General features: G+C 39.5%; 7 protein-coding genes and 2 pseudogenes across 7 annotated transcripts; 6 read left to right on the top strand and 3 right to left on the bottom strand.

Moving 5' to 3' along the window:
• Window positions 1–1720: 1720 nt before the first annotated feature.
• On the bottom strand, window positions 1721–2716 carry or55e1 (odorant receptor, family 55, subfamily E, member 1). The gene has a single exon (XM_053507609.1). It carries the CDS (start codon window positions 2702–2704, stop codon window positions 1721–1723), a length of 984 nt encoding a protein of 327 aa, XP_053363584.1. The 5' UTR covers window positions 2705–2716.
• A 40271-nt stretch (window positions 2717–42987) lies between these two features.
• Window positions 42988–43556, top strand: LOC128533327 (olfactory receptor-like protein DTMT; annotated as a pseudogene).
• Window positions 43557–56622: 13066 nt separating this feature from the next.
• On the top strand, window positions 56623–57558 carry LOC128533326 (olfactory receptor 52K1-like). Its single transcript, XM_053507567.1, has one exon. It carries the CDS (start codon window positions 56623–56625, stop codon window positions 57556–57558), a length of 936 nt encoding a protein of 311 aa, XP_053363542.1.
• A 22465-nt stretch (window positions 57559–80023) lies between these two features.
• On the bottom strand, window positions 80024–81076 carry LOC128533325 (putative nuclease HARBI1). Its single transcript, XM_053507566.1, has 3 exons — window positions 80591–81076; window positions 80398–80509; window positions 80024–80319 (listed from the first exon to the last, which is right to left on the bottom strand). The coding sequence occupies exons 1-3, from the start codon at window positions 81074–81076 to the stop codon at window positions 80024–80026; spliced, it is 894 nt and encodes a 297-aa protein (XP_053363541.1).
• Window positions 81077–82401: 1325 nt separating this feature from the next.
• Window positions 82402–83292, top strand: LOC128533324 (putative gustatory receptor clone PTE03; annotated as a pseudogene).
• A 14419-nt stretch (window positions 83293–97711) lies between these two features.
• Window positions 97712–98647, top strand: LOC128533321 (olfactory receptor 1500-like). The gene has a single exon (XM_053507563.1). The coding sequence runs from the start codon at window positions 97715–97717 to the stop codon at window positions 98645–98647; it is 933 nt and encodes a 310-aa protein (XP_053363538.1). The 5' UTR covers window positions 97712–97714.
• A 5621-nt stretch (window positions 98648–104268) lies between these two features.
• Window positions 104269–105207, top strand: LOC128533599 (olfactory receptor 142-like). Its single transcript, XM_053507885.1, has one exon. The coding sequence runs from the start codon at window positions 104269–104271 to the stop codon at window positions 105205–105207; it is 939 nt and encodes a 312-aa protein (XP_053363860.1).
• A 5872-nt stretch (window positions 105208–111079) lies between these two features.
• LOC128533013 (olfactory receptor-like protein DTMT) lies at window positions 111080–112145 on the top strand. Its single transcript, XM_053507190.1, has one exon. The coding sequence runs from the start codon at window positions 111080–111082 to the stop codon at window positions 112001–112003; it is 924 nt and encodes a 307-aa protein (XP_053363165.1). The 3' UTR covers window positions 112004–112145.
• Window positions 112146–112149: 4 nt separating this feature from the next.
• pgm2l1 (phosphoglucomutase 2-like 1) lies at window positions 112150–143016 on the bottom strand. The gene is made up of 15 exons (XM_053507189.1): window positions 142953–143016; window positions 142678–142780; window positions 128093–128260; window positions 126908–127014; window positions 124751–124835; window positions 124574–124657; window positions 122701–122894; window positions 122431–122620; window positions 120397–120494; window positions 118936–119116; window positions 118349–118442; window positions 116379–116508; window positions 115881–116070; window positions 114752–114885; window positions 112150–114539 (listed from the first exon to the last, which is right to left on the bottom strand). The coding sequence occupies exons 2-15, from the start codon at window positions 142777–142779 to the stop codon at window positions 114437–114439; spliced, it is 1860 nt and encodes a 619-aa protein (XP_053363164.1). The 5' UTR covers window position 142780; window positions 142953–143016; the 3' UTR covers window positions 112150–114436.
• Between the last annotated feature and the right edge of the window lie 1163 nt (window positions 143017–144179).

The following is a 144179-nucleotide window of genomic DNA, read 5'->3' as shown; positions in this document are numbered from 1 at the left end:
AAGATAACACAAGTAAACACAAAATGCAGTTTTTAAATGATGGTTTTTATTATTTAGGGAGAAAAAAAATCCAAACCTACATGGCCCTGTGTGAAAAAGTAATTTCCCCCTGAACCTAATAACTGGTTGGGCCACCCTTAGCAGCAATAACTGCAGTCAAGCATTTGTGATAACTTGCAACGAGTCTTTTACTCTGAAGGAATTTTGGCCCACTCAAATTTGCAGAATTGTTGTAATTCAGCTTTATTTGAGGGTTTTCTAGCATAAACCGCCTTTTTAAGGTCATGCCACAACATCTCAATAGGATTCAGGGCAGGACTTTGACTAGGCCATTTCAAAGTCTTCATTTTGTTTTTCTTCAGCCATTCAGAGGTGGATTTGCTGGTGTGTTTTGGGTCATTGTCCTGCTGCAGCACCCAAGATCGCTTCAGCTTGAGTTAACGAACAGATGGCCGGACATTCTCCTTCAGGATTTTTTGGTAGACAGTAGAATTTAGATAGATTTCAATTACTTTTGTTCTCATTTGTTCCTGAATTTCTTTGGATCTTGACATGATGTCTAGCTTTTGAGGTGCTTTTGGTCTACTTCTCTGTGTCAGGTAGCTCCTATTTAAGTGATTTCTTGATTGAAACAGGTGTGGCAGTAATCAGGCCTGGGAGTGACTACAGAAATTGAACTCAGGTGTGATAAACCACAGTTAAGTAATTTTTTAACAAGGGGGGCAATCACTTTTTCACACAGGGCCATGTAGATTTGGAGTTTTTTTTTCTCCCTTAATAACGTAAACCTTCATTTAAAAACTGCATTTTGTGTTCAATTATTTTTATCTTTGACTAATAGTTAACGTTTTTTGATGAGCAGAAACATGCGAAAGAATAAGAAATCAGGAAGGGGGCAAATAGTTTTTCACCCCACTGTAACTGCATGCATCAATCTGCAAAAATAGCATTTAATGTATTTCCCAAAAAATAGTAATTTTGTTAAACTACATATGTAAACTTAAATATTACACACACAAAATGTAATGTTAAGCAATGGGATGTATACCAGGCAGGTATTTTTAACTTTTTTTAACATTTCATGCTCTTGATGGAAATTTGGGGACAATCGCAGTTTTTATTCATTTATTTTTATTTGCACTGTCACATTTTTTGCACATGTTGTGTAACAACTGTTATGTTATTTGTAGATAGTTGAATAGAGCTTCCCATTTTTACAAAATTTCCAGTGTATCATTATTTTCAACAAGTGAATTTTCTAAATGAGTAAGACATCACTTTAATTAAATGGCAAGATAGGTAGTTTATATTTTGTTCATTATGAAATGTTTCCATACAAGGCAAAGTTTAGAAATTAGACATCTTTATAAATATTGCATGACAATTCAAACATACTTGCAAGGTCAAATGACTGTTACTCTTAAAATTAGTCTGAACACAAAAACACTAATTTTGGTTAACTGCTCTGCTATTTATCAGCAGTGCTTAGTTTGTCGTGCCGCAATCATAGAAGTTATTTATTTATTTTACACACTCTGATACAAATTGTCTCATGGGAAAAAAAATAAAAATATTTGACATTTTTTAAATCTCTCATATTATCATAATCATTAAAAGATAACACATGCTTTAAACCTGACTATATAATGCAGAGAACACCGTTTCTGTGTTTAAATATATTTCTTTGTTTTAGTTTATTTATGACATTAATAAAGCAATATCAGAACTGGACAGTTGAAACTTTTACAGTGAAAATTCTATTAACATGTATTTTGAAATTTTTTAACAGTGCATTCCTTATCTCTTTTGTTCGGACACCATAAATAATTGGATTGGTGCAGGCAGGAAAAAGTATATATGTGACACCGAGAAAGGTATTGACATCAACTGGAATTGAGATATGAAGATTTCGTGAGAGAAAAGTGACACTTCCTATCAAATAAAAACACATCATGACAATTAAGTGTGTACTGCATGTATGAATTGCTTTTGACCTTTGCTCGCTTGCTGCAGCCCTTAGCACTACATATAAGATTTTCATATAAGAGACAAAAATGACAGATATATCAATTCCAACAAAACAAATAATCACAGCAATCCCAACTGCAGCATTTTTTGCAATAGAACTACAGGCCAGGCTAACAAGAGCCATGTGGTCACAATAGCAATGATGAATTATATTTGACCCACAGAAAGATAAAGAAGCTGCCAAACCAACCAAAGTGCACATTATTGTTCCACTTCTGATCAATGTAAAAAGCAATAGTTTCACAAACATAGAGGAGTTCATAATTGCTGTGTAGCGAAGTGGATTACAGATTGCTACAAAACGATCCAGGGCCATTGCTAAAAGAATAGTAGACTCCACCGAGGAAAAAAAGTGAATGATAAACATTTGTGTTAAACACCCAACCAAAGTTATTTCATTTAAGTTAAAGAGAAAGCTTAGAAGAACTGCTGGGACAATGGCAGTGGGGACAATAATGTCAACCACTGCTAAGGCAGACACAAGAATGTACATCGGACTGTGAAGTATCCTTGTGTTTTTAATTACAATAAGTAATAAAAAATTTCCAACAAGAACTAAAATGTAAGTAAGCACAAGTAGCAGGAAAAGCAAGTGTCTGTATCTAAACATCTCTGGGAATCCAACAAAAATAAATTTTGTGTGTGTAAAGTTTGCTCCTTGGAATTCCTCAGTCATGGTGCTGTAAGTCAGACAATTAGATTACAGTACATTGGAAAAATAGCTATAATGTTTGTTTCTAGAGCTACTGTATCTATGGCATGAATAACTACAAGTTCACCTAGGCAAGTATAAACTAATAATGCAAGTTATTTATACATTTTAAAGTACATGCTATTTTCAGTCAAATCATACAAAATTGTTAGGATAGATCAAGGTACCTGCCTCAGGTTTTCTGTTTCTTCTTTTTTTTTTTTTTTTTAGCTTAGTTCATACAGTAGCACAAACACTGCCAACCAAATGAGCTCTACACATATCCATGTAAATATATACATTCTGTTAACTCCCATTGGACTGAAAAACCCTATTAGCAAGCAGGACTAACATGGCTACATACAGACACATTACACATTTTTAGTTGGCTATTCATTTTAACATATTGGCTATTTTGGATGGCTTTAAAAGTTCTAATGCATTATTTAATTAAATGTGCCTTAGTGGCAAATTATTATAAATTATAATCAAATATGTCAACTGTTTGACTATTGGCAACCCTTAATCTGTCCATAAAATAATTCATGTAATTTATTCATGTTTTGTTATTTTTTTATTTTGTTTTTATAGTATAGCTTCTTTTAATTGTTAAACCGCAATTCCTAACTGCCAGGTTCAAATTGACAATCTCCCATGACAATATGTACTCCACATAGTGGATTTGTTCCAAACAGGCCCCTGCACACAAATTAATCAGCATCGACTTTGACTTATTTCACTAATGAGAGATGCAAAATTGAGCTGAGCTGTGCGTGTGTGATGTGTGTGTGTGTGTGTTTGTGCGTGTGTGTGTGTGTGGAGGGAGGGTTGTGTGTGGGTGTTTGCCTAATAAGGCCATGAGACCTATATAATGACAGTAGGACACCAGTGCAAGTGAATAAAGTTTATTAAGTTACAGGTAAACCACATAGTTAAATATATTTAAATTTGGCAATGTGTCTTAGACAAAGGTCAGATGATGAACAAACCACGCAGCCTAGGATTTTGCAAACTGTAAACTCGCTGTATGATAGACAATGGGTCAAAATACAAGAAAGACTGTAATTTAAACAAGCCTTGGTAGATGATTCAACGAAGGTCACAGAGTATTTACTTTGCATAGAATGAGTGAACTGGAAGTCCTTTTATAATGTGCAGTCCTTTATAATGTATTTAATCCAAGTGTTGTTCATAAGTGTAGGGTTTACATACAGTAATAATGACAACGAATGCTGTCACATTCTTCACCATTAATATGTAGTGTTTTAGATGTTGTGTTTGTGTTAGGCACAATTTAGTATATCTTACTAGTTCTGCTTATCATGTGGCCAACGATAACACAAAATCTAGTATTTAGCAATTATAAGCAAGGTAACTTAGGATCTGGGCAAATGTTTAGATTTTAAAATACATGTCCAAGACAACAGTTCTTTATAAAGATACAAGAAAGTCCCACACAAGACATGTCCCATGTCTTATGAAGTTTCTTGCAGCTTCGTTTTACAGACGCTCTTTTATGTTGGTGGATCAGATAAGATTATCGGGATGGCGACATGCAGGCTGGAAGAGTGATTGATTGCTTTCTTTGGGAGCCCTGTTCGTCCCTACATATTCCCCTTTTGCTCTGTGAGGTTCCCGTTGCGAACGTCAGCGGGCACTGGAAGAAGAAGCAGAGAGAGTGAGAACAGGCACAAACAAGACACAAACAACAACTTCATAACCAACTGAATCATGGTGCATAACCTAGTTAACTTGTATGGCCGGGTTAGGAACACTTAAAACGGGGTGCTTTATCTAGGCTTTATCTAGGGTTAGGTTGTTTTGACTGATTGACAATGGCTTTTATAACGATTTATGTTCACTCTTGGTAAAGGGAGTCATAAACACATAAACACAAAGAGGTTAAGACAACAAAACCAGTGTCACATGTGTGGAGCACCTATTCTCCACCACTAGACATATCCAGGTAAACATATACATTTAGTTAACTCGGTTTTAGTCCCATTGGACTGAAAAACCCTATGAGCAAGCAGTACAAAGGAGCTAACATGGCTAAATACAGACACATTACACTTTCAGTTGAAACCTTGGATTACGAGCCAGAAGTGGGCTCATATTCCAAAACACTCGTGAAGCAAATTTAATTTTCCATTAAGAAATTATGGAAGCTCAAATTATTCGTTTCACAGCCCAAAAAATAAATGAATAAAAATTATATTTATTATAATATTTATAATTAATATATATTTATTATATTTATTTTATTTATTTATAAAAATACAGAATCCACAGAAACACTGCTCTGTCCCGATCCTTTTCAAAGGTAAAGTGCAGGTTAATTTGTTAATCTTTTGCCACGGTGAGAGATAGAAAGAGTGTGTGAGCCGGCACGGTGTCAAATTGCGCGCACACACACACATAACGTCAGACTGGATTTAAGCCAGAGCGCCGGGAGATTTCCTGAAGCTTAAATCTCTTTTTTTTTCTAAATAGACGCTATCTTTAATAATTTATGGAGGTTTAAACTGTATACGCATTCATTCTTGCCTAAACAACTCTTAAAACTACACTTGTGACACAATAACAGTAATATTTCAAACATTTTGCAGGCTGCCGTTTGAAGAAATGAGAGAATAATGAATAAATCAGTTGTTGGGTCAAAATAACCCAACCAGGTGTTAATTTGTAAATGACCCACTACATCTCTTATGGCCCAACAGGAGCAACCCAACAATGGGTTAAAGTACCCCAAAAGAAACAGAACTTAAATAACAATAAACAGAGATACAGAGATATGCTATATAACTGTTTATTCTTTGTACAAATAAAATTGTCAGCTAGAGAACTTGATTGTCTGTCTAAACAATATTTAACCAATGTTTTTTTGATTCATTATTGTACAGTAAATATCAAAATGGTTTAGATTTTTCATGTTTGTTGTATAAAGTACTCATGTGGAAATTGGCATCACTATTGTATTTCTTTGATACAACATTTTTTATGACTTAATTATATTTTAAAACTGTGGCAAATGAAAATGTCACTTTGCACCACCTGGCAGTCCTTTACCGAATGACTTTAAAATGCAACTGATTTATTTTGGCCGCTGTAGTTTTGCCCCGGCGGTAAGCATGGCAGTAATAGGCATTCTGGTTGATTACCCACAACCTTTCTCTAGGCAAAAGAAAACAATAACAATGACGGTATTGGTTTACTCAGCATGATAGTCGACAACCATACACAAATCGAAATGCTTCTAGATGCTTCTTCAAAATTTTTATGGACAGTTTTCTAGTTGACCTGCTTTAACCTCGGCTTAGTAGGATCCCAGCATGAGAAGTGGAGGTATGGTGAAGGTCAGACGCCTTTGAACCTAAGAATTTATGTTTCATTAATAGGTTATGTTTCTGTGATTCTCTGCTTTTGTAACTTTCACAGCTACAAACCCAAAACAGTAGCAGTAATCAACTGAGAAGAGGAAACGGAAGAAGTGTGGGTTTTCTCCCAGGTTTAGAATGCTTAACAGGGTTCACAGAGTGGTGGCGCTATTGGATCACTACATCTATGTGCTTGGTTTTTGCTGTTTTAAGGGAACTACTTACTATTTAAACAACTGACCTAAGTTGTTTAAATAGTAAATTGAGAAGACCCTAAGTTCCCTTTGGGGTTTTACTAAATGGATGGGCTGATACGCTTATACACTAGGCTCAGTGATGAGCTGGGTTGATCCAGTCGGAGTCCAGTGGTAGCGTCTGAGCTCGCCAGCTTCTGTAAGGTCTTACCGAACACCCTATCTTTCTTATTGCAGTGAACCTCTTTTTTTTTATTTTCAATTTTCTCCCTAATTTAGTCGTGGCCAATTCCTCCCCGTCACTAGGGGGCTCCCACATTAAGGCTACTACTACCATTCAGCCGGGAGGGCGAAGACTATCACGTGTTTCCTCCAAACCGCGTGACGTCAGCTGACCGCATCTTTTCGAACTGCTCGCTCACGCACCGTTAGGGGCGGAGTAACACACTTGGAGGAAAGCGCTAGCCACGTGCGCGAGCTCACAGACACCCCTGATTGGCTGTAGAGCCATGATTAATGTGGGAGCGCAAGTACCTCTCATCCCTCCCCCCTGAGAGAGCTCGGCCAACCAGCTCTCTCTGTGCCTCCGGCTGTGAGAGGGAAACAGCATCACATGCAGTGAACCTCTTAAACAGCCTGTGGCTTTTAGCGCAACCATGCAAGGTTCGGGAGAGGCCATCATCGACTACTGGCCTGACATACAAATGGGCTAAACCTTGGGTCTACCCATCAATAGCCACCAGGTGGTGCACCCAAGCCTTCTAGTAGTCTATCAACTACCAGGCAATCCGTGGCAGGGAGGCATTTTAGCGCATAACAGTGTGCCTTCGTTTTTTTTTTTTATATTTAAAGTCATTTGGAATACCGTTTTTTTAGTTTTTGCATCTGAGAAAAGGCTTTAAAATAAGAATGTATGCACTGTAATGCACTTAATTCATCTCAGTCGACTTGAAGCTGTTCCTTGTATTGTGAATAATGACAATGTTTATTTTTGATAGAAGGCTGTATGCTTTTAAAAAATAAAAGTAGAATTTTCTAAAAAGAAAACCAATGAATCTTTGTCTCTCTTATATATTTTACATTGCTGTTTAATTAAGCAAAATTTAATTTTATCAGATTAATCGATTCAATTTTTGGCAGAATACTCGAGTACTAAAATATTCGATAGCTACAGCACTAGGATCAAGCACCAATTTCAGCAAGGTATGCAGCTTTGTTTGTTTACTTGCGTTAAGTTTCATTCTCATCTGGTGGTTCGCCTCCAGCGAAGGGAATCATGGCGTTGCTGATTGGTTGGTGTGCTGTTGTAGAGATGATTTGGGAAAGCCCTTTGGTGAGGTGTTGGTTGCCTGGTTACCGATGGCTGTGCTCTGGAACTTCTCCTAAGGGGTTTCTTCGTTGCGGAACAGCAGTGTGCGTGTGTGTTTGTGTGAGTGAGTGTGTGTGTGTGTGTGTGTGTGTGTGTGTGTATTCACCCAGCAGAGGAGACAAATACATAAAATTCTGCAGCACAAAAGAGAAAAAACGTTGGCTCAGTTGTAATCACGTTTCTTCACATAATTCTTGCAAAACAAGAAGCGCATGCGTGATACATGATACTCAGTACTCATCAACCAAGACAATGCTCATTTTTTAAGTCAAAATTTTTTGAAAAATCTTTGCTCGTTTTGCGGAACACTCGTAAACCGCCTCAGGACTTCTTTTGACAGTATGTCGGTCTGACCTCTTTGAGGCGGATTGCGAAACGCGGCACGCCGCACCCCAATCTTTGCGAGGGGGTGCTAGGCTCAAAACACTCTCCTTGTGTGTTTCACACCTCGCAAGAGTCAGACCTGGTCGAGACTTGGTGGCTGACAGTCCCGACTCTTGAGCTCGACAGAGAAGGAATGGGGATGCGAAAAAGGGAGGGAGAAAGCCCTGTGAGAGACGCTGCTTTTTTCCGAGCTCCGCCAGACTGACCATTTGTTTTGCAGCACACCGCTTCTAGCCGGCTTTCCATTAGCATCGCTAGCCCGTTAGCCCGGCTATTACACGTTTGTTTACGCTTTTTCACACCGGTTATTTCTATTTTTAGACACCATGTTGGTTGTGTCACTGCCTCTGTGTGCAGGTGAGGATACATTGGAGCTGCACTTGGTGGACTTGGAGATGGAGGCCCGGCTACAGCAGCGGAAAGCCACGCTGGAATTGTCACGGACCGACGCTCACGTGTCTCAGGTAAATTCTCGGCGTGAGAATTCTCCTACAACCTCTACCCCGCATGCTTTTCTGCCCAGGTCCAACGCACCGAGGACGCAGCCCACCCAGGTTTCCTTCACCCCGGCACCGGGATACCACGAGGCCTGGATACTGCAGCAGCGGAAGATGCACGCCAAGCCCCGGGCGAGGACCTCTCCTCCTCCGCCACCACCCGTCTTCGAGATCTCAACCCGAAACTGCTTCGCTCCTCTCCGCGAGACGGCACACGATGCGTTGGTCATCCGATATTCCATCGCCCGACACGTGCGTGCTACCACGGCTAAAGGTAAGGCGTACACTCGCTGTTTACCTGGTGCACGTGTTCTTGATGTTGCTGCGCAGGTGCCTGCGGCCGTGAGGAAGAACATTCAAGCAGTGGTTCTTCATGCTGGCACGAACGACATCAGGCTGAGGCAGACGGAAATCCTAAAGAAGGACTTCAGGAGCCTGGTTGAGAAGGTCCGTAGCACATCACCCACGACAAACATCATCGTATCTGGACCACTTCCGACATTTCAGCGAGGAATCGAAAGGTTCAGTAGATTATTTGCCTTTAATGAATGGTTACAATCTTGGTGTCAACAACAGAGATTACCCTTTGTTGATAACTGGAATTTTTTTCTGAGAGCATCCTAGGCTCTACCACGCCGATGGCCTGCACCCTAGCAGAGCTGGAGCAGCGGTCCTTACAGACAACATCTCCAGGACATTACGAACCATCTGACTGGCAGTAAGTCATACCGTAGATTCCAAACACATTAGCCACATCACAACTCACCATGCTGATAGACGCACACACATAGCTTGTCCTATAGAAATTGTGTCTGTTCCCCGAATAGTGAAAAAAAGAATAAATTTGTTAAATCTGCCCGAAACAATCTGATAACTAGAAAACCAGAAAAAGGCCAAATAAGTAATCAAAATCTACCTCTAAAGTTTGGACTTCTTAACCTTAGATCCCTTGCGCCTAAAGCACTTATTGTTAATGAAATGATCTCGGATTATTGCCTTGATGCACTCTGCCCCACCGAAACCTGGCTTAAACCAAATGAATATATTGGTCTGAATGAGTCTACTCCGTCAGGATATTTCTATAAGCACGAGCCCCATTTAACTGGTCGTGGTGGTGGTGTCACCACTATCTACAATGATGTACTTACTGTTACTCAGAAAATAAGGCCCAGGTTTAACTCATTTGAAGTGCTCATCATTAATGTTGCACTCAGTAAAATACATAATAAACCCGCGCTATATTTTACTCTGGCCACCGTGTACAGACCCCAGGGGTCATATGTCGATTTTCTTAAAGAATTTGGACATCTGCTATCAGACCTATTGGTTAACTCTGACAAAGTGTTAATAGTAGGAGACTTTAACATTCATGTAGATGATGCTAACAACGGTTTATCACTCGCATTTATGGATTTACTAAATTCCTTTGGGGTTAAACAAAATATAAATGGAGCAACTCACCGCTTTAATCATACGCTAGATTTAATTAAAGCCCATGGTATAGAACAGTAAAAGACCTGGCTGTTATATTAGACAGTAACTTGTCTTTTGAAAATCATATTTCCAATATCACAAAAACAGCTTTTTTCCATCTTAGAAATATTGCCAAACTTAGGAGTATCCTGTCCCTATCTGATGCAGAAAAGCTAGTTCATGCATTCATGACCTCCAGACTGGACTATTGTAATGCATTACTAGGTGGTTGTCCTGCATCCTCAATAAACAAGCTTCAGTTAGTCCAAAACGCAGCCGCCAGGGTTCTCACCAGATCCAGAAAATATGATCATATAACACCTATATTATCATCCCTGCACTGGCTACCTGTTCAGTTTGGAATTAATTACAAAATAGTACTACTTACATACAAGGCTTTAAATGGTCTAGCTCCCACATACCTAACCAGTCTTCTGATACGCTATAATCCACCACGTTCCTTAAGATCACAAAACTCCGGACTTCTGGTAATTCCCAGAATTTTAAAATCTACAAAAGGGGGCAGGGCATTTTCATATTTAGCTCCAAAACTTTGGAATAGCCTTTCAGACAGTTTTTGGGAAGCAGACACAGTTTCCCAATTCAAAAGTAGACTCAAGACGCATCTCTTTAATCTGGCATACGCGTAACTCATCCCATAACCTCATACTCCAGTACACCTATCCTGAATGGCAACTACGCTAATTCTCTCCATCTTTTCTGTATTTTTCTACCCATCCCGAGGCATCTGAAGATTGTGCCAGCTTTAGTAGACTAAGGGCAACCCTGCTAGGTTCCTGAGGCATCCAAAGAAGGACCAGCTCCAGCTGGATTTTGTTTTATGATGGCTGGAGCTACACATCCTGCTCCTGTGCTTCCAGTGACCCAGACCCCTTCTGCCCTCTGCACCTACTGACTCCCTGTGCTCAACTGGACTTCATGTTAATCTACACAACTTCTGTTATATTCAATTCAATTTTATTTGTATAGCGCTTTTAGCAATTTTCATTGCCGCAAAGCAGCTTTACATAGTCAAAAGAATTATTTAAGTTTGTATGAAATGTGAATTTGTATGAATCAAAATGGTCAGTTTGTCCCTGGTGAGCAAGCCGAGGGCGACAGTGGCAAGGAAAAACTCCCTGAGATGGTAATAGGAAGAAACCTTGAGAGGAACCAGACTCAACAGGGAACCCATCCTCATTTGGGTGAAACAGAAAGCAGTAAATGATCTGCATTTATACAGTGTGTAGGGTGGGAGGCAGTTCAGCTATAATAGCTGATGTTAATTGATGTTAATATGAAGTCCAGGTAGTTATTGAAGACCCAGGTAGACTTGTAAGAAGTTCCAGTCATGAACTATCGAACTGTCAAGTCCCCAGAGAAACAGTTGCCAACACCAGTCAAGGCCAGAACCATTTTCTAGGTAGAGAGAATCATTCTCAGACACCAGACGCATCCCAGAGAGACACACGGGGCATCCATGTGACGAGATCTTCAGCCAGAAGCGGGGCACCAGGATGGGTCAGACAGGTCCGGAGGGCAGAGGGAGTCTGGATCACTGGCAGCTCAGGAACGACATGTGTAGCTCGACAGAGAGAGAGAGAAAGAGTAAAAGGGGGGGGGGACAGGAGGAGAGAGGAAAAAGAAAGAGGGGGGGAAAGAGAAGAAGAAGAGAGATGGCAGTTAGGTACGGTCACAGTCACACAATGTATAATGTGAATGTATATTAACTGTAGAGTGCAAGCAAAGACTCCGGCAGGACTAACTATGACAGCATAACAAAAAAGGGAGAGCCAGAAGGAAACACAAACATGAGGGCTTCCTGACATGTAAAGCAAACAATCACCTCACCGTCAGCAAACCTGAGTGATCAATGAGAGTGAGTGCATCCTTTGATCGAAGTAGGCGTGGCGGATCGTAAGACACTAGCAGTTCGCTCAGGTACTGCGGCGCGATACCATTTAATGCTTTATATGTCAAGAGTAGTATTTTAAAATCAATGCGAAATTTCACAGGGAGCCAATGGAGTGAAGATAAGATAGGGGTGATGTGCTCATATCTTCTGGTTCTGGTGAGGACTCTTGCTGCTGCATTCTGGACTAGCTGAAGCTTATTTATGCATCTAGCTGAACAACCAGACAGTAAGGCATTACAATAGTCCAACCTAGAGGTGATAAAAGCATGAACTAGTTTTTCTGCGTCGTTTAGCGACAATAAATTTCTTATTCTGGCAATATTTCTGAGGTGAAAGAATGCTATCCTGGTAATATTATCTACATGTGCTTCAAATGAAAGGCTGGAATCAATAATCACACCAAGGTCTTTCACTGTTGCATTTGATGGAACAGAAAGGCCATCTAAAGTTACGGTGTGATCTAAAATTTTACTCCTAGCTGTATGCGGTCCTATGACTAGAACTTCTGTCTTATCCGGATTTAGCAGAAGGAAGTTAATTAGCATCCAATTTCTTATGTCCTGCACACATTGCTCAATTTTAGTAAGCTGTTTTTTCTCATCAGGTTTTGCTGAGACATATAACTGTGTATCGTCAGCATAACAATGAAAACTAATACCATGCTTACGGATTATGTTGCCCAGAGGAAGCATGTAAAGGGAAAAAAGCAGTGGACCTAAAACTGAACCCTGCGGAACGCCAAACTCCACTAGAGAACATGCAGAAAAATCACCATTTAAGTCTACATACTGATAACGATGGGTCAGATAGGATCTGAGCCAGGAGAGGGCTGTACCCTTAATTCCCACTACATTTTCTAATCTGTGAAGAAGAATAGCGTGATCAACAGTGTCAAAAGCTGCACTGAGGTCAAGTAATACAAGCATAGTTACACAACCCTGATCAGAGGCCAATAGAATGTCATTTACTACTTTAACGAGCGCTGTCTCTGTACTGTGATGAGGCCTAAATCCTGACTGATACAGTTCATGTATGCCATTTCTATGTATATATGAGCATAGCTGCTCCGCTACTATCTTTTCCAGGATCTTAGAGATAAAGGGGAGGTTTGATATTGGTCTGTAACTGGACAGCTGACAGGGGTCGAGGTCAGGTTTCTTAATTATTGGTTTGATAACTGCTAATTTAAAAGATTTTGGAACATATCCAATGCTGAGTGAAGAATTAATTATTCTCAACAGGGGTTCTATTATTGCTGGTACTATCTGTTTAAGAAAATGTGTCGGTACAGGATCTAATATACAGGTTGATGAATTTGAAGAAGAGATGAGTGAAATTAGTTCATTCTCTTCAAGGGGAGTAAAGTATTCTAGGTTCTGGTCTGACATGGCTAGATTAACATCTGCATCAATTACATTGTTCGGTTTCAAAACCTCAATTTTATGCCTAATATTTACAATTTTATTATTAAAAAAGTTCATGAAGTCCTCACTATTGCATGATGTTGTTGTGGAGATTTCTGCAGTGGTCTTATTTCTGGTTAATTTGGCTACAGCATTAAATAAGAATCTAGGATTATTTTTGTTATTTTCTATAAGAGTGGAGAGATATGTTGATCTAGCTACACTAAGAGCTTTTCTATAGTTCAGGATGCTCTCCTTCCATGCTATTTGAAATACTAGTAATTTAGTTTGACGCCATTTACGTTCTAATTTCCGAGCGGTCTGTTTTAAAGTGCGCGTGTGATCGTTATACCAGGGAGCAAGTTTTTTATCTCTAATAATTTTTCTTTTGACTGGAGCTACATTATCTAGGGTATAGCGAAATGTCGACTCTAAATATTCAGTCGCCTGATCGAGTTCTGTGGGGTCAGACGGTGATCTAATCGAAGTTGGGAACTCTGGGAGATTACTGATAAAACTCTGTTTGGTAGTTGATGTGAATGTAGGTTTCATACGGTAGCGCGGCGCTGTGTGTACATTATTATTGTGACACACTTGAATTGAGACAAGATAGTGATCTGAGATAACTTCAGATAGTGGTATTGTGAATAAATTTCTTATACTTAATCCAAATAATATTATTAAATCTAAAGTGTGACCTGCTTTATGAGTGGGTCCTACTACACACTGATTTACTCCTACCGAGTCCAGTATAGACATAAATGCAGTTCTCAGAGGATCTTCTGGGTTTTCAAAATGAATATTAAAATCTCCAGCAATTAACACTTTGTCTACAAAAACGACTAGGTTTGAGAGGAAATCTGCAAATTCACTAAGAAATTCCGAGTACGGCCCTGGAGGTCTGTAAATGACAATTAGCGGGATCGACTGAGCTGACTTAATATAGTTAAATACACTTATGTTACTATAAAGAATTTCAAATGAATTAAATTTGTGTCCGTGTTTTTGTACAATAGTCAAATTATCATTGTGAATAACTGCGACGCCTCCTCCTCTACCAGTTAACCGAGGTTGGTGTATGTAGCTGTATCCAGGAGGACTAGCTTCATTTAGAGCTACATACTCGTCCTGTTTAATCCAGGTTTCTGTTAAACAGAGTATATCAAATTCCTGATCTGTGATAATTTCATTAACTATAACTGCTTTAGATGCGAGAGATCTAATATTTAACAGTCCTAGCTTCAGATCAGAGGTGCCGGCTGCGCATTCAGTCTGATCCAAATTATATTATATTGAACTTTCACCTGCACAACACACATGATGTTATTTCTATCTGTTATTGCCCAGATGAGGATGGGTTCCCTGATTGAGTCTGGTTCCTCTCAAGGTTTCTTCCTACTGCCATCTCAGGGAGTTTTTCCTTGCCACCGTCGCCGACATTTCATTCATCATTCAATCATCTAATTATTATCTAGACACATTTTTCTCACACATACACACTTCCAAATATTTTCTTTTCTTTTCTAAAAAAAAAAATTCTTTGATTTTTTTGTGAAGCTGCTTTGAGACAATGACTATTGTTAAAAGCGCTATATAAATAAAATTGAATAAAATTGAATTAAATGCGGGCATCAAGAAGGAATGCACGATCCTTATCCTTGATGCCCATGAGATTCAGCTACAAGTGCCTCTAAGCGAAAACCATTGCAGACATAAAAGGGCCGATAAGCATAATACGTCTGCTTTGTTGCATGAAGAACCAAGGCTGTGGCCTGGCGTAATTCCAGAACGCTTGATCTTCAAGAGCCCCGTCAGTGCTCAAGTCTTTTAGCAGGTCAGCCTGGTAGGCCTGCAAAACCACCATGGTGTGCAGTGGAGCACCAACCTGACCTGCTGCCTAAAAAGCTTTTCTCTCCAGGGAAGATGAATGTCTACACAGCTTGGAAGGAAGCGTTAGCTTCACAGGGAGGATGATAGAACCTGTCGTCTTATGTTGAGTGCTTGGAGGCTATTTTCATCTTCGTGAAAGCGAGAGAGGATGTCTATCCTTGCTCATTCACAAAAAGTGCCACGGCGCGCTTGAGAGCGGACAGAGGAATTTCCCGATCCGATGAGGGCGACGAGTAACGGGCTTCCTGTTATTTAAAATGCCCCTTTATGTGGCTGAGCTACACATATCAGAGGGCAATGACCACACATACTGTTTCAAATTAAGTGCTTCGCACACGGCTCGCATTCCTTAAAAGAAGCTTCGAACTGCGGCGCATTCCTGGGGCTTACGCGTGAATCTGGCAGGTGGGCGGTACGAGAAGTGATTGGTTAGTGTCCACGAGGAATAATCCGACCAGGGAAAAGTACTCCTTCTGACTCATACAACAAACTTTATAACGGCACACGTGACCCGACGCCGCTTCCGGGTTCTCTCGCACTGCGATCGCGCATGCTCGCGAAAGCTTAACCCTGTGACCAACACTGTCTATGGGGACAAATAAAACCATATACTGCATATTTCCATGCACAGGTGAGCAGCATTAGCTCCTTAATCCATTTCCCGGTTATCTAAAATGCCCGTTTATGTGGTTGCGCTACATAGACCTCCCCCCCCCCCCAAGGTTCCGCCATCTGAGAAGAACGTCCGTAAAAGCGCTTCAGATTGACCACGTTCACTACATCAGTTTTTTTGTGGATTGCCCCAAGACACTCTGTAGTTAATTGGCCTTTTTTTGTTTTTTATTTCTGCTGGTCCCTCCCACTTGGGCGCTAGCTTGGCTGAAAATCTTTTCGCTGCAGAGGAGAGTGGGTGAGTTTTTATCCAAACTAGAACTTCCGGTTGAAAGTGCACCTCTTTTCTCCGGGCATTGTAGTATCTAGCTTGTTTGGATTGTTGTTGTTTTACACTGCATTTCACTTCCTCCGTGATACGTTGTTGTCTTTCCAGTAGTGAATAGGCTGTTTGGTTGGGTGTTGGAGGAAGATTAATGAGCCTTTCGAGTGGCCCTTTTAGTTGCCGTCTCAGTGTGAGCTCTGCAGGCGTCTTTCCAGTAGTTTCCTGTTGGGCTGTATTGATGGCGAATCTGAGCTCTGGTAACCATTGGTCCCAGTTTTGGTGATGGTCTCCGATGTATGAAGCTATCATCATTTTTAAAGTTCTGTTCATTCTTTCCGTCAGGTTCGTTTGTGGGTGGTAGCTCATAATTAGCTTTTGGACGCTCCCCCAGGTTTGGCAGAGGTGTGCCAGCAACTGAGACATAAACTGGGGTCCTGGATCGGATACTAGATATTTGGGGACACCCCATCTAGTAAAGATTTCCTCTCTTAGCACTTTCACCAGTTTTGGGGTTTTTACATCCCTGAGGGGAAACATCTCCACCCATTTCGTGAAATAATCTATCACCAGCAGCAGATATAAATTTTGCCTTTTACTTCGAGGAAAAGGATCCATGATGTCCAATCCCACGTTGTGTTCTGGCTTTGGAACCTCTAAGGCCCACTAGGCCTAGTGTTTTCCGTTTTATACTGTTGACATACGCTGCATGTTCTCACATAGTGCCAGACGTCTTTCCGCCCCGTATGGGCCACCATGCCACATCTAGTAACCTCAGCAGGGTTTTTAGTTGCCCCAGGTGTCCTTCCAAGGGATTGTCATGATAGTAGTGTAAAAAGTTTTTTATTAATGACTGGGGGACAACTAGTTGAAAATTTTCTCTGTGTCTTACCGGTACCTGGCGATATAACGCCCCTTGGTGACGTTTGAAAGAGACCCTCTGATCTCGTGTGCTTCGTGGCTGGTCTTTAGAGAGCAGTTTCGTGATGGTAGGGTCCTTATGTTGGGCTTGAGTTATATCACACAGGTCGTTTGGTAAGTCGGATGAACATTTAGTGGTCGTGATGGCAAGACATGGAGCGGTGCCCACTTTTAACGGCGGGGCGCCCGGGATAGCGCATCTGGTCCCAGATTCAAACAGCCTTTTCTATGATGTACTGTAAAAACAAACTGTTGTAGGCATAACGTCCATCGGGTGAGACGAGAGCTGGTTTCCGGGCAGTTGAAGGCCCATGACAGGGCGGCATGGTCGGTAAAGACCTCGAAAGCGCAACCTTCTAGATAGTGCCTCCATTTTTCTACAGCCCAGACCACAGCCAAACACTCCTTTTCTAATGTGGAGTAATTCTGCTCAGCTCCTCTCAACATTCGTGAGGCGTAAGCTACTGCTCGTTCTCCTTCTGCTAAAGTTTGGGTGAGGATGGCTCCCAGGCCCACTTCGCCGATCGTCCGTGTGTAATTGGAACGGCAGATTTAGGTTCGGTTGTATTAGTACTGGTTGGTTTTGAAGTGCGTGTTTGATGACATCCATGCTGTTCTGGCATTCTTCGGGCCACTCCCATTTTATTCCCTGGGGAATGAACTTGTGATACCAGCCGGCGAGACCCAGAAAACTTTGAAGAAATTTTAAGTCTTGAGGAGGAGGATATTTTGCCACCGCCTTTGTTTTCTCCGGGTCTAACTGCACACCTTTTTCAGCGATGACATGACTAAGGAACTTTAGCCGCCTTTTGAAGAAATGACACTTGGGTGAGTCTGGAAAATACTGCGTTGAGATGCATCCTATGTTGTTCTAGTGATTGCAAATAAATAATGATGTCATCTATATAGACAAAGCAATATTTTCCCCTGAGATCCGCCAAGACTTTCTCCATCAGGCGTTGGAACGTTGCAGCTGCATTTCTGAGTCCGTAGGGCATGGACCGGAATTGAAACAGACCTTTAGTAGTGATGAAGGCGGTCTTTTCACAGCTGTCTCTCTCCATCTTCACCTGCCAGTAACCGGATTGCAGATCCAATGTTGAGAACCAGTAGGCGCCATCCAGTGATTCAATTATGTCGTGTATTAATGGCATCGGATATGCATCAGGTTTGGTCTTGCTGTTCAACTTTCTAAAATCTACACAGAAACGGTAAGTCCCATCGGGTTTAGGTACTAAAACAACAGGTGATGACCATGACGAACATGAAGGTTCGATGATGTTGTCCTTCAGCATCTGGTCGACTTGATCTTCTATTATTTTCTTCTTTAAGGGTGATACTCTGTATGCTCTGGATCTAAATGGGGTGTCGTCAGATAAAGTGATTTTGTGTTTCTCTAATGCTGTTTTGCCTAAGATGTTGGAGGTGGTGCGGGGCCAAGTGGCCATTCGTTTCAGCAGCTCCTCTTCATTGTCGGTGTCCCAGGATGTCACACTTTCTGTGTTTTCCTCTGTGCATGGTAGATCATCAGGAGTCACAGGTAAGGCGAGATACAGATTGGCTGTCGCCGGGAGATGAGTGTGTCTCCTTTGTGCTGATGTAGATGGTGCAGAGTGGGGTTGGGACGTTATGAAGGGATGATAAGAGACTCCCTCCTCTGTTTTCAGCCCGTACTCCCCGCGTGCGACGTCCAAGGTGGCTCCCGTGGCTTTTAAGAAGTCCAGCCCCACGATCAGAGGGAAGGCCAGGTAAGAGTTGCTCATGATGTAAGTGTCCAGATTTATCACACACGGAGGGACATCTAATTTAAAACTCACTTAAAACTTTCTTCTTTTTTCTGGTTTACACACACACACGCAAACACAACTAGGATGTCATGAAGACAAAAAGTTTTGAGGAATGTTACCGGTTCACTCCTATTTATAACCTGCAGGTGCACTTCATCAGATGACCTCACCTGACCGAGGTTAAATATGCCAAAATTTGGCATGTTTGATACACACATGCTTCACAACCGGCAACACAGAAAGATGTTCCCATAGCATTTTCATGCAGCATCGAGTGTAGCTTTTGAAAGGAAACACTGTGTTGCTCCTCCTCATTTCTTTGTTTGATCCAGTTTTTCTAGCGATATTCATTAGTTAATCATTAGAACGATTATTATTTGTATACCCTGGTTAAGTGCTAGTCCCCAATTTCCTCTTTTATCATATTTTCCCCTAATATCTTATCTTTATTTCTGTGTGGGTCAGTTTTCTCTGCCTTCTAAATTTCATGTTGTGATAGGTGACTTGGTAATTTCCTCTTTCCAGATTCCCAGTGACATTCCATCAGATCATCTTTCTTATAAACTTTCACCACAGTGTATAAATACTTTAGCCTATTTTCCTCTCATTGACCTTTGATGTACTTTTTATGCTTTATGAATTCCTAAAGTCTAACTAAGTCTATTAATCAACATAAATAGTACATTTTAAACACATTGTGATCACTAATTTTGATTTTATGTGTTACTTATGTGTATAGTATATTGCATATTTATTTGTCCTACTTATTTCTATTAATGCTGATAGCCCTATTGGCCTTAACCCTACCTCACCTTTGATTATGTTAACAATTGTTATGAGTGATTTAATACATATTTATTTGCTGTAATTACAACACCATGCGCATTATATAAAAAGCAGAAGTCAGTCTATCTGTGAGCCTTTATCTGCTTTGTGCTGGAAAGTTATTTTTCAACAAGTTATTTCCCTAAAACATGTTTGCCCCAAAGGCCTAACCGTTTGCATGTTGATTTAATTAGAATACTTTTGATATATGAAATACAATTGCTTTAATATGTAAATGCCATTTTATTGTAATTTTGTTATTTACAAGTTAATGCTGTGAAGCACTTTGGTTCCACTTAGGTTGCTGTAAGGTGCTATTTATATAAGTAAGTAAGTAAATAAATAAATAAATGTTGACTGATTGAGTGATTGATTAACATACTTGTAATATAATTGAAATCCAAAAACAACTTTTTATACAATCCATCGCAGGGCACATACACACTCCCACGCACTATGGGCAATTTGGGGACGCCAATTAGCCAAATCAGCATGTCTTCGGACTGTGGGAGAAAACCGGAATACCCAGAGGAAATCCACTAAGCTCGGGAATTAGTGATAACCACTAAGCCATTGGCTAAACTGAGAACAAAGGTAATTTTTATGTTTGTGATACAAATAAAAATTGTTGTGAGGTGGATAAAATTGCAGTAACTAAACAAACCTTGGTATACTGTGGAAAATTTTTATCTTCCCCTGTTAATGTCAGTTACACTTTAACGCTAAAACATAAGCTGTAACTTAAACTTTAATAGTATCAAAAAAAAGAGTCTGTTGATCTGGATGAAGCTGAAGCTGGAGTTTATTGCAGCAACAAAGCCCAAGTGAATCAACCCAATGTCAGCTCAAAAACAGACAAAGAGCAGACTGTTTCAAGAACAGAGCAGATTGAATAGCAATTCAATGCACACGCCTTATATACTCTTGGCTGAGGGAGGGACTCAACAGTCTCTCTCTAATGTGAGAAAGCACCCTGCTGCTCTGGGCTCCCATATGAGATTTTTTTCTTTTAAGTTTTAGCAACCCATATTTCAGCAGTTTATATAAAATATTATATGATTCTATATAACACTTGATTAGTGTAAGTAAATTTGTTACGTTATTAATGTGAATATATGAGTTATATATGTAATTAGTACTTATGTGCTCAAATATGTTTTAGCAATGAGCTGAGTTTTATCCTTCTAAATATATTCATTATAGCAAGGGAAACACATTCCGATGGAAATAATTGTCACTGTCAGATACTGTTTCCACTTTTCTTTCTATGTAAATAACTTCCCTCATGTATCAGATTTTGGCTTCTTAACATTAGATCCCTTGCGCCTAAAGCACTTATTGTTAATAAAATTATCTTAGATTATTGTGTTAATGCACTCTGCCTTACGGAAATCTGGCTTAAACCAAATGAATATATTAGTTTGAATAAGTCTACACTGTCATATATTTCTATAAGCATGACCCCTGTCAAACTGTGGTGGTGTTGCAACTATTTATAACAATTTAATTACACAAAAAACAGGACCTAGGTTTAACTTCTTCAAAGTGCTCATCCTTAATGTTACACTGACATACATAATAAATCCCTGCTATATCTTGCTCTGCCCACCGTGTATAGCCCCTTGGGCCCTACGCTAAGTTTGGACAACTACTGTCAGATCTATTGATTAGCTTTGAAAAATGTAGATCGTGGGAGATTTTAACATTCATATAGACAATGCAAATTATGTCGTAGAACTCGCATTTCTGGATTTATTAAATTTCTTTTGGGGTTAAACAGAACATAAAAAGACCAACTCATCATTTTAATCATACATTAGATTCAATTATATCCCATGGTATAGATGTCACTAAATGTTTGTTCTGTAGGTTATGTACAGGGAACAGAAGTCTTTTGGTCCAAATCGGTATGCTGTGCAATAGATTTAAAAGAATCAAAGACGCAGACTAGAGAACTCATGAGAAGAACTGCTCAATTCTGTTTCTAATGTAATGCATTGAGATTTCCGTGACAAAAGAACGAACAATTCGGACCAAAAGACTTGAGAGGTGAACTAAAGAGATATAAGAGGTGATATGAGATATGAGAGGTTAGCTGCTTATTCGGTTTATCATACTGATGTCCTTAGCTGCACTGTAATATTTTCATTTCTGAAACTATAGCCAAAATTTGTGTATGTAAACGTGTTGGGGGTCTGTTTATTGGAAATTTAACATTTTGTTAATTTTGATTTGTTCATTTTGATGAACGAGATTCAAAGAACAGAGTCACTAAAATGATCCAAATTTCTACCCCATACCCCTTCTATCCCATCACTACCACATTTTACATGAATCACAGAAGATCTATATAGTAAAAAAATATTTTAATAATTGTTATTATATAAACACATTTTTCATAAGAACATAACAACAACTAAGTGTTTCTGCAACACTGGCACCAGTACTTGTTATACTACGGAAATGGAAGTAAGTAGGAGAAGTTAATTTGGCCGAGGTGCGCGAGACGGAATCTCCCCTTATTTCTCTCGCCCTCACTTCCGATCGGGAAGTCTCTCCTTCCACTTCACAAGCGCGCTGCGGTGCTTTTTGTGAGTGTGTAGAAGAGACTCACTCTCTTGCTTCTGTAAAAATGGAAGTAGCTACCTCAGAACGCTCCTCTAAGGAGCATGCAGTCGACGGCTGCACATTGATTGGCCGCCGGACTAAGCCTTCCCCAAACATTCTAAATTAAATGACAGATTCCTGTCGGGTGGCCAGGAGATAGAGCCACAACACCGCTCTCTGCACTTTTTTGGGAACCTCCATAACGAATTGACTTGTTCTTAGAGCAAGCCTTATTCTTCCTGTATTTTTGTACCATCAACTTCGTTTTATGCGAATATCGTTGATGCAAAAGCACGAGGTTATATGATGATGCCCCAGATAGAAGAGACACTCGCGGGCTATCTCTCTCCTGGGACATCATCCTCACTGAAGAAGCCAACACTTCCCTCCAAGCCGTGTAGAACTTTTTCTACCCTCGTAGGAAAGGCTTTTCAAGTAGCAGGTCAGGCCAGCGCTTCTTTGCACACCATGGCGGTTTTGCAGGCATATCAGGCTGATCTGCTAAAGGAATTGAGCACGAGCGGTACCGTGAATGAGATAGCATTCACAGAATTACGCCGGGCTACTGACTTGTCCCTTCGCGCGACCAAGCAGACGGCCCGTGCTATCGACCGTTTTATGGCTTCCCTGGTGTCCACAGAGAGGCACCTGTGATTAAACTTGACAGGCATCAGGGATAAGGATTGAACATTCCTCCTTGATGCCTCAGTATTACCTTCCGGCCTGTTTGACGACGCTGTTAATTCCGTCGCCACTAGGTTTCGGGAAGCTGGGCTACATGGGCTTTCGGGAAAATTCTTCCACGCCATGCTCAAGAGTCGAGTCTGTCGGCCACCCAGTCTCGACCAGATCTGATTCTCGCCAGATGCGCAGAAGGAAAGCGTCAGCAGCCGGGCAACCCTTGTAAGGACTGGGGTACGGCTCGCCGCTCGCCGCCCCTCACAAGCCGCCTCAAAGAGATCAGACCGCCACACTGTCTTCTTTTCGAAGAAGTTTAGCCGCCAGGACCGTGGGGGTGACAAAATGTTACCCGGGAAGGGGTGCATAACATTCTTTCATATAAGAAGGTGCCCTCCCTGGCACCACCAAGGGGTCGGTATTTAGTCCGCCGCCTTCTGTGTTTCAGACAATACCGGTCTCCGACAGCATGTTAGTCCTTCAGTCATATCCTGCTGTACTCCAGGATGCCACTAACCACTAAATATGCCCCCCGCCCCCCCGTGCAGCCGAAGTGCTAAGACTTGTGCCCCTCTCGGAGAAACTGGCAGTGTGGAAGCTACTGCCAGGCATAACTTCCTGGGTGTTAAAGACTGTAGAAAAACTGGCAGAAAACTGGAGAAATTAATCCTGTAGAAAAAGGCTACAGGATTAATTTCTCAAATCACCCTCCGCGTTTCAACGGTGTAGTCTCCACTCCCGTGAGACCAGAAAGGGTGCATCTGCTGACAGAAGTTGCTGGGAATAGGGGCCATAGAACATGTTCCCCTACCAGTGTCATGAACTAACCCGAGGAGAGCAGAAGACGTAGCTTTAGCGGTTAGCCCTTTGTAGCGTGAATGGTAAACCCAAACGCGGAGTGACACGAATAGGCAGGATAATCACGCTATTTGATCTAAGGACTCTCACAAATGGGGAGCAAGGGAGAGACACAAATCTAACCCGCGTCCTATAAACACACACTCAATCTGGAAGTAAACCCAAGAGGGTGAGTACTCACGGTTCGGTGAAACGGTCCGAGGCGACATGGGCGAACTCAAATGACTGAGCAGAGTGTAGAGGTTTGTTTACCCTTTTTATACTTCCTGGTTCGCGACCGCCTTACTTCCGGGTCCTAGTGCCGGTCGCGCTCTGAGTGTGCATGACAGTACCCCCCTGTCCAGGACCGGCTCCAGACGGTCCTGAGGTGGAGGATACCCGACGACGGTAGTCCCGTATAAGTTCAGGATCGAGGATAAACCGAGCCGGGATCCACGACCGTTCCTCGGGGCCGTAACCTTCCCAATCAACCAGGTACTGGATTCCTCTACCCCGAGGGCGCGAGTCGAGGATCCGGCGAACGGTGTAGGCGGGACCACCGTCAATGATCCGGGGAGGAGGAGCTGGGGGGGTGGGTGGAATCATGGGTGATGTGATGAAAGGTTTGAGTTGGGAGATGTGGAATACTGGGTGGATTCGGAGCGCCGCAGGCAGCTGGAGCCGGTAGGTGACTGGGTTTATCCGAAGGGAGATGCGGTAGGGACCGATGAATCTGGGTGAAAGTTTCTTGGATTCAGTGTGAAGGCGGAGGTTTCTTGTGGAGAGCCAAACTTTGTCACCTACGTGGTACAATCGTCCCGGGGGGTGTCGGCGGCGATGCTGGGTGGTGTAGCGGGCGTTGGCGTGGTGGATGGCCCGATTGGCGATGTTCCACAACCGCCGACACCTGCGGACCAACTGTTGGGCTGACGGTACGTCGACCTCCGGTTCTTGGTGGTTGAACACTGAAGGTTGGAAACCGTAGCATACCTCAAAGGGGCTGAGCTTTGTGGCCGATGAGACGTGGAGGTTGTGTGAAAGCTCTGCCCAGATGAGGTAGCGAGCCCAGGAGCGCTGTCGGTCTGCTATGAAGCATCTCAGATAGCGCTCCAGCTGTTGGTTGGCCCGCTCCGTCTGACCGTTAGTCTGAGGGTGGTATCCAGAAGATAGACTGCAGGTGGAGTCGATCAGACGGCAGAAAGCCTTCCAGAACCTGGCAGTGAACTGGGGGCCTCTGTCCGAGACGATGTCCTTTGGGAACCCATGCAGACGGACTACATGCTCTAATATCAGTTCTGCTGTCTTTTTGGCTGATGGGAGTCCGGCGAGGGCCACCAGGTGCACGGCCTTAGAGAACCGATCGATGATGGTCATGATGGTGTCTTTTCCTTCGGAGGCCGGCAGGCCCGTGATAAAATCGACGGCGATGTGCGTCCAGGGTCGGCGAGGGACGGGGAGAGGTTGGAGTTCGCCGGAGGTAGGTTGGTTGGTGTCCTTTGCCCTGGCGCACACCGGGCACGCCTGAACGAACTCCCGGACGTCCTTCACGATGGATGGCCACCAGAAGTCCCGTTGGAGGAACTGCAGAGTGCGTCGGATGCCCGGGTGTCCCGAGATGGGGGAGGAGTGGCCCCACTGGAGTACTTCGGACCTCATGTTGGTGGGCACATAGAGCCGTCCAGGCGGCACACCTGCCGGTTCGGTCTCTGTGGTCTGCGCCTGGCGAACCCTCGTTTCCAAATCCAATAGTAGGGGTGCGATGATCTTTGAGGGTGGTAGGACAGGCGCGGGGTCTACCCGGGGGCTGTCAGTTTCATGTTGACGAGAGAGCGCGTCTGCCTTGGTATTCTTAGACCCCGGGCGGTAGGAGAGATGGAAATTGTAGTGCTCAAAGAATAGAGCCCACCGCGCCTGTCTGGGGTTTAATTGCTTGAGGTTTCGGATGGTGATTAGATTTTGATGGTCCGTCCAGATGATGAATGGGTCCCTGGCGCCCTGGAGCCAGTGACGCCATTCCTCCAAAGCCCACTTTATGGCCAACAGCTCGCGGTCCCCTACCCCGTATCGCTGTTGAGTGGAATCGAATTTTTTGGAGAAGAAACTACATGGGTGTAGTTTCTGATCTGGACCTCGTTGAGAGAGAACAGCTCCAGCGCCCACATCTGAAGCGTCCACCTCTACAACGAAGGGTTTACTGGCGTCCGGGTGGAGGAGGATAGGAGCAGTGGTAAAAAGGGAGCAGAGTTTCTTAAAGGCAGAGACGGCGGTCTGGTTTAGTCGAAAAGGGGAAGATGATGGGCGAGTCAGGGCGGTCAGTGGCGCGGCAACTGTACTGTAGTCCCGGATAAAGCGACGATAGAAATTCGCAAACCCGAGAAACCGCTGAAGTTGCTTGAGGGTCTTGGGTAGGGGCCAATGACGCACAACTTCGAGTTTCTGCGGGTCCATGGCCACACCCTGGGGCGAGATGATAAAACCCAGGAACGTGGTGGAGCGCTCGTGAAAGGCGCACTTCTCCAACTTACAGTACAGCTGGTGGGCAAGTAATCTCTTTAGAACCGCCCTGACGTGCTGGATGTGTTCGTCAACAGAACGGGAGTAGATGAGTATATCGTCCAGGTAAACGAATGCCCACCGGCCTAGCATGTCCCGGAGGACATCGTTTATGAAATGTTGGAAAGCGGCGGGGGCGTTACACAGTCCAAATGGGATCACTAGACTCTCATAGTGTCCTGTAGGGGTGATGAAAGCCGTCTTCCACTCATCGCCCTCTCTGATGCGTACCAAGTTGTAGGCGCTCCTGAGGTCCAACTTTGTGAAAATGGTAGCACCAGCGAGAACGTCCAGGGCTGAGTTGGTAAGAGGCAACGGATGTCGATTCTTGATGGTGATGTTATTGAGCCCCCGATAGTCAACACATGGGCGAAGTTCGCCTCCTTTCTTCTTCACAAAGAAGAACCCCGCGGCAGCAGGCGAAGAGGATGGCCGGATGGTACCATGGCGGAGAGCGTTGGTCACATATTCCTCCATAGCCTGCATCTCTGTGGATGACAATGAGTAGAGGTGGCCGCGGGGTGGGACAGTTCCCGGCTGAAGGTCTATTGCGAGGTCGTACGGTCTGTGAGGGGGAAGATGAGTGGCCCGTCTCTTGCAGAAGACCTCCGCCAGGTCCCGATAAGCGGCGGGGATGGCGTTGACATCGACATCGGGGGCCTCGGACTCCCTAGAGCACGTCCCAGCCGCAGCCCGTAGACACAGTTCGGTACAGGTCGCGCCCCACTGTAGAATCCGGTTCTGTCTCCAGGAGATGAGAGGGTCATGTTGGATGAGCCACGGAAAACCTAAGATGATTGGAGGAGAGGAGATGGGGGTGACATAAAAGTTGATCTGTTCCTGATGTTTATCGATGATAAGGGTGATGGGACGAGTCTGGGTGGTGATGGGACTGGTGGAGAGGGGCCGACCGTCGACGGCGGTAATCCGAACCGGCTGGGATAACGCCTCGAATTCTAACCCCAATTTTTTGGCATAAGAGAAGTCAATGAAGTTACCTGCGGCACCGGAATCGATGAACGCAGTACTCCTAACTTGTTTGTGGCCAAAATAGAGGTGTACTTGAACCGTGAGACGGGAGGAATCGGTCGAAGTGGAGGAGAGTTGGATATGACCCGGCGAGTGGTCCTCCTTCCTCACCGGGTCTGGCCGTTTCCCGGTCGAACTGGACAGATAGCTCGGTGGTGCGTCGCTGACCCACAATAGGCACAGAGTCCCTCCTTAAATCGTCGCTCCCGTTCTTCAGCGGTCAAGGAGGCGCGTCCTAATTGCATGGGTTCCCCGGCTCCTGTGTTAACCACGGCGGGAGGTGGAGATCCGGCAGGTCCGGTGGTTGTAGAAGTGACGGTAGATCGGGCGTCGAAAACCGGGGCCGGGGTGAAGAAGGTGGGTGAGGACATGGAGGGCGGCAGGGTCCGAGGAGCCGGCTTCGGGCGCGAGAGCATGCGTTGGTCAATCCGGAGGGCCAATTGGATGAGACCCTCCAGGGTCGCGGGCAACTCTCGTCCGGCTAGCTCATCCTTAATGCGAGATGCCAGTCCCTCGAAGTAAGTCGTGCGGAGGGCGGCATCTCCCCAGGTGGTCTGGATGGCGAGGGTTCGGAAATCCGCCGTGTAGCGACTCACGGACGACTCTCCCTGCCGTAAGTGATAAAGCTTGGTACCATCTCTGAGTCGGAGCGCAGTACCGCCGTGGCCCACTCAGCTGCCTGCCCAGTTAGCAACGAGACGAGAAGAGCAATGCGTAGCCGATCGGTGGAGTATTTGGTGGAATTAAACTCAAACACCAGATCTAGCGCTGTCAAAAACACACTACATTTCCCGTCCGTGCCATTCCATTTATCTGGAAGCGCGAGAAAAACATCAGAAGGAGGGGGGGGGGGGTTGATGCGGCGCCGCGGCCTCCGCGGCGGGGGGCCGGCTAGCCGCGCCAGCAACAGCTGCGCGGAGATCCGCGTTCTCCCGCCGAAGCTCCGCTACCTCGCGGCGCAAGGCCGCGACGTCTCGGATGCTCCGGCGCAGAGTAGTAAGATCCCCGGTTAGCTTGTCGATTAGCTTGGCATGCCGATCCACCACATCGCAAAGACGCGCGTGCTCCGCTGGGTTTACCGCGGAAGGCTCAGTCATTCTGTCATGAACTAACCCGAGGAGAGCAGAAGACGTAGCTTTAGCGGTTAGCCCTTTGTAGCGTGAATGGTAAACCCAAACGCGGAGTGACACGAATAGGCAGGATAATCACGCTATTTGATCTAAGGACTCTCACAAATGGGGAGCAAGGGAGAGACACAAATCTAACCCGCGTCCTATAAACACACACTCAATCTGGAAGTAAACCCAAGAGGGTGAGTACTCACGGTTCGGTGAAACGGTCCGAGGCGACATGGGCGAACTCAAATGACTGAGCAGAGTGTAGAGGTTTGTTTACCCTTTTTATACTTCCTGGTTCGCGACCGCCTTACTTCCGGGTCCTAGTGCCGGTCGCGCTCTGAGTGTGCATGACAACCAGACAAAGAATCAGCCTACTACAGTCAGTATTTCTTGGTATCCCAAGAGGAACGGGGGGCTGCGTCCATTTTTTATATTTTCGTGGGCTGTAACGCTATCTAAAAATAAATAAATACAGCTTGAAATGTTGACTTTCAAAGTGATTGCTCACAAATCTTACCAAGCGATTGATTTGTGACAATCGATCTTTAAAAGGGAACGTCTCGGATTACTTTGCTGTAACCCTGTTCCCTGAAAATGCGGGAACGAGATGCTGCGCTCCAATTCCGCACTGCGTGCGGACGTCCATTCAGACAAAATCGATCTGAGGAATGTTTCCGGTTTACTCCTATTTATAACCTGCAGGTACGTCTCATCAGATAACGTCACCTGACCGAGGTTATATAAGCCAAAATTTTGCGTGTTTCACAACCGGCAACACATTATGTTCCCATAGTGTTTTCACGCAGCATCTCGTTCCTGCCTTTTCAGGGAACAGGGTTACAGCAAAGTAACCCAAGACGATTTCAGTGAGGAAGCACCCCTTTGTTTGTTATAATGGCTGAGGAAGATAAATAATTGTTTACTTACCATAATTGCAAAAACACCACAGGATCCACAGTTTGGTTGGCGTAAATGAGGCACTGTGTCGCATTTACACCTCGACACATTGATCTCTTTATTCCTCATCAATTCTCTAAACTGTAAATACATGTTTAAGTGTCATTTGTATGAATCTGTATCTACACTGCAAATACAATTAATTTAATTCAATAGAATTTTATTTGTATACCCCAGTAAAAAAAAACAACACTTTATTGTATTACAAATATATTGAAATTTTCTATAGTACTGTACATTGCAAGTTAATATGTAAAAAGTATATTAATATCATGCTTTTACCAAATTTTGGAATTAAACTTTAAACATACTTCAAACTAATTGTATTATAGTACAAGGTCCAAAAATGTATTTTTGGAAAATATACGTTAAGTGCAAGGTTGGTCTAATTTCCAATGCACACTTATTTTTTACTTTTACAATGTATTTTTGGTATATTGTTTTAAAAAATATGCTCGAAATAATAATTCTACACATTTTAATATACGGTTGTCTCAGTATATTTTCAGTTAAATTTAAATGTACTTATTTATATGTATTTATTTATGCTAATATTTAGTGTATTACTCTTTTGTGCGCGTGCACTTTTAGACTCGTTTTTGCACGCTGAATCTCTCTCTTGCATGCGCGCTCTTAAACTCATTTTTGTGCGCTAAAAATTCCTTTTGCCCGTTCAAGATAATACCTGTATATGTTTGCACTCCCTATCTTCTGTGCGCTCACTATCATAAAACTACACTTGCACAAACTGCAGCAGCCTTAGCACTGTGCACCTGAGACTGGAATCAGCGCAACACCAGCCAATCAAAAAATGGAGGTGGGCAGATTCAGACTACTGTCTGTTGTCTGATTGGCTCCCCAAATTCTAGTTATACACCTGAAAGCTGCATCATTGCGTACGTTAGTTTGTAAGGTTGTTATTTTATTTTCATCGGCATAAGGTACATTTCGTGCTTTTTAAAGTAGTTTAAAATTAAGTACATAGTTTGTGTATTGTATTGTATAATGTGTTAAATTCTTAATCTTATGTACTTCACTGCTGGTATAATGCTCCGTAGCTCTCGGCCTGTTTGCAGTCTTTGTGTAACAGCTAGAATCAACACACCAGGTTTGAATACTGTACCAGTATATTCCAATACTAATGTCTGTCATTGTTCAGACAACAGTTAAATTTTAGTTGTTTGTTTGTAAGACAACCCAACGTTTTGTTGAACACAAATAAACAATAGGACTGTTTTTTTGTAACCTTGTGCAAGTTAAATCTGTTGAACTCATGAATAAAAAACTCCCTCAGTAATGTATTGTGATGTCATGTGTTTCAAAAACATGTTTTAGTGTAGAAAATGCATTCAGCATTTGTAAATTATCCTAAACACTTGTTACCTAGTGTACTGGTAACAAATTTGCAATACAGTATTAATTGCAAATTATATCCTTAAATTTCATTATTTACTGTCACATATGTATGTTAAAACTCACACAGCCATATACTTTAAGTGTACTAAGTGTATTTAAAGTTGTTTCACTTTAGCACACAAAAGTATACTAAATACACTTAAAATTGTGTTGTTTTTTTTTTTTTTCATTTTAACTTAAATGCACTTAGTACAAAAAATTGTTTGTTCCAAACTTCAAGTATACTAGTCATTAGTCTGGAGCAAGTACACTTAAGTATGCTTTGGCATGCTAGGATTTAACACTAGAAGCGCCGCGCCAGTGTCACCTACTAAAAAAGCGGTTCAGCGGTCATTTGACCGCCTATTGTTTTGAATGGGAAGCTGCTGCAGACACACAATGATCGCTAGATGGCGCTTTCACCCAAAGCAAATAGTTTAGCTTCAAGATCAACTTGCACTTGGACAATGCGCCATTCATTCCCGCGTTGATAATAAGCGGTATCTTTTTTTCATATTCAACTGAGAAAACCTACTACAGAGTCTCTAAGGGGACAAAGGAAAAGGGAAAAAAAAGGGAGAGGGAAAAAACAAGTCATGTCTGGAATTATAACCAAAAGTTTTTGACTTTTTTCTGCCGTTTTTTCTCCTCCTTTGTCCATCTAGGGGCTTCATACTATAACAAAAAGGAAAGCTCTACTTAATTTTATATCGTATGGAGAAAATGTTATTAGTTTGTTCATTCTATTTAAAGCTTCTGAACGTCTCGGAGCAGCGATTTAGTTCTGAACTCGCTTCCGTGAAATTATCGCTAAAACAATATTAAATTTGAATAAATCAGATATACTACAGCAGATAATAAACTATGCTATGTCATAACCGAAGCAAACACATGGTGTTGGGGTACTTATGTAGTGATAATTAGTTTCAGCCAAATCATTAAAACTAACAATAGAGTATGTTAGTATACAATATGAGAGGTGGTTGGAAGGTGTTACTCTGAATATAAACAAACTAAATACAGCTTTTTTTTCTCAGAGGTAAACGGAAAAGTGAATTTGTTCAGCTGTTTAGTTTCACTATGTCATAACCAGTGAAACAACGTGGACTCATCGCTGTGCTTGTTGTAACTGAAAAAAACGCTGCAACTGCTTCAAAGTCTTTCCTCTCCGTGACCGCTGAAATCCGACACGACACCACGTTAGGCTACGTCTTGACTCATTTGCATATCGACGGTCATTAGATGTTGACCGAGGGCTCAGGGGAGGTGTGTGTGTGTGTGTGTGTGTGTGTGTCTGTGCGCGCGCGCGCGCACCTACTTCGTGTACTTTTATAAACATTCTACATATAAACAAACAACATACAGCTTTTTTTCTTTCTCAGAGGTAAAAGGAAAAGTGAAGGTGTTCAGCTTTTTAGTGTCACTATGCAGATGTTACACTCAGTGTAGTTACCGAAATCTTTGATTTAGTTCTCATTCAGTGGCCACACATCACTTTCACATTTCCCTCGCTTTTATTACATGAACATAAGCAGTGAAACATCCCGCAGGTTTATAATACACCGCGGCCAAGTGAACCGATTAGGCGTGTGGTCCGTTGCCTAGCAACACTGAACGAAACGAGGCATAATCGTGGTGTTTGCTTCGGTTATGACATAGCATAGTTTATTATCTGCTGTAGTATATCTGATTTATTTACATTCAATAATGAGGCTTTATATCCTCAGGAGGGGTCATTACATATGTAATATGTAAAACAATATTGTTTTAGAGATAATTTCACGGAAGCTTCTAACAGAACGAATAAACTAATTAATTTTCTCAAAACCTTATAAAATTAAGTAAAGCGAAATTCCCTAAATGTCCTTATAAAATATCGCTGATTATCAACGCCAGAACGAATGGCGAATTGTCGATATTTTACGGAAGCATTTATATATATATATAAACTGCATATATGGAATGAAACCTGAGATAGTTACATATACGCACTGAATGACGCATAAATAGTATGCGCGATTCCTTGCGCCATCTGCTGAGAGAAATGAGAATCGCAGGTTGGAAAAGACAGGAAACGTCATGCCGCCGCGCAGCTGTCAGCGATTTCACGTAAATAAGAGCAAAATAGCTTTATACTGGCTTTTACTGGTGCGATTTTAAACATTTAAGCATACAGGGTGATTAAGCTCACAGAACTAGGAAAAGTCATGAAAGGAGGGTCCTGGAAATTGATCGAGTGTGAAGTTTTTTTTTTTTTTTACCCCCTTGCGGTCAAATGACCGCTGCTCGGCGCTTCTAGTGTTAATAAACTTAGCATCCTTTTTTTTTTACTTGGGTAGCGCAATTAACAATTGACATTGTCGCAAAACATCTGTACACAGTCAAAACAATTATTGAAGTTTGTGTGAAATATACAGTGGCAAGGAAAAAAACTCCCTGAGATGGCAGTAAGAAGAAACCTTGAGAGGAACCCGACTTAAATGGGAAACTCATCCTCATTTTGGATAACAGGGATTGATCTGCAGTACATACTGTGTGTTAGGAGGCTGGAAGTTCATTATAACAGCAGATGTGTTTAAGTTAATATGAAGTCTATTTCATTATTGGAGGTTGTTACTGTCAAGTGACTGCAGTCACACGTCCTCAGAGAACAGCTGGCAGCATCAGTCGAGGCCAGGCCTGTCTTTGTGGAAAAGTGAAATCCCTCCCAGTCACCACACGCATCCCAAGCAGACCATATGGGGTATCCATGAGACAAGATCTAAATCACCAATCATTTCATCGTCAACAAATCTGAGTGATCAATGAGAATGGTAAAGACATCATTTAAAAATACCAGTTCACCATAATACTCTACATACATGAGTCTCCCAGATCTGTTTCTTTACAAGTATATTTACAAAAATGCTTGGCTAAATAAATAAGTGTTTAGCCTAGACTTAAACCCTGAGACTGAGTCCAGAACATTAATTGGAAGGCTATTTCATAACTTAGGGGCTTTGTAAGTAAAAAAAGCTCTGCCCCCAGCTGTAGTATATATAATACATGGTACTGACAAGCAGCCTGCATCCTTTGATCGAAGTAGGTGTGGCGGATCTTAAGACACTAGCAGTTCACTCAGATACTGCGGTGCGAGACCATTTAATGCTTTATACGTCAACAGTAGTATTTTAAAATCAATTCGAAATTTTACAGGGAGCCAATGCAGTGAGGATAACATAAGGGTAATGTGCCTGTATCTTCTGGTTTAAGTGAGGACTCTTACTGCTGCATTTTGAACTACAGTAACTGAAGCTTGTTGATGCACCCAATTGAACAAGAAAAAAATTATCTAATTTTTTTTTCATAGTAAACCCTATTAAATTTGTATACCGCCCATGAACAAATGTAAACAATTTATATAAATTTATCAATCTTACAGTATATCTGTAGTATAGTATAGAATATCTGGTCCCCCCAAAATAAATTTAAGTCATACATGTTTGATTCATTACTATAAAAAAAGTTTATTTAATAAAATCTTAATTAATTCATTGATTCATTGATTTTTCACTGACTATATGAGAGAGAATGGATGAACCTAATAGAGATAACCTAATAGAGATTACCTCTAACCTAATAGAGATAACACACAAGGAATGTAGTAAAATTTTAATAACATATGTAATGACTGTACAATTTCACCCAAGTACAGGAAGTAAAATTGTCATAAATAAGTACCTAATTTTAATTAGTTTTACAATTGTGACCCCTACATAACCTAAAACAACTTAGAAGATTCTGTTCACCTGCAAATTATTTGGTGTAGTGAAATCTGTGGTAATGTGCTAACTACACTTGGTGTCTCAAAAGTGTGTCCCAGATTGGAAGTCTGCACTTTTTTCCTCAATGCCAACAATCGTAAATTAGCCTGTCCAATTTAGGGCAAAATTCTCAGGCTTTGAATGGCTCCTGCCACCTCCTCCAGTCCTACAGCTTTCTCCACATTGCTGCCTATCTGTTTGGCAAAACAAAACTTTTGGTTATAAATTGCTAATGGTTTTTATCCGTGAACATTGTTATAACACTAAATCGGTTGTGGGTAAAAATAAAACTGTTTATCAAATAAGGACAATGTCATAGCATTATTGATCACCCTAATCTCCGTTAAATATTTGAGTAATGACAAGACACTTCGACAATTATTGATAAAATAGTTCTAAATAAAATGTTGCATTATGAAAACTTACATATTGTCTCATAGCAAAATTTAAACAGACCAGTAACCATTATCAATTAGGTTATGTTGTGTTATTTCCTTCCTCTTACAGTGGTTACTCACACCGAATGTCTATGACTGCCACGCACTCTGTCGTGGCAAACGGCAACAGCCAAAATAAATCAGTCGCAGTTCAAAGTAATTTGTGAAATGACTGCCAGGTGGCGCAAGGGGACATTTTGCAAACGGCTGCAATTAATTTTGTTTAGACAGACTCTATGTTTCTCTCTGTCTACTGTTATCGTTATTATTAAAGAAAATAGCACAAACAACAGCTCAAGGGCTTGTAAAAACATTTTTATTTTTAACGGTAAAAATTCCAATTTTGGAGTCAGTGGTCCGAGCACAACGTAATGATCTTTGTATTATAAAATGACTCGTGGCATGAATCTACAAGAGATGCTTCAGTTTTAAATAATCATTTAACGCTGAACCCAAACAGCAAAAGAACATGATAATAAAAATTTAAAGAATAACATTTATCTTGATTTTAGCTGTTTATGTCCAGCATTGAATAATTATTTAATTATTAATAATTAAAGCTGCGCTTTCACTTAAAAAAAATTGCAGTGTTTAATCAGCAAGTATATGTTGCCTCTCTTTATGAGATGAATAATCTGATTTTTCGAAGCTGTTTGTGTCGGCTCATATCGGGAGCATTTTGATCAAAGTGGAGATGAAAAGTGAAAGTGTACAACAACAACACAGCATAATGCATGTGTGTATAAGCCTTTTAGTGAAATATAACAAACATTTATACGTGTTAAAAAAAGCACTGTCTTTGTGGCGCTGTGCGAAACACACGCCGATGTGATCCGCTTTATTTCAGATGTTTGTGTATCGAGTGATTAAAAACAATACAGGGCGTGTTATGATTAGGAAACTTTCTATCTCTTCCATTCCAGTGATTCAAAAATGGTAAAAATGTCAATTTTGGAATCCACAGACGCTTAGTGGCCCGAGCACAACGTAATAATCTTTGTATGATAAAATGACTCGTGGCATAAATTTACACAGAGCATTTTGATCGAAGGGGAGATTAGAAGGGGGAAAGTAAAAGTGTCTACAAACAACATGCATGTGTGTGAATGGCCGAAATGTGGTCGTGAATAAACCTTCAGTTTCAAACAAGCATTCAATAACATGATAATAATCAAAAGTAAAATAGTATTGTTCTTTTTGCTGTTTATGTCCACCATTTAATACTTATTTAATTATTAATAATTAAAGCTGCTCATATCGCGCGCTTTCACTTTTTTAAAAAAAATGCAGTGTTTAATCAAGTATATGTCGCCTCTCTTTATGAAACGATATGAGCTCGTGTTGGCTCATATCGGGAGCATTTTGATCAAAGTGGAGATGAAAAGTGAAAGTGTGTAACAACTTAGGTTAGAAGGGGAAAAGTAAAAGTGTCTACAAACAACATAGCACAATGCATGTGTGTGAATGGCCAAAATGTGGTTGTGAATTAATCTTTTAGTGAAAGTAAAATGTTCGCGTGAGCCTGCGCGCTGTTTCACTTTGCCGAGTTTTGATGTCAGATGAACGCGGCGCCGTTTTGAGAGATTTATAAGAGATTTCTCTTTCCCAGAAATATAACAAACACACATTTATACGTGTTAAATAAGCGCTGTCTTTGCGGCGCTGTGCGAAATGCATGCCGATGTGAGCCGCCTTCCTATCTCAGTCATAATATACAAATATGTTTAAGCTGTTTAGTAGACCGTGCGCGCACAACCTCTCGCGGGCGAGCCTCTAAATACCCCCGTTTTAACAGGGGTGGGGATAAGAAACACAGCACCGGCAGAACTAGACTAATGATTATGAATGCGTCAGGGAAAACAGCAAGGAAACTGACTGGCCATTTTAATAATTCATTGATAAGTTGATGTCTTTTTGTTTCGGCTGTGAATGGATGCGCTGTAGTAATCCACGTTTCATACGAATTACATAAGCTGATTTTTTTTTTCCTATTAGTTTATATAAAAGCAGGCATTTTGCTTGCTGTAAGTATATATTTTTCACGTCTGTGAGGCGAGTATACACAGAGTTTCGGTTTTCTGACGCTTCACAGAAACTGATACAGAATAGCGCTGTATCCCTGTTTCCTTTCATTATTTTACATCATAACGTTTTGTCATCATTGTGCGTGCACTTAAATAAAAGTAAAGTCTTATAAAGGCTATGTAGCCTATATAGGTTTATTATATAGTTTTTGCCCATTAATCTGACAACACCTGTGACTCACCCACGTTTTCTGATACGTTTTCTGATACACACAGCCAGAGTTTTCTGGCTACGCGAGTGTTACACATGATAAAATATAAAGGCTCACTGCATCACTAACATTTACTTTGTTTAAATTCGATGGAACTAAGAAACCCCTATATTTAAGTTCTAAATTTGTACTGTAATTTTAGTACTGTGATGATAAATTTATTCATGTTTCACTTGTATTTTATAAGGTTTTTGCCGGCGGTGGTAGAGCGCAACGGGGGTGCTGGGATGTGAAAATGTAATTTGTTAAAATGTTTTTATTATTTATTAAAGAACATTATGATGATCATAACAGCCTACTGCATTTAATTCTTATAATAACGCAAAAACACATTGACATCTGCTGACGCAGTAGCACGGCCTGACAATGTTTTAATTTTTATGGTAATTAATTTTTGTTTATTTCAGTTAATAAATCTACTACAAATTTAAAGAACACAAAATATAAGAGTGGCGTAGCTTTTATAATTACACATGATAAAATCTAAAGGCTCACTGTGTTAACGTTTACTTTGCTTAAATTCGATCCTAATAAGATTTAATTTAATTTAAACTCTACATTTGTACTGTAATTTTAATACTGTGATTATAAATTTGTTTAACTACAACGTTTCACTTGATTTTATCTATGTGCAGCTCTAACGGCGCGCGGCTCATTAATTCTTGAGAGAATGAACTGATGCCTGAGGCGTCAGTCTATAGTTATATAGCGCCACTCAGCGGTAGAAGCCAGCAAACGCACAAACCCAACTGCCGCCACCGTGAGGCGTGACGGTAAAACCAGAATACCGCATGAGTAACATCTGTACATTATATGGCACTCAGGAGCTCCAATAAACTACATACAACAATTCTTTAACCATCTGTAACATTTAGCACATAACAGGAGCAGCTCAGGGATAATTAGCAATAGTTGATAGGCAACAGTTAATAGTCTACCATCTTAGCTCTTTTAGTAAGCTAGCGCTTAGCATAATTATATTAACTTGCTTATAGATTCATATTTGGACAGGCATTTTACAGAAACAATGGAGATAACTGTTTACATCACGTATATGTTTCCAAATACACTATTAAACTAATATATATTAATGAACAAGCTAGTTTTCCATGCTAAGCGCTAGCGGTTAGCATAGTGATATTAGCTTGCTTATAAATCCATATGTGGGTGTATATTACAGAGATGCCATGAAGGTGATGGTTTACATCAGTGTTTAATGGTCTAAATGAGATGATATTCCTTTTAATCACTGCCATTTACACTCAGCTCGGCATTTCCCCCAAACACTCCAATAGTATTAACACTGCTACAAAGTTATCATTAGTGCCTAAAACAGTAACATCGGATTAATTTTATATATTAAACATTACCTGGTAAGTGTGTGAAGTTGAAAATTTAGTGAAAATTATAACGTTATCACGCTATAATTGACTGTATACTCCATGATGTTAAGTCCTGGAGCTGATATCCGAAAAGGTTCTGTGTTCAGTTGCGTTTTGACCCCACTCCCATAGTCCTTTGCGCATTAGCTTAAGCTTTTAGCTTGCAAAATATGGGAGAAAGAGAGTTCTCACACGGGAAAAAAGTAGTTGCGCACAAACGGGAAAGAGCAGATGGCTACACGGGAAAAAGCACACATTTTCAAGGAAAAAAAGCATACATTTAAAAGGGGAAAAAAGCACATTTATAAGGGAAAAAGCGACATTTATAAGGGATAAAAAGCATATTTATAAGGGAAAAAGCACACATTTTCAAGGAAAAAAGGACATTTATAACAGAAAAAGCATACATTTTCAAGGGAAAAAAAAACACATATACGGGAAAGATGATTTGGCCTTCTGGGCCACCCTAGAATCCATACATAATTAGACAAGATATGTTAATTACATTATAAATAGTCACAGATTTTGGTTACAGATTTCTCCTTTTAAGCAACCTGTAAAGTTTTTCTAAAGTTACGTATAGGAGAGGCGAGTTGCTCAGTCTGTCCGCTGTACTTCGGTAAGCTTCTCTTAACAAAAAAAATTAACGCAACGTTTTGCATTAGTCTTTTTGAGTTATGACAACTTCATTTGTAATTATTTTAAACCAACAAGCTTCTTTGCATTGGGGGAATTAGCTTTTCCTCTTCAGTCAAAAATTATTTTAATTACCCCTTACTTATTAACTGTTAGACAAAAGGCAAGTTTTTAAGTTGATAACTCGTATAAATTATGTTGCTCCAAATGGCTTTACCATATTGTTTTAAAGCAATTTTATATGTTGTTTAATTACTATAATAATTTATACAAAATTTCAAATAGCAACCATTTAAAAAATTAAGTGACTCCAAATAGATTTTTTTTTTTTTCAGGTTTCTTTTTATGTAGGGTTTTTTGGTTTTTGTTAATGTAGTAGATAAAAAAAAAAGACATTAGTTCAACCATTATTTTTGTGCAATTAGCTTTTATTTTCAACTGCAGTTGAGTATGTGAACAAATTATATATAAATCTTGCACAAAATGCAAATAAAAAACTCAAAATTCAACTGGTCCTCATTAAGAATAACTAAGCATAATAAATTATGCTATCACAAAAAAGTTAGGCAAATCTCTATAAATATAACAGTTAAAAGCCAAGTAGCATGTTATAGAACATTCCAAGAGACTAAGCTCTGAATGGCATCAGTCATTTCCAATGAGAGAGATAAATTTACAGTTTGCACTCACAGCCCATTTTTTAAAACAATATTGACAAACTTAACAACACACTAATCTAATTAGATTGATGATGTCTATTGAATAACTATTGATGCAAAATATTAATTTCAGGTGGACACATACACATCAGTGATACTGTCAGAATCACAATGCCAACATTTTACATACCCTTTAATGTTATGAAAAATACCACAAAACCCAGACAAATATTAACTTTGAATTGTATTACAAAAGTAACTAAAATACAGGCAAACTAAAATAAAAGAAACACTCTGCTTTTACTTCTTTGCTACTACAATTTGCCTACAGTGGAAGCACCCACCATCTATGTGAATGAACAAAAGACTTTTAAAAACTGTGGCTGTGACTGAAATTAGTTAACATTATGTAGCTTACAGTCAAATAGTCAAATTAGCAAAACTTGAATAATGTTTTTTCAAACAGCTCTCTTGCTGAGCAGATATCACAATGAAACAAGTGCAAATTCATTACTTTAGTAGAACTATTAGATGTAAAATGAAGTGTTACTCACCATGAAATTTATTGAGTTATTGAGAAATATATTGAGTTTGGCTAGCCTATAAGTCTGCTAACACACAATCTTACCACTGAAACACGTCCAGGCATAGGGGGTAGGATATACCTTAAAAAAAATTAACTTATTATGCCAACTTTTTAAAGTTAAGACAACTTAAATTTAGTTTTTAAACCCATTAACAATTAAATTTGAGTTTAAATTACATGCAAAATTAAGTTAATATAATTACCAGCATTATTATTTGATCACAACTTATAAAAATAAAGTTTGCAACTTAGAAAGTTCATCTAAATCAATTAATTAGAATGTTTATCTTGCATCCATGTATTAAATCAAGTAGTGGTAAAAGGTCCTCTGAGTTAGTTTTTAGAGTGCAGGAGAGACAGTCAAACACACACACACATGTTGTCTGTCAGAAAGGTCTCTCTTTATTAACAGCAAAAGATGGGGTTTATACATGTTTAACCAAACGCCTGTACCATAGACATATGTTACTACAAAGAACATGAACCATTGTAAATGTCCTGGTGAGATCCTGAAGAATCAAAGGAGAGGAAATTAGAGAGGTGTCCGTCCAGAGAGAGATCACAAGATGTTGGCTCGAGTTAGGGGGAGAGGGGGAAGGAGACAGAGGGGGAGAGAGACATAAAGAGAGAATGGGAAGGTGAGTGTGGGAGCGTTCACACCTTAAAGAGCAGATCCAAGAGGAGACAGGAAGATAGCAGCAGGAAAGATTTAACACGTTAATATCAGATCCAGATCTATGAGGAAGAGAGCAAGAGAATAGAAATTACTCCTTTATATATAAAATAATTCTAACACAACCTAAAAGCTTTCTTACAAAAATAAATTTATTGTTGAGAAGTTAATTTTGTTAAAAGAAACATCCACTGGAAGGGCTTAGAAGCATGCATTGATCTGTTTTTATTTAACTTGCTTACAATGTGTTTCTTAGGGCTGTTGATGGAAAAGTATGAGACATGCTTTACAAGTACCAGGCATTAATAAAATTCAACAATTGACTCATTGTGTCAGGGTTTGTATAAAAGGTCTACCCTCTTATTGCTACAACTTTAGAGGTTTGTAAAAGGTTGTTCTTTTTAGTGACTAAAGAGATAATGAAAAGTAATAGCAGGGCATCGTGATTAGGTGATTCAGGGGGAGTCTTAAGAGAATTGAATTTGAGAAGGATGATGAGGCTGGTTATAAAACAATCCAATAATCACTTCATTGGTAAAAACAGCAAGCCACCAGCTGGAATATCATATTTATTTGTTTGTTGATTTATTTTGATTTTTAGGAAACTAATGTAATACATCTAAGATCTAAATCATATTAATCTGACCAGAGTTAAAGAAAGCATTAAGGCTGTTACGGGGACACAGACCCAGACAATGATCTTACAAAACAAAACCGAACTTTGTGGAATAATGAAAACACTCAAATGGAAAAACCGGAAAGTCTTAGCTGTGTGGATGAAGGAGCTGGTGGAGGCTAGGAGACGAACAGTGATGACGTTGAACATTCAATGGAGACAGAGCAGGAGATAAGACTCTGAGAAACTCTGAGACAAAACGAGGAGCCAGGAGACGAGACGATACATGGATGTGGGCGAAAAACATGATCAGGTAGATTGTGGAGTCTGTTTTCCGTGATTGAGGTCAGACGCCGAGTGCGGGAAAGTGAGGTGTATTTAAGATGTGATGCTAATATGAATCAGGTGTGTGCTCAGAACTCGGGTGATTGGGAACAGAGATTGAGGGTAGAGTCTGGTGTTTCTGTGACAGAACCCCCCTCCCCCCTCCATGGACCGCTTCTGAGGGCCGGTGGACCTGTCGTCAGGGTGGACGACCTCTTCCTCTGGGAGCGGGCATTTGTGGGTGTTGTCAGTGGAATTCCGAGCAGGAGACGAGGATCAGGAAACAGGATCAGGAAACACAGTGAGGAACTCAGAGATGAAACGAGGAGCCAGGAGATGAGACGATACATGGACGTAGGCGAAAAATGTGATTAGGTAGGTTGTGGAGTCTGTTTCCTGTGATTGAGGTCAGACGCTGAGTGCGAGGAAGTGACTTGTATTTAAGGTGTGGTGCTAATGTAAATCAGGTGTGTGCAAAGAACTTGGGTGATTGGGAACGGAGATTGAGGGTGGAGTCTGGTGTTTCCTTGACAAAGGTTTTGAAAATAATAACAGCATTGATATTTATTATTATTTTATTTTGTATTTAAATTTTGATTATATTAACTACATGACTGTACATAATTTAATGTTTCTTAAAGGGTAATAAACGGTATATGACACATATTGCTGTGGTCATTAATTAACTTTTTCTATTATAGACTCAATTCAGAATGGATAATGGTTCCAACATCTTAGTGTTCTCCCTGTCAGGATTAAACGTAACCTTGGAAAACAGATATATTTATTTTTTATTGACCACCCTGGTTTATCATGTTATGATGTGCATTATTATTGTTATTGTATACATTGTGTTAAAGAAGCACCTTCATGAACCCATGTACATATTTTGGTATAATTTATGTATAAATGCACTTTATGGCACTACAGGCTTTTACCCTAAATTCATGTATGATTTACCGACCCAGTTTCCTGAAATTTCATATGCTGGATGTCTGATTCAGGTATTTGTTACAGTATATATTCATCTGCTTTATGTGATGTATCAACTCTAACAGTAATGGCATATGACAGGTACATGGCCATATGTAAACCACTGAAGTACCACTCTAAAATGTTGTAAAATGTTTTTTTTTTTTTTTTTTTGGCTTCCTCCTATTCATTTGCATGGCTATTGTAGTGCTGTTAACAGCAAGACCCACTTTTTGTGGCTCAAATATTGAAAATTTACTGTGAAACATGGGCTGTTGTTAAACTGGCAATTGATAACCGTGATCTTTAGATTCAACGTTGCTATAGAATAAACTGAAGATGATTTGGGTGCTGTTGCATAGTATTTTTCATCAACCCTTTGAAAAACTTTTCCTTTTAACCCATAAACAGGCACACAATTACTTATTTGTGCAAAAGATAATTTTTTTTATCTTAGATTAGAATTTTGGGTGCCTGTTGTCCATTTGAGCTGCCCATTTAAGGTAGCAGTTAAAGCATCTATTTAACACAATGGACCAGAAAGATAATTTTACTTTCACAACTAGACATTTTATTCATTTTGATTTTAAACTTTTCCAAGTGCTAGAATATAAAATTACAATATTGCGCCCCTTTGGCCACACGTTTTTTTTTTGTTTTTTTTTTAGATATATACTGTAGTATGCCACACGATAGACAGGACAAGACTGTGTTGTGTGATAATACCTCATGTTCACAAATTGCATGTAATTATATGTAATAAGTGTTAATATATAATTTAATTTTTTCTGCATTCTGTAACAACCTTTTATTTGCTATCTTATCAATGTTTCACAATTTAAATAAAAAATACTGTTGTTGTAAGGAATGGCCAATAGAGGGCAATGTTTAGCCCTTTGTAGTTTTTGTTTTGCAGACTCAGTTTCACAGAAGGCACCTCAGTCAGGTGATGCGGGAGCACACGCTACACTGCCTGGCAAAATAAAATGTCATAATCTTGAGTAAAATAAGGAAATATTTAAGAGCCTTAAGTAGATTATTAATGCAGTGATTAATATTTTTCAGCTGCCAAAAATTCTAATAATTTTAACCTGTAGTACCAATTTATGGTTTTATGGTTTTCCATAATATTTATTCCTGTTTTCACATTTTGACTGCTGGGTTGTGGAATTTTTTTTATGTTGACATTTGTGACCTCAGTCATATTATAATAATTGTAATCACGCGTTTGGTTATCTTATGTGAAGTGGGTTACCTCTGTTATTTTGTTTTTGCATTAAAATGCTTATTAGCATCATTATTATTTTAATCTTTATCATAATAAATATCTGCATTCGCATCCTGCCTCAACTCAATTCATGAGACTATTTCAGAAGATGTATATCATGGGAAACATGTTAATGTGTTAAAAGTGTCAAAAAAGTGTCAAGTTATTGTCAAGCAGCGAAAACTACATAGGGGACTGAAATTATTGAAATTACAATCCGATCACTATTAAAACTGTCTGTACATTATTAAAACATAAAATTATATGAACGGCCAACTTTTCAGAAGAAAAGTTCTGTCTTGCTTTGAGGGCCATTGCTCACTCACTTACTGCATGCATTGTCCAAGCTCCACCAGACTGACCAATTTGCCAACGTTTTCGTCTTCTTACAAAGAGTGAACACATAACAGATAAGTATTTTATAGTATTTTATAATATATTTACTCGAAACGCCTGTTATTTCGTTAAGTTTTAACTGTTTTGCAGCACACCGCCTCTAGCAGGCTATCCCATTAGCATTTTTAGCCCGTTAGCCTGGCTGTCACAGTTGTGTGTCTGGCTTCCCACACTTTTTCAGCGAGGAATCGAGAGGTTCAGTAGATTATTTGCTTTTAATGAATTGTTGCAATCTTGCTGTCAACAACAGAAATTACTCTTTGTCGATAACTGGATTGCTTTCTGGGAGCATCCTAGGCTTTACCAGGCTGTTGGCCTGCACCCTAGCAGAGTTGGAGCAGCAGTTCTCTCGGACAACATTTTCAGGACACTACGAACCATCTGACTGGCGGTAGGTCATACTTTAGATTGCTATCGTATTAGCCACATTACAACTCACCATACTGATAGACGCACACACATAGCTTGTCCTGTAGAAATTGTGTCTGTTCCCTGAATAGTGAGAAAAAATAATAAATTCGTTAAATTCGCCCGAAACAATCTAATAATCAACCGTCAAACTGGTCGAGGTGGTGGTGTTGCAACTATCTACAATGATGTACTCACTATTACTCAGAAAACAAGGCCCAGGTTTAACTTATTTTAAGTGCTTATCATTAATGTTGCACTCAGTAAAATACATAATAAACCCTTGCTATATTTTACAATGGCCACCGTGTACAGACCCCCGGGGCCATATGTTGATTTTCTTAAAGAGTTTGGACATCTGCTATCAGACCTACTAATTAATTTTGAAAAAGTTTTGATAGTAGGTGACTTTACCATTTATGTAGATGATACTAACGACGCTTTAGCACTCACATTTATGGATTTACTAAATTCCTTTGGGGTTAAACAAAATATAAATGGAGCAACTCACCGCTTCAATCATACGCTAGATTTAATTATATCCCATGGTATAGATGTTTTTAATATAGAGATTTTACCTCAAAGTTATGATATCACAGATCATCACCTCCTGATATATACTCTACCTATAGAACAGATTAGCTGTGTCTCCCTATGTTATCGATTTGGTAAAAATATGACTACTAAAGACAGATTCACATGTAATCTGCCAGATCTGTCCTAATTTCTTATTAGACCCCCAAATGCAGACGATCTAGATGAAGTGACTAACAGCATGGGCACTATTTTTACCAGTACATTAGACACTGTTGCTCCCATCAGATTAAAGATTAAGTCAGAGATAAAACACTTGCACCATAGTACAATAGTCATATTCACAACCTAAAAAGAGCAACCTGTCACCTCGAGCTAAAGTGGAGAAAAACTAAATTAGAAGTTTTTAGCATTGTGTATAAAGACAGTATGTGCCACTATAGAGAGGCTCTAAATGTCTGAGCATCTGAGCCAACTGATAGCAAGAAACCAAAACAATCCCAGGTTCTTATTTAGTACAGTGGCTTGCCTAACTTAACCTATGATGCCTGCAGAGAGTATCCCATCACAGTTTAAAAGTGCAGACTTTATGGACTTCTTTAATGAAATAGATAGTATCAGAAATAAAATAACGGAGGTTCAACTTCTAATAGCATTTCATGATCCATTTTATTCTAGGCGTAGGACGAGCTGTATGATCTTATCACCTCGGCTAAATCCACAACATGCTTATTAGACCTAGTCCCAACCAGATTTTTAAAAGAAGTGATGCATACAGTTGGAGAGACACTTCTAAATATTAATAATCCATTATTATATTTAGGTCATGTCCTGGTCATGTTTAGACCCGAATGAAAAAACAAATTACAGACCGATTTCAAACCTTTCATTTATATCAAAAATAATATAAAAGGTGGTGTCAGCTCAAATATGCACGACATAGCTATCCAGGGGCAGGCATTAAAATGGTTTAGATCATACCTGTCTGATTGATACCATTTTGTAGATCAAAATGGAGCACTGTCTGGTGTAATGCCAGTGAAATATGGGGTCCCACAAGGGTCATTATTAGGACCCCTGCTGTTCTCAATATACATGCTTCCCTTGGATAACATCATTAGAAGACATGGGATTTGTTTCTATTGTTATGCTGGTGATACCCAATTACAACTCAACTAAACCAGACAAAATATCTAAGAGTGTGTCCAGGATATAAAAGATTGGATGACCGATAACTTTCTTTTCCTAAATTCAGATAAGACAGAGATATTACTTATTGGCCCAAAAACTAGAACACAACAGCTTTCAGAATTCAGCTTGCGTTTAGAAGGATGTACTGTTACTACCAGCTCAACAATAAAAGACCTGGGCGTAATATTAGACAGTAACTTGTCCTTTGAAAATCATACTATATCTCCAATATCACAAAAACAGCCTTTTTCAATCTTAGAAATATTGCCAAGCTTAGGAACATCTTATCTGTATCTGATGCAGAAAAGCTAGTTCATGCATTCATGACCTCCAGACTAAACTATTGTAATGCATTACTAGGTGGTTGTCCTCATCCTCTATAAACAGGCTTCATTTAGTCCAAGACTTCTGGTAGTTCCCAGAATATAAAAATTTACAAAAGGGGGTAGGGCATTTTGATATTTAGCTCCAAAGCTTTGGAATAGCCTTCCAGACAAAGTTTAGTGCTCAGACACAGTTTCCACAGTTTAAAAGTAGCCTCAAGACGCATCTCTTTAATCTGGCATACATGTAATTCATCCCATAACCTCATAGTCCAGTACAACTATCATGAATGCCAACTACGCTTATTCCTTCCATATGTTATTTATTTTTCTACCCATCCGGAGGCATCTGGAGATTGTGCCAGCTTCAGTAAACAAAGGCCAACCCTGGGAGGATCCTGGGGCATCCAGAGAAGGACCAGCTCCAGCTGGATTCTGCTTCATGATGGTTTGGAGCTACACATGCTGCTCCTGTGCTCCCAGTGATCCTTACCTCATCTGCCCTTTGCATCTGTTATATTGAACTTTCAGCTGCATAACGTACATTATGTTATATAATTTTTATCCGTTATCACCCAAATGAGGATGGGTTCCCTGTTGAGTCTGGTTTCTCTCAAGGTTTTTTCCTATTGCCATCTGAGGGCGTTTTTCCTTGCCACTGTCGCTGTCACCCTTGGCTTGCTCAACAGAGACATTTTATTTATCATTCATTAATTTATCGGATTATTATCTAGACACATTTTTCTCACACATACACACTTCCATAAATTTTCTTTTTTTTATTTTCTTTTCATTTTTGTGAAGCTGCTTTGAGACAACAACCACTGTTAAAAGCACTATATAAATAAAATTTAGAGGTAATAGTAGGGAAGAATTTTCCTTAAATTATTTCTTTATATTTTACCACCTCTAGCCAACCTTCTTTCCAGTTTGGCTTTCTTTTTTTAAGTCAGATTAATCAGATTATAACAGTCCTATACAGCATTAATGTAGCTGCTTGAAACAATTGTGTTTGGAACAGTCTGATTAGGCAAACTTCATGCAGTCAAGCCATGCACCTACAAGTTTTGTCGTGACTGGTGAAAGCCATGCATCTATAAGTTTTGTCGTGACTGGTGAAACTGTTATTGAAAATGTCCCCTGTAACTCTGGGTGGTAAGGGCTAGACATTTCAATTCAATTCAATTCAATTCAATTTTATTTGTATAGCGCTTTTAGCAATTTTCATTGCCGCAAAGCAGCTTTACACAGTCAAAAGAATTATTTAAGTTTGTATGAAATGTGAATTTGTATGAATCAAAATGGTCAGTTTGTCCCTGGTGAGCAAGCCGAGGGCGACAGTGGCAAGGAAAAACTCCCTGAGATGATAATAGGAAGAAACCTTGAGAGGAACCAGGCTCAACAGGGAACCCATCCTCATTTGGGTGAAACAGAAAGCAGTAAATGATCTGCATTTATACAGTGTGTAGGGTGGGAGGCAGTTCAGCTATAATAGCTGATGTTAATTGATGTTAATATGGAGTCCAGGTAGTTATTGAAGACCCAGGTAGACTTGTAAGAAGTTCCAGTCATGAACTATCGAACTGTCAAGTCCCCAGAGAAACAGTTGCCAACACCAGTCAAGGCCAGAACCATTTTCTAGGTAGAGAGAATCATTCCCAGACACCAGACGCATCCCAGAGAGACACACGGGGCATCCATGTGACGAGATCTTCAGCCAGAAGCGGGGCACCAGGATGGGTCAGACAGGTCCGGAGGGCAGAGGGAGTCTGGATCACTGGCAGCTCAGGAACGACATGTGTAGCTCGACAGAGAGAGAGAGAAAGAGTGAAAGGGGGAGACAGGAGGAGAGAGGAAAAAGAAAGAGGGGGGGAAAGAGAAGAAGAGGAGAGATGGCAGTTAGGTATGGTCACAGTCACACAGTGTATAATGTGAATGTATATTAACTGTAGAGTGCAAGCAGAGACTCCGGCAGGACTAACTATGACAGCATAACTAAAAGGGAGAGCCAGAAGGAAACACAAACATGAGGGCTTCCTGACATGTAAAGCAAACAATCACCTCACCGTCAGCAAACCTGAGTGATCAATAAGAGTGAGGAAGACAGCATCCAAACATACCAGTTCACCATAATACTCTACGTCCATGAGTCCCCCAGATCTGCTCCTTTACCTATGGCAAATCTATTTATAAAAATGCTTGGCTAAATAAATAGGTTTTTAGCCTGGACTTAAACACTGAGACTGTGTCTGAGTCCCGAACACTATTTGGAAGACTATTCCATAACTTTGGGGCTTTGTAAGAAAAAGCTCTGCCCTCAGCTGTATTTTTCATAATACGCGGTACTGACAAGCAGCCTGCATCCTTTGATCGAAGTAGGCGTGGCGGATCGTAAGACACTAGCAGTTCGCTCAGGTACTGCGGCGCGATACCATTTAATGCTTTATATGTCAAGAGTAGTATTTTAAAATCAATGCGAAATTTCACAGGGAGCCAATGGAGTGAAGATAAGATAGGGGTGATGTGCTCATATCTTCTGGTTCTGGTGAGGACTCTCGCTGCTGCATTCTGGACTAGCTGAAGCTTATTTATGCATCTAGCTGAACAACCAGACAGTAAGGCATTACAATAGTCCAACCTAGAGGTGATAAAAGCATGAACTAGTTTTTCTGCGTCGTTTAGCGACAATAAATTTCTTATTCTGGCAATATTTCTGAGGTAAAAGAATGCTATCCTGGTAATATTATCTACATGTGCTTCAAATGAAAGGCTGGAAGCAATAATCACACCAAGGTCTTTCACTGTTGCATTTGATGGAACAGAAAGGCCATCTAAAGTTACGGTGTGATCTAAAATTTTACTCCTAGCTGTATGCGGTCCTATGACTAGAACTTCTGTCTTATCCGGATTTAGCAGAAGGAAGTTAATTAGCATCCAATTTCTTATGTCCTGCACACATTGCTCAATTTTAGTAAGCTGTTTTTTCTCATCAGGTTTTGCTGAGACATATAACTGTGTATCGTCAGCATAACAATGAAAACTAATACCATGCTTACGGATTATGTTGCCCAGAGGAAGCATGTAAAGGGAAAAAAGCAGTGGACCTAAAACTGAACCCTGCGGAACGCCAAACTCCACTAGAGAACATGCAGAATAATCACCATTTAAGTCTACATACTGATAACGATGGGTCAGATAGGATCTGAGCCAGGAGAGGGCTGTACCCTTAATTCCCACTACATTTTTAATCTGTGAAGAAGAATAGCGTGATCAACGGTGTCAAAAGCTGCACTGAGGTCAAGTAGTACAAGCATAGTTACACAACCCTGATCAGAGGCCAATAGAATGTCATTTACTACTTTAACGAGCGCTGTCTCTGTACTGTGATGAGGCCTAAATCCTGACTGATACAGTTCATGTATGCCATTTCTATGTAGATATGAGCATAGCTGCTCCACTACTATCTTTTCCAGAATCTTAGAGATAAAGGGGAGGTTTGATATTGGTCTGTAACTGGACAGCTGACAGGGGTCGAGGTCAGGTTTCTTAATTATTGGTTTGATAACTGCTAATTTAAAAGATTTTGGAACATATCCAATGCTGAGTGAAGAATTAATTATTCTCAACAGGGGTTCTATTATTGCTGGGTTATTATTGCTATTAATGTGTCGGTACAGGATCTAATATACAGGTTGATAAATTTGAAGAAGAGATGAGTGAAATTAGTTCATTCTCTTCAAGGGGAGTAAAGTATTCTAGGTTCTGATCTGACATGGCTAGATTAACATCTGCATCAATTACATTGTTCGGTTTCAAAACCTCAATTTTATGCCTAATATTTACAATTTTATTATTAAAAAAGTTCATGAAGTCCTCACTATTGCATGATGTTGTTGTGGAGATTTCTGCAGTGGTCTTATTTCTGGTTAATTTGGCTACAGCATTAAATAAGAATCTAGGATTATTTTTGTTATTTTCTATAAGAGTGGAGAGATATGTTGATCTAGCTACACTAAGAGCTTTTCTATAGTTCAGGATGCTCTCCTTCCATGCTATTTGAAATACTAGTAATTTAGTTTGACGCCATTTACGTTCTAATTTCCGAGCGGTCTGTTTTAAAGTGCGCGTGTGATCGTTATACCAGGGAGCAAGTTTCTTATCTCTAATAATTGTTCTTTTGACTGGAGCTACATTATCTAAGGTATAGACATTATCTAATGTCGACTCTAAATATTCAGTCGCCTGATCGAGTTCTGTGGGGTCAGACGGTGATCTAATCGAAGTTGGGAACTCTGGGAGATTACTGATAAAACTCTGTTTGGTAGTTGATGTGAATGTACGTTTCATACGGTATACAACATTATTATTGTGACACACTTGAATTGAGACAAGATAGTGATCTGAGATAACTTCAGATAGTGGTATTGTGAATAAATTTCTTATACTTAATCCAAATAATATTATTAAATCTAAAGTGTGACCTGCTTTATGAGTGGGTCCTACTACACACTGATTTACTCCTACCGAGTCCAGTATAGACGTAAATGCAGTTCTCAGAGGGTCTTCTGGGTTTTCAAAATGAATATTAAAATCTCCAGCAATTAACACTTTGTCTAAAGAAACGACTAGATTTGAAAGGAAATCTGCAAATTCACTAAGAAATTCCGAGTACGGCCCTGGAGGTCTGTACTGAGCTGACTTAATATAGTTAAATACACTTATGTTACTATAAAGAATTTCAAATGAATTAAATTTGTGTCCGTGTTTTTGTACAATAGTCAAATTATCATTGTGAATAACTGCGACGCCTCCTCCTCTACCAGTTAACCGAGGCTGGTGTGTGTAGCTGTATCCAGGAGGACTAGCTTCATTTAGAGCCACATACTCGTCCTGTTTAATCCAGGTTTCAGTTAAACAGAGTATATCAAACTCCTGATCTGTGATAATTTCATTAACTATAACTGCTTTAGATGCGAGAGATCTAATATTTAACAGTCCTAGCTTCAGATCAGAGGTGCCGGCTGCGCATTCAGTCTGATCTAAGTTTGTGGTCTTTATGTTAATTAAATTACTAAAACAGACTTTCTGAGTCTTTCTAAATTTGATTTTAGCTCGGGGAACAGACACAGTCTCAATAGAGTGAACCCTGAGTGACGACTCTATGCAGCTAGCAGACGGTTGGTTTAGCCTGTCTGTCTGCTCCCTGGCCTGGGCTCTGGATTGTCACCGATTAACTAGGCCTTTTCTAAGACTATGAGCTATACTACAAGAAATGAGAGCAGCACCTTCCCGAGTGGGATGGACACCGTCCCGCCCTAACAGGCCAGCTTTGCCCTCAAAGGTCTTCCAATTATCAATGAAGCCCACGTTGTTTTCGGAGCACCACCTGGACATCCAGCGGTTCAGCGACCATAACCTGCTGTAAGTTATGTCACCACGTCTCATTGGGATGGGACCAGAGCATACTACTCCATCGGACATCGCCTTCGCTAATTTAAACACCTCTATAAAGTTATTCTTACTAACCTCTGACTGACGAAGGCGTATATCGTTAGCTCCAGCATGTACTACTATCTTGGAGAACCTGTGCTGTCCTAGAGCCCTAAGATTACCTGCTATGTCCGGTGCTCTGGCTCCCGGGATACACCTAACCACTGCCGCTGGCGCCCCTAAAGGTCTAGCTAATTTCACGTGTCTCATTATAGAGTCTCCTATAACCAGAGCTCTTTCAGGTTTCTCAGCGGGTGCATCACTGAGGAGAGCAAACCTGTTGGACACGTGAAGCGCAGAAGAGGTGTGCTCCGGTGGGCTAGCCTTAGCGTTAGCTTTGGCTGAACGAGTATGCCGCCGAGTCGTCACCCACTCGCCCCGCTGTGAGGGCTCTAATGCCGGGGACGGGGGCTGGTTATCTCCGCCTGTGGCACCCAGACTGTCCGCTACAGAAATAACACTGCTCTTACACTCTCTAACCCTCTCTAAAGTCTGGATGCGCTCCTCTAACGCTGATATCTTCTCCGTCAGAGTGCTCACTAACACACACCTATCACAAATAAAATTATTACTAACGACGGAGGAAGAATGTCTAAACATCCTGCACTCTACACACTGAACGAGCTGAATATTAGACATGATAACGTACCTGAGTCGGAGTTGTAGTTGTTTGGAGCTGAATTCCGTTTGTTGTTTTTAGACAAAGAAACTCGCGCGTTCTCCAAAAAGCGCAGAAAAAGGCGAAGCCAAATAGTGTGAGATGTAAAAACTAGTTGCTATTAATATTATTATTGTATAAATGAAAAAAAGTATGTAATTTAAACGCTAACACAAACGCAAACTTTCGCGGCAACGATATGAAAACAGGAAGCTACGTCAGCAACGACGACATTTCATTAAAGAGTATGAAGGTAAAAAGGTTCTGATCAGTTTTCAGATTCCTTTGTAAATTAAATATACAGTATAATTTTACGTGTTAATTTAAGCAGTCCTTTTACAATGGTTTAAGGGGTAATTTTATTATAACTAGTATTGCCTCTGGGAACTAAGTGTCAGCACGCATGATGGTCAAGGGGAACTGATTTCCACTTAATTAAATTATGCAATAGACTAGCACAATCAATCTCTCAAACTCTCTCAAAAGGTTGCCCTATAATTAGAATAGGACATAACAAAGCAGTAGGGATGGTTAGGTTTACCAATTTTTTGACATGTTTTAAAGACGCAGCAGAAATCCACAACATCTTTGTGCAAACCAAGCCAAAAGTGTTTTAAGACCTGTAAGTAAAAACTTGAGATGCCTAAGTGACCTGATAATGATCATAACATGCCCTGAGGACCATGTGTCAGAACATGGAAGGGACCTCAACCTGAAAAGCAGCATCAACAGGACCATGTGCATGAGAGGAACATTTTTGCATCAACATGCCATTATCTAAAAAGAAAGATACTTATTTATTTTCATGTTATTGTGGTCAGACGTAGAAAGAAACTACAAAGCTAATCTGTTATCTACATTTAGGAGCACACTTTTCACCCTATTAGCCATAAGAGTTTTGGAAGGATGCAAAGTATTATTACCGTCCTTTGGGACAAACTATTATACAATTTTGTAGCACTGGCCTCACCCTAACTCTGCCATCTCAACTCACTAAATAAATTCATAAATAAATGTCATGCCAAGGCACGTTAATGCTTATGTGCACAGATTTCTCCATCACTAAAAAAAATAAATGAAGAAATAAGTGAGTCAAGATGCAAAATAATATCTATGTGTATCTATTCATGGCCAGACTTTACCCATCTTTAAATAGCTTCTTCCAATGTGTGTGTTATTCCAACATGATAATGGCCCATAATGGCCCATGTTACAAAAAGAAGTCATCTTAAATTAATCTCATGAACATGACAATGATTTCAATGTTCAGTCACTGGATCTGAATCCAACAGGACATCTTTGGAAATGCATCAGAAATGTCTTCATAAATTGTGGATTGTAATCATGTCAACATGGTACAGAATCAAAAAAATGTTTCCAATATCTTATAGATACTAAAGAACCGAGGCTGTTTGGAGAACAAAAGAGGGCATACACAGTATTAGCATAGTGTTAAAAATAAAATGTTCAGTAAACATCATTTCTTAACATTCATGATGTGTATAAATATATAGACTATATTGCATGTATATACAGTATATACACAAATGAACTTGAGTAATGTCAAATTTTTAATCCATAGGGTTTAATATGATGGTGTATCACCCTCTTCTGGGAAGGCTCCCACAATGTTTAGGAGTGTGTTTATGAAAATTTTGGACCGTTCTTGCAGAAGTGCATTTGTAAGGTCAGACAGTGATGTTGGGCGAAAACATCTTTGTGTCTTTATGGACGTTGCTTTTTGCACTGGTGCTCAGTCATACTTGAACAGGAAGGTTCCATCCCTAAACAATTTCCATGTTAGGAGCATGAAATTGCCTAAAATGTCTTGGTATGCTGAAGCATTCAGAGTACCTTTCAACACTCCAGGACACGTCTCCACTGCTCTAGAGTCTAGTGACAGCATGCTTTACACCACTGCATATAATGCTTTGCATTGAACTTGATAATATAAGGCGTGGATGCAGCTACAGTAATTAGCCATGAAAATGCAGTCCATGGACTGCTCTTGAACTAATCTGAAGGCCAAATAAAGTTTGGAGGTCTATAGCTATTGACTCTAGACAACCTCTCTTTTCTCTTTTTAAATTTTATGGCTGAGTTGCTGTCGTTCCCAATCGCTTTCACTTTTTTTTATAAAATCTGTTTCACAGTTTTTATAAAACCTCTAACAGTTGACTGTGGATTATTTAAAAGCAAGGAAATTTCACAGCTGGACTTACGGAACAGGTGGCATCCTATTACGGTACCACGCTGCAATTTACTGGGCACCTGAGAGTGACCCATTCTTTCACAATTTTTTTAGAAACAGTCTGTATGCCTAGGTGCTTAATTTTATACATCTGTAAGTGATTGGAACAGCTGAATTTAGTGAATACTTTTGGCAGTATAGTGTATATCGTGTGTGTGTGTGTGTGTGTGTGTGTGTGCTGTGTGTGTATGTATGTGTGTGTGTGTGTGTGTGTGTGTGTGTGCTTCATATAGAAGAAGTCTAAAGGGAACATGACCAAATTAGTGGTGATGAAGCATTGTAAAAACTGCCTATAAATGAGATGATTTATCCTCATTTTTCTAGAATAAAGGCACAAGATGGCATGATAATTATTTTGTAACTTTTTAAAGGTGAATGTATACTGCAAAGGTCAATGTATAACAGACAAAGCTGCCTAATGTTAAAATAATGCTTCCTGGGGAATTTAAAACAGCACATGAGTTCATAGCAGATTCATTAACATGACTTCTGATGTTGACACTAAGGTGACATCTTAGTTGCCATATTTTTCTAAATAATAGTTCTTTGTTATTAGAAATAATTAATTTAAATGAGACTTTCTGTTTTTATGTAATTGTAGATAGTTAGATACAAAGCTGTGATTGTGCTAATGTGTAGTGACTATATAAAAAAACGGAATAAATAATAAAATAAAACAATAATACCTATAATTATTTAAATACAATTGTGCAGAAAATTCAAGACCTATGAGAATTTCAAAATATTAATACTTGTTTACTTAGATGTATTTTTGATGTGCAAGTGTGTCTGAAACCAGTCGTGTAGCATCTGCTTATTTAAGACTAATCCTGAATATAATCTTTATTTCTATTACAGATGGAAAATGTTTCTAATATTTTAGTGTTCACTCTCTCTGGATTAAATATGACAATAGAGGAGAGATATGTGTTTTTTTCCCTCACTGCAGTGGTTTATCAGTTTATCTTGTTATGTAACATTTCTATAATATTTTGCATTACCTCAGACACGCAGCTTCATGAGCCCATGTACATATTCTTGTGTAATTTGTGTATAAATACACTATATGGCACTTCTGCCTTCTACCCTAAATTTATGTATGACCTACTGGCCCCATCTCATGCTATTTCATATGCAGGATGTCTTATTCAGGTTTTTGCTATTTATTCTTCAGCTTTATGTGATTATTCCACTTTAACAGTAATGGCCTATGACAGATATGTTGCAATATGTAAACCACTGAAGTACCATTCAGAAATGACAAATCAAAAAATTGTAAAATGTATAATTTTTTGTTGGCTTCCACCATTTATTTGCATGTCTGTTGTAGTCTTATTAGCATCAAGATTAACTTTATGTGGCTCAACTATTGAAAAGTTATACTGTGAAACCTGGGCAGTTGCTAAATTGGCCTGTTCTTTTACAACAGTAAATAATGTAGTTGGATACATAGTTATATTAACATATTTTGGACATGCAGTACTGATTACCTTCTCATATATTCACTTGATTAAAAATTGTAGGAAGTCAAAGGAGAGCAGATATAAATTCATGCAAACCTGTGTGCCACACTTAGTGGCACTGTTAAACATTACAATTGCATTATTGTTTGATGTATTTTATAGTCGATATGGCTCAAATTCATTTCCTCAAGCTTTGCGAAATTTCCTAGTACTTGACATGCTCTTTATTCCTCCCATTTTAAATCCCCTTATTTATGGATTGAAACTTACGAAAATACGGAAGCATGTCATGAGATTGTTCCTTGGACACAGCTGTCTAAAGTGTAAATAGTTTTTGTGTTGTCTATCTGAGCAGCTATTGCTTTTACTGTAATTGCAATAAAGATGATATGTATAAAATCCAGACTGTTTATGTAGCGACTATTTATCTAAATTTATTTGATCCATAGGGTGCTTCCATCAAATTAATTGAAAGAAATTTTTTTTTTGAAAACACCAAGGAATTTAATTTAATTGTGGAAGTTATTTTTTTTTTTTTTTTTAGTTACAACTTTGCTTTAATACTTGAAGTGGTAGTTCAAGGTTACAATTCTACGTCAGTGAATGGAAATTAGTAAAAGCAGGTTAAATCCTAAACCGCCTTTGCACCCTTAAACTTCAGCTGCTGACATGATGCCCCTTTTACGACCTTTTATAACCTTTTTGTTGACCTTTGGATGACTTTTAGGATTTTTATGACCTGGAGTTTTCGATTAAAAAAAAGAGGGGGGGGGGGGGGGGGTGTAACGATGCTTATGCGCTAGACATCGTTTCATTCACTTATTTAATTTAATTAATTTATTTCATAGATTTATTGCATTTATATACGTATTTATTTATACAGTATTTATTTATTTATTATAAGAATTTGTTTAGGGTGTTTTTTATTTTAAAAATATGCTTGGTGAGGGGACTCGATTTCAAGGTGCTTGTGTTTAACTATTAAGACAGGGTGAATTTATTTATTACCAAGGGGTGAACAATGAAACATTTATTAACTTTGGTAAAAACTTGGATCAGTTTTGAATGACTGAGGAATGTTGAAGTTGTTAGTTTTTAAAATACTTAAAGAGAAGAAGAATAAACGTTTCCAGAGGGCTAGAGCCCCGAGTCGTTAAAGAAGAAGAAAAAAATTCCAGCCAGCTCTGGCCTCCCTGAGGCGGGAGGTTCAGAGGGAGAGTGTGGCGAGCCGAGCGCCCCCCGCATGAAGATCGGGGTGGAGCTTGCCGCGCTTTACGAGCCGTCGCGAGAAGAACAGACCTGAGGACCATGTTAAATGAGAGGAGAAAGGCCTCAGGACCGTGACGGAGTGTCGAAGTTCGTGCACCTTTTAGAGAGGCTGGCAGCGGGGAACCTACTGCCAAATATGTCTCTTTAAACACGAGCTCAAGGAAACCGGTGTTCAATTCCCACCGCCACTGGTGTTTCGGGAGACAGCGGTTTCTGACAAAGTGTTAGGGGCTCGGTTTCCTCCTGTCGTGTTTTCAGGACACCGAACACCTAACAGCCACCACCATCACCACCACTCATCTGCCTAGCTGAGCGAAAAGCTACTGCCCCTTTGGAGAAGCTGGCAGCGTGAAAGCTACTGCCAAGCATGTCTCCTGGGCTACAGGATTCAGTGATTGTGTTTCTACGGCGTGGATTTCCACCTCCGTGAAACCACAGTGAGCACCTCTGTTAATTCAAATCACAGGCTGGCTGGCAAAGGGGGCCATAGCGCATGTTCCCCTCCCAGACGAAGCCGCCCGGCGCCAACACGTCGCCCTAGCTCACCTATTTTTTTTTTTTGGGTGGAGTTCTAACGCCACAAAAGCGTTCTCCTTCCTACATGAGGTATGAAGTTGAGTGTCATGCGGAATCCGAGCGCAATGCGGGCACAGCTGTTTCCTGCGTGCGCCAAATTCATTAAAGCACTCTAAAGGAGTATAAGCTAGGCCAGGTGGTAACATTACTGCTCCCAGAGTGGTTTCAGTGGTGGCTAAGTGCCGGGGGATTTCATCTAAGGGCCAATCCCCAGAGGCAACAAGGGTTACGTGCCGGGAGCTTCGTACCCTTTTTATGTGGTTCAGACCCTCGTCCTTGACTCTGGGTCCCACTCTAGGTCCGTGCTGTCGTCGCAAGCGGCTAACGGCAGACGTTTTTTTTTCAAACAATTCCCATCAATTGCCCCGAAAGGATGACTCTATTTCGGGCCTGAAATACTCCCTACAGCAGTCAGGAGGTTAACATGTCCTAGCGTGGAAAACTACAGCAGTCCTGTAAATATTGACCGGGCAGACTAAGCTTGTGCCGCTAAGACGACTAGCGCACTAGGTTCTGCTTTGAGGACAGGGCAAATTCTGTCCCTCAGGATCATTTACATTCTAGGACATGGCAAAACATGCAGACCCAGTCCACTGCCAAACCGCTTCAGTGCTGGAGCTTCTGCAAGAAAGTTGACCTCAGGCTTTGCCCTAGTACACTCAGAACATACATAGCCGCTTTTCGCCTACGTCCTGACTGATGGGGCTGGTGGAAAGCACCCCTTAGTTGCAGGCTTATTTACGGGCCTCATCAGCTTTTCTATTGTGCTTAGGCTTTGCCATTGGCTAGCTAGAGCTATTCTGCATCCTTACCCAACTATCTTCCGCAGTTGTCTTCGAAGCTTCTGTTTTCCGCCGTTACAGCTACGGAGCAGTAAGACTTCATTAACTGTGTCTAGTTCATGCTCCTTAGGATTTACAGTACACCACCGCACTAGCCAGTGGTGTAAATCAGAGCAGATTTCATATGTCTTGGGGCCGCAGCCGAAGGGCAGCCGCCATTAGACGAGTCAGGTTAGAGATGCTAGTGCCCTAGCCTAGAGGGACAGGAGAAATTCTTTCCTTCAGGATCCTTTACATTCTAGCCCAACTATCTTCCACAGTGGAAGCCTTCTGTCCTCCGCTGTTAGCTCCGGAGCAGTAAAGACTTCATTCGCTGTGTCTAGCTCATGCTCTTCAATTTACAGCGCACCTCTGCATTAAGCCAGGGCCATAACTTAGAGCTGGGTTTCATACGTCAGGGGGCCGCGGCCAAAGGGCAGCTGCTATTAGACGAGTCGGGCTAGAGATACTAGTTCCCAAGCGGCAGGTTGCCTTTCCGCAGGACATCTGTCAGGCTTCATGGTTGGATGGCAGGCTCACTGGGTCTCGAGTCAGAATCCCAGAATTATGTCTAAGACTCCTTGGGGGTACTGTGCGCACACTACACAACCCTGGAGGTCCAGACATTTGCAGTGCGGCGGAGTGGGGTATTCTCGTTCCCATAGCACTTTCGCGCAGCATCGAGTGTAGCTTTTTAAAGGGAACGTCTCGGGTTACTTTGCTGTAACCCTGTTCCCTGAAAAAGCGGGAACGAGATGTTGCGCTCCAATTCTGCACTGCATGCGTGACTGGACATCCTTCAGACAAAATTGACCTGAGGGTGTTTTCGGTTCATGCCTATTTATAACCTCCAGGTGCACCTCATCGGTTGACGTCACCTGCCTGAGGTTATACATGCCAAAATATTTGGCGTGTTTGACACACACATGCTTCACAACCGGTCATGAGGAATCGTTTCCCATAGCGCTTTCGCGCAGCATCTCGTTCCTGCTTTTTCAGGGAACAGGGTTACAGCAAAGTAACCCGAGACGTTCTTCAAGGTTTTGTCTTTCATTAAAATATTTCTTCACCTATGAACGTTGGTTTTTGTGAAAATAATTTGCATTTTTCAGGTTTCCTCTGTCACCAACGTTCATAGGTGAAGAAATATTGTAATGAGAGAACAATTAGGAAAAATTATTGTAAGGAATTATTTCTGTTTTTCTAAAAAAGTTTCTAAAATGACATCGTACTTACACATAGCTGTGACGCTTAACAGATCTTTCATACAAGAAGGCTTAGCAACAGAAAAAGTAAACAATTCCCTCAAATATAGTACGTTGCTAAAAGTTTATGAAAAAGAAAAAGACTGTGTAGTCAAAATTGCTAAGCAAATAAACTTTATTATTCACATTTAGCTACCAGAACTTTCACATGTGAAGGCATAGTGATGCAGGGAAAACAAGACAAAACCGTAAAAAGAATTTTGACTTTTACCTTAGGTTTTTGAGAGGTTTCTAACAGAAGTTTAGCATCTCCTTTGAACTAAAAGTTGTCTGGCCATGCTTTTACTACATCAGGCATAAGGATACTTACCTGTTGTAAATGCTTCTAAACCCTTATCTTAGATTAACTATCACCCCTATGACCCCTGACAGAACTTTCAGGCATTAGTGACAGAGAAAACATGAAAAAACATCAACAATTCCCTCAAATTAAGTATGTTGCTAAATGTTTATTAAAAAAAAAAGACTGTGTAGTCAAAATTGCAACGCATATAAAGATTTAATGTTCACATTTAGTTACCCGAACTTTCAACAGTAAAGGCATAGCAGCACAGGGCAAAACCATAAAGAACGTTGACTTTAACTTAGGTTTGTAACAGAAGTTTAACAACTCATTGTGCATTGTTTTTTTTAATCCACCCTCTTCTTACATCCTCACAAACACACATACACACGTATGCAGACACACGCACATTAATTTTTATGAACGAAGAAATCATTTGCATAGCTAAAATTCTGATGCAGTAACTTTCAACTTTTATAGGTGAAGAAATATTGTAACCAAAGACAAAACCGTCAAGAACAACTATTGCCTATGATGTGTTAGAAGAGTTTTCTGAAAAGTTTCTAAAACGACATTATACTTACACATAGCCTTCACGCTCAACAGCTCCTTCAAGCGTAAAGGTTTAGTGACAGAGAAACCAAGTCTAAACAATCTATTTTTACATTTTGTTAGATTTTTTAAGTTTCTACAATAAAATTATTACTCACAACAATTACTAAAAGAAATTTCATGCATGTAAGTTTAATCACAGAGGAATCAAGTCTAATCATTTAACAGTATCAACTTCTAACTCAAATACGTTCAAAGTATTGCTCACATTTACTAAGAGAACCTAAAAGAAAATTCATATGTGTAAGTTTAATGACCGATGAAACAAGTGTAAACATTCAACAGTATTAACTTCTAACTCGGATACAGTATGTTGTTAGATTTGTGTAGCTAAAAATCCAGTCTAATTACTTTTAACTTAGGTTAAGAAATATTGTAATGGAAGACAAAACCTAGAAGAAAAAGAAGAAGAAAAACAACTTTTACCTCAGATGTTTTTCTAATAGTTTTCTGAAAAGTTTCTAAAATGACATTATATTTACACCTAGCAATGGCAGCTAACCGAACTTTCGAGCGTGACGGTTTAGTAAGAGAAAAAAAAAACTAAACCCTCAAGAACAACCCAAGAACATTTACTGATCTGTTTACTTCAGATCAGTTTTTGTTAGGATTTTTAAAGAAAATACTTTGTTTTTCAACTTTTTGTGTAACTCCGATTACCGGCTATTTTAAGAGCATTGAAAGCTAACACAACTTATAAGTTAGGGTTTGGTGAAACATCAAATTAAAACTGTAGGGGTAATCCTAACCCTGTGTGAATGTTTCTCTACCTAGATATTATTACAACCCCATGTGTGACCGGTTTGTCTGTGCGTTGTGTTGTGAATTGAAGGAGACCGGACAACAAATATTCCAAAAGAACATATATATTTTTTATTATTCTGAATGAATTAAAAACCAAATGAATAGAAAAAAACTTCATGTTTGCTTATAAATGACCTGTGAGTCAAAATATATAATTTTAGCCATGGAATTCAAACATACATACACTGTCACTTCCAAAGAAAACATGCATTAAACAATCTCTATTCGTGCTTCCTTACAATTAAATTGCATATTTATCGCAAAAATACATTTTACTCGCAATAAACCAACTGTAATTAAACTTTGTTTTTTCGCTAGAGCTCTATCAGAACTAACCTCTCTTCAGCCACGCTTACCACGCGCGCACTGAAGGTGAGCAGCCGGAACCGGAAAAAGCGATAACTCTTGAAATAAAAATTAAATATAAAATCTGCTACACATGCATGGACATAAACACATACAGTATGCACACTCACACACTTGGCGTAAACATTTTCTAAACATTGTTATTAAACATTAGCCCCATCTTCCTATGAAAAAAAATATCTGGGTAAACTTTTATTACATCCTAATCTGATAATGGATGTTAACTAACACCTCTATGCCATTACAACCCCTGCTATGACAAACAAAAAGCAGATTTATTCTTTTCAAGAAAACTATAGTACCAGGTTTTTAACACATGGTCCTCGTATATATAAGCATATGTAAAACCAGCTAGACTTTTAACCGATCTGTTGGATCAGTTCATCATAATATTCCTGACAAAATGATCATGGCACAAAGTGCACTGATAATTCACGGATCAACTTTTGTTTCTTATTACTAATCACTACACACACGGTCACCTCAGCTTTAGTGTTAGAGAACTTTTTAAAAGACATAATAGGCACAGTCCTACCTAAAAATGTGTTTAAAACAACAGATTTAGATGAGCACTGAAAAATAAACACCTTTCGCGACTAAGCAGAGGAGGCGGAGGCAGAGTTCCGTTCCGTTAGAGGAAACCCATTTGATTCCCCTTTTAACAAACTCTGCCCGTACCAGACGCGAACTCGCTGTTCATGCGCTACATGCTCTTAACATCGCACAAGCTTACGATGCTAAAACGTTCACGTGCATAACTCGCACATGTCTTCTTTATTCTTTTCTTAGACTCGCGAGTATGTTCACAACAACGTTTTAACCATTTTTTTCCTTCTTCTTTAACGACTCGGGTAACGTTTATTCTTCTTCTCTTTAAGTATTTTAAAAACTAAGAACTTTAACAGTCGTCAGGCATTCAAAACTGATTCAAGCTTTTACCAAAGTTAATAAATGTTTCATTGTTTACGCCTTGGTAATAAAAAATTTCACTCTGTTTTAATAGTTACACACAAGCACCTTGAAATCGAGTCCCTCACCAAGCATATTTTTCAAATGAAAAACACCCTGAACAAATTCTTATAAGGACAGAATTCTGAAGGACAGAAACTGAATTTACCCTTCATACATAATTAGATAAGATAAAAAAAAAAAAAAACTTATTTAACCTACATTAGAATTGGTCACAGATTTCTCCTAGAAGCTTTTTGACAAAAAGATATTTACTGTTGCGAAGAAATAATTGTTAATTTTGTTCAAAGAAGCATCCACTATTACGGCTTAAAAGCATGCATTTAACTGTTTTGATTTATTGAACTGTTTTGATTTAACTTGCTTACAAGGTGCATTTTAGGGCATTTGATGGAAAAATATGAGACATGGGGGAATTGGCAAAATTGAGGTGTTTAAAACTATTTAACAAGACCGAGCAGACGTCTAATCCTAAAATGTATTTTGCCAGCAAAACATAGAATAAATAGAAATAAAATGTTTAATGGTACCAATCAAATCGAACTTCATAATTACTTTAAGTGTAATTCACAAATTTACTAAATATATTATGTTTTTATGTGTATACAGTATGTGTTTGTATGTGAATATATTATATAAGTATGTGTTTGTGCGCTTGTCTCATATGTAACATTCATATAAAATGCAATTCATGATAAGTGTATGTTGTTAAAGTATTCGTGGATATGTATGTAATGACGCGGCTCGCGCGAGGGGCAGAGCCGTGCATAAACTGTTTAGAACAAGCCGGGTCGTGATACCGCGACACTCTGTGTGATCATTCGGTCGTCAGGGCCAAAGACAAAGCGCGCCGAAGAAGACACAGGCAAAGCCCAAGCCTCTGTCTGTCTAAGACACCGGCTAGAAAGTGAGGGAGAGCGACATGCATCATTTTAGCGCACGCTCTCTGGTTAAAGTGCACAAAGCACAAACTCTACTCTCTCTCTTCCTACTATAAATCCTCTTTATAGATGCTGACGAAAGAGGGCATTGGCCTTGGTGTTTTTGGACCCCGGGCGGTATGAGAGGTGAAAGTTGTAGTGTTCAAAGAACAAGGCCCACCGCACCTGTCTTGGGTTGAGCTTGGGTTAAGATTTCTGATGGTGATCAGGTTTTGGTGATCAGTCCAGACGATAAACGGTTCACTGATGCCCTGGAGCCAGTGACGACATTCCTCCAATGGGTGTAGTTTCTGGTCTGGACCTCGCTGGAAGAGAACAGCCCCAGCGCCCACATCTGAGGCATCCACCTCCACAACAAAAAGTTTGCTGGCATCTGGATGAAGAAGGATGGGTGCAGTGGTGAAGCGGCGACATAATTTGTTAAAGGCGGAGATGAGAGCAGGACTGAGGGTAAAAAGATAAGATGATGGGCGAGTCAGGGCAGTTAGGGATGCTGCAACCGTACTGTAGTCCCGGATAAAGCGACGGTAGAAGTTCGCAAACCAGAGAAACCGTTAAAGCTGCTTGAAGGTCTTGGATAGGGGCCAATGATGCACAGCTTCCAGTTTCTGCGGGTCCATGGCCACACCCTGGGGCGAGATGACAAAACCCATGAAAGTGGTGGAGCGTCATGAAAGGCGCACTTCTTCAACTTACAATACAGCTAATAGGCTAGCAATCGATTTAGGACCGCCCTGACATGTTGGACATGTTCTTCAACTGTGCGAGAGTAAATAAGAATGTCCCAAATGTCTCAATGTAAGTGAATGCCCACCGGCCTAGCATGTCCCAGAGGACATCGTTTATAAACTGTTGGAATGCGGCGGGGGCATTGCACAGTCCAAAGGGAATGACAAGACTTTCATAGTGTCTGATGGGGGTGATAAAGGCCGTCTTCCACTCATCACCCTCTCTGATGCGCACCAAGTTGTAGGCGCTCCGGAGGTCCAACTTTGTGAAGATGGTGACACCAGAGAGAGTGTCCAGGGCTGAGTGGGTGTTGGTTTTTGTTGGTGATGTTATTGAGCCCCCGATAGTCGACACAAGGACAAAGTTCACCGCCTTTTTTCTTCACAAAGAAGAACCCTACGGCGGCAGGTGAGGAGGAGGGCCTGATGGTGCCTTGTACCTCACCTGCCGGTACCTCAGCCAGGTCCCGATAGGTGACAGGGATGGTGTTGATGCCGACATCGGGGGCCTTGGATTCCCTAGAGCACGTCGGACCCCATTGCAGAATCCGGTTCTGTGTCCAGGAGATGAGGGGGTCGTGCTGTTGGTTAATGGAGAGGATGATGGGTTGGGTCTAAGCGATGATGGGGCTTGATGGAAGGGGCCAACCATCGATGAAGGCGAACCGAATGGGCTGGTATAATGCCTCGAATTTTATCCCCAAATTTTTTGGCATAAGAAGAGCCAATGAAGTTACCCGCGGCACCTGAGTCGATAAACGCAGTGTTTCTGACCAGTTTGTGGCCAAACTGGAGATGCACTTGTACCGTGAGACGGGAGATGTTGGTCGTGGTGGAGGAGAGTTGTAGAAGGCCTGGTGAGCTGCTCTCATTTCTCACGAGGCCTGGGCGTTTCCCGGCCGGAGAGGGCAGATGGCTCAGTGGTGTGCCACAGACCCACAATAGGCACAGAGCCCCTCTCGGTACGGTCGCTCCCGTTCAGCAGCGGTCAAGGAGGCGCGTCCTAATTGCATGGGTTCCCTGGCTCCTGTGTCAACCACGGCGGGAGATGGAGATCCGACAGAGCTGGTGACTGTGAGGGCGAAGGTCGGTCGGGCTTCAGGAATCATGACGCGGGGAGAGCAAATGGAGGAGTGGAACATGGGATGGTATGGCGATGGTACGGCAGGCGGTAGGGTTTGAGGGACTGGCCTCGGACGAGAGAGCAGACGATGGTCGTTTAGAAGTGCTAGTTGGATTAGACCTTCCAGCGTCGCAGGCAGCACTCAGCCGGTGAGTTCATCCTTAATCCGGGAAGCCAGTCCCTTGTTGGGGTCTCCGGAAGGCGGAGTCTCCCCAGGTGGTCTGCACTGCGAGAGTACAGAAGTCAGCGGTGTAGCGGTTAACAGACGACCCCCCTGCCGCAGATAATAAAGCTTGGAGTCAGTCTCCACCTCACAGGCAGGGTGTTCAAAAGTGAGCTTCAGTTGGCGGGTGAATTTATTGTAGGAATGCGCCGTGTCAGAGTCTGAGCGCAGAACCGCCGTGGCCCACTCAGCTGCCTGCCCGGATAGCAACGAGACGAGAAGGCCGATACGCAACCGGTCTGTGGAGTATCTGGTGAAATTGAACTTAAACACAAGATCCAATGCGGTTAAAAAAAACACTACACTTTCCATCTGTGCCATCCCATTTATCTGGTAGAGCTAGCCTGCCGCTGCGACAGGCGGCAGGCTAGCCGGAAGACGGACAGCTTCGCGGAAAGTCGCTTTCTCTCACCGCAGCTTCGCCAAATTGCGGCGTACCACATCGCAGAGGTGAGCGTAATCTGCTGGGTTCACTGCTGATAAAGGCTTAGTCATTCTGTCACGAACTAACCGGGTGAAACAGAAGACTTAGCAGGTAGCCTGTGTAGCGTGGATGGTGAACCCAAACGCGGAAGTAGCGCGAGTAGCTAGTAGTAGCATTCTGTGATGAGGCCTAAATTCTGACTGTGACAGTTCATGTATGCCATTTCTATGTAGATATGAGCATAGCTGCAACGCTAATATTTTTTCCAGAATCTTAAAGGAAAGGGAAGGTTTGATATTGGCATGTAATTGGACAGCTGACAGGGGTCAGGGTCAGGTTTCTTAATAATTGGTTTAATAACTGTTAATTTAAAAGGTTTTGGAACATACCCAATGCTAAGCAAAGAAATATTTATTCTCAACAGGGGTTCTCACATTTACAATTTTATTGTTAAAAAAGTTCATAAAGTCCTCACTATTACACGATGTTGTTGTGGAGATTTCTGCAGTGGTCTTATTTCTGGTTAATTTGGCTATGGTATTAAATAAAAATCTAGGATTATTTTTGTTCTTTTCTATAAGAGTGGAGAGATTTGTTGATCTAGCTACATTAAGAGCTTTTCTATAGTTCAGGATGCTCTCCTTCCATGCTATTTGAAACACTAACAATTTAGTTTGACGCTATTTACATTCTAATTTCCGAGCAGTCTGTTTTAAAGAGCGTGTATGATTGTTATACCAGGGAGCGAGTTTCTTATCTCTAATAATTTTTCTTTTAACTGGAGTTAAATTATCTAAGGTGTAACGAAATGTCAACTTTAAATATTCAGTCGCCTGATCGAATTCTGTGAGGTCAATCAAAGTTGTTAACTCTGGGAGATTACTGATAAAATTCTGTGTGGTAGTTGATGTGAATGTATATTTAGTACATTAGCGCGGCGCTGTGTGTACGTAATTACTATGATACACTTGAATTGAGACAAGATAGTGATCTGATATAACTTCAGACAAAGGAATTGTAAATAAATTTCTTATACTTAATCCAAAGAATATTATTAAATCTAAAGTGTGACCTGCTTTATGAGTGGGTCCTACTACACACCAGAGGTCATGAATTTGATGACTTTAGACTCGACTTGACAAAATATAAAAAGACTTGCAACTCAACTTGGACTTCAACATAAATAACTCGGACTTTCACTTGGACTTGCGCCTATTGACTTGTAAAGACTTGCTACTTCCCATAAAAAGCCCAAAGATAAAAAGTATGTTAACACGGTCCGCTCTATCTCTGTTTATGTGTCTGTGCGCGTGTGTGTGACAGAGAGCACGCGCGCATTCGGCACGACATCCAATCAAAGTACCGTAGATTCTTTTGATTCGACAGCGTCCAACGTGACAACAATGTGCACGCGCCAGTTTGCGAAATGATACCGAAGGTAGTTTCACTGAGACCACTGAGCTTCTACGGAACGCAGAAAAGGCCAAAAAGGAAATTGTTAGCGTTTTTTAATTCCCTGACGAACTCTAGCCATCACGATGTGTTTCCCTTGTTATCTTGGACATATTTAGAATGATGAACCTCGGCTGAGTCACTTGTAGGCTGTAAACATGTCAGTGCATGCGTTGTATTGTTTATATTTAATCACTGGTATACACTACCCATGATTTGCTGATTTCTTTCATATGCAGTTTGGGTTTATTCAAATAATGTGACAGGGATTAAAAAACACTAACTGTCCTTTTTATTCTTTACCGCGCTCCGTAGAATCTCAGTGGTCCGCGCATAACCCTTCGCGGGCGAGCCTTCTCCTAAATGTGCGTTCCCTGTGGCCTTTTCACGGGGGTGGGGCTAAAAAACCGCATCCTGATGGGGGAACCAACTTCGACACAGCACCGGATTGTTTGTATGAGGTAGCCTACGTGAGTGTATCACACAAGGTAGGGAGCAAAGTTCTTTAATGTTATGTGAAGAAAACAACGTTATTGTTTGTATGAAGTAGCCTACTTTATTGAGAATATGTGCTACCATTTTACATTGCTACTAGCATTTACTAACATTTGTATTTTTATGTATCTGAGCAATGTTCTTTCATAAAAAAGGGTTTGTTTAATAAATACAGATCTTACAACCATACATAATCTGTATACATTTTATTTTTCTGCTAAAAAGACATGAAAAGACTCGAAAGTCAAACCGTAGGACTTTGGACTTGACTTGAGACTTGTTGCCTTTGACTTGGGACTTGACTCGGGACTTGACTCGGGACTTGAGGGCAATGAATTGAGACTTACTTGTGACTTGCCAAACAATGACTTTGTCCCACCTCTGCTACACACTGATTTACTCCTACTGAGTCCAGTATGGACATAAATGCTGTTCTAAGATGGTCTTCTGGATTCTCAAAATGAATATTAAAATCTCCAGCAATTAACGCCTTGTCTACAGAAATAACTAGGTTTGAGAGGAAATCTGCAAATTCACTAAGAAATTCAGAGTATGGCCCTGGAGGTCTGTAAATGACAATTAGTGCAATCGACTGAGCTGACTTGTGTCCATGTTTTTGTATAATAGTCAAATTATCATTATGAATAACTCGGCGCCTCCTCCTCTACCAGTTAACCGAGGTTGGTGTATGTAGCTGTATCCAGGAGGACTAGCTTCATTTAGACCTACATACTCGTCCTGTTCAATCCGGGTTTCAGTTAAACAGAGTATATCAAATTCCTGATCCATGATAATTTCATTAACTATAACTGCTTTAGATGCGAGGGATCTAATATTTAACAGTCCTAGCTTCAGATCAGAGGTGCCGGCTGTGCATTCAGTGTGATCCGAGTTTGTGGTATCTATGTTAATTAAATTACTAAAACAGACTTTTTGGGTCTTTCCATATTTTGCTTAGATCAGGGAACAGACACAGTCTCAGTACAGTGAACCCTCTGTCACGAACCTGCACAACCAACCCAGCACGTCCAGGTCATAACTCCACCAAAGGTCTTCCACAATCCCTGAGTTAATTACCTGAGCGCACCTGCTACTAATCCGGCATTCCACCCTCGGCTTTAAAAGGACGCCGAAAGCTCCACTCATTGCCGATGTATCTTACTCGCGTGCCTATTGTCCCGTTTCCCTAGTGATTTGTCTTAGTGCTTCAATTCTGTGTTTCGACCTTGCCCGTTTTCTGGATTCTGTCTTGTGTCTAGCCCTTTGGAATATCCTTCAGCCTACGTGTATGACCTCGCAAGCCTACTGGACCTCGGATAGAGTACTCACGTCTTGGATTTCTTCTCCCCCTCGCTGCTGGAACTCTGGATACCGAACCCTGCCTGGTAAAAACGACTCTTCTTGTCCCTCGCTTCACTTTCTCCGCGAACTCGGCTTTTCATCTGGCGACATGAGCACTTCCGTGTTCGCGGATCTCAGGAGAGCGCTCGCGCTGCGCGCCGGACCTCCGCGCTCATCAAGAGAATCACACTGCTGCTTTTCGCCTTGCATCCTCTGCTTGTTTAACGCTTTTAGAAGCGAGATACGCTCGCAAAGAGTAGAGAAAGACCCGAGGCAATTCAGCGATCTACTTCCGGGATTGTGGAGATTCCCCGCGTCATAGCCCCGCCTTCTCTCTCGTCACTAGGGGCTTCCCCAGGTCCTCAGTCACTAAGCACACACACACACACACACACGCACCTCCTCCCTTCTCCACTCTTAGTGCTCTGATATCCTAAACTTCTCTGGATTCTAATAAAATCTCATAAGAAGGAACTGTCTGCTATTGGGTTCACTCCTATTCATCCCCGCCTGTGACACCCTCTATGCAGCTAGCAGATGGTTGGTTTAGCCTGTCTGTCTGCTCCCTGGCCTCGGCTCTGGATTGTCACCAATTAACTAGGCCTTTTCTGAGACTATGAGCTATACTACAAGAAATGAGAGCAGCATTTTCCCAAGTAGGATGGACGCCCTAACAGGCCAGCTTTTGACCTCAAAGGTCTTCAAATTATCTATGAAGCCCACATTATTTTCGGAGCACCACCTGAACATCCAGCGGTTCAGCGACCATAACCTACTGTAAGCTATGTTGTCACGTCTCATTTGGGATAGGACCAGAGCATATTACTTCATCGGACATAGCTTCCTTGTTTAAACACCTCTGTGAAGTTATTCTTGCTAACCTCTGACTGACGAAGGCGTATATCATTAGCTCCAGCATGTACTACTATCTTTGAGAACCTGTCCTGTCCTAAAGCCCTAAAATTACCTGCTATGTCCGGTGCTCTGGCTCCTCCTAACCTAACCACTGCCGCTGGCGCCCCTAAAGGCCTCAGGTGTCTCAGTATAGAGTCTCCTATAAACGAGTGCATCACTGCGCAGAAGAGGTGTGCTCCGGTGGGCTAGCCTTAGCGTTAGCTTTGGCTAATCGAGTATGCCACTAAGTCGTCACCCACTTGCCCCGCTTTGAGGGCTCTAATGCCGGAGTCTAAGGCTGGTTATCTCCGCCTGCGGCACCCAGATTAGCCGCTATGGGAATAACGCTGCTCTCACACTCTATAAGATAAGATAAGATAAGATAAGATAAACCTTTATTAGTCCCACAAGTGGGAAATTTGTTTTAAAGTCTGGATGCGCTCCTCTAACGTAAAGTAAAATTACCACTAACGATGGAGGAAGAATGTCTAAACACCCTGCACTCCACACACTGAACGAACTGAATGGTAGACATGATAACGTACCTGAGTTGGAGTTTAGTTGTTTTGAAACAAAAAAGCTATATAATTTAAACACTGATACAAATGCGGCAACGATACGAAAACAAGAAGTTATGTCACTTACATATCTACAGTATAAGCATATTTAACTACTTCAGCAGTAAATGAGAAATTTGGTTAGTCTGGCTAGTCGTGCGTTACAATAAGAATAAGAATAATAACAAAAAATAACCAGTGCTCAAATGTAAAGCAAACGCAATTATTAATTTATTGTGTATATTTAACTTCATTCAGCCGTTTAAGTTATATGAAAAATAATGTGCCTACAAGCCCACTATTATTTTTTGTTCAAATTTAAAGATGCCCACGTGTGTGAACAAAGAATACAAAAGTGTATAATCTTTAATAAAGTTAGCCTAATACAATATTGTTTTCAATACTGAAGCAAACATGCTTTTGTTTTAGTCTTTTCTTTAAATACAATGCGACAGCGCACTCCGAGGTGAAGCGCATCCACACAGTTACTGTAATCACCCATCTTACCTTTCATTTACGACAGGTGTGAAGTCATTAAACCGGTTTCGCTGCTGGGGGAGTTCGCAGAACAAATTAAAACAAATTAACAAGACCGAGCAGACGTCTCTGTATTTCGCCAGCAAAACATAAACATAAATATAAAAATAAACATAAGTAGATATAAAATGTTTAATGGTAACAATTAAATCAGACTTTATAGTTGGATTTGATACTTTGAGTGTAATTCATAAATTTAGCATAGTAAAAGTACCCTATCATGAGTTAATATGTACCTATATCAAATAAAATTTAATATTATACATACACACATACACATCACGCAGCTCTTTCTCGCGCTGTCCTCAGTGCAAGGATCAAAGGGCGGAATTCCAGTGTCCTTGTTTAAAGTCCCTGGGGCGAGTCACATCGCACCACTCACATACCATTCTCCTATTCTCCACAACATCACATACTTCCTGGACCTCGGACTAAACTCCGCGCCTTGCTTTTATAATGTGGAGCAAGCCCGATATTATATTAACTTTAATTATCGCCAGCCGACACGAACAGGCGGCTCCGTCTCTTTGCCGCCTATTTGGGACAGCCTACGGGGTGCGCGAGTAGAGATAGTAGATTTGGGCGCACACCCATCACAGGCGCACGCCGTGGCAGATCATCGTAATTTCCTTTAATAGTAAATAATGACTCCCGTTGCGCTGTACCACTGCTGGCAAAACCTTATGAAACACAAGTTAAACATTAAACGAATTTACACAACTGTAAGTAAATAACAAAAGCCCACGTTTAGAAAAGCATTTTTATTTAGATTATAAAAAATAATCCTGCATCTGTTTTAGGTGTTCCAGCTGCCATTGTTCTTATGGCTCTGTCAGAGTCATTTAATAACAGTAAATTTCCATGTAAAACAGGTACATCTGTATGAATAAATTGATATGATGAGCTATTGATCAGTGATTTATGTTAACGACTCAGTTGAGATGTAGGTAAATGGATAGAAAGCAAATGGCTGCGCTGTTTGGGGGAGGGGCGTGCTAATGATTTGGTCTGCTCTGTGTGCGTGTAAGGGGGGGGTGTCGCGTTCGTGGATTATTCAGTGAAACAAAGGCTCAGCTGAAAAATGTTAGGCATATCAGTTACTTAACCCCAAATAAAAGGTATTTCTGATTGTTATGATATGGTTGTAAAATAACAGATGTACGGTGCACACTGAATACCAAACCTAAACCAGGCACGAGGATTAATAAACCAAGATAGCCCCATACCCGTTTTTCAAAATAAAAATACCAAAGAATATTATTGGGTATAGAGTGATTAAAAACAATGCAATTTATGCTATCATAAGGAAAATCTCAATTTCTTCCATTTCAAGGATTAAAAACGTTAACAATGTCAACTTTAGGATCTAGAATCCAAAAGCTTAAATTTACACAAATTTAAAAAGAGGCCCTAATCACTGAAAGTCTTCAGAAGAGCCTCAGATTCAAGAGGTTTTTAAAGTGTGGAGAGATGCATTACAGTTCCTCTGAATGTATAGGTGAGAACAGCTGATTCACACTTGGGGAGAGTGAATAATTTGCATTTGAATGTTGTCTGGCATTGTAAAGCACAGTGACACTAAAAGAACAACAATTTAGGATTAATAGGAATAGGAGGCATTAAAGAGGAGGATTTTGATTTAGGCGCACGCCGTGAGAGGCTGAAAAAAATATTGTCCTCAAAAATGTAACAGATGAGGACTCAGATTAATGTGCAAAAACTATATAATAAAACTATATAATACTACATGCCTTTATAAGACTCAACATTTATTTAAGCGCACTCACAATAACGAAAAAACATTGTAATTTTGTAAATGTTTAAAATCAAATAAGGTGCGCTGTTTTGTATTGTTTTTGGTGAACTTGAGCGCGTCAGAAAATGAACGCAAAGTTTTTTTAAGCTGTCAGAGTCAGTCTGCTTGCTGTTTTCATGATGCATTCATAACCATTAGTCTCCTTCTGCCGGTGCGCTCTGAAAAACTTTATGCATGCGGCTGAGCGCTGATAAAAACTATGTAGTAAATTAAAGAGGAGAATCACGATGCCGAATTAAAGTCCTGAGCCCAAACCTCATTTAAATTAAATTAACGAATATTATAAGTAAAACAAAAACAATAGCCCACGTTTATAACTTCTTTCCGACATGAGTTGGCCGGTGTTATGTGCAGAGCACCGCGAGATTTCCTGAAGCTACTAAATCGCTGGGGCATTTTTTCCAAATAGATGCTATATTTAAAACAGATGGAGGTTTTAAGGTGTATACACACGCATTTTTGAGGGATTTAAAACGAATGAATAAGTCCGAGCAGATCTACATGAAAGATAAGAAGTGAGTAACTGAGCGTGCTGTACAACACGTGTTTATCAACCTTTTGATAAAAACGCTGCCTTTTGTGCTGCCTTTTTAAGTGAAAGTACTTAACAAAAGACAAACAGCTTTAAATTAATTCACAAAATATGATGATTATGATAAAAAGCCTGAAGAACTTCGTGTTCATAAAATAATATTCACTTAATATGATTATATAAACATATTGTGGTGTGGGCGGGGTTTCGACTAGCAACCATCATGCTTTGCAGGAGGGGTTGTTGTGTGTTCAACCTGTTGGGGAAAGGTGTTTGGGTTAGTGGCTTCAGCCAGGTTTTGTGTGTGTGGGTTAGGTGTGTGTGTTCTAGTGACTGTTGATTTCGTGTGTGACCTGTTGAATGTGCTGTTCATGCTATTTCGTGCTGTGCTTAATAAAGTACTCCCAGCCATTTGCATTGGGCAGCAAGGAAGCTCACTCATCTCCCCAAGTTCCTTCTTAGCTGGGAAAATGCAACATTGAGGTCAGAAGTGTCAACCCTCCCTGACGGGGCGAGCAAAGAGCGGCGAACGGAGCGGCGCGTTTAAGATTTCGGTCACAGCCGTCTTTGTTTCCCCAACTGCTGGATTTAACTTCCTGTCAGGACGTGTAGGAAATCGTGCGGGGGTCTACGTAAACTGTGGCCTGGACAACATTTCGCTAAGGGCGCTCGTACACACCGGCTCTACAGTTTCGCTGTTGCGCTGGGGATTATTGGAACAAGGCGAGCACGGTTGTATGCTGCCGGACCCAGGCTTAAACATTTGCACCGTGTCGGGGAGCTATCTGGAGATACGGGACCTGTCGCACAGTGCGAATAAAAGTAGGTGCAATCATTCTTTCTCATCCATTCTTTGTGGCAGACATCGAGGATGATTGTATCTTGAGGTTGGACATTTTGGAAAAGTGGGGTGCGGTACTGAATCTCGCTGACGGAAGTCTGCGTGGTTACTTCGGGTTAGCCAGATTGCTAATGCCCAAAACTTAGCCAGACGTGTTAGTAGCACCCACCAGGGAGGAACACGTTGCGAACTATGGTTTAGCTCGTTGGATCTGCGTAGCGGGTACTGGCAAGTAGAGCTCGCCCTGGAAGCATGACCTAAAACCGCGTTTTCGATCGTGCAAGGGCTATGGCAATTTCGACGCATGCCTTTCGTCCTATGTAATGCTCCAGCTATGTTTGAACGGTTGATGGAGAAAGTGTTGGCAGATATTTCTCGCACCCGTTGTGTCGTCTACCTAGACGATTTACTGGTGCACGGCAAGGAGTTGGAGGTCGCGCTAGCTAACCTATGGGAGGTATTTCTGGCTATCCGGCGGGCGAATTTGCGGCTCAATCCCAAAAAGTGCCAGCTGTTGTGGCAAGAGACCATTTTTCTAGGTCACGTAACTAGTGCTCAAGGGATTGCCAACGATCCAGCCAAAATTGCTGCGGTACAGAATTGGCCGGAACCGATAAATGTGTCGCAGCTACGCACCTTCCTCGGGTTAGCCTCTTACTATCGCAGGTTCGTGAAGGATTTTGCCACGATCGCCAGCCCGCTGCACGGGCTCACGAGAAAGAACCAGCCGCTGGGACAGGGTGCACGTGCGTGCTTTCACTCAGTTACGGGAAGCTCTGGTCACGTCGCCTGTTCTCAAATATCCTGATGCATCTTGTATGTTCATCCTCGACGCAGACGCAAGCGATGTAGGGCTGGGGGCTGTCCTTTCTCAGGTTTCCAAGGGCAAAGAGCATGCTAATGCCTACTTCAGCCTGCTTCAGACTTCCTGCTGCGGACCGATCACGCTTTGCTGGTGTGGCTGCTTAGTTTTAAAGAGCCCGAGGGGCAGTTAGCGCGCTGGCTCGAGCGGTTGCAGGACTAAAATTTTACCGTTCAGCACCGAGCGGGAAAATTGCATGCTAACGCCCATGCTTTATCCTGCCGGCTGTGCAGCAAAGAGCGTTGTCAGTACTGCAAGAGGGTGGAAGAGCGAGTGGGTGGTTGCGACTTCGAACACTCTCCGAACCCCTTAAATCAGAACATTCCCCCTGGTTACTCTACCGCCACTGGGAACAGCCGTGCGGCGCTGGCGAATATTTTAAGCTGCTGGTGCCGCGGACTCTGCGGGCACGTGTGTTACAGATGGTTCATTGGCATGCGGGTGCGGGACACTTTGGAGTAACGAAAACTCTGCGGTGGTTGCGCGCTCGCTTAGACTGGCCAGGCTGTCATACTGATAGTGAACTCTTTGTTCACAGATGCGACGTCTGCACGGCAAAGAAGGGCTACCCAGCGCTCGCAAGCAAAATGGCAGGAGAAACCTTTGGAAAAACAGGTAAGCAACTAAAAAGGGAGAGAACTTCTGCAAAAAGTAGCTTCACCAAGCAAGCTAACTTTCTCAACAAAGAAGCACGTAATTTGCCAGAATCAGAACTCAAAAAGGAATTCAAAAAGCTCTCCACTGGAGGAAGGAAAGTTTTTGAAACCAACGAGGATTACAAGTCTGGGTCACTGGCAGAAATCAAAGCTCACCTAAAAGACGGTGAAGAGGTTTCACTTTTAGCACAGCAAGAAGCTGATTTTAAAGAAACAGAGGAAGAATGTAATGCGAGGCTTGAGGAAATTGACGAGCTAGTGCAAACTAACCTCTGGAAAAGATATGGACAAGCCGAGATGGCGGCTACTCTCCCCGCGGCAGAGACAGCTTGTGAACGCGCTATCATCATGCCTGTCGATACCGTCGGGTAATACTGTCAAAAATGCACAAGCATCACAAACTGATGTAAAACATAAAGTGGATGTAATAGCGTATGCACCTCAGATTATGCCAGTAGTAAAAATCAAACCTACAAGCCTACCTACGTTCAGTGGTAATAAGAGGGACTTCTACCACTGGAAGAGGGACTGGGAAAACCTTCAAAGACAAGGAGAACCCACAGGGTCGGCTGAGGTTAAAAAGATTCAACTGGTGGACAGCATCGACAACAAGATCGCCAAAGAGCTCAGGCTTTCCTCTTACAACACAGCTGGTGACATCTTTAGAGTGTTGGAGAACCGCTATGGAAACAGGACCACAATCGCTATGGAAATTGTTGAGGAGCTAGAAAGGATTCCTGCACTGAGAGATCATCAGCCAAGGAGGGCTATAGAGTTAATCCAAATGGTAGAAAAGGCCCTGGCAGATCTGACGGACCTTGGAAATATCAGCGTAATCAAGAACCCACTTGTGATAAAGTCCATTGAGAGCAAGTTACCTGAGTTTGTGAAAAGACAATGGTTAGTCTATATGACGGATCCTGCAAATGGCATCACACCAGAGAAACACTTTGATGCACTACTAGAGTTCCTAAAGAAAGAAAAAGAAATTTTTGAAAGGCTCGAGCAGCTCAAGATCTCAGAAAAGGCAGAAAGGCCAGAAAAGAAGTCTGAGAAGTATACCTTCACCAGAACGACAAAGAAAGTTTCAACAGAAAGTGGATGCGTCGTGTGTGGAGAAGAGAAGCATGGAGACAAAATCTTCTTCTGCAAAAAGTTCAAAGAACTAAAACTAGCAGAGAAGAAGTCCATTGTAACGTAACTTGGTGCGTTAAAAAGTGCTTGGGATGTCACAAGGACGGTGACAGATGCAACGACAACTATCTTTGCAGAAACAAAGACTGTAAAAGGGGAGCCCCGTCAGACCACCATTACCTTCTTTGTCCAAAGGGGGAACTCAAGAATATGGGGGGGGGGGGGAGCCACCACCCCCAGAGACCCCAGGAAAGAAAGTAGATTTACAGATGAGCAAGAGAAGCTTTTGTCAGAACTCTCACCAGAACTAGCAGAAAAGTTCAAAAGAGCATTAACCAACAAAGCTAAGATGGTAGACTGCTCTGAGAGAGACAAAATGGGATTTTTAGTCGGGAGTGGATTAAAAGAACTCCCTGTTACTGACTTTGGCAATCTCCTCGAACCACAGAAGTGTAACTCCAGAGCAATTGAAAAAATAATTTCCAGACACAGACCCCAAAGAACTGAAAAGGCCGAAGAAAATTGAACTCCTTATCAGCCACCGAGAGAGGAGACTCCACAAAGAATGAAAGTCGTGGGAGATCTCGTTCTATGGGAAAGTCCATTGGGGAAAACCGTTGCTGGAGCACACCCAGATCTGTTTGAGAATGTGGGTATGACAGCACATGGGTCTGAGACGCATTTTGCTCGGTCCATGAGGGCGGCTGCAGTCAAGTAAGAGGAAATCTTTGAAAATGCTGAAGCTCCAAATGTTCCCGAGATAATCCAAAGAGAGAAAAGTCATGTAGCTGAAACAAAAAGCTCACTGGCAAGTAACCAGGATTTTCTTGAGTGGTGGAAGTGGGACAGTATCGGAGCGGCGTGTGAACCAAAGTGTGGTGGGTGCTGTTGTGGTAACTGTCGGCCTGGAGGAAAAGAAATTACTCTTGCAAAAGAGAAAGAACTTGAGATCATAAGAGAGGGTCTCACCTATGTTGAAAAAGATTCCAACAGCAAGTCTCCACACTGGGATACAAAGTATCCATGGATTCAGGACCCATCCACCCTTCCATACAACAGAAGTGGGGTGAAAAGTGCTTTCCTAAGAACAGAAAAAAAAAAACTCAAGAGAGTACCAGGATGGCGAGGTATCATGAAAAAGTTATATAGCCTACATTATCCTTTATTAAGGGATGGGCTAAATCAAAACTAAATTAACTTAAATAATTTGCAATGTATTGTTCTCTAACAAGTCTACCATTTCTGTTATCTGGGAATATGGCAGCATTGTCCCAATCAACATCCAAAGCAACTCTGGGAGTCCACTCTTTCTTTTCTTAGGCTGGCAATATTGTGCAGCACTGTGCAGGCAACAGTCACGTCGCATGCTCTGTCTGGGAAGACCCTCAGGTGGTGCAGGCACTGAAATCGGGATTTCAGGAGGCCGAAGGTCATTTCAATTCGAGCCCTGGTTTTGGCATGGGCATGGTTGTAAGCTTGCTGTGCTGGGGTTTGGGGGTCTGTAAGGGGAGTCATCAGAAATGTCTCACAGACATAACCTTTGTCCCCCAGCAGCACACCAGAGAACTCGCCTGTGAATACAAAACATAATTCTTACAAGTACTGTACTCTTGCTGTTCAAGGTGCTTAAAAAAAATGGGGTGGTTTACCTAGAGAGAGTCTCTGGTAAATTCTACTGGCCCGAAAGATTCTGGAGTCGTGGACTGAGCCAGGCCACTTTGCCTCTAAATTTGTGATGAGGCAGTCAGCATCACAGATCATCTGTAACAATATATAGCCTATTAAGGTAATTTAATGCACAGAATAATTATGTAGCTGACAGTAACCATTACTTATTCTTACCTGAACATTGACACAGTGGAAGGATTTCCTGTTCACATAATCTCCCTCATGTGCCCCTGCAATCTTGTAGAACTCCTCCTTGATGTGGATGAATCTTCTGTGGCCAGGGAAGGTGATAAATATGTGCACAAGAGATTTCAATGCCAGACTTACTTTTCTTATTGTGCGGCAAATAGTGGCTTTATTGAGGTTTTGTGCATCACCGACAGAATACAGAAACATGCCACTTGCAAAGAATCGCAGTGCTATGCAGACCATCTGTGGGACAGTGAGAGCATGGCTCCGTGCGGTCCTGTGCTGTATGTTTGGACCCAGCAGCCTACACAAATATCTGATGCCATCACTTGAGAATCTGTACCTCTCAGTCAGATATTCGTCTGAAAAGGCCAATGGGTCTGCCCTATCTCGGAAGACTCTTTCATGCCTGAATGCTCGTCTGAGTATTAAAACTTCATCAACTACATCATTCAACAAAGGGCAAGCCATTGTGGATAGGAAACACACAAATCTTTAGTCTATATATACTACATATTGACCTCGTTACGGACTTAATTGAAACCACATTTGCAAATTCAGGAGCCATTTCTTATCTCATCAACTGCAATAAAAATAATATATTGATATTTTTTATCATTCAACAATACATTTCTACTGTATACTTGCATATATAGATATAGTCTATATTTTATCTCTCATATTGTATAGTATAGTTCTTTTGCACTGTGTTTGCATTCATTGTGGACAGCAAAGTAATAATTGCTCAGGAAAATGTGCTTTCCTCACTGGGTGTTTTAAATCTCTTTAAATTTCGAATAATATATATATTTATCAAACCTCTGACAGTGAAATGAACAGCAGTTTTCAATAATAACTAAAACAACAGTACGCATAAATAGATGAATGACAGTATATCTAGTTTTTTAATGCAGGACCATGAAATGACTAAAACACATTAATATCTAGTAGGATTTAGGGAGGAACTAGCCGATAAATCTCTAAGATTAATCTTAGCCTGGTTGTTCGCCTGCTCTGGAGCAGGCTAGCTGCAAAGTGTAAATCTCCATAGTAACTTAATGTAGATTAATTTAGCCTCCCTTCATGCAACCGAGTCAGGGCTAAATTCAGCCCGGATAACCAGAAAATCCCAGCTTAATTCCTTATCTTGGTTTTGTGCAATACCCCACAGGTTTGTGTTTTTCCGGTTTTGTTTAACCCGTGTTATGTTAGCTCCTAGCGTGTTTAGTTTAGCCTTTGTTATGTTTAGTTATTTATGTTTATCTCCCAGCCCATGTAATCTCTTAGCCCATGTAATCTCCTAGTTCCCACGTTAGTTCCATAGTTCCCTTGTGTGTCTGTTTATGTTCTGTTTTTGTCATCATTAAAAAACTAATTCTCAGCATACAACTCTGGCACTATGCCTCTTTCTAAGTTCACACCCCAGTTCCGTAACAATGGCTGCATAAGAGAAGGATCCGATTAAATTATGTTTTTCACTTAGGGGAGTCTTAAGAGAATTGTAAGAAAGGAGGATGACAAGGCAGGTTATAGAATAATCCAATAATCACTTTAAAGGTAAAAACATCAAGCCATGAGATGAAATGTCATATTTATTTATTTAAATAAGGGTTAAAGAAAGCATCAAGGCTCTGAATATAATAACAGCATTGATAATTATTTTTTGTTTTCACATTTTGATTATATTAACTCTATGACTGTACATGATTTAATTTTCCTTAAAGGGTAATAAATGGTATATGACACATACTGCTGTGGTCATTAATTAAGATTTTCTATTATAGCCTCGATCCAGAATGGATAATGTTTCCAACATCTTAGTGTTCTCCCTGTCAGGATTAAACGTAACCATGGCAAACAGATATGTTTATTTTTTTATTGACCTCACTGGTTTATCATGGTATCTTGTTGTGAAATATTATTGTTATTGTATGCATTGTGTTAAATAAATATTATGTATAAATGCACTTTATGGCACTATAGGCTTTTACCCTAAATTCATGTATGATTTACTGACCCAATTTCATAAAATTTCATATGCTGGATGTCTGATTCAGATAGGTATTTATTCATCTGCTTTATGTGATGTATCAACTCTCACAGTAATGGCATATGACAGGTACATGGACATATGTAAACCACTGGAGTACCACTCTGGAATGAACAACCAAAAAGTTGTAAAATGTATTATTTTTTTTGTTGGCTTCCTTCTATTATTTGCATGGCTATTGTAGTACTGTTAACAGCAAGACGTGGCTCAAATAGGAAAAAAAGAATGTACTGTAAAACATGGACTGTTGTTAAACTGGCTTGTTCCTCTACAACAGTAAACAATGTGATTGGTTACGTAATTATTATTGTTTGTTTTGGACATGCATTATTTATTGTTTATTCATATATTCACTTGATTAGAAACTGCACAAAGTCAAAGGAGAGCAAATAAAGATTTATGCAGACTTGTGTGCCACATCTACTTCCTCTGTAATATTACTGTGGCTTTGTGGTTTAATGTGTTTTACAGTCGATACGGTTACACATCTATACCTCAAAATTTGCGAAATTTCATGGCATTGGATTCTCTTTTAGTGCCTCATGTTTTAAATCCCCTTATTTATGGACTAAAATTGGCCAAAATACGGAAACAGTTGATAAAAATGATCTTCAGATTCAACGTTGCTATAGGATAAACTGAAAATGATTTGGGTGCTGTTGCAGAGTATTTTTCTGCAACCCCTTAAAAACTTTACCTTTTAACCCATTAACAGGCACACAATTACTTATTTCTGCAAAAAATATTTTTTATCTTGGATTAGTATTTTTGGGTGCCTGTTGTCTATTTAAGCTGCCCATTTAAGGTTGCAGTAAAAACATTTATTTAACACAATGGACAAGAAATATAATTTTACTTTCGCAAATAGACATTTGATTTATTTTGATTGTAAACCTTTCCAAGTGCTAGTGTATATATATATATATATATATATATATATATATATATAATCACAACACAAGACTGTGTTGTGTGATAATACCTCATGTTCACAAATGTTATGTAATTATACTGTATGTAATTATGTTAACACTTGTTAAGTGTTAAAATATATTTTGATTTGGAGTTTTTCTTGCATGGAGGCTTCTAACTGTGTGTACCTAAGATACCATAAGTAAAAATGAACTTTATAATAACTTAAACACAATTTCTGTTATATTGAACTGCCACCTTTATAGCAAACCAATATAACGAGGATTTAATCATGGTCATAAAATCTGGTATCACACAAATGAGGATCGGTTTCCTATTAGGGTTTCATGCCTGCCTTAATCATCAGGGACAAATTGATAGGTAGAATTTACACGTTTCCTCTTTACTTACCTTTTTTTTCCTATTTTATATCTATGTATTATTTTGTTTGTTCCCTTTGTTTGTTTAATTTCTGTAATGCTGCTTTGTGACAGTGTCATTGTTAAAGTGCTATACACAAAGTAATTGAATCAAATTATTGCTGGAAACCTGGAAACCTCATTTCGATATATTTAAATTTTATGTACTGTAGCAATGCAGCAAAGAAAAAAATAACTATGGGTGAATAAACACATAATTGAACCAAACTTTACACTTACAGTTTATTTATAATGTGTACTGTAACTATTACAATGATAAAATAACAATATCTTCAATTAGAGTAAAACAAGGTTTTACATTTAAAAAAATTTATGGATTCAGTTACTGATTGACTGCAGTTGTAGTTAAATAATACGACCTGAAGCTAATAACAGCATGACAGTTTTTCTGCATTGTGTAACAACCTTTTATTTGCTATCTTATCAATGTTTTAAAATGAAAATGAAAAATACTGTTATGGTACAGTAATGTCTACACTGCCTGGCAAAATAAAATGTCATAATTTTGATTAAAATTAGGAAATATTTAAGAGCCTAAGTAGATTATTAATGCAGTAATTAAAGTGCCACTATTATGCTTTTTCAAATATTTTCTTTCATGCAGTGTGTCATGTAGCTGTATGTGAACATAAACTATCTGCACTGTCTGTGATGCTGACAGTGCGCGATAAATGGAGTTTTTGTCTATTAAAAAAAAAAAGAATCAGCTCACATTTGCCTAAACGAGTCGTTAGCAAATCTATTTTTACTCTGTTACGGATCCACGTCACTCCGTAACATATTCGCATAATGTCCTCACACGTTCTACATCGCGAACAACTTGCCCGCCCACGTTCTACGTCACGAACAACTTGGCCGCCATCTTAAAATTAATGTTACCACACTCTTGTTAATGTGACCGAGCATTCTTGCCGGGTTCGAAAAGCACACGAAATCCTTTTTACTGTAACTGTTTATTCTCCCCCATTCACCAAAACTGAACTCTAACACTCGCGAAGTGCGCATGCCTATCTACAGAAAGCCCCGAGGGGAAAAATGCAGAAGAGTCAGGGCACGGAGCATGCGCACTTCGCGCATCACACACACACACGAAGAGTAAGGGCATGGAGCATGTGCACTTTGCGCATCACATACACACGCGGTTTGCATGAGTCCACGGGAAAATGCATGAGTAGTAATGGCGGACTAGTGCTTCAATTATTTGTTTGGATGAGAGAAGGAGAGATTGTTGTGGATCATTTTCTTTTGAAGATTTTTTAACCGGATTATCTTTGACTGGACATATTCCCCAGACTTCTCATACTCCGTCATCTGCCTCTCTAACTTCATTAACCCTGGTGAGACCAAACTATACTCCTCTTACACACATACAATAAACACGGACTTCGGACATTTTCCACTCAGTCGCGTTCATGCACACATAAAGTTTATTATATGTAGTTTGTAAATATTGTTTATATCTTTGTTTGGTTGTTGTGCACCTTTTTCGTTTGCTTTAGTTTTGTATAATACACGTTTGCTTTATCTACTTGTTTGTGTTTGTACTTTTTGCTCACATATAAGACCTCACGATTTTTGTATCCACAGTTAATATAAAATTAGCTAGTCGTTACACTGTAAAACCGACGCTATCTTTTCTATGTATTGACAGGTCTTCAGAGCCGTCATTCAGTTATGGTAATGGGCGTTTCGTTTTTCCTACACACGCTGTAGTGGTAGACCAGTCATAAATCACCGCGCCATCTGACCAATCACAGCAGTGAGGCCTCACGGAAAGGACAGGTTTATACAGCCTGAATCTTCAAACTGCTTCACACGAGTCGTTTATGAATCATTTAGAAATGGGGTAAAATTAAATCTATTTTTGGAGAAAACTAAAGTGTTTTTTGACCTTTCATACTGTACATGTAAACCTTTTTTTTAAGAGACTCATTAAGCAATATTAGCAACCTTTAAAATGGCATAATTGGGGCAGTTTAATAGTTTTCAGCTGCCAAAATTTATATCCTTTTATCCTGTAGTAACTTCTTATGGTGTTATGGTTTTTCCAATATTTATTCCTGATTTTACATTTATTTTGACTACTGGTTTGTGGGATTTTTTTGATATTGACATTTGTGACCTCAGTCACATTATAATAACTGTAATCACATGCACCTTGTTTAGTTTGATTAGTTGGAATGCAACCACAGGGAGGGCGCAATCCAGTGTCTTCTTGTGCCAGTCCCAAGTCTGGATAAATGCAGAGGGTTGTGTCAGGAAGGGCATTCGACGTAAAACATTTGCCAAATCAATGATGTGAATCACGAATATAATTCCCATACCGGATCGGTCGTGGCCCAGGTTAACAACGACCGCCACTGGTGTTGTTGATCTACAGGGTGCTGGTGGAAATTGGGCTACTGTTGGTCAAAGAAGGAGAGGAGGAAGGCGTGTTCGAAAGCAGAGAGAGAAGAGGAAAGGCAAGAGTTTAGGAGTGATAGTAGGGACTTTAAATGTTGGGACCATGACAGAAAAGGTAGGAGAGTTAGTTGATATGATGCAGAGAAGGAAGGTGGATATACTGTGTTTCCAGGAGACCAGGTGGAAAGGTAGCAAGGCTAGAAGCTTAGGATCAGGGTTTAAATTGTTTTTACCATGGTGTGGATAGGAAAAGAAATGGAGTAGGAGTTATTCTGAAAGAGGAGTTTGTAAGGAATGTTCTAGAGGTGAAGAGAGTATCAGATAGGGTGATGAGTCTGAAGCTGGAAATTGAAGGGATAATGTTCAATGTTGTTAGTGGTTATGCCCCACAGGTAGGATGTGAGTTAAAAGAGAAGGATAAATTCATTCGAATTCATCTGCACTCAGGTCGACTACATCTTGTGTCGACGTTGTAACCTGAAAGAGATCAGTGATTGCAAAGTGTTGGTAGGGGAGAATGTAGCAAGACAACACAGAATGGTGGTGTGTAAAATAACCCTGGTGGTGAGGAAGGCGAAGAGGACAAAGGCAGAGCAGAGGACAAAGTGGTGGAAGCTGAGAAAGGAAGAATGTTGTGAAGTCTTTAGGGAGGAGTTGAGACAGGCTATGGGTGGTCAGGAGGGGCTTTCAGTTGACTGGACAACTACAGCCAATGTGATCAGGGAGACAGGTAGGAGGGTACTTGGTGTATCATCAGGTAAGGGGAAAGTGGACAAGGAGACTTGGTGGTGGAATGAGGAAGTCCAGGAGTGTATACAGAGAAAAAGGGGCTAGCTAAGAAGAAGTGGGACACTGAGAGGATTGAAGAGAGTAGACAGGAGTATAGGGAGATGCAGAGTAAGGTGAAGGTAGAGGTGGCAAAGGCCAAACAAAGAGCATATGAGGACTTGTATGCTAGGCTAGACAGTAAGGAGGGAGAGGTGGATCTGTACAGGTTGGCAAGGCAGAGAGATAAAGATGGGAAGGATGTACAACAGGTTAGAGTGATTAAAGATAGAGATGGAAATGTACTGACAGATGCCAGGAGGGTGATGGGAAGATGGAAGGAGTACTTTAAGGAGTTAATGAATGAGGAAAACGAAAGAGAACAAAGAGTAGAAGAGGTGACTGTGGTGGAACAGGAAGTAGCAAACATTAGTAGAAGTGAGGTGAGAAGGGCGTTGAAGAGGATGAAGAGTGGAAAGGCTGTTGGTCCTGATGACATACCTGTGGAGGTATGGAAGTGCTTAGGAGAGGTGGCAGTAGAGTTTCTGACAAGTTTGTTTAAAAAGATCTTGGAAAGTGAGAGGATTCCAGAGGAATGGAGGAGAAGTGTATTGGTGCCAATTTTTAAGAACAAGGGAGATGTGCAAAGCTGTGGCAATTATAGAGGTATAAAGCTAATGAGCCAGACAATAAAGCTGTGGGAAAGAGTAGTGGAAGCCAGGTTAAGGGCAGAGGTGAGCATTTGTGAGCAGCAATATGGTTTTATGCCTAGAAAGAGTACATCAGATGCAGTATTTGCTTTAAGGATGCTGGCGGAGAAGTAGAGAGAAGGTAACAGGGAGTTGCATTGTGTCTTTTTAGATTGCATCTGACAGGGTGCCAAGAGAGGAGCTGTGGTATTGTATGAGAGGGCTGGAGTGGCAGAGAAGTATGTTAGAGTGGTGCAGGACATGTATGAGAGCTGTAAGACAGTGGTAAGATGTGCTGTAGGTGTGACAGAAGAGTTCAAGGTGGAGGTGGGTCTGCATCAAGGATCGGCTCTAAGCCCCTTTTTGTTTGCTCTGGTGATGGACAGGATGACATATGAGGTAAGACAGGAGTCCCCATGGACTATGATGTTTGCAGATGACATTGTGCTCTGTAGCGAGAGCAGGGAACAGGTGGAGGAAAATTTGGAGAGGTGGAGGTATACTCTGGAAAGCAGAGGAATGAAGGTTAGCCGCAGCAAGACGGAATACATGTGTGTGAATGAGAGGGACCCAGGAGGATCGGTGAGGCTACAGGGAGCAGAGGTAAAGAAGGTGCAGGATTTTAAGTACTTAGGGTCAACGGTCCAGAGCAACGGAGAGTGTTCAAAGGGGGTGAAGAGGCGGGTACAGGCAGGTTGGACTGGGTGGAGAAAAGTGTCAGGTGTGTTGTGCGATAAGAGTATCAGCGAGAATAAAAGAAAAGGTGTACAGGACAGTGGTGAGACCAGCAATGCTCTACGGCTTAGAGACGGTGGCACTGAAAAAAAGACAGGAGGCAGAGTTAGAGGTAGCAGAGCTGAAGATGTTGAGGTTCTCCTTGGGAGTGACAAGGATGGATAGGATCAAGAATGAGTTTATCAGAGGGACAACCCACGTTATATGTTTTGGAGATAAAGTCAGAGAGGCCAGATTGGGGTGGTTTGGACATGTTCAGAGGAGAGATTGTGAATATATTGGTAGAAGGATGCTGAGGTTGGAACTGCCAGGCAGGAGGTCTAGAGGAAGACCAAAGAGGAGATTTATGAAAGCAGTGAGAAAGGACATGAAGTTAGTTGGTGTGAGAGAAGAGGATGCAGAGGATAGGGTTAGATGGAGGCAGATGATTCGCTGTGGCGACCCCTGCAAGGGAACAGCCGAAAGACAAAGAAGAAGAAGTTGGTCTATTTATCATCTATGATTTTGTTTGTCATTGATCATACATCAATGCTGGCCCAGTTCGGTTCTCTTATGTTACCTGACTTACCATTAACCTGGCTTTCTGTTATTTTGTGTTTGCATTAGAATGCATATTATTATTATTATTATTATTATTATTGTTATTATTATTATTATTATTATTTGCTTTCTAGCCCAGGAATTGTCCTTTTCCTAATCTCTTTCTTATTATTAAATCATAAACACAAGGCCTGCGTTTTTTTAGATGCTGTACTGGGTTTCTTATGAGCTCCTGTACAGTATACAGTATAAGTCATTGTGCTTTTGGAGTAATCTGGTAGACTGGACACCTCTGGGAAGGTTCACCCTTGTCCCGAAGTTTCTCAATTTATGGATAATGGCTCTGATTGTGGTTTGCTTTTTAAGTCCCAAAAACTTAAAAATGGCTTTGTAACTATTTAAATTTTCCAGATTCTTTAGATCTTGTTGCTTTTTTATATCTTTTAACCTTTATGCCCAGATAAATTAGGAGTTGCATCAGGAAGGGCATTCGGCATGTGTGCAGATTAGATGGTCCACTGTGTTGACCTCTTGAGGGGGAAAGTGAAATCTGAAATCCTAAGGACTTTTGCTTAGTCTCACAAGCAGCAAACAACACTAAAGGGAGAACTTCATCCGAGCCACTTCCACTATTCATACAATACTTCCCCAGCATAGACTGTAATGACTGGTGAAACTTTTGTAATGTCCTCTGTAAGTCCCCTGTAAGGTGGTAAGGGCTAGACATTTTATTAACTTCTAACAACTGCATTGCCTAAGCAAAGAGTATAAAGGTAAAATTAGACTTCTGATCAGTTTTCAAATTTCTTTGGAAATTAAAAATATACTGTAATTTTAAGTGTTTCAATTTAAGCAGCCTTTTTACAATGGTTTGAGGGGTAATTATATGATAAATGGTATTGCCTTCCCGAACTAAGTGTCAGCACGCATGATGGTCAAGGGAAACCAATTTGTCATCTGTCATTTTCCCCACACATCGCTAACCTTACTCGCTCTTGTAGATTTCTTCTTCACAATATCAGAAGAATTCGCCCATTTCTTTCTTCACAGGCTACTTAGGTGCTTGTTCAGTCCCTTGTTATTTCAAGACTGGATTACTGCAACTCACTCCTGGCAGGCCTCCCTCTGTCCACGATTCGTCCTCTGCAACTGATCCAGAATGCAGCAGCACGTCTCGTTTTTAACCTTCCCTGGTTCTCCCACACCACACCACTCCTTCGCTCCCTGCACTAGCTTCCTGTAGCTGCCCGCATTAAATTCAAAATGCTGATGCTTGCCTACAAAGCTAAAAATGGCCCAGCACCCACTTACCTCTCTGCTCTAATTACACCACGCACTGCACCACGTTCCCTCCGAACCTCCAGCACTGCTCACCTCATTCCACCATCTCTCAGGGATCGAGGGCGGCATTCATCCAGGCTCTTTTCTGTTCTGGCACCTAGGTGGTGGAACGAACTTCCCCTAGATGTCCGTACAGCTGAGACTTTGACTATCTTTAAACGACGACTCAAGACGCATCTGTTTCTCCAGTACTTGAACTAACCCCCCCTCCCAAAAAAATAAAAATAAAATCTTCCCAGTTATGTTGGACTAATGGCACTTAGTTATTAACCTAGTTAACCCAGTGTAAGTATGTATCCAATGATGTAAACTTTAAAGCACTTTTTGTAAGTCGCTCTGGATAAGAGCGTCTGCCAAATGCCTAAATGTAAATGTAATTTTCACTTATGAAAATCATGGACTAGTGCAATCAATCAAAACTCTCTCAGGTCAGCATAAGGTACCCCTATAATTATAATAAGATGTAAGAAGGCAGTAGGGGTGGTTAGGTTTACCAATTTTCTGACGTTTTACAGAAGCAGCAGAAATCGACATCTTTGTGCAAACCAGGCCAAAAGTGTTTTAAGACCTGTGATGCCTAAGTGACCTGATAATGGATACTCATAACGTGCCCTGAGGAGGTGTCAGAACATGGGAGGGACCTCAACCTGAAAAGCATCGTCAACAGGACCATGTGCATTTTTGTCTATAAAGCCCACAGTATTTTTAGAGCACCACCTGGACATCCAGCGGCTCATCGACCATAACTGTAAGCTACAGTATGTCACCACGTCGCATTGGGATGGGACCAGAGCATACTACTTCATCGGACATTGCCTTCACTAGTTTAAACACCTCTGTAAAGTTAACCCTTGCTAACCTCTGACTGACGAAGGCATATATCGTTAGCTCCAGCATGTATCACTATCTTTGAGATCCTATGCTGTCCTAGATCCCTAAGATTACCTGCTATGTTCGATGCTCTGGCTCCCGGGATACGCCTAACCACTGCCGCTGGTGCCCCAAAAAGGCCTAGCTAATTTCACGTATAGAGTCTCCTATAACCAGAGCTTTTTCAGCAGGTGGATCACTGAAGAAAAAAAACCTGTTGGAAGAGCAAACCTGTTGGTGATGTAAGGCTGGATGGAGCTGCTAGGCCATGGAAACCCAGTTCATGAAGCTCTCTATGGACTGTTCCCATTTTAGCTAATCTAAACGCCACATGAAGTTTGGAGATCTGTAGCTATTGACTCTGCAGAAAGTTTGCGACCTCTGTGCACTCTCAGCATCTGCTGCATTATGCTCTGTGATTTTACATGGCCTACCACTTTGTGGCTGAGTTGCTATCATTCCTAATTACTTTCACTTTGTTATAAAACTACTAAAAGTTGACTGTGGAATATTTAATAGTCATCCGTTACATCCTATTGCAGTACCAAGCTGAAATTTACTGAGCTCCCTAGAGCAACACACTCTTTCAGAAATGTTTGTAGAAACAGTCTGTATGCTTAGGTGCTTAGTTTTATTTATCTGTAACCAATGAAGTGATTGGAAAAGCTTAATTCAATTATTTGGATGGGTGAGTGAATACTTTTGACAATATAGTGTATATCGCGCGCGCACGTGTGTGTGTGTGTGTGTGTGTGTGTGTGTGTGTGTGTGTGATGGAGGTGATGGAGGATGGCAGGCAAAGGAGGAGTACGTAACCAACTCCCTTCGGCATGACACCATCAGGCATAGTTCGGTGCGATCGGTTTTCTAAGGCCGTGCACCTGGTGGCCCTCGCCGGACTTCCGTCAGCCAAAAGGACAGCTGAGCTAATATTAGAGTCCGTCTGCATGGGTTCCCCAAGGACATCGTCTCGGACAGAGGGCCAGAGTTCACCGCCAAATTCTGGAAGGACTTCTGCCGTCTGATCGATTCCACCTGCAGTCCATCATCTGGATACCACCCACAGACTGGATACAAACGGTCAGATGGAGCAGGCCAACCAACAACTGGAGCGCTGAGATGTTTTATCACCGATCGTCAGCAATCCTGGGCTCGCTACCTTATCTGGGCAGAACTTTTCACACAACCTCCATGTATAATCTGCTACGAAGCTAAGCCCATTTGAGGTATGCTAAGGCTTCCAACCTTCGATGTTCAACCACCAGGAACCGGAGGTTGATGTGCCATCAGCCCAACAGTTGGTCGCAGGCGTCGGCCGCTGGGGAACCAAGCCAATCGATCCATCCAACAAGCCAACACCCGCTATACCACCCAACATCGCCCCCTCCGGGACGATTGTACCACATAGGTGACAAGGTATGGCTCTCCACGAGAAATCTCCATCTTCACACTAAGTCATGAAAATTATCATCCAGGTTCATCGGCCCATACCGCATCACCCTCCGGATAAACCCAGTGACCTGCCTGCGGCGCCGCGGATCTATCCAGGATTTCACATCTCTCAACTTAAACACTTTAACACCTCGCCCATGATAGCTCCTCCTCCCCGCATCAACGACGGTGGTCCCGCCTACACTATGCGTCGGATCCTCGATTTGCACCCTTGGGGCAGAGGCACCCAGTACCTGGTTGATTGGGAAGGCTACAGCCCAAGGAACGGTCTTGGATTCCGGCCCGGTTAATTCTCGACCCCAAACTAATTTAAGACTACCGTCGTCGGGTATCCTCCACCCCAGGACCATCAGGAGCCGGTTCTGAACAGGGGGTACTATCATGCACACTCAATCTGCAACCGGTACTAGGACCCGAACCAGAAAGTATAAGAGGAGTAAACAAACCACAGCACAATCATTGAGCTCACCCATGTCGGTTCAGACTGTTCATCCACCATTTCGTGAGTACTCACTTTCTTGGGTTTTGCTTTCTGATTCGCGGGTTAAATTTGTGTTTTTCCCTTGCTCCCCTTTCGTGAGAGTCCTTAGACTAATTCTTAAATTCTAATAACATTATTGTTTATTGTATTTTACAGTTGATATGGCTCAAATTTATTCCCTCAAGGTTTGCGAAATTTCCTAGTACTTGAAATACCTCCTAGTACCTCCTATTTTTTATTCCCTTATTTATGGATTGAAACTTAATGAAATACGGAAGCATGTTATGAGATTGTTCCTCAGACACAGCTATGTAAAGTGTAAAAAGTTTTTGTTTTGTTTATTTAAATAGCTATTGCTTTCACTGTATTTTTAATAAAGCTGATATGTCTAAAATCTAGACTGTTTGTGCAGCATAGACTATTTATCTAAATTTATTTAATCCATAGGATGCTCCCATCTAAATGAAAACATTTTTTCCAGAGAACACCCAAAGAATTTTATTTAATTGCGGAAGTTAGTTTTTAATATTTTTTTCTAGCTATAACTCTGCTTCAACAGTTGAATGTTAGTCCAATGTTACATTTCTACAGTACATTAGTGAATGGGAAGTAGTGAAAGCAGGTAAAATCCTAATTCTCGTTCATGTTTAGGTGTTTATACAGAAGTGGTTTTCAAATAAATAAATCAACTGGAGTCCTGCAAAGCAATTTTTTTAATATGACTGAAAATTAGTTTCTCCTACTGTAGGTCACTATAAATGCTGCATACATGTATGCATTTCAATAAAAAAAAAAAAGGATATTTTCAATTCAGTTTTATTTGTATAGCGATTGACATTAAAAATTTACATTATCGCAAAGCAGCTTTACACAATCAAAATATTTATTTAAGTTTGTGAATGTAAAATGTGAATGTGTACAGTATAAATCAAAATGATAAGACTGTCCCTGATGAGCAAGCCGAGGACAATGGCAATAGTGGCAAGAAAAAAAAAAACCTTAGATGGTAATAAGAAGAAACCTTGAGCGGAACCAGACTCAACAGGGAATGTCTTGGGTTACTTTGCTGTAATCCTGTTCCCTGAAAAAGCAGGAACAAGTTGCTGCGTGAAAACGCTATGGGAACGCTCTTCGCGCGACAGGTTGTTGAAGCATATGTGTCAAACACGCCAAAAATTCTTGCATTCATAACTTCGGTCAGGTGATGTCATTTGATTAGGTGCACCTGGAGGTTATAAATAGGCATAAACCCGGAAACGTCCTCAGGTAAATTTTTGTCTGAAAGGACGTCCAGTCATGCATAAAGTGCGGCATTGGAGCGCAGCATCTCGTTCCCGCTTTTTCAAGGAACAGGGTTACAGCAAAATAACCCGAGACGTTCCCTTTCAAAAGCTACACTTGATGCTGCGTGAAAACGCTATGGGAACGAGAATACCAACGCCGCCGCACTGCAAGTGTCTGGACCCCTAGAGTTGTGTAGAGTAGCATGCTGAGTAGCATAGACATTCAAACTATAAAATCTGACAAATGTGTGCAGAGAGGACCAACCTGCCGCATCACACACTTGCGGCAAGGGGACAACTCTTGCCAGTGCAATTGATGAGGCAATCCCCCTGGTTGAATGAGTCCTGGGATGGAATGTCGTCCCCTGCGCCTGATACAGAAGCTCCCTCCTCACAGGAGAGATATTAGATCTGAACACCACACACTGGTCGACCAACAGGGCGCTATCAAGCCTTTCGACAGACTTTTGCCAGGACTCCCGAGAGCAGAGCTATGGAAAGAAATGCAATAGACGCAGTCTGGGCCACATATGGGCCTTCGTCTGTCTACTTCGGGGTGGGGTTTTCAAACCCCATGTGTCACACTTTGTCTGGACAGCAAGTCTGCTCCCATATTCATATGCCCTGGAATGTGCGGCCGAATCCCATATGAAACCTATAATATGTCGGGCTTGAGCAGGAAAGAGAATGCTGGAGTTGAGTCTCAATCCTAAGAGTTAAAGTGAGCTAAAACGCTAGCTGCTAAGACTGAGCCAGAATCGGCCAGTCGTCTTTGTAATTCAGGATACGGATGCCCTGGAATCATTAAGCCAGGGCTGCATTCGTACATTTTATATATGTGCGGGGTGATATGGCTAGGCCAAATGGAAGGACCCGATACTGGTAGGCTTCGCCCCCGAAAGCGAACCTCAGAAACTGTGTTCTGGAAATATTTCTGCATGAAAATATGCATCCTTCAGGTTGATTGTCACAAACCAATCCTCTGGTTGGATATGAGAAACGATTATTTTGGCTCTCAACATTTTGATATTCAGCCCACAAAGATGTAAAATTAGACGCAACCCCCCACCCCTTTTGGAAACCAAGAAATACTGACTGTAATAGCCTGATTCTCTGTCTGGCAGGGGAGCATGTTCTATGACTGAATCTCTACAGTGCTTTGTACCTAAAGAGACATACCTGGCAGTAGGTTCCCCGCTTACAGCTTGTCAAAAAGGGGCACAAGTTTTGGCACTTCGCTTCAGAGGGTTGGGGGTGTTAGATGTTCGGCATTCTGAAACATGGCAGGAAGGAACCGAACACCTAACATTTTGCTGGAGACCGCTTCTCCCTGAAACACCAGTGATGGCGGAGATTGAACCACGGTCTCCTGAGGGTGCAAGAAAGGAGTTTATATTCCTTATTGGAATTTTTTACGCGCCCCCCCCGGGGGTAGAAACCCCCATGGTCCTGGGCACTTAAGCCTTAGGACTCCTTTTTAGAGGATGCTCCTCAGGTCTGGCCTCCTTAAGGTAGACTGCGAAACACGGTGTATCCCGCCCTAATCTCTACAATGGCTGGGCTCGCCACACTCTCCTTTTGCGCTTCACGCCTGGCGAGCACCGGACCTGGTCGAGACTGACAGTCCCGACCCCTGAGCACGGCTGGGGAAAAATCTCACAAAGGCCTAGGGCTTTAGAGCCAAAAAGGCCGGGAGGTGAGATTGGGGCATTAAGAAGGAAAGCTCAATCCCTGTCCCTAATGCTCATGAGGTTAAGCCACAGCTGTCTCTCCGTGGCGACCAGTGCAGCCATAAAAACAGCCGAAAGCACGGGCCGTCTGCTTGATGGCATGGGGAAATTAATTTGTGGCTCGGCGTAGCTTGACGTCATGAATTCTTGTCATGAAGTTTGCCAAAGAAAGGGAGGGGCCATCGTTGAGGCCCCTCTTTTGGCCACCTGACAGAAACCTGTCGTCTAACTTTGAGCGTTTGGGGGATTTTTATTTTATTTTATTTGTACAGCAAATCGAGGTGTAAGCGTTTGACCACGCATGCACCTCTAATAACTCCTGATACGCTCACGTTTCTTCTGCCCCTTCACAAGAAGTGCCGGAGCGCGCTTGAGAAGTAAATGGTAAAGGCTCATGATCCGGCGAGAGAGCAAGAGAAAAGAAAGATTCTGTCTCACGCCTCTGCCAGATTTGCACACAAGAAATGGGACTTTAATAGAGAGGAGATTGCAAAGCTCACATGCTCCCTCAAGCCCAAGGATAGCGTGCTCATTTGGGTGAAATGGATAGCAGGTATTAATCTGCATCATACTGTGTGAGACTGGAAGTTCAGGATAACAGGAGATGTGTTTAATTTAAAATGGAGTCCAGTTCGTTATTGGAGGTTCAGGTAGACTGTATGAAACTCCAGTCCTAAAGTATCGAGTCCTCAGTATTGAGTCCTAAGTCCTCAGAGAACGACTGCCTGCATCAGCCGAGGACAGGACAGTTTTGTTGAAAAGTGGAACCGTAACATATTACAATCTAATGTTTTTAGGATTGACTGTTAAGAATTTAACAATGCACATAATTATTCGCTGAAGGACAGAGACAGAATTGGTACTCTACACATAATTAGGCAAAAGGCAGATAAAAACAACTTACAAGTACTGGTTAATTGCATGAACGTATATTAGAATTGGTCCATAACTTTGATAATGCATCAAACTGTTTTTGAATTTAACTTGCTTAAGTAATAATGGGTTATTGTGATAAAATTATGTTTTTCACTTGGGAAGGAGTCTTAAGAGAATTGTAAGTAAGGAGGATGACAAGGCTAGTTATAAAACAATCCAATAATTACTTCATTCGTAAAAACAGCAAGGCATGGCATATTTATTCTTTAATTTTTTTAGGAAACTAATGCAATGCATCTAAGATTTTAATCATATTTATCTGGCCAGAGTTAAAGGAATAATAAACAACTAAAACAATTAAAATCTTAAATAATATAAACATTATTTTTATTACTTTATTTTACATTTAAATTTTGATTATACTAACTACATGATTGTACATGATTTATTTTTTCTTTAAGAGTAATAAACGATATAGGACACATACTGCTGTGGTCATTAATTAAACCTAACTACTTTTTCTCTTATAGACTCAATCTAGAATGGATAATGTTTCCAACATCTTAGTGTTCTCCCTGTCAGGATTGAACGTAACCTTGGAAAACAAATATGTTTATTTCTTATTGACCACACTGGTTTATTATGTTATCTTATTGTGCAATATTATTGTTATTGTATGCATTGTTTTAAATAAACAGCTTCATGAACCCATGTACATATTTTTGTGTAATCTATGTATAAATGCACTTTATGGCACTACAGGCTTTTACCCTAAATTCATGTATGATTTATTGACCCAGTTTCCTGAAATTTCATATGCTGGTTGTCTGATTCAGGTATTTGTTATTTATTCATCTGCTTTATGTGATGTATCAACTCTTACAGTAATGGCATATGACAGGTACATGGCCATATGTAAACCACTGGAGTACCACTCTAAAATGAACAACCAAAAAGTTGTAAAATGTATTATTTTTTGTTGGCTTCCTCCTATTATTTGCATGTCTATTGTATTGCTGTTAACAGCCAGACTAACCCTATGTGGCTCAAATATTGAAAAAATGTACTGTGAAACATGGGCTGTTGTTAAACTGGCCTGTTCCTCTACAGTAGTTAACAATGTGATTGGTTACATAATTATTATTGTTTGTTTTGGACATGCAGTATTTATTGTTTATTCATACATTCACTTGATTAGAAACTGCAAAAAGTCAAAGGAGAGCAAATACAGATTTATGCAGACTTGTGTGCCACATCTACTTGCTTTGTTTAATATTGCTGTTGCTTTGTGGTTTGATGTGTTGTACAGTCGATATGGGAACACATCTATTCCTCAAAATTTGCGAAATTTCATGGCATTGGATTTCCTGTTAGTGCCTCCTGTTTTAAATCCCCTTATTTATGGACTAAAATTGACCAAAATACGGAAGCAATTGTTAAAAATGATCTTCAGATTCAACATTGCTATAGGATAAACTGGAGATGTAGCATAATGTGCTGTACTGTATTATAATGTTTTCAGTAAGCCATTAAAAATCTTTTTAGCTACTCATTTAAGGAACAGTGAAAGCACCTATTTAGCACAATAAACCATTCATACAGTATGAGTTTACATTTGCAACTAGAAATTACGTTCTTTTTAATTTTAAACTTACAATAAAATATTTTTCTGATATTTAGTATCCCACACAATAGACATAGCAAGATTCTGTTATCTGATAGTACCTGATGTTGACAGAGTTTATGTAGTTATAATTATGTAATTTTATTTGGAGTTCTCATCACATGGAGGCCTCTAACTGCAGCTGAGGATAGCCCTGTGTGGTGACGTGGGAGGGTTCTACTTTGAAGATGGTCTTGACCTGGGCTTATGCAAGCAGATTTTCTGCGATTGCTTATGACTGCAGTCGATCAATACTTGAATGAAACTGCCACAAACAGTTTTGTACTCAAGCCACCATAAATAAAAGTGGATCTTATATTAACCTAAACACATTTACTGTTCTATTGAACTTCCAACCCTAGAGCAAATTAATATATCAAGGATTAAATTAGTCTCCTATAATTTAATCACCCAAATGAGGATGGTATCACCCTTTTGAGTCTGGTTAAAACTGATAGTTAGAATTTATACTTTTTTCCTTACCTTTTTCTATTGTATTTCCATATATTATTTTGTTTGTTTGTTTCCTTGTTTGTTTTATTTTTGTAAAGCTGCTTTGTGACAATGTCATTGTTAAAGCACTATACAAACAAAGTTTACATAAAGTGAAAAAAGCACAAAAATAGGGGTAAATAAACAAATAATTAAACAAAACTTTACACTTACTATTCACTTACAATGTGTACTGTAACTATTACAATAATAAAATAAGAATCTATCCAATTAGACTAAAACAAAGTTTTACATTAAAAAAGAGTTATGGATTCAGGACTGACTGACTGCAGTTGTATTTAACATAGTACAACCTAAAGCTAACAGCATTAAGTAGTTTTTCTGCATTGTGTAACAACCTTTTATTTGTTAGCTTATAGTTAGTTTAGTTTCAAAATAAATGAAAAATGTCATCTACAATAAAATCCCATAATTTGGATTAAAATATGAAGAGCATATAATTAGATAATTAATGAGGTGTTTAATATTTTTTTGATGTAGTGAGTTAATTTTCATTATTTAAATAACCGCATGTCATGGTTTTCCCAATATTTTTTTTTTCTATTTTTTACATTCCTTTTGACTATTGGGTTGTGGAATGTGTGACGTTAGTCACATTATCATAAATGTATTCACCTGCACATTGTATAGTCTGATTAATTGGTCTATTTTATTGCCTATAATTTTGTTTGTCATTGAACATGCATCTGGTGTTGCCATCAGTGCTTGCCCTGTTTAGTTGCCTTATGTGCAGTGGCTTACTTTTGTTTTTTTGTGTTTGCATTAGCATGCTCATTGGCATTATTATTGTTCTTTAATTTCTAACCTATGAATAGTTATTTTGTTTTTGTTTGTATTTTGTTTTTGTTTTTTATGATGATTAAACTTCAGCATATTAAAGGTCTGCATTTACTGTACATGGCTTTGTAACCCTTTCCAGTTTTTTTTATCATTTGGGCATTTCACTTTTTCAGCCAGGTTCTATTTAAGTGGATTCAACAGATCTGGCAGGAATCAGGCATGGGCAAGTACCATGTGAGATACAGGTAGTCCCATCGGAGAGCGTTTTCCCCATAATTATTATTTTAGAGAAGAATTTAAATGTAAAATTTAAATAGAAAATGCTCTATTTTGATAGCCCAAAAAATAAATCCATAAAAATAATCACTACAAAATATAAAGTAAAAATAACACAAATTAACCTGCACTTTACCTTTAAAAAAGAGTAAAAAATAAATCCCGACAGATAAGTGTTTCTGTTTATGCGCGCAGGCGCTGTGTGTTTGTGTGAAGCAAAAGTAAGAGGAGACCCTTACTTTCAGCCCCTCAGCCTGTCATTATGTGCGTTATATGTGTGTGAGCACACGTAATTTGACACCATACCATTTCACACACTCTCTCTCACTCTCTCTCTCGCTCTCTCTCTCTTTTACCTTTAGTGAGTGTGTGTGTGTTTGTGTGTGTGTAAAGCAGAGAGGGGGTGCTTCATGATACATGATACTCGGTACTGGTAAACCAAGACTTGTTCGTTTTGCAAGTTAAAATGTAATAAAAATCTTTGCTCGCCTTGCGGAACACCCACAAACCACGTTACTCACAATCCAAGGTTTCATTGTATAGGAAAGGAAAGGTTTAAAGGAGGGAGGATGGAACAAAAGGGAAGAAAAGAAGTAGAAGGTGCAGGTGCAGGTCCAGGGGCAGTGCCTAGCTGGCATGCGGGCACTCAGCTGGCGAAATGTGGCGGTGGGCAGAGTGGCAGAACGGAGCACGCCAAAGCAGCGCTTTTGCACCCTCCTTAAACGGTTCTTCTCACGCTGTCGATGGCCGACCTGGCCCCTCCCAGGTCTCTCCGTGGCCTTTTCCTCTTCAGTGGCGAGGACGCGAAGGCGGGCTCGGTGTGGCAGTGAAGGTGACGCAGGAGTTCGCGCAGTTGTCTTTTTTAAAGTCCCTAGCATGCCACTCTCTTCTGCTCCACCGGACCCCGGACTAAACTTTGCGCCTTGCTTTTATAATGCGGAACAAGCCAGCCAGAATAGGTGGCTCCGTTCCTCTGCATACCTCCAGAAGGGGGTGCTGCCTACCTAGGGAGCCTACAGAGTGAGCGAGGAGCGATAATAGATTTGAGCACACGCCCATCACAGGCGCATGCTGTGACATTATAAATATACAAAGTATATATAATAAATTTATATTAAACTGTTTTTTTTTTTAGACTCTATATAAGCAGCACTTCATCTCTTCATTAACATAGGATACCATTTTTCACGCTCCTCAGGGGCAACATGTGGCAAACTGACAGGTGGTTTCACAAATTGCTGTCCACTAACTTTTTATCTTTAGAGGTAATAGTAGAGTAGAATTTCTCTATAGTTTGGCTTTCTTTGGCTGTCCTACAACATATAAAACATAAACATACCATTGAAAGAGCAAGTACTGACCAATGTACAGACAAAACATTTCTTTTATTTATACAGATTTTAAAAAATTGTTTAGGCGATCATGTAAAATTCTGTCTTTGACAAATTTCTATTTTCTTTTCTATATTTTTATATTTGTTATATTTTTTTTATATTGATATTTTTTTCTTATATTGATATTTTATACTTATTTGTAAAGTATATTTGACTTTCTACAGTACATTTTACTAGTTAATCTTATTTTCTAACGTATTTCTTTTATTACAGTATATTTTACTTTGTACAGTATATTTTACTAGTTAATTTTATTTCTAATGTATTTTTTTATTCATATTTATTTCTTATGTATAAGCTTTTATTTTTTTAAGGTCACTCGCAGTCGTATAAGCATTTCACTGCATATCGTACTGTGTATGACTGTGTATGTAACAAATAAAATTTAAATTTGAATTACTCACTTACTTACTCACTTATTGTCTATACCACTTAATCCTGTATATTCTGTAATCCTGTATATCGTGGTGCTTATTCCAGGAAATTTCCAGGGCATGAGGTGGGGTGCCAATCCAGGGCACACACACATACATACATACATACATACACACTCACACACTACGGGCAATTTGAGAATGCCAATTAGCCTAATCTGCATGTCTTTGGACAGTGTAGACTGGCCAGTTGAGATTACTACTATCACTACTACTACTACTACTACTACTACTACTACGGGTCTCGTAATTTCCCAGAGAATGGTCTAGGAGCCTATGTAATCACCCTCATTTCCGGAAAGGCGAGAGAATGGGAAACAGCAGTACAGGATGAGAGGACTCTTAGACCCATTAAGGGATGAGTTATCAGCACAGGAACTACCATCCAGTTTTCAGGACCTCATTGCCCTAGAGCATCTTTGAAGGTTCTCTTATATATAGTTTTCAGGACCTTATTGCCTCATTCATCTTTGAAGTGAGCTTGCAAGCATCTCAAACAATAGTAGCACAACCATGGCACCAGGTCAGTCTAATTCTAATTTGAATTCTAATTTTAACAATGGACTATTGGACCAAATGAGGATGGGTTCCCTACAATGTACTGTACAGTAATGGTTGTAAATTCTGACCTCTCAAAAAAAGACCCTAATCTCTCCCCACTCCTTCCACTGGCATGTCCCCCTTCCAGTGCTATTTAGGATACCAACTGCTATTGTTCGCTGCTCAGGAAGAAGAGGCTTCAGTTGCAGGTACCCAAGCTTTCCACTCATGATATACCATCATGTAAATTGTCCCCCAGGTATATCGGCCCATTCATCATTACCCAAATTTTCAACCCATGCTCTATAAGACTGCCTCTGCCATTATCTGTAAGCCATATTTACCCAACATTTTACATATCTCTGATTCGTCTGGTCTTAATGTTCCACCTGGTGGTTTTAATATTCTGGTATACTTATTTTGTAGTTGAAAAAACAAACTTTACTTCTAGGAATGTATTATAAAAGTGATGCAGTGTTACTTTCCATACCCAGACCTTGTTAACATGTCTGCTAACATGTTAGCTGCAGGTACTTATTAGGATATGTTTAAATGTATGTTTTTTTTTACAGCTTTACTGTGCAATAAATGTTTTTTGTTATATGATGAACATTCTTTCCATTTTACCAACACACACAGGTATAGATTACATTGAATTTAAAAATATTGATAATTAATTTAAGCTGTCCTGTATTTGTTATTTCCAGGAACACACTAAAACCATTTGCTGATTTTTTTTTCTGTTTTGTACATTATTGTAGATTTCAAATGACTGCATTTGGCAGTGATGGTAAAAAAAGAGAAAATATATATTTTGAAGTCATAAGGGGTCTGTTTAAATTGTTATATTACATTTTCCTGACACTATATTCATCTAAAAACTGACTAATCAAATCAAAGTAACAAAATTAACAGGTGTTTGTGCTGTTAGCATTTCCGGTATTCACAGATGGACAAGTATTTTATCAGCATTGTAGAGTTTTTACATTTTGCATATTTTCTTACACATTTCATACTCCATTCCTTAATTTTCTTTTGAATCTGTAAAGCTTAAAGTTTAACACAATAATGGCCATTGTTAAAAGTGCTAGTTAAATTGAATTGAATTGAATGACTCAATTGTTTTGGTGTATAAACTTAAATAACCATAGAGATGTTTGCCATGCCCATTGAAAAGTGTTGTCCCTCATTAAATCCCCCATGGCAAGCTATGCCTTCCGGAAGACATCCCCCATGCTTATTTGAACACTGCATATTCCTCATCTGAAATTAACTTTATATAGGCTAGAGAATCAGACTCTTACTAAACAAAACACAATACAACTAACAGTGATCATGCTGTAAATCCGTCAAGTTTTGCAGCAACATTTGCAAAAGAAGTTGTAAATCATTTAACAGATTATTTTTTCGATTTCGATTTATTACCTGTGAACTATGCTACTGATTTTACAAACCTTGCTGTATGTTTTGGTCACCATATATACTATAAAGGACTGATGGAAAATTCCTCTGGAGAATTTATGTTTGTACTTCATGGATTGAATGACACAAAAATCAACAAACAAATTTACTTTGCACTTGGCTTCATTGTCTATAGTATTACTCTGTTTATAAATATGATACTTGCTATTACAGTCATTCTTGACAAAACACTTCATGAGCCTATGTATATATTTTTATGTAATTTGTTTTTTAATGGAATAATTGGTGCATCTGCCTTCTATCCAAAGATCCTTGCTGACCTTTTATCAAAATATAATGTTATATCATATATAGGGTGCCTCTCACAAGTGTCCATAATTTATTCTTATTTGTTTTGTGAATACACGTGTTTAACCGTCATGTCTTATGACAGATACATGTTCATTTGTAGGCCTCTGGAGTATCATTCCATTATGACACTTCATAAGGTTTTACAATTATTGATTTTAACTTGGTTCTGCTCCCTACTAGAGTCCTCTGTTGGTATTTTGTTCACTTCCCAACTCCCTTTATGTGGTAATGTCATTGACAAGCTGTATTGTTCTAACTGGGAAGTTGTTAAACTGTCCTGCACAGATGTGACTGTGAACAATGTGTATGGGTATTTTCTACTATTCTCTCATGTATCTCAAGCTGTTTTCATCATTGTGTCATATATTTGCATTATCAGAGCTTCCTTAAGGTCCAAGGCACAGTGGGCAAAATTCATGCAGACTTGCCTTCCCCATTTAATATCACTTATAAACTTTAATATTGCCCTGCTCTTTGATGTCATGTATGCTCGTTATGGCAAAAGCCAGGGATTGCAAGCTCTGCGTAACATCTTAGGTATTGAATTTCTTGTTGTACCTCCTCTCTTAAACCCAGTAATATATGGATTTAAACTAACCCAGATTAGACAAGGGCTTTTAAAAATGTACTGGCATAGATGTAAAGCTTTGCAAAACAGCTGATTGTGGTGGTCTGGGAAAACCCTTAAAATGGTAAAAATGGTTTCTAAATGGTTTCTAAAGTACATATTTTTCCATATTGTAATGTATTTACTTTTGCAATTATAACAATCATAAGTTTTAGCGCTTTAAAATCTGAAAAAAGTAAAAAGATTTCAAGAATTCATTTAAAAATTTTAAAGATGTGATATGAAAGAATAAGATGCCCACCTTGCATATATTGCATTGTAAAAACATTTCAGAAAAACAGTTAACAATGAGAAATCTTTTTAACTATCAGCAAACACCACATTGTCGCATCACCTGATTTCATGTTTTCATTTTTTTCCCCCATACAATGCTTAAAATCGGAGCATCATTCAACTGATCTCCGTCTTACATTGATAGGAAAATAATCAATTATTAATACAGTCAGTACTGTTATATATAATATTTTTTTATCCTACCATCCTATTTATTAATTCATTTAATTGATACTTTAAATTGAAACTAAAAACAACAGTAATATCAATAAACTTGGTAATTAAAAACTAACCAAATTCATGTCACTCTGAACATAAATATTGTAACTTTAAATAGTTTTTTTTAAACAGGATAAAACCTGGCATAGATCCAAATAATGATTAACCTATATGCATAATTTTTATGCTTTATGCACTGTACTAATCATATTCCACCATTATCTGTTTTTTCATGTGATATTTCTGTATATCTTTATTCTCTCTTTTAATGCCTAAAATTACAGTTTTGCCATGGAACATCCAGAAGAAGACAAAAACAACTTCCCAGAATTTAAAATCATAATGTTTGCTTAGAGTATACACAGAAAAGTTATAGAAGAATGAAGAATTAGTACTACTACTACTACATTAAATTTTCTATTAAGACTGCAAGATTAAAGAGAACTAAATAGTTTTCTAAATATTTTTTTTTAATAAAACTAAATGTTGTACAGAAAGCATGATACCTCCACAAATGCCTCTGCCTTCAACAAACCTATTTCTTTGTTAATTTCTATATCTCAAATACCCATATTTTTTGAAAAAAAAAGAATAAAAGAAAATTTTGTCAAAAAATATTTCTGACCTCTTTTGATTAATTAAAAAAAAAAAAGTTATAAGAGTAATTATATATACAGTAAATCCTTTAAATATACAACTGCTTAAACTTGAGCAAATGAAAATAATGGATAGATATATTTGCAGGCACAAGGACGTACTTTACTCATCACCTCATTCACCATCTAATGGCAAAGGCATAAAACTGACTACAGAGTGAGTCAAAGAAATAGTCAATAAAAAATAAATACAAATATATTTATTATATAAGAAAAGAAAAATATAAAAAATATATATAGTTGCAAGCAACTGAATATTTATTATATAAGAAAAGAAAACTCTAAAAAATATAGTTGCAAGCAACTGCCCAAGCACCCTGCCCCATTGCCACACTGGTGCTCCAAAAAGAGAGCGGACACAGTTGGCACAGTGGGCACATGCATTTAAAGGGGATATCCCAATATCATTATGACATAATTTTCGTGAAGAGGGGAATTTTATGTTTAGATGTCCAAAAAGCCCCAGATTTCACTATGATGTCCCTTAATGTTATGTCACTCAGTGTGATGTCACTGAATGTGATGTCACTTAATATAACTTAATGTCCTACAGAAGTTATTAACCACTTTTTGGCATAAGTTTAAGGCATCATCACCAGTGTTGGCAGACTTTACTTTTTAAAGTAACTAATTACATTACAAAATTATTTTTTGTAGTAAAAAGTAATCAGTTACATTACAACATTACCTTCTGATAGAAGTACTAGAGTACTTTTCCAGTGCAGAAAATAAAATCTCCTTTGTGATTCTTCATGCATGTTGTTTTAGTCAAAACCTTTATAAGTATTGTACCATACTCTCAAAACAGTGAAGTTTGGCCCATAATCTGTTAACTACTAACATCAGAAATAACAGAAGCAAAAAAAAAAAAAAAAGAAATAACAGAAGCACACGCACACACACTAACGGAATCACTGCTGTCTGGCTCATGGTCAGATTACATAAATTGTCTGAATAACGGATTACATTTTTGAAAATATAATTAAATAACTGAGTACTTAAATGGCATACCTAACGTGTTAAATTACCCATTATATCAAAAAAGTAATCCAAGTACTCTAATGTTTAACTTTGTAACATGTTACACCCAACACTGATCATCACAGCTGACCCATTTGAGATACAAAAAATCCCTCTACAATTTTGCATTCTCAATGTTTTTAGGTCACATAGGCTCAGTTTGGTGGTGATCGCATAAATTCCCTAGAAAGAGTATATCAAATTCCTTGATTGATTTTCTATTGAGTTGAGTCCATGACATGCAATGTAAAAGTTGTTCAGCTCAATGAGCTATACATGAGTACCAGGCATCCTAATGGCAGCAGATTCCAAAATGTCTGCCAATGAGTTTTTGAGCATGTTAAGATCGCTTAGGTCTTAGAGGTGTCCAAAATGTGTCTGCTATTGTTATAGTTGAGATACAGCTGCAGTCAGATATTTACCTACACTCAACATCAACTGATTTTTTTTTTCTGAGGGAAGATGTTGTAAAACAAATATATTTAATAGTGGAAAATCTCAGGAAAACAGATTGGTTTTATTAGGGCATCCTACATTTATACACAAATTCACTACATCATTCATATCATTATAACTTTCACATACTGTATGCAGGGCAAAGGAAAAGCTTCCCTTTTGGTGTAATAATTTAACCTCCAAAATATTGCACACAATCTTATACTGTACTACTATCCACTATTTCTAAGAGCACTGCTTTCCTTAAGATCTTGGAGATGTCCTTGAATTCCATGGCTGGGTGGAATCTGGCAGTAAGATTCTTTTAAAGCTGGGCCTCTAAGCAGAAATATAATGAAATTATTCTGATGGATATCTAGCATGGAGGACATGTTCAACACCAATAACAACACAATCGTCAAAATCCCCAAATAATTGGGCAATATAAAAAATGGGTGAATGTAAAAAGTCTTTATTTTGTAAAATAAACAAAACTATTACTTAGTCCAGAATTAGCTTTCAAAGCATCCTCATAATTAGTATGCAACTCTAGGTGCAAGTCTGGGTCTTGTTGTTCATTAACTGTTTGAGGAATTTTAACATATAAGATAAATATCTATCAGATATCTATCTTTTTTTGGAGTAAGAGTAAATCGAGGTCACATAAAAACCACTATAATTGGCCGTAAAGAAGCTAAATAGATCCACAGCTCAAATTAAAGAAACACAGGACAAGTATACCTATAAATTTGGGTTTTTCACATGCTCTTTTCTTTTTACACACTATTCTGGATTTTTATTTTATTTTTTTTAAAGAAAAATCTCTTTTGACCCTATACCTGAGCGACTTGCTCTAAACCTGATGCTACCTAAATGTCCGTATGGCATGTGCTGTGTCTAGGGGGCCTATACAGGTGTGTGCTCAGGTGTCACGCATCTCCTCTGATTATCTTCCTGGTGTTGTCTAGCAACTGCCTGTGAGGGTGGCCATGGGTTTGCCAGCCTGAATGGCTGCAATGTGTAGCTGCCGTCGGGTTTTCCTGTCACACATCCCCCTCCTCTATGAATTGATCTCAACATTTATATATTTGGGGCCCGTTTCTCTCAGAATTCCTTGATGATCCTCAGGTCCAAGACGTGCCAGGCTGGTGGTAGCCATGAGCACTCCTCTGGTCCATATCCTTCTCAGTCTACCAAGTACTGTGTTCTGTAGCTCCCCAAACACATTTTAATTCTATGATTTGCCTCACCTTGAACACCAATGGATTCCAACAAAAGGAGGGACCATGAACAGGCCACCATAGGCATCACCGTAAGAACTCTAGGGTTCTTGTTACAATGTACAGTACAAGGGCTATAATGTGGGGAGCCAGTATGATGCTCTTTATGACTGCATCTTAGAGGTAGGAGTTCTAAGACTGGACAGAGCATTAGTCTAGACACTATCTGGACAGAGCATTAGGTTTTGGTTCTTTGAGCCCAGTCTGTATGACAGCGCATAGTCAAAATATGCAAAGAAGAGCAACCACTTGGCTTGCTGCAGGTTTAGCTGCATGGCTGACTGGGTGTAGTCCAGGTTCTGGTGGACTGTCTAAATCAGGGCCTGGTGTTTTTTTCTTTCCAGCCAGTGTCACCGTGCTGCCAAGGCTAAATTTATGGCCAGGAGTTCACTGTCTCCTTTGCCATAATTTCCATCAGGTGGCACATTTAATTTATTTAATTTATTTCGTGATGTTTGTTTATTTAATATTGCCATATTACATACTCCATGCAAATGATAGTCTCACCCTGAAAGAGGTATTGGCCATAATGTTATTTTGTATATAGAGTGTATAAAAAAGAATCAAAATACCACTACACCATTATCCCTTAAAATAATCACATTTTGTTGCTTTATAGCCGGATATGGCAATCTGGGATTGTTGGAAAGTAAATAAATGAGCATAAGAGTGCATTGTAATCTGAATGCAGGAGAAGTACATGCAAGTGAATCACCATCATTTAAAAATAAGATCACATGTATGTATGAATTAAAAATATATATATTAATCGTGGAGCCCTACTGTTGATTAGATATTAATTACGTGACACTGGTTACCTGTTTAAAAATGAATAATTAGATATGCATTTCCAGAAAATTAAATGTGTGATTTCTCAGCAACAATCGATGATGCTGTAGTTTTATATGATGAAATGTAAACCCCATTACTAACTCTAAAGCAGATAAAGATATTTGCACTGTACAGTACAGTATAATAAGCATGCATGTACAGTATAAATACACCATTGTTATTCTTAAGATTTATCTATTTTTATTATTACTGTAATCCTTCATTTCAACCATTAGTTATCAGAGATTTATCTTAACTCATCATCCAATCATCCGTGAAATAAAACAAATGCTAAAAAAATAATAATTACAACTTAAAATTAAGTTTAAAAATGTGTTTAAATTTAAACATTAGTGATGTAATTAATAATGTTAATTAATTAATGGCACATTAAATTTCTTTTATGCTTCTTTATTTAATATAGTCATATTACATTCTCGATGCAAGAGACAGCCTCACCCCGGAACTGAAAGGGGTATTAGCCATGATGTAACTTTGTATATAGTGTGTATAAAAAAGAATGACCCCCTGCTGTATTTATTTGGTACAACATTTTACATCCAAGTGAAAGATATTACACCAACATGTCTGTAAACATGAAACTATTGAAAACAAAATCACTGATTTGGAAAAGGATTCCCCCCCCCCCCCCCCCCCCCTAAAATTGCTTTAGGTGAATAACAAAATGTGTTTATGTTAAAGGCACGGGGGGTTGTTGGAGGGGATGCGGGTTCTTTTTTATACCCATTATATTAGAAGTTAGATAACCTTGCTTACACACAGTAGCCCAGAAAAGAAATAACGAAGCATATACAGTAATCAATATAATCAATATCATTTTCATCATTATTTCTATCCTGGGAGCATAAAGTGTTTGTGAAGCATAGCCTCGGGACCTGTGACTATTGTTTGTTTTGTTAACCATGCAAATTCACCAATGTGCAAGGCATAAATCCAGCCGGAGCATATTTCAGTTGTCTTCAGGGAGCTTCCACACTTTATAAATTTCTAAGCAACACTACAGAAATCTGCATACACATGTATGTGTATGTGTGTAGGTCAAATCATTAACTTTATGAGTCAACGCATCTAGAAATATTCATAGTAGTTTAGCAGGTAGGTAGTAGGTTTTACTTTTTAAGAATTATTCTTTTAAGGTTTTGAAGTAGAGAAAGCTTGACATAATGAAGTAATGGATAATACCTCTGGAGAGTTTAATTTCCTTCTTTACGGGCTAAATGACTCAAAGACAAACAGATACATTTACTTTTCATTTGGTCTGGCGATCTATATCATAACTTTATTTATAAATATGACACTAATTATTACAATTATTCTGGACAAAACACTTCATGAACCTATGTATCTTCTAATATGCAATTTGTATGTAAATGGAATATGTGGTGCTTCTGCTTTTTATCCTAAGATTCTTGCTGACCTTTTATCTGATTATCAAATAATTTCATATAAAGGATGCATGTCACAAATATATATAATTTATGTTTATGCTTTTTGTGAATTTACATGTTTAACAATAATGGCATATGACAGATATGTAGCCATTTGTAAGCCTCTGGAATATCACTGTATTATTACACAACAGAAGGTGATGAAATTGCTGGTTTTTACTTGGCTCTTCACCTTACTGGAGACATCAGTTGGGACAGCACGACTACCCTTGTGTGGTAACAACATTGACAAGCTTTATTGTTTTAACTGGGGTGTTGTGAAGCTATCTTGCACAGACATCACCTTAAACAACTTATATGGATATGTTCTAATAGTTACTCATGTTTCCCAGTCTTTCGTCATTATTGTTTCATATGTTTACATCATCAGAGCATCTTTGCACTCAAGGATACAGTGGTTTAAGTTCATGCAGACATGCCTGCCCCATTTAATAGCCCTGGTTAACTTTACTATATCACTTTTGTTTGATGCTCTGTGTGCTCGCTATTGTCAAGGACAGCAAGCTCTGAGCAACATCTTAGGAATGATGTTTCTTGTTGTGCCACCCCTTCTAAATCCTATAATATATGGAATGAAGCAAACCCAAATACGCCATGCATTAGTAAAAATGTACAGAGGCATATTAAAATGTTGGCAACAGCACTAATATTAATCACAAGTAATTTTGCTTACAGAAAGTAGAAAGTATTTGGTAATACATATGTGTGCACAATCAGTCATCAGTTTATTTGTATGTATGTTTTAATCTTAACCATTGAAAACAGATATTAGTGAGTATTGTGTTTTATATTTACTTTGTTTACACACACATGCACCATTCAGCCATAAAATTAAAAACACTGACAGGTAAAGTTCATAACATCGATTATCTCATAACAATGGGATCCATAAATGATTGGGCTATATTAGGCAGCCCGTAAACAGTCAGCTCTGATGTGAGAATAAAATGGGATAGAGCATCTGAACAACTTTAACAAGGGGATAATTGTAGTGGCTAGACAACTTTGTCATAGCATCTTCATAAGGTCTTGTGATGTGTTCCGGGTATGCAGTGTATAAAACATAACAAAAAAGCGGTCCAAGGAAAAACAACTTGTGAACTGGCAACAAAATCATAGGCACCCAACGCTCACTGATGCATGCAGTAAATGAAGACTTTCTGGCAAAATCCTATAGAAGAGCTAACTATAACACGAAGTGCTGACCAGTCAGAGTGCCCATTCTGACACCTGTACCCCACCAAAGCACTGGAGGTGTGTGCGCATAAGCATAGAGAAATAAAAAAAGGTGGCCTAGTCTTATTCACTTTTTTTCAGCATGTGGTCAGTCAGGTGCATGCGCATTTCCTGAGGTAAAATTCACCAGGATGCACTTTGGGAAAAATTAGGCCAGTAGTCAGTGTAATGCTCTGGGCAACATTCTGCTGAGTAACCTTGGGTCCTGACATTTGTATGGATGTTAAACTTGAACTGTACCATCCCCTCATGGCAACAATTTTACTTAATCTCAGTGGGCTTGTTTAGCAAACTAATGCACCGTCTATCTACAAAATATAAATCAGAAATGAACATGAAAAACACTCCAAGGTACTAGCTTGGCCTGCCAGATACCATACCAAAGTCCATGCCTCAATGGTTTAGTGCTGTTCAAGTGGCAAATCTAAGGAATATTGGCAGGTGGTTTAAACGTTAGGGGTGAGGATTTAAATTTTACACATGGAGTTATGAACATGATTGTAATTTGCCTTACGTAGATATGTTTTCGAAAGGTTGTGTCACATAGTTAAAAATATACTCTGACTACAGTATAATTTGTACATGTTCTTTAATTTAACCAAAATTTTAACTGGCAACTTAAAAAAAATACAATATATTAAATATTTTTGGAGATTCACAACAAATAAGTATTTTATCTTTAATCATCCGTAAAATATTACATAATACCGTAAGTATTATTTCTTGGTGATTTATCTTATTTAAAAATATTCTGTTCTTTGCTTAACTTTACAAAGGCAACATAATGTGCTTTCTGCCCATCTGAAAAATACACAAAATAAATACTCAGCCTATCATCTGTAGTGCGATCTGAACACTAGACAAGAAAGTTCAGAACACTGAAAGCAGCAAGAGTCTTCATCAGAGTCAACAAACATTTTCAGAATACCATATTAACTGGCTACCATTGTTAATAATGAACAAATTTAAAATTAATTCAATTATCTGCCACAAACAAAACATCCAGGATTTTGGGGCCTTCCCTCATCTACATTGTTTATGAATTAATAATGATCCTATATTTAATCAACTTAATACTACGAAATATTCCCTGGCCTAGCCCTATCACCAAATGAATTTGGGATAATTTGGGGTTTATCACATTCTAGTCCTTAGCATGCCAAACCCTTGGTACACACAGTGATATGCAGTGTCTAATTGAATTAAATATGCTTCAATAAATAATGTTTAAAATGAAAACTTACACACAACCTGTTAAGTAATAGATAAAAATCTGTTTAACTAAAAAACTGTTTAACTATTACTGACAAACAAATCATTATTCCACAACTGATTAATGTATTTGATATCATTAAAAAAATCTGTGTGTAAAGCAGCAGAGCATAATAGCATCATTTTATAATGTCCCATGTTCCATGCTGGACAGTTATGGCATAATGTGCTCATGTGCAAAAGCTTTTTAATTTCAGTGATAGAAACACTAGATTGTGAATAAGAAATAGGTCACATCATCACAACCACAAAAACACAATGTAACATGAAAGATGATAATTTATATTATTAAAAATATATAATAGATAAGGCCCTATGGTTTATTGAAAAATGAAATTTCAACATAACTTAATGACACTTTAGCAGTCCGAATACATAAATCATAATGGTAAAAAAAGAAAAAAAGGTATCACTGTTCACACCAATGTTTAACATCTTAAGACCTTTGCAGGAATAAAATAATTAAAGCTGTACATCATTTTATTATAAGAGATAACATTCCAGGCATTGAAATTATATTAAAACTAAACAAACCCGCAAAGACTCCTTGCTAATTGATTTTGGTTAGACAGCTATACTGATCTGTAGATTAGATTGTTTTTTTCAGGCTCCAGATACTCCTCCAGCAAAGCAGATATCACCTTTGCTAATTCGTCTTCAAGGCTTAAAATATCTCTGTAGGAATAACAGGAAATATTAGTTTGGTATTAGTTAGTTGATCTTTTATCTTCAGTACTCTTTTAGACTGCAATAAAATTTATGATACTGCACATACTGTGTTTATATGTACAATCTAAATAAATTCTAAGCTATTTTAAATTCTTTTTTTAAAATGAAATAAAATAAAGTTCTGTACACAGCCTAAGAGGACCCTTGAAGACATGTACCTTTTTCCAGGTGGTGCACAGAACTCTGCGTAGTACTTGATTTTGGGCTCTGTCCCACTAGTCCTAAGGGTGGCAACAATACCATTCTGAAATGTGAACGTGACCATTTGACTGCTTTTGGAGAGTGGTAGGACCTAAACAAAGGTACACAAACGCCTCTATTATTATTATTATTTTCTGAGCAGTAACACATTTTTGGTATCTAGCACAGGGGCTCTCATCATCAGGCTACGAAACAGGATGCTCTTGACAGCTTTGCTGTTTTTAAATCCCCCACATACCGTCAGTGGATCAGTTTATACTCAAGTGCTTCAACACATGGAATATGTGAAACAACTGTCTGATAACAAATACTATACTATTGTGATGATGCAAAATACATGAATCGACAGCCATATTAACTTGCTGTCAAAAGTCTGTGAATAATTCCAAGTCTCTTTGAAAGACATCATTTGCAACATGCAAAGTATTTTCTAAAGCAATGGGACAACATCTGCCAAATGCTTTAACACAACCAACTTTATTTGCTACTTAGTAACAACGAACCTTAAATAAATTAAACACAATGGCATTAAGTCGACCCTTACTCAATCACCTAAAGCAGAAGCCTTCAAAAGGCTCAAGCCTTTCTCTGCAGCGAGTAAAAAAAAAAAAACTGAAACCATCATCATAAAAATAATAAATAAGACTGCATACATTGTGGATAAGAGAGATAGACTGTGTCTTAAAAATGCAGAAACTGTTATATTTATTTATAAAGAATGCCTGCCATTGCTGTTTATTAATGAGTAGCCATGATTGGCTTGCCAAATACACACCTGTTCACACCGATCATTTATACACCTGTGATCAGAGGTTAAAAGCCGATTCTGATTTCTTTGATAAGGCCCCAAAAACCCTGATCGGAGCATCCCTACCCCTTAATTATTTAATCAGCAACAAATGTGCAGACCTCTTTAAAAGCAGGAGTTGTGGTAGTTTGCTAATCTTGAGCATTCAGGTGTGTTCACAGAATGCCAAGAGACAAAGACATAAGCAATGGTCTTGGAGAAGCAACTGGTTCTACACATTCATTTGAAAGTGTTAAAAACAGTATCATACATTATAACGACTGATAGATAATACATACACATTTTTTGTTAAGTTGGCTGCTGTCATATCCTGTAGTTACATCTCTGATGTGTAAAATGGTATATCCCCCACACATCTTTGGATAAACACCTTCGCCTTCAAAATTGCGTAGACGAGAAAATATTCTCTTGACGATCGGGGGGTCATTACAGATAACATAAGACGTTCTTGAAATGTGGTAACCATAACTGGAGCAACAAATGAAAACACAAACAACATAACTTTTGCATGTAAATACAAATGAGCAGCTTGATATATTATCAACATATCACCAAATTAGCAAAAAACAGTACCTCACAAAATGTCAGCCTTCAGAGAGTAGAGAATTAATTACTATATTTATGGTCATGCATTAGTATATAGTGACTGATTAAACAATGCTGATAAAAGATGGTAGACTGCATTTTATTTATTCTGGGTTAATTTCTATGTCTTAAAAGGAGTTATTAGAATGTATTAACTCAAATACAGAGTGATTTAAAAAAGCAAGACTCACAGTTCATAGATGTTTTGCAGTTGCTCATTAAGTGTTAAATCTTTTGTATGCAAATACACTGCCATCTCAGCAACAACTACAGCTGCACTAACTCCATCCTTGTCAAAGACCATTCTCCCACACAGAAAGCCTGATGCCAAACACAAGCACAGATTAAACGGGCAACAGTACATTCACCTTAGCTAAAGACAGTCAACTATTTTTAAATTTCATGCAACTATACATTTGCTGTATTAAGTGAATTAGAGAATTTCATTTCTTTTAATAAAAGTAATTTAATTTAGGAATAAAAAGTAATACACAGGTAAGAAAATGTAATTTATTTCTGATTTTATTTACTATATTAGATTTACAGTGGGATAAAATATCACCTCAATATCATCTCACAATATTTACCTATTATTGTTTCTCAGTGGACCACTAGATGTCAGCATGAAACTACTAATATTCTCAACCTAGGAATACATTTTTGCCGGTAATTATAAAATCACAAGGCCTGTTAAAAAATAAAAGTGAGTTTTTTTTTTTTTTTTTTTAGGAAAGCTATTATAGTGTCTCCACAGCAGCTCTTGTCATGTTCCAGCACACAAACAAACATGAACGCCTGGGTAATAAATTATAGTTGTTTAATGCTGACATCTAGTGGTGCAACTAAGTAGTTAATTCTACATGTTCTGTCAAAGCAGAGACTTTACCATACAAGTATAATTATAACTATAAGTATAAGAGATACTGCAGATGTATCAACATGTGCACATTTATGCCAGTGGACATTGCATATGTCAGTACTCAAAAAAGGAATGACCAAAGTGACCTCAGGATATCTTAAGTAGGTAGATATTAGTTATATATGTGGCAAAAAAATAAATAAATAATAATAATACTATTATATAGTATGGCTGAAAAAATTGGTCAGCATAAAAATAAATAATCCTAAAATTATACACTGCCTGGCCAAAACAAACAAACAGACACAAGAACTCAGGATTGGCACTAAACCATAAGAAAAACACTTATTGAGACTAATCAGTCTTTTTGCTAGAAGCATAAAGATGGGACTTTGGAGCAATGGAAATGCTCATGTAGTCTGAAGACAGATTTGACCCTATCCAAGGTTGATGGGTGCATCAGGGTAAGAAGGGAAGTGCAGGAAGTGTTGCACCCATCAGATGGGCAGGTCTAGACTCAGCAATGTTATGTGGTAATAAAATAAGATATACCTTTATTTATCCCACAATGGGGATATTTCTCATGAAGTCAGCTGACGACCTGAATTTACAGAATAACCAGGTTATCACATCAATTGAATTTTCTTTCCTGATGGCACAGGCATATTTCGAAACTCTAATTGTAAAAGAGTGATTCTGGGAACATGAGGAATCATTTTCATACAAGAACTGGCCACCACATTGTGTGCTAAAGGTGACTGAATGAAATCCTAAGAGTGTTTGACATTTTTTTGGCCAGTTAATGTATAATAAAATAGCAGGCAGCATTTAGTTTTAAAAAAAGTTTTATGCCCAGTAATAATTAATAATATTTAAGAAAAATACACAAATAATTAAAAGATCAGCATGGTAAATATTTAAACGATTTTACATTTCATCATTTAGATCATCTTGTGCAATTAAATGTCTCAAAAATTGTCTGAGTAACTGATATCAGAACCAACTAAATTGCAGATGTAATATAGAACTGCAGGTATTAATGGTAACTAACACATTAAAAGGCAATTGTATGCTCACAGGAAAAACACATCTGATTTTGCAAACTTAAAATGTAAATAGAGTTTGTTCATGTTCAATATATGTAAAAGAATCAAAAAGTTTAACTTATATTCTTCTAAAATTAAGCTGAGAAAGCAGAATATTGTTACAATTAATAATAGTAAATTAATTATATCATTGACAGAAATATTGTATGCTTCAGGCTACATGGGTATTCATTTAAAATGTAAAAGGTCTACTTACCAATGGACTCCTCAAACGAAAAAATGACTTCCTTTCCCGATTTTGCTAACTTATCAATTCGATTTCCGATCCATTTGAAGCCTGGTAGTGTTTCCTGAGATGGTGAAACGTCAAACAGGACAAATGGAACAGGACACAGGCAGCCTTTCAATTGACAAAAGTGGAAATTTTACAAATATGAATAAAATCAAGTATTTCTAATTGTTTTAAAATAAATGCATTGCAACAAAAGATTTTATTTCTCTTACAGCTCGTTACCTTATTATAACTTTACCAAGGGAACTGGAACTGGACTGTTGGAACTGACTGTACAATGGTAATTGTAGTTACATAACTGCAGATAATTTGTTTGCCTAACACTAACACAGAAGTAAACAGTGATATGCCGAATAATACAATAAAGCAGATGAGATTTTGAGTAAAGCTCCAAGCATGACTTTGCAGAAGAAATTTATATCAAATATACATACATCAAAGGTAAGACGTCTCAGCTGTAGAAGACACCTATGATACAGATTAAAAAAAAAAAAAAAAAAAAAAAAGTGAGGGATTCTCACTGACGAGTCCCCTTTAAGATTTTTACTGACCTCAAAATTGAAGCCCTCAATCTGTGCCATGGTCTTGAGGATTTTGGAGGAAACTGCTGTAGCCAGCATATACACACTCTCAATTTCAGCTGGATGTGTGTGAGACTCCTTCCAGTTTAGCAGCATCCACCAGCCCAGCAAAGCAGCCAGCTCATTCCCAGTAAAAACCTTCCAGCCACATCTGGTAACAAATAAATTGTTGTTGTTATTATTATTATTATATCATTATAATGTCAATAATATGAAATGTTTGTTTCATGATTTAATAATTAGACATTTGCCATCTTCTCCACTGGTCTTAAAATTCCTTTAGTTATTTGGGAAGAAGAAGATAAGATTCAAAGTTTATGGAAATAGTTTAATTGAGTTTAAATTTGGACACAGAATGAGTTTATTCAATGCATAGATTTGTATTTCCTTATTTTTGTGATAATTAAACTTTAACTAGCATGACAATCAATAGTAAGTACATTTTATGCCCAAAAGTAGAAGCACGCATTTGTACAGATTGTCTTAGTATGATGAAGGATTCAATTTCCAGCAGCACAAAGAGTGTTTTATAAAAACATGGTTTGGCAAGGTTGAGTGGAAGAATTCAAGTCTGCATCAAGCCTTTACCTCAATCCTACTGGACACCTTTGAGAAAAACAGAATTCTGACTGGCAACTAGGCCTCCTGATCCTACATAAGTACCTGACCTTAGTAATGGTCTTGTCTTTAGGCTTTCCAAATTGATATCCTGAATGATTTTCTTGATTCATTTAGTTAATTTGAATGGATGTTTTAACACATGCATTCAAAGTCTCTTTTTAGATGTAAGTAAATTTTGCATTTAATTTAGAAATCAAGGTCCCCTGGAGTCTGGAGGAAGAGAGGAGAGGCAAAGAATCCAAATTGCTTCAGGTCTTCAGGTAAAAGTTGCACAGTCAGTGGTGGTTTGGGGAAACATATCATCTGCTGGTGTTGATCCAATGTGTTTTATCAGGTCCAAGGTCAGCACAGCTGTCTCCCAGGAAGATTTAGAGCACTTCATGCTTCCCTGCTGACCAGCTTTATGGAAATGCTAATTTCATTTTCCAGCAAGACCTGGCCCCTGCCCACAATGCCAAAACTACTAATAGTAGAACCATGGTATCACTGTGCTTGATTGGCCAGCAAACTCGCCTGACCTAAACCCCATAGAGAATCTATATGGTATTCTGAAGAGTATGATGCGAGACACCAGACGCAACAACGCAGAAAGGCTAAGGGCTGCTATCAGAGGAACCTGGGCTTCCATAACACCTCAGCAGTGCCACAGACTGATCACCTCCATGAGATGCCACATTGCTGCAGTAATTCAACCAAAGGGAGCCCCAATCAAGTATTGAGTGTTGTACATTTTCATGCTCTTAATTTTTTGATTTATTATTGATGATATTCTAATTAACTGATTATTAAATGCATAAAAAAAAACCTGACTTGTCACACTGCTCTGCAACAGCCAGGCGATCAGCATCAGGGTCTGTGGCCAGCACAATCCTGGCTCCTTCTTTCTCAGCAAGGCGAAGTGACAGCTCCTGCAAGGATCAAATAAGACTGTGAATTATTTCAAAAGGGCATTGTGCTATCTATATAAAGTAAATAAAAGAAAGGTTTTGTCTGTACGTTGGTCAGAAATCACTTTTTCAATTATATCTTTACGTTTCATACATTGGAGGACCCGAAACCAGTCTCAAATTTTTGGTCTGTATGTCTGTCTGTATGTCTATCCAGCCAAATTTTGTCACAACATTAAGCAAAATTGGCTGGACAGAATTTAATTCACCTTGGCAGTACTTTCCTGATGTTAAACTGACAATATAAATTAAATCAAAATGTTGAATAGAGGTGACATTATGAGGAGTTATGTGCTTAAATTAGAAACGCGCAAGTTTTGACAGAGTGCTGCGCATGCATCAAACTGTGGGTGCATCTTAAATCAACCACTGAGTTTTTTGAAACTTTTGCAGTACTTACTGTACATATCTGCCTGAAGTTTAACCTGCACTATAAGTGAAATCAAAATGTTGAGTTAAAGCGATGTTATGAACAGTTATGTGCCGGATTAAAAAAATCTACTATAAAAAAAAAATCTTTTAATAAGCTACTTGATTAATATAAACAAATATTACACAGATATTAAACAAATAATCAGAAAATCGAATAAATTGCATATTTTTACTGACGAGTTAATATTTTCACCACTAAAATAACACCGCTAACATAATATGAATTGTAATTAGCTGGAGTTGTTTTAAGACAAAAAGACATCTTCATCCAATCTACTTTTTCGGTTTCTCATCTGTGATTCATTCTCCGATTACTGAATAGGGAGTGTTTTTGGCTGACAACAAAAGATGTACAACTTAGTGTAAATAAGGTGCAAGATATTTATCCTGGCAGCACAGTGGCTTAGTGGTTGGCACTGTCACCTTGCACCTCCAAGGTCCGAAATTCGATTCCCACCTCTGTGTGCATGGAGTTTGCATGTTTTTTCCATGCTTGGTGGGTTTCCTCCAGGTATTCTGATTTCCTCCCACAGTCCAAAGACATGCAGATTAAGCTAATTGGTGTTCCCAAATTGCCAGTAATGTGTGAATGTGTGTGTATGTGTTTGCCCCGTAATGGATTGGCACCCTATCCAGGGTGTACCTGTCTCGTGCCCTAAGTCTCCTGGGATAGGCTCCAGGCCCCCGTGACCCTGTATACAGGATAAAGCGGTACAGGTGATGAGAGAGAGAGAGAGAGAGAGAAAGAGAGAGATATTAACCTTATAAAATTTTATTTCCTTGTATTAAAAAGTTAGGCAGAGAGTTCTGCTGTACAGAAAGCCAGGTAAAGGTGTACGTGGGTTCCCACCTAAACAATAATAAGATATCACAAATAACATTAAAGCTAATCAGCTGATTAAAGCTGATGCAATAAATATAAAATTTGGTAATGCTAAACAGAGTAGCCATATGGTTTTAGCCATAAAACATTGTAGTACACATTAAGAAATTCAGATTTTGCTATGCTTTTTATGTTTTATTATTTAAAAACATTAGAATATGTTAGTATAGCAAAAAATAGATACCAGGACAAAAAACAATATGTTAACAATGATTTTTCAGAATAATCACATGGGTTTTCTGATTTTCTGGTTGCAGATAGTATTGCGATTTTAGCAAATGCTTTTAGTACTGCCCGGCTCTTCTGTTTTTCTCTTATTGCTCGGTTTGTGGATATATATATATATTTAAGTAGATTTAATTGTCATTGACTTCTTGTGAACCACTACACTACCACTTTTTCTTAGTTTTACAGGCTGCATGGACTGGAGATTTTACAGATGTTAAAACCTATACTTGGAGCTGTACTGTATGTTGAAAATCCATGCTTCAAAACACATTTTATTTGCTGAAACACTAACATTTTGTTATTAACAGACTTGATAGTCCTAACTTTTATCCCATCTTGGTCTCATGTTCTCACCAAAACAGACTCTCCCTCTTCGGGGTTAGGGCAGCTGACAGTGGAAAAGTTTGGATCTGGACTCATCTGTTCTGGTACTGGGATTGGAGGTGGAAAGCCGAATGCCTGAAAAGCCTTCTGGACATAATCATGTCCAACTCCATGAAAGGATGAATGGACAAAGTTCAAAGGAGACTGTGTGTTGAGCTCTCTAGAATAAAAAAGTTAAATCTTAAAATAACCACATACTAGACAATAAATTCCTTTTTCATCACCGGTGTTATACAGTACCTGTGGAAGCAGAGACTACTCAGTTCCTCCATATACCAGCAGCAAATGTCTTTTAGTGGGTCAATCCTTAATGAGCTGCTCTCAACCAAGTCTTCATTCCAAGACTCAGCCCAAGGCTCTGCATTTTGTTCTATACAATGTAGGATCTCCTTATCATGTGGAGAAGAAATCTGAGCACCATTGTCCCAGTATACCTGTAAATAGAATAGAGTTTTTAAAAACATGTCAGACACTGGTATATACAGTGAAATGCACAAGTTTGGGCAGCCTTGTTAATCTTTAGGATTTTCCTGTATAAATCGTTAGTTGTTAAGATAAATATATCATATAGGAGACACACAGTGATATTTGAGAAGCGAAACAAAGTTTATAGGATTTACAGAAAGTGTGCAATATTTTTTTAACAAAATTAGGCAGGTGCATAAATTTGGGCACTGTCTCCATTTTATTGATTCCAAAACCTTAGAATTAAAATTATTAGAGGGAGTATTTAAGGGGGGCAATTGTAAGTTTCCCACCTCTTTGAATATTCTCTGGGGAGTAGCAACATGGGGGTCTCAAAACAACTCTCAAATGACGTGAAAAAGATTGTTTACCATCATGGTTTAGGGGAAAAATACAGAAAGCTGTCTCAGAGATTTCAGCTGTCTGTTTCCACAGTTAGACACATATTGAGGAAATGGAAGACTACAGGCACAGTTTAAGTTAAGGCTCCAAGTGGCAGACCAAGAAAAATCTCGGATAAACAGAAGTGACGACTGGTGAGAACAGTCAGAGTCAACCCACAGACCAGCACCAAGGACCTACAACATCATCTTGTTGCAGACGGAGTCACTGTGCATCGTTCAACTATTCGGCAAACTTTACACAAGGAGATGCTGTATGCAAGAGTGATGCAGAGGAAGCCTTGCTAAAAGCACATTTGGACAAGCCAGCTTCATTTTGAAATAAGGTGCTGTGAACTGATGAAACTAAAATTTAGTTATTTGGGCATAACAAAGGGCGTTTTGCATGGAGAAAAAAAAAAGAACACAGCGTTCCAATAAAAACACCTGCTACCTACAGTAAAATATGGTGGTGATAACATCATGCTGTGGGGCTGTGTGGCCAGTGCAGGGACAGGGAATCTTGTCAAAGTTGAGGGACGCATGGATTCCACTCAATATCAGCAGATTCTGGAGACCAATGTAAAGGGATCAGTGACAAAGCTAGAGCTGCGCCGGGGCTGGATCTTTCACCAAGACAACGACCCTAAACACTGCTCAAAATCTACTAGGGCATTCATGCAGAGGAATAACTACAATGTTCTGGAATAGCTATCCCAGTCCCCAGACCTGAATATAATTGAAAATCTTTGGTGTGAGTAAGAGAGAGCTGTCCATGCTCGGAAGCCATCAAACCTAAATGAACTAGTGATGTTTTGTAAAGAGAAATGGCCCAAAATACCTTTAACCAAAATCCAGACTCTAATTTGAAACTATAAGGAAGCATTTAGAGGCTGTTATTTTTGCAAAAGGAGGATGTACTAATCTTTCGAGTTTATTTCTTTTTTGTGGTGCCCAAATTTATGCACCTGCCTAATTTTGTTTAAACAATTATTGCACACTTTCTGTAAATCCTATAAACCTTGTTTAACTTCTCAAATATCACTGTGTGTGTCTCCTACACAATATATTTAACTGAAATTTTTTTATTGTAACTAACGATATGTACAGGAAAATCATGAAGATTAAAAAGGCTGCCCAAACTTATGCATACCACTGTATTTATAACATAAATATGTACAAGGAACTGCAATTTCCTACTTTATGTGAAAGTGTATAAAAAGTTTGAGTAGGTCACTGATATTTACTGAGTAAAAACCACTGTTTACCTTGTATCCATTATCCTCTTTTCTGTTGTGAGAGGCAGTGATCATTACACCTGCAGCAGTTCTGTATTTCTTTACAGCATAGGGCTATAGAGGTTACATCAAATAAGTAAATCAGAACAGGTAAACTATGCACATTATGTACTGGAGACAATACTTTTTATTACCACAGATACTTACCACAAATGGTGTAGGCACATATGTTGAAAATAAATAAACTGGAACATCCTTACTTAGCATGACCGCTGCAGTTAAACGTGCAAGCCTACAAACAAAAAGGCATTAAAATAAGAAAACTTAGGCAGACAAAATTAAGAAAACTACCAACTACCTACAAAAAGGCATTAAAATAAGAAAACTAAGGCAGACAAAATTAAGAAAACTACCATGTTGTAAATTGTGCAAAGTGCATTTCATGATAACATCACATATTATCCATCTGCATTCAAATGATCCCCAAATTACCCGTCACTTTCATGGAACCTTTGTTTATTGGCAGTCTTAACTAGGCCGGTGCAATTTAATCGATTAAAGTGATTTAATCAATCTTTTTTTAGTTAATTCATTTATTAAATTTTCAATTTAGAATCAATGTGCATTTTTTAATTATTTAGATAAATTTATGAACATTAAATTAAGTCCTTAAAAATATACCACAGCGTTTTGCAGAAAACAAAAACAACCTGCATCTTCCACAAATTCCTTGATTTTGCTAAAATATCACTTTTTCTTGTTTTGAGTTTATGAGTAGTTGGTGCATTACCGTCACCACCTGTGTGTGAAAGAGAAGATGGACAGGACAAAAAGATTATCCACAAACACTATTTATCATCAACAGACTGTGATTTGTTTGTTTATTTAAGCAGTTATGCTCATTAAATACATGTACTTCCATGACTAGCAAAACTAGCTAACTGCAACTAGCAGAGATGGCAACTGACTGTTAGTGTAATTAACTGGGGTAAAAGTAGTTTTAAATTCTTACTGTTACTATGTGGCAAAAAAGTGACGATAAAAAACATCAAGGTAGTGGACAGTCCTAAAAATCTTGTTTCTCTTTATTTTTCACTTATTCCGCTAATATCAGCTATGTTGACTCCTGGGTTTTTGGGTTAAATCTCAAATAGTGTTACATGAAAAGCTAGTGCTCTAGAGTGTACAATCTCTGGCTCCACACACCAAGTAGGGTCGTTGATCGAGGCGAAAGCAATTTGTGATTTAACCTTGTGTTAGAAACTGGTTTGCCTTGTAGCCATAAATACTGCAAAAGGCAAAGATGTTTTAGAGGTGCTCTAACCAACTCAGAAGCAATTTTTTTGCAGACAAAATGTTTTTTTTTATATGATATACCATAATTGGATGTATTTTTTCGCTAAAAGTGCTTCTGTGACTGGTTTTGAATGTGGGCTTGGCAGGCACTTTCCTCAATACCGACCTGCTTTTACCCATGCTGCAACTGACAGCTAGCGTAATTGATTGTTTCAGAACACCTGTGATGCAGTGTGATACAGTGCATATAATTAAACGTCCCAATGTTATTATTGTATTATCATCACTCATGGAATGGCTCTCATCCAATGAGAATGCTTGGGGAGAACTAACTTTTGTATAATGTTCATCAAACACTTTTAAGACTTTAGTTTTTTCAGTTTTTACAACCTGAGGAAGATACTTGAAATAGATCAGACAATAGACACTAAATCAATTCAAAGCTAAAAATAGAAGCAGACAAACAGACCAAGTATAATTCACAACTCTAGTATTAACTACCAAAAGCTAAATGTTTATATGTGTAGGTATAAACATAATTGGTGAAATGGTTATTCTTACATTACCAGCTGGGATCTAAAAAAAAAAAAAAAGATGTCTTATAATATCAACCCAAAAAGATGATGTCTGCAGTGTGATAGATATTCATTAGAAGCAACACTTACACCCACAGAATCAGCAGTTACAGCTTTAACTACAGCATACTGATACCAGGGCACACCCACAAAGTACAGTGCCATGCCAAATGTTTATAATTTAATTTAAAGTCAGCTTAAAATTGAAATCAGAATGTGTGTCTCTGATGTCAGTTAAACACCAACTGACTTTTTACATTTTCTGAAAAATTTGCAGCTCAATTTGCTATTAGGAAGACAATATGCACATCCCTGTAACAAGACTTTAATAATGAACATTGATGATGATGGCCCAAAAATATTTATTGGATTAAGATTTAAATATAGCAAAGAACCATCTACTGAATTAATCAAAAAATAAAAATAAATTATAAATTTAAAAACGCACAAATGTGTTATTATTGAAAAGATTAAGAATGCTTGCATAGTTTACCGTTCACTGGTGCAGCCACTGCACTCTTGTGCTCGTGTGTCATATCCAACCACCAAACCTCTGCTCCTCAGATCAGGGAAACATTTAGCCAAGTATACATACATCCCCTATAATGAAATTGCAAGGATGGTATATAGCATGAGACATAGTTTTACAGAAAACAAACACTCAAGCTAAAAACAAGCAAGATTCTCCACATTTTGAAAATCAATTCCACTGTTAAGCATGTTAAACACACAAGAGTGATCCCTCCACTTTAGTAAAGCATACAAAAAAAAGAATGTCCATGAAAAAAGTCTTTAAAAAAATGGTGAGTATTAATTAGAAGGCATCAAACACAGAGAAGCGTTCTGTACAAAAGTACAGAAATCAATGCAGACAATTTAGGCAATGTAAATAAACAAAAAAATAAATAAATAAATGTATTTTACTTTCTATGGATGTGCTTTAAAAGTATATTAAATTTTAATAATGTGTAGCATATGTTCTTCTAAATAGTCCTATAATGATGCAAACATTTAGCCAGGTACATAAATATTTGAACACTGACAAATTTATTGTTATAGATAAAATGTATGATCCTGACTTTCAGCTGTTATTTGAGGATAAGTATATAATTATGTGAAATATTTCAAAATTTCAGCCTTTATTATATTTGTTATAGTGACAAAAACTATTTGGACAAATGTAATACCTGAATTAAATGTAACTTTTAAAACCTGGCCGCTTGTTTTTAAATTGAGGTCAGGTGACTAATTTGGCCATTCCAACATTTTGTATAAAAAGTAAAGTGCTGTCTAATGAATTTTAAAGCATTAGCTTGAATCTGAACAGAATGTAGCTCGTGGTATGCGTCGGATCATGAGGCATTTTGGCAACCTGCAGGTCTGTGCCTACAGCTGAATTATAGCCAGGCCAGTAGCCAAACAATTGCAAGAACAATCTAAAAAGTACTATTTGCCATGTCTGCTGATGATGTGTTGAACATAACTCAAGCAACAGTTTCAAAATGCGAACTGCAATTTTACGTAAAAAAACACAAACAAACTGATACGCACAATGGAATGTCCTTATATAGTTAAAGTATAAGGATTATTGCAATTATCTTAGAATCAAATTAGCGGACCAAAAGAAACTTTTGTATTAAATTCAATATACTATAACGTTATTTAATTTAACTTAAACCTGTGTTGACTGGATAATAGTGAGATCGTTGACACGGGAAAATCCGGCTCCCATAGCTGCTCTTAGTCCAGCTGTTCCAAATGTCATTCGTGAGCACAGCCTCCTCCTGAGTTCCTCCACACGGGTTTCCTGAACCAGCCTTTTAATCTGTGCCTGTGTTGCTGCATTCTAACAAAAATCAGATCAGTAAATCATTAAACCTATTACCTTTTAAGCTGGTAAACGTATGCACTTCTTAAGTTATACTCTGAGCATTTGAAAAGGTTTTTCATTTACTATTGTTTATTAAATGGCTCCATGGTCGGCTTTTTGCAGAAGGTTGGTAACGCTGAAACTATGCACAGACAATACAATTAAAAAGTCACAACAAAGGTGAGGTCACCTAACATTTACTAAATGCAAACTTCCAATGCAGATTATCAATACTATTATTAATAATATAAAAAAAAAAAAAAAAAAAAAAAACATCACCCAGTGAAAACCCTTCTAAAAGTCTTTTTTTTGGGACTGTTCTCTGCATAAAATCATACTATAAACATACCACATTATGCTTCTAAATACAACACACTGTATTCATTGTATTTAAAACTTTGAATTGAGTGACTTGGCTAGAAAAAGATGCATCTACTTCCACAATTTAAAGTGTTACACTGCTTATCTTACCAGGGGTCTGCATGCCATTTAATCATTTATTAATGTGCCATTTCATAAATCGTGTTATGGTTGCTTATACAGTACTAAACAATTTAGGCAATAACTTTTACACAACTACAGAGTGTAGGGCTCATGCCAATTAATGCCTACATCAACGGCTAACTGTTAAAACTAACTTCCTGTTTTTGTATAGTTGCCGCAAAAGTTTTGCGTTTGTATCAGCGTTCTAATTATATTGCTTTTTATACAATAATAATATTAATAGCAACAAGTTTTTACATCTTCATAATATTTGACTACGCCTTTTTTCCCCGTTTTTTCAGTGTGTGGAGTGCAGGATGTTTAGACATTCTTCCTCCGTCTTTAGTGGTAATTTTGTGGTAGGTGTGTATTAGTGAGCACTCTGACGAAGAAGATATCAGCTTTAGAGGAGCGCATCCAGACTTTAGAGAGCGCGAGAGCAGCGTTACTCCCATAGCGGACAGTCTGGGTGCCACTGGCAGAAATGTCCGATGACGTAATATGCTCTGGTCCCATCCCAATAAGACGTGGCGATATAGCTTACAGCAGGTTATGGTCGCTGAACCGCTGGATGTCCAAGTGGTGCTCCCAAAATAATGTGGGCTTCATAGACAACTGGAAGACCTTTGAGGGCAAAACTGGCCTGTTAGGGCGGGACGGTGTTCATCCCACTCGGGGAGGTGCTGCTCTCATTTCCTGTAGTATAGCTCATAGTCTTAGAGGCCTAGTTAAATCGGTGACAATCCAGAGCCCAGGCCAGGGTGCAGACAGACAGGCTAAACCAACCGTATGCTAGCTGCATAGGGTCGTCACTCAGGGTTCACTATATTGAGACTGTGTCTGTTCCCCGAGTAAAGAAAAAATGTAAAAAGACACAGAGAGTCTGTTTTAGTAATTTAATTAACATAGATACCACAAACTCGGATCACACTGAATGTGCAGCCGGCACCTCTGATCTGAAGCTAGGACTGTTAAATATTAGATCTCTCGCATCTAAAGCAGTTATAGTTAATTAAATTATCCCGGATCAAAAATTTGATATACTCTGTTTAACAGAAACCTGGATTAAACAGGACTAGTTAAACGTAAATGGCGTCAAACTAAATTGTTAGTATTTCAAATAGCGTGGAAGGAGAGCATCCTGAACTATAGAAAAGCTCTTAGTGTAGCTAGATCAACGTATTTCTCCACTCTTATAGAAAATAACAAAAATAATTCTAGATTTTTATTTAATACTGTAGCCAAATTAACCAGAAATAAGACCACTGCAGAAATCTCCACAACAGCATCATATGTAATAGTGAGGACTTCATGAACTTTTTTAATGATAAACTTGTTAAATATTAGGTATAAAATTAAGGCTTTGAAACCAAACAATGTAAGTTATGCAGATGTTAAACTAGCCATGTCAGATCGGAACCTAAAATACTTTACTTGAAGAGAATGAACTAATTTCACTCATCTCTTCTGCAAATTCATCAACCTGTATATTAGATCCTGTACCGACACATTTTCTTAAACAAATAGTACCAGCAATAACAGAACCCCTGTTGAGAATAATTATTTCTTCACTCAGCATTGAGTATGTTGCAAAATCTTTTAAATTAGCAGTTATTAAACCAATTATTAAAGGGGTCATACGGGCCTACATGCACTTTTTCAAGCTGTTTGGACTGAAATGTTTGTTAGAAGAGTGTTTACACAACCACTCTACAATGATAAAGAGCCGCCCAGTGATTTTCTTTTCATTCATTAAAATAACATGCCCCTTCTGAAATCAGGCCAATCTCAAATGCCTGGCAATGTGACGCCACACCAAAAGAGGCCGCTCCTACTATAGTTGATTGACACCGGTGTTTTAGCAAAGACCCGCCCCGAGTGAGAAGAAGCTGTCGGCCATTGTTTTTCGCCGCTGGAGCAAAATGTCGCCTAAGTGAGTGTGGTGTACAGTTGTTGGGTGTAATAGCGAACACAGCAGTCGTCATTCACTACCGACTTTTGAGGCGCTGAGGACGCAGTGCCTGAATTTTGTTCTTAAAGCTAACGTCCCCGCCGATCTACCTAAATGCGTTCATGTTTGCGCTAATCATTTTTCACCAGACTGCTTTATAAACGCGGGTCAATATAAAGCAGGTTTTGCTAGGAAGCAGCTCCCAAAAAATGGATCTGTACTAACTTCGTGTTCCTGCTTCATCTTCACCAAGCTTGGTGAGTGTAATTTCTTTTTCTATGAATCTTTGCAGATCGCCTTTTCAAATAATCACGATGAATGCGGAGTGTAAGTTAACTTACACTCTCATAGGACATGGTTATGTAGTCTTCATGTACATCAGTCTCTATATAATTCCTAATCACACGTTTATAATAATAACAATGCATTAAGGTGATTGTCTAGTTGAAAACTGCGTACGTAGTCGTAAAACTATATTATGCTTACCTTTGTAACGTTAGATGGTTTATAACAGTGTCTGTCAAAGATTAAGAAGTCATGCAAACACATCAGTAAACACATCGCGTTTGTATCTCTCTCAGTAAGCTTCTCCGCTTTTGTTGTTGTTGCTCGCGGCAGCGCAACAGCCCGTTAATTCATGCCCATGCAGTGATGAGAAAGACAAATCGCGTCGATGCATGTCCATTCTTTTCATTTCTGCGTTGTCAGGTGATATTACAAACTTCCGGGTGGGTTCCGTACTTAAATTAAACCAAAAACTACTTAAGAAAACAGGCTCAGGCTCTATATTCCAGCGTTTTTCAGTTTGGACTGCATTACCCACAAAGCATTGCCCGCACTGCGTTGTGGGCAATGCTTTGTGGGTAATGCAGTCCAAAGCATTGCCTGCACTGGACTGCACTCCCGTGGCTATACCCCACGTGCGTTGTGCAGAACTGGGGGGCGGGCTCAGCAGAGATCATAAGCATTTAAAGGACCATGCACTGAAACAGGTTGCTGAAAACAGAGCTAGTTTTTACCAGGTAAAAGTGGTGTTTTTTTACACAACCATTGAGAATTTTTAATTAAAGTATATTACAAACTTTTCATTAGGACCCTAAAGAATCATTAACATTTAATGAAAAATGGGATGTGTGGGACCTTTAAGAAACCTGACCGTGATCCCTGTCAGCTGTCCAATTACAGGCCAATATCAAACCTCGCCTTTATCTCTAAGATTCTGGAAAAGATAGTAGCAGAGCAGCTATGCTCATATCTACATAGGTTTACATTCAAGATGGCGCCGGTGAGGTCGGCTGCCGTCACGACTGCTCCGACTACCTTTTCTCTGTTTTTGTTTTTTAAGTTAGTTATCAGTGTTTTAAAATCGGCAAACTTACCACCATGGAGTACATTAGTTATGATAGAGACACTCTTGTTTCTATTGGTATACAATGTACTCACAATTCAACGTTTTTAACTCCGGATCGGACGAGTGAGATCCTGAGGGAAAACAAAGGACGCAACGCGAAGCGGCGGCCCCGAGGGAAACAAGCCGGCGTCAGGAACAGGCTGAGAGCCCGTGCACACCGCACACCTCTGCCTAGCATCCTGCTCGCCAACGTCCAGTCACTGGAAAACAAGCTCGTTGACCTCAGGGCCAGGGTAAAGTTCCAGAGAGACATACGGGACTGCAATCTCCTCTGCTTCACCGAGACATGGCTGAACCCAGCGGTGCCGGACCACGCCATCCAGCCGGCCGAGTTCTTCTCAGTTCACCGCATGGACAGGACACGGGACTCGGGGAAGTCAAGGGGAGGCGGTGTGTGTTTAATGGTGAACAGCAGCTGGTGCAACAGCGCGAGCATTGTTCCTCTCACATGCTCCTGCACACCAAATCTGGAACTACTGTCTATCATGTGTCGCCCTTTTTATCTACCTCGGGAGTTTACATCGGTCATAATCAGTGCTGTTTATATTCCACCACAAGCGGACACTGCCTTATGCGAGCTGCATGAGGCACTCACACAGCATCAAACACAACACCGGGACGCTGCGCTTATTGTGGCGGGGGACTTTAATAGTGCCAACCTCAAACGCGCAGCACCAAACTTTTATCAGCACATCACCTGCCCCACCAGGGGCGAAAGGACACTGGACCACTGCTATACAACGGTCAAGGACGGCTACCAGGCACAATCTCGCCCTCCGTTTTAGTAAATTCGACCACGCCGCCATCTTCCTCATGCCAAAATACAAACTAAGGCTGAAACAGGAAGTTCCGGTTCAGAGGGAGGTCGCGGGCTGGACGGCCGCAGACTGGGACATGTTCCGAAACAGCTCCGATGATGACGTCAGCGTGTTTACGGAAGCGGTTGTGGAATTCATTGGAAAATTAGTGGACGATACCGTGGAAAAAAAGACTATCATAACGTTTCCCAACCAGAAGCCGTGGGTGGATAAAACCATCCGCGATGCTCTGAGATCTCGCACCGCTGCCTACAACACGGGACTGCGTCGGGGGACATGGAACTGTACAAGGCTGCGTCATATAACGTCCGGAAGGCGGTAAAAAAGGCGAAGCAGCGCTACGGGAGAAAACTAGAGTCACAGCTCCAACAGAGTGACTCTAGGAGCCTGTGGCAGGGATTAGGGACAATTACGGACTATAAAACACCAACAACCGGTATGATGAACGCGGACGTGACTCCGGCAGACGAGCTGAACACTTTCTATGCTCGCTTCAAGGCTGCAGCTAAAGACGCTAGCAATGCTAATGCTAGCAGCGCTAACGGTGCAGACAGGAAGACACTGCCAGCACCGGAAACGCGTTCATCATCACCGAGCATGACATGAGGAGAGCCTTCAAGAGAGTGAACACTTGGAAAGCAGCAGGACCAGACGGCATCTCAGGCCGTATCCTCAGAGCCTGCACAGACCAGCTAGCACCTGTGTTCACAGAGATCTTCAACATCACTTCATCTCAGTCGGTGATCCCCACATGCTTCAAAGAGTCCATCATTGTTCCTGTTTCGAAGAAACCTCATCCTGCTTCTCTCAATGACTATTGCCCTGTAGCCCTCACCTTAGTAGTGATGAAGTGCTTTGAACGCCTGGTCAGAGACTTCATCATTTCTTTACTACCGGACACACTCGACCCACTACAGTTTGCATACCGCCAGAACCATTCCACAGATGATGCAATCTCTCATCTCCTCCACACATCACTTACTCACCTGGACACTAGGAAAGGGAATTATGTTAAAATGCTCTTCATTGACTACAGCTCTGCCCTTAATACCATAATTCCCTCCACACTCACCACCAAGCTGGAACACCTGGGACTCAGCTTATCCATGTGTCAGTGAATCTCCAATTTTCTGACTGGCAGACCACAGGCAGTAAGGATGGGCGGACATGTCTCAGCCTCACTCACTCTCAGCACTGGAGCCCCCCAGGGTTGTGTTCTGAGCCCCCTGCTGTACTCTTTGTACACCCACGACTGCGTGGCCACTACCAACTCCACCGCCATCATCAAGTTTGCTGACGACACTGTCGTGGTGGGCCTGATCACCAACAATGATGAGTCTGCCTACCTAGAGGAGATTGTAAATCTGGAGAACTGGTGCCAGAGGAACAATCTCCTCCTGAACATCAGCAAGGACAGACGAGCTCTACAGAGGGTGGTGCGATCAGCTGAGCGCATCATCCGCACCGAGCTCCCTGACCCGCACTTGATCTACAGCAAGCGGTGCTGGACCAAGGCCAGGAAGATTGTGAAGGACCTCAGCCATCCCAACAATGGACTGTTTTCTCTGTTGCGGTCTGGGAAGCGATTCCGCTCCCTGAAGGCCAACAAAGAGAGACTGAGGAGGAGCTTCTTCCCGCAAGCGATAAGGTCTCTCAATCACATCACACCACACCGGAGTAATGTCTTTTAAATACTGACACTGACTGGACAATCATGGACACATTCATCCAATACATATTTACATATCTGATGCCACTGCACATGTCTCGGTTAACTGGTAGAGGAGAAGGCGTCGCAGTTACTTACAACGATAATCTGGCTATCGTAAAAAAACACAGATTTAAATTTAATGCATTTGAAATTCTCTATAGTAACATTTCCTTTCAAACCTTGTCGTTTCCGTAGACAAAGCGTTAATTGCTGGAGATTTTAATATTCATTTTGAGAATCCAGAAGACCCTCTGAGAACAGCATTTATGTCCATACTGGACTCAGTAGGAGTAAATCAGTGTGTAGTAGAACCCACTCATAAAGCAGGTCACACTTTGGACTTAATATTATCTTTCGGATAAAGTATAAGAAACATAATTACAATTCCACAGTCTGAAGTTATATCAGATCACTGTCTTGTCTCGATTAAAGTGTCTCATAGTAATAATGTACGCACAGCACCGCGCTACCGCCTTAAACATACATTCACATCAAATACCACACAGAGCTTTATCGATAATCTTCCAGAGTTATCAACTTTGATTGGATCGCCATTTGATTCCACAGAACTCGATCAAGCGACTGCATATCTAGAGTCAACACTTCGTCATAGCTTAGATATTGTAGCTCCAGTTAAATGAAAAATGATTAGAGATAAGAAACTTGCTCCTTGGTATAACGATCACACACGCACTCTAAAACAAACCGCTCGGAAATTAGAACGCAAATGGCGTCAAACTAAATTGTTAGTTTTCCAAATAGCATGGAAGGAGAGCATCCTGAACTATAGAAGAGCTCTCAGTGCTGCTAGGTCAATGTATCTCTCCACTCTTATAGAAAATAACAAAAATAATCCTAGATTTTTATTTAATACCATAGCTAAATTAACTAAAAACAAGACCACTGCAGAAATCTCCACAACAACAACATACAGTAGTGAGGATTTCATGAACTTTCTCAATAACAAAATCATAAATATTAGGCAAAAAATTTAGGCTTTAAAACCAGACAACTTAAGTGATACAGATGACAAATTAATCACATCACATCAGAACCTAGAATACTTTACTCCCCTTGAAGCGAGTGAACTAATTTCACTCATCTCCTCTTCAAAATCGTCAACCTGTGAATTAGATCCTATACCGACACATTTTTTCAAGCTGATAGTTCCAGCAATAACAGAACCCCTGTTAAAAGTAATTAACTGTTCACTCAGCAGTGGGTATGTTCCTAAATCCCTTAAATTAGCAGTTATTAAACCACTAATCAAAAAACCTGACCTTGACCCCTGTCAGCTTTCCAATTACAGGCCGATATCAAACCTCCCGTTTATCTCTAAAATTCTGGAAAAGGTAGTATCACAACAGCTATGTTCATATCTACATAGGAATAGCATACATGAACTGTATCAGTCAGGATTTAGGCCTCATCACAGCACAGAGACAGCACTCGTTAAAGTAGTAAATGACCTCCTAGTGGCCTCTGATCAGGGTTGTGTCACTATACTTGTGTTACTCGACCTCAGTGCAGCTTTTGACACTATTGATCATGGTATTCTCCTTCACAGATTAAGGGAACGGCCCTCTTATGACTCAGATCCTGTTTGACTGATCGTTATCAGTTTGTAGATTTAGATGGTGACCATTCCTCATGTTCTCAAGTTGAGTTTGGTGTTCCACAGGGTTCTGTTTTAGGCCCACTGCTTTTTTCCCTTTACATGCTTCCTCTAGGTAACATAATTCATAAACATGGTATTAGTTTTCATTGTTATGCTGATGACACACAAGTATACGTTTCAGCAAAACCAGATGAGAAAAACCAGCTTACTAAAGTTGAGCAATGTGTGCAAGACATAAGAGGTTGGATGTTAATTAATTTTCTTTCTGCTTAATCCTGATAAAACAGAAGTTCTAGTCATAGGACCACAAGCAGCTAGAAGTAAGCTTTCTGATCACACTGTGATTTTAAATGGCCTTTCTGTTCCATCAAGTGCAACAGTAAAAGACCACGGTGTGATTATAGATTCAAGCCTTCATTTGAAGCACATGTAGCTAATACTACCAGGATAGCATTCTTTCACCTCAGAAATATTGCCAAGATAAGAAATATATTGTCACTAAACGATGCAGATAAACTAGTTCATGCTTTTATCACATCTATGTTGGATTATTGTAACGCCTTACTGTCTGGTTGTTCAACTAGGTGCTTAAACAAGCTTCAATTAGTCCAGAATGCAGCAGCGAGAGTCCTCACTCGAACCAGAAGATCACATCACCCCTATCTTATCTACATTGCATTGGCTTCCTGTGAAATTTCGCATCGATTTTAAAATACTACTCTTGACGTATAAAGCATTAAATGGTCTCGCGCCGCAGTATCCGAGTGAACTGCTAGTGTCTTACAATCCGCCACGCCTACTTCGATCAAAAGATGCAGGCTGCTTGTCAGTACCACGTATTATTAAAACTACAGCAGGGGGCAGAGCTTTTTCTTACAAAGCCCCAAAGTTATGGAATAGTCTTCCAAATAGTGTTCGGGACTCAGACACAGTCTCAGTGTTTAAGTCCAGGCTAAAAATCTATTTATTTAGCCAAGCATTTTTATAAATAGATTAGCCTTAGGTAAAGGAGCAGATCTGGGGGACTCATGGACGTAGAGTATTAGGTGAACTGGTATGTTTGGATGCTGTCTTCCCCACTCTCATTGATCACTCAGGTTTGTTGACGGTGAGGTGATTGGTTACCTTACATCTCTGGAAGCCCTCATGTTTGTGTTTCTTCTGGCTCTCCCTTTTTAGTTATGCTGTCATAGTTAGTCCTGCCGGAGTCTCTGCTTGCACTCTGCACTAAATATACATTCACTTTTTACATTGTTCGACTATGACCATACCTAACTGTTATTTCTCCATCTCTTTGCTCTCTCCTTTTCTGCTCTCTCCTCTCTCTCCCTCTATCCTTTTTCCTCTACCTATCTCTCTGTCTAGCTATACGTGTCGCTCCTGAGCTGCCAGTGATCCAGACCCCCTCTGCCCGCTGGACCTCTCTAACTCATCCTGGAGTCCTGCTTCTGGTTGCAGATCTCATCACATGGATGCCCCCGTGTGGTCTGCCTGGAATGCGTGTGGTGACTGGGGTTGGTTCCACTTTTCCATGAAGGTGGTCCTGTCCTCGACTGATGCAGACAGCTGTTCTCTGAGGACCTGTGACTTCAGTCGCTCAATAGTTCAGGACTGGAATTTTTCAGTCTACCTGAGCCTCCAGGAACAAACTGGACTTTAATCTTACACATCTCCTCTTATACTGAACTTCCAGTCTCGCATATTATTATGCACATCAATCCCTGCTATCTGTTTCACCCAGATGAGGATGGGTTCCCTGTTGAGTCTGGTTCCTCTCAAGGTTTCTTGCTATGACCATCTCAGGGAGTTTTTCCTTGCCACTGTCGCCGTCGTCCTAGGCTTGCTCATCAGGGACAATCATATAATTTTGATTCATACACATTCACATTTCATACAAACTTAATTCTTTTGATTGTGTAAAGCTGCTTTGTGATGATGTAAATCGTTAAAAGCGCTATACAAATAAAATTTAATTGAATGTCACTTTATACAATACATGTTTACCTGCCATTGCACATGACACTTTGCCACTCTGACACTTTAAGACATTTTAATGCCACTTTAAAACATTTGAAAATTTTTATATATATGTTTCCCCCCCATATTCCTATATTCTATATTTTGTGATATTTTTACATGCCCTTATTTGTACAGTTTGTTTATTTTACTAGTTACATTTATTTTCCTTTGTATTTTATTTCTTTTATTAATATTTATTCCTTATATATAGTTTTTTATTTTCTTTTTAAGGTCACCGGCAGTCGTATAAGCATTTCACTGCATATCGTACTGTTTGACACCATTGATCATAGTATTCTTCTTCACAGATTAGAAAATGTAGTAGGAATTAAGGGTACAGCCCTCTCGGTGTGATTATAGACTCCAGCCTTTCATTTAAAGCTCATGTAGATAATATTACCAGGATATCATTCTTTCACCTCAAAAATATTGCCAAAATAAGAAATATATTGTCGCTTAACAAGGCAGAAAAACTAGTTCATGCTTTTATCACCTCTAGGTTGGACTATTGTAATGCTCTACTGCCTGGTTGTTCAACTAGGTGCATAAACAAGCTTTAGCTAGTCCAGAATGCAGCAGCGAGAGTCCTCACTAGAACCAGAAGATACGAGCACATCACACCTATCTTTACTTCATTGGCTCCCTGTGAAATTTCGCATTGATTTTAAAATACTACTTTCGACACATAAAGCATTAAATGGTCTCGCACCACAGTATCTCAGTAAACTGCTAGTGTCTTACGATCCACCACGCCTACTTCAATCAAAGGATGCTTATCAGTACCGCGTTTTATGAAAACTGCAGCTGGGGGCAGAGCTTTTTCTTACGAAGCCCCAAAATTATGGAATAGTCTTCCAAATAGTGTTTGGGACTCAGACACAGTCTCAGTGTTTAAGTCCAGGCTAAAAACCTATTTATTTAATCAAGCATTTTTACAAATAGATTTGCCTTAGGTAAAGGAGCAGATCTGGAGGACTCATGGTCATAGAGTATTATGGTGAACTGGTATTTTTAGATGCTGTCCTCCCCACTCTCATTGATCACTCACGTTTGTTGACGGCGAGGTGATTGGTTGCTTTACATCTCAGGGAGCCCTCATGTCTGTGTTTCCTTCTGGCTCTCCCTTTTAGTTATGCTGTCATAGTTAGTCCTGCCGGAGTCTCTGCTTGCAGTCTACAGTAAATATACACTTACCTTAAGGATTATTAGGAACACCTGTTCAATTTCTCATTAATGCAATTATTTAATCAACCAATCACATGGCAGTTGCTTCAATGCATTTAGGGGTGTGGTCAGGTTAAGAATGTGAGAATGGGGAAAAAAAGATGATTTAAGCAATTTTGAGCGTGGCATGGTTGTTGGTGCCAGACAGGCCAGTCTGAGTATTTCACAATCTGCTCAGTTACTGAGATTTTCACGCACAACCATTTCTAGGGTTTACAAAGAATGAAGTGAAAAGGGAAAAACATCCAGTATGCGGCAGTCCTGTGGGCGAAAATGCCTTGTTGATGCTAGAGGTCAGAGGAGAATGGGCCGACTGATTCAAGCTGATAGAAGAGCAACTTTGACTGAAATAACCACTCGTTACAACCGAGGTATGCAGAAAAGCATTTGTGAAGCCACAACACGCACAACCTTGAGGCGCATGGGCTACAACAGCAAAAGACCCCACCGGGTACCACTCATCTCCACTACAAATAGGAAAAAGAGGCTACAATTTGCACGAGCTCACCAAAATTGGACAGTTGAAGACTGGAAAAATGTTGCCTGGTCTGATGAGTCTCGATTCTGGTGAGACCAGAGGCTGGTGGTGGTGGTTTTCTTGGCACACTTTAGGCCCCTTAGTGCCAATTGGGCATCGTTTAAATGCCACAGGCTACCTGAGCATTGTTTCTGACCATGTCCATCCCTTTATGACCACCATGTACCCATCCTCTGATGGCTACTTCCAGGAGGATATTGCACCATATCACAAAGCTCGAATCATTTCCAATTGGTTTCTTGAACATGACAATGAGTTCACTGTACTAAAATGGCCCCCACAGTCACTAGATCTCAACCCAATAGAGCATCTTTGGGATGTGGTGGAACGGGAGCTTCGTGACCTGGATGTGCATCCCACAAATCTCCATCAACTGCAAGATGCTATCCTATCAATATGGGTCAATATTTCTAAAGAATGCTTTCAGCACCTTGTTAAATCAATGCCATTTAAAATTAAGGCAGTTCTGAAAACGAAAGGGGGTCAAACACCGTATTATTATGCTGTTCCTAATAATCCTTTAAGTGAGGGTACATTTACATTATACATTATATGACTGTGACCAGATCTAACTGTTATCTCTTCTCTTTTGCTCTCTCTCCTGCTTTCTCTTCCCTCTCTCCGTCGAGCTACACATGTAATTTCTGAGCTGCCAGTGATCCAGACTCCCTCTGCCCTCTGGACCTGTCTGACCCATCCTGGTGCCCCGCTTCTGGTTGGAGATCTTGTCACATGGATGCCCCATGTGTCTCTTTGGGATGTGCTTGTGTCTGGGGATGCTTCTCTCTACCTAGAAGACGGTTCTGGCCTCAAATGGTGTTGGCAGCTGTTTCTCTGAGGATTTGACCAATCGATAGTTCAGGACTGGAACTTCATACACGTCTACCCAAGTTTTCAATAACTAACTGGACTCCATATTAACATCAATTAACATCAACTGTTATGCTGAACTGCCTGCCAACTAACACAGTATGAATGCAGATCAATTCCTACTACCATCTCAGGGAGTTTTTATCTGACTATTTTGATTCATACACATTCAAATTTCATACAAACATAAATAATTCTTTTGCTTGTGTAAAGCTGCTTTGGGACAATGCCAATTGTTAAAAGCGCTATACAAATAAAATTTAATTTAAATTGAATTAAAAAAAAAACTAAACAATAAATTTTAAATGAGAATAAACACATTTAAGAATATTATCAATTAGTTTAAACTATTTAACTGGCTGCATAATATTAAAATAAACAAAAATAAGTATTAAATATAAAAAAAATAAGTGATCTGCTTTAATTGCAATCTTCTTGTCTTAAACTCAACTATGCCAGATGTTCAAAAGATTTAGGAAAATCCTTAGCTACAGAAAAATGGTAGTATAAATATTATATAATTTTAAATCTGCTCTTTAAAAAAATACTTCAAAGGACTCAGCAACAAGGTAAAAAAAAATGTTTTTAATTAAAAAGTGATACAATTTAAATAGTTTGAATTTACAGTTATTAAACAAGATACATTTTAATAGAGTTTCCATTATTATTGTTATTATTTTATTGGCATAATACACATGAATTCACCCTTTTTGTCTCTGCTACTTAGGAAATTAAAGATTTAGAAAGATCGAATAAACTCAGATGCTAGTGCAGTCAGTTCATTAATGTATTATGAGCATGCAATTTGTTGACTTGCTGTTTTCTCAAGAAGACCTTATGCAATTGCTTAGAGTTCATACTACAGTATAGTGAAACTTTTTGAACTCTAGTGGTGCTGCTGCAATTGCATGTTCCAGCAGCAGAATTTAGACTGCAGACTACTTGAAATGTCTGTCTCATAGTTTACATACATATACTAGCACATTTTATTTCATTTGAATTTTGCAAATAGGTGGACATTCAGAGGGGAGACTTCATATTTCAGTGATCAGCTGCCACGTTCACATTAATTTACAGTATTTTTTTTTTAAACGAAGCACAAAAGAAAGAATGATCATGCATTTCAGCCTTCAGAATTCTTAAGCACAGTTTTTACTACAGTAAGCCAAATTCCAGTATATAAACAGAAAGACAACTAATGAGAAAGAACATTAATAGAAAGTGTCAAGTATCATATTCTAAACTGGTAAGTCTGCCCTTTAGTATCTCTACATGAACTCTCTGTGTGATGTAATTGAGCTGAATTTTAATTCAATAAAATATTTTGAAGACGAAGCTGATTTGATTATATTGCAACTTTGTAAAATAAATAAATAAATAAATAAATGTACTACGAGCCTTAGTCTCATACACATATACATTATACTTTCTTATACAACAGGAGTAATACTGTAGACTGCACAGTTTAACAGTTTTGAGTACTACATACTACATTTTGGTAGCTTTACATTTTTATTCTTATTTTGATGATTTGTGTGGTTTCTAAAGAATTCTACATTCACTTACACTACACAGGCATTGTGTAAACTGTTTACTAACTCCAATGTGAAAATAAATCCAAATATTTTTGAAGTTTTGCTTTAAAGGGACTAAGTAGACCACAACATTTTTACTATCACCCACATCACATGTCGTCATATAAAATGTATTTAAATTAATTTAAACTAATATAATAGAAGTGATCACGAACCTTATCCCAGCAGATCCACTGATTTACCAGTTTGTCTAAAGTGGCATCTCCAGTGCTCAAAAGACCATTGGCGTTAGCGTCGACATCTTTATTTGACCACATGCTGACAAAAAAAAAACACAATTAAATACCGAAACATAGTCTCCCTAATCTCCCATACGTTAGACTGGATGTTATTATATCATGTATAAGTGTTATGTTTTATAATTAATCAGGTATAAACATTCTGACGGTGATTATCTAACAAGCTTGAAAACGTTAGCAGGATTACCGACCCGGCAGCTAGCAGCGCGAGATTCTCGTGAAATATCGCGAGACGATTTGACTAGAAGGCTTCAGTCCTGTTACGCTCGATCGGTCTATCCCTAGGGAGGGTCAGGTGTCAAAGGGTGTTCGGTAGGAAATATGTTCCTTACCGAATTGTGTGGCAAAGCTGTTCTGCCTATGCCTGGAAACATACTACCTAATACATTTCCCAGAAAAGTTACATTATTATTATTATTATTATTATTTGTGCCGGCGCACACTTATTACTCTTTCCCCTGGAAATCCATTGCGCAATCGGTTTATTATATTCCTAAGGAAGGAAGGAACAAGGAAGGAGCAGATAAAAATACACATAATGTACAAAAATGTTAACATGGAAACACACAAACTGTTTTATGCACAGATGACATTTCAAGTATATTTACACATATGCAGGCAACTATATATATATATATATATATATTGCATCTTGAAATGTTTTTAGTATACAGTAGGTACTGTATTCTATCTTGATATTCCAAGCTATTTCCTATTAAATTTATAACATTTACTCCACCTGGCTCTGCTGGAACAGGAAAGCAACTATGCTAACAACAGCTTTCAGTTGAGCCAGTGCTAATACTTAATAAGAGGATTGGGGGGAAAATTAGTCCATATACCATTTCTGCAAGGTAATACCAGTTTATAGACTACTTAAGCCTACAGGTGTAATTTAAGCATTATTTTACTGTTGTTAGATAAGGTCAAGGTGGGCATTGGTGGCTCAGTGGTAGGTTTCTCATCTGCCATGTGGACGGCCTTCTCATCTGCCATGTGAACGGTTCTGTTCCTACCCAATCCTCAAACCCCAACCTCTGGAAGCAGTGCCAGACCCAAGCCCTCATAAAATTGGAGGATTCCATCAGGAAAGCCATCCAGTGTAAAACCTGTGCTAAGTTGGTGCAGATCAGGTGGTCCAATGTGGTGAACCCTTGATGGGGGCAGCAAGACCAACAACAACATAGATAAGGTCAAGCTATATGGCTTTTGCCATGCTCTTATGTTAAAAATATATTTTTTAAGTTATTATTATACTGTATATTATTTTCTTAAATGAAAGGGGTGATTGAGGTATTTAACCATATGCAGTGAGTTGTTTTTTTTTGCACAAATCACTATGTTGTTGATTTTATTTAAAATGTCCAAGGAGATGTATGTGGCTCTCAGAAAATCTGCTCTCCCGATCAGGTAATCAG

This window comes from Clarias gariepinus, chromosome 11, assembly GCF_024256425.1.
Source record: "Clarias gariepinus isolate MV-2021 ecotype Netherlands chromosome 11, CGAR_prim_01v2, whole genome shotgun sequence".
Taxonomy (NCBI): domain Eukaryota; kingdom Metazoa; phylum Chordata; class Actinopteri; order Siluriformes; family Clariidae; genus Clarias; species Clarias gariepinus.
This window is presented reverse-complemented; position numbering and strand designations above follow the sequence as displayed.

What these genes read in the sequence shown, in the direction of transcription:
- or55e1 (XM_053507609.1), bottom strand. Translation starts at nt 2,704, where the DNA reads ATGACTGAGGAATTCCAAGGAGCAAACTTTACACACACAAAATTTATT.
- LOC128533326 (XM_053507567.1), top strand. Translation starts at nt 56,623, where the DNA reads ATGGAAAATGTTTCTAATATTTTAGTGTTCACTCTCTCTGGATTAAAT.
- LOC128533325 (XM_053507566.1), bottom strand. Translation starts at nt 81,076, where the DNA reads ATGGCTTGCCCTTTGTTGAATGATGTAGTTGATGAAGTTTTAATACTC. An exon ending in TCCACTGTGTCAATGTTCAG is followed by an intron (nt 80,510 to 80,590) that starts GTAAGAATAAGT and finishes ATATTGTTACAG; the next exon opens with ATGATCTGTGATGCTGACTG. An exon ending in TTACCAGAGACTCTCTCTAG is followed by an intron (nt 80,320 to 80,397) that starts GTAAACCACCCC and finishes TTGTATTCACAG; the next exon opens with GCGAGTTCTCTGGTGTGCTG.
- LOC128533321 (XM_053507563.1), top strand. Translation starts at nt 97,715, where the DNA reads ATGGATAATGTTTCCAACATCTTAGTGTTCTCCCTGTCAGGATTGAAC.
- LOC128533599 (XM_053507885.1), top strand. Translation starts at nt 104,269, where the DNA reads ATGGAAAATTCCTCTGGAGAATTTATGTTTGTACTTCATGGATTGAAT.
- LOC128533013 (XM_053507190.1), top strand. Translation starts at nt 111,080, where the DNA reads ATGGATAATACCTCTGGAGAGTTTAATTTCCTTCTTTACGGGCTAAAT.
- pgm2l1 (XM_053507189.1), bottom strand. Translation starts at nt 142,779, where the DNA reads ATGTGGTCAAATAAAGATGTCGACGCTAACGCCAATGGTCTTTTGAGC. An exon ending in ATGTGCCTACACCATTTGTG is followed by an intron (nt 124,658 to 124,750) that starts GTAAGTATCTGT and finishes TAACCTCTATAG; the next exon opens with CCCTATGCTGTAAAGAAATA. An exon ending in CTGCAAAACATCTATGAACT is followed by an intron (nt 116,071 to 116,378) that starts GTGAGTCTTGCT and finishes TTGTTGCTCCAG; the next exon opens with TTATGGTTACCACATTTCAA.